At 37.1% G+C, this 144,179-nt stretch overlaps 1 protein-coding gene across 1 annotated transcript; it reads left to right on the forward strand.

Annotated features, from left to right (window-relative positions):
- Positions 1-116,940: 116,940 nt before the first annotated feature.
- On the forward strand, positions 116,941-118,583 carry LOC114195310 (transcription factor JUNGBRUNNEN 1-like). The gene is made up of 3 exons (XM_028085732.1): positions 116,941-117,274; positions 117,472-117,791; positions 118,008-118,583. Exons 1-3 carry the CDS (start codon positions 117,070-117,072, stop codon positions 118,407-118,409), a joined length of 927 nt encoding a protein of 308 aa, XP_027941533.1. The 5' UTR covers positions 116,941-117,069; the 3' UTR covers positions 118,410-118,583.
- Positions 118,584-144,179: the final 25,596 nt, after the last annotated feature.

Consider the following 144,179-nt stretch of genomic DNA (forward strand, 5'->3'; position numbering starts at 1 on the left):
CTTGGAAGCCTTCAAGAAGAATTTCCTTTTTGAATACTTCCCTGATAGCGTGAGATACGCTAAAGAGGTGGTGTTCCTTGATCTGACCCAAGGAACCAGGTCTATGGATGAGTATGTAGAGAGATTTAAGCACTTAGGATATTTCTACACCATGCCATTAGATGAAGAATGGTGTTGTAGAAAGTTTAAGAATGGTCTCCGGGGAGACATCAGACCACTCTCCATCAAGGACTTTGCAACTTTGGTGGAGAGAGCTCGAGTTATGGAGAGGATGAAAGCTAAGTGGAGGCTCAATAGAGTCAACATTAGCAAAAGGTTGGTGGATCATTTGGGTCCAAACCTAAAGTAGAGGAGAGGAAGAAACCTTATGCTAGGATGCAACATCAGGTGGTTAAGGGTTCTTGTAAGACACAGAAAATTAAATAAATAAATAAATATTTATTTAATAAATGTTGTAGGACCCGAGAAAATTAAATAAATAAATATTTATTTAATAAATGCGAGGGCGGGAATCCCTAAGTTAATTAATGTGGAAAGAGAAGACAAGAAATAGTACTAGCTCAAGTGGTTGAGAGTATGTCTTTATTATGAAAGGACTAGGGTTCAAATCTTGTGTATACCATTAGGGTGTTAATTTAATGGTTTTATTATTTTAATAATATGTTGGACCATAGGGCTTGATAACATAACTCTAGATGCATAAGAATTATCAAGAAACACAAATTGGCTTGTTGGTTATGCATTTGCTTGGTAATAAGGTGGATGAGAGTTCGAAACTTGGTTAAAGTAAGAATTATAATATTTTATTTTTTAGCCTTACTGCCATTTTGGGTAGGTGAAGAGTTGAAGGTAAGTTCCATGAATCTGGATGCATACAAGGGGTTTAATTGGGTTTAATTAGACATTAAGGGCGAAATTAAGTAATTAAATTTTTTTAATTTTGTTTTATTTTAATTAAATTAGTTTTCAGTTGAAAAGTTAAGTGAGGGAGTGGATTAATTAAGGAAACATAGTATTTTCGTGGGGCTGACTAAGGGAATTTTCAAAACCCTAACAACGGAACCTAAAAGAGAGTTAGAAGGCTGGAAGGAGTGCCCAAGGGTAGAGGCCAAAGGTAGGATATGTTTGGTGCAAAGAAGAATGCTAGGAGAATAATTAGAGCGGGATTTCTAGGTAAGGGGAGCTACACCTTGTGTCTATGATTGATTGTTTATGCGATTAATGTCAATGGATTAATTGGATGATGAATTGTAAAATTGGGATTAAGTTTTGGCGTAAAGGGAGCTACAACTTGTATCTATGGTTATTTGTTTATATGATGAATGTCTTGTATATGAGATAAGAAGTGTTTATCCTAGTGGTAAAAGAATGTTGGGTTTTTGATGTAAGGGATGCTAAACCATTTTCTTGATATTACATGACTGTGTGTAGAGAAATGATTGTAAATTTATTTATGGAATTAAGGAATTGTGAAATGCATATTTGAGTTATGTTTTGGTGTAAGGAGGTGTTAAGTCTTGTTTTCGTTATGTTTGTGATTATGTATGGAGAGTTGGTTGCATTAGAAAATATGGAATTATGAAGGGGTAAATTCGTTCTTATGGATGAAGATTATAACAAGTTTCTTAATGGTTGAATTGATTGTGGTATTGTTGTTTGTGATTAAGTTTATTGATAAGAAAAGATAATTTTTTGTGTCGACGATTATTGTCAAATTTTTGTGTGGTAAAAATGAGATAAGATAGATAAAAAAAAAAATTCACTTTGATGTTGAGGTTAAGATGTTTAATCTAATTACTTTAAATTTTGGTTTGGATGAATCAATGGGGGAAATTAGGGATTTTGATCTTCATCTCTTTACCATGTGAATTTATTTGAGGTTGGGACAATGGTTGTAAATAAAACCGTTTTTCCTTTGGAGTGTTAATTATGGTTGAAGTTGTAACGTCCCATTTAATTATTAAACGAAATTAAAAGAAACGTCACACAAAATAGTAATGTAGAGTAGTCCTGAGGTCCTTAACACAACCCCTACAAACTGGGCACACCATGATGCCAACGGAAACCAGATAAAAGTCTAACAAATGAGAGTAGAATAGTAAGGCATAGAGCAATACATGGGCCATAGCCCTAAAGAAAACCCATGAAGAAATGAAACATAAAGTCCAGCCCAGATGGCTAAGCAGCGGAATCGCCATTTCCTTGCTGACCGCGGGAACCTCACTCATCTGCTCCCATCAATTAAATTGATGATCATCGCAAGAAAGAAGAACCACATACAAGACAACCATACAACAAACAGGGTAAGCTAGAGCCAACAACATTTTCATCATACATTCAAATATACCATGACCATCCAATATCCATACAATAACCAAGCATGTTATGACTTTTCAATCAATACACTACGACTCGACTCGACTCATCCGGATACGTATAACCTGGTTGGGTTCAACGAATGCTTGCACTTGTGGTGGATACCTCTGCTCACCCCTGAGCTGCTCACCCCCGAGCTATATGTTACAAGTGTTACGATGGATCAATTTTCCCTCACCACAAGGTTAGCCCTTAATAAATTTCAAGCCTCCTGCTACTCTCACCACAGGAGTCAGTCCGCTCTAGGTGAGACTAACTGACTCCTCAGAGTGTCAGGATGCAACCTTACCTTGAATCCTTACCTAGTTATACAGATGGGGCACCACCATGGACACCCACTAACAGGGGCCATGGAATTACGTCCCGACCACTGAAGCGCGACCCTGAAAGTCTCACCTAGAGACCCCAAGGACTTATGCACTAACACAAACCAAACATGATCACACAGTCCAATAGTATTTGCCATGCAAGGATATATTCATTATGTCAACCTTAAAAGCCAATACCTTTCACGTATCCAAGTCCAACTCATTCCAACTCATCATAACCCATCCATACTCATAGGATTCAATTCATCTCGTTATCATGCCACTTTAATATTACCCATCTCATTCAGTTCATATGCCAATTTTCACACCAAACCCATCATCTACAATCCATGAATCATGCCACGCATACATAACACTCCATTATATACATGTTTCTCATCATAACATTCATATCCAACCAAATACCAATTTTCTAAGAACAAACAAACATCCAAACAGCGCACTGCCTCGCCCAGCCCCTCGCTCAGGCTGAAGGGTCTCGCTCAAGCGAGACGTGCTCGCTTAGGCGAGCCCCCTTCGCCTAGGCGGGGGCTAGAAAAAGCATCAAGAAACCAACATGGGATCTTGCTTAGGCGAGACCCCTCTCGCCTGGGCGAGATGTTCGCTCGCCCAAAAATTGAGCGGGTCGCCTGGGCGACCTTTCGCGCAATAGGGTTTGGGCAAGTCCTTGTTCGTCTCGCCTAAGCGAGACTGGCTCGCTTGGGCGAGATTATCAAGTCTCGCCACTGTTTCACTTGCAGCAGCTATATTTTTCACACCAGCCAATTATGCAAAGTATCCCACGCATCAAAACGAATGATTAATCCATATAATCAACAACAACTCAAGAACAGGCCAAAAAAACAACTTAAACTTGAAACCCTAACTTCCCGTACCTGGAAAAAGGGTTAACAGAAACCTTGATGGCACGACCTCGAGCATGGCAGCTCTAGGAACGGACTAGCGAGCTGAAAACAGAAGGTAAACGGGACAAAGGATGGAGTATTACGAAACTGTAACTGTGAACTACGAAGGAATAGCAATGGAACCCATACAATCTAGAAAGCGGAACTTACGTGGAGTAGGAGCTGGTTCCGAGCTAGTTCGAGAAGGCTTAGGGCAAAACCCTAGCAGAGCGTCTTGTGAGAGCAAGGAGGGGATGCCGGCTGGCTCTGTGGAATAATGAGAGTAAATGTGTTAGGCCAGCTTAGGGTTTGGTTTTATCACTTAGGCCAGGCCCAAATACAAGGGGCAACCCTTTTACTTTAGGGCAGAAAATAATAAAGTAGATTTTTAATGGGCCTTACAGAAGTAAGCCTGATTTTATAATGGGTTTTTAGTTGAGGCTGCAAAATTTTATGAACTGCAGGACGTTGGTGGTGAGTTGATTAGAAATTTGGTTTAAAGTATTTGATGAACTGAATTTATCATTTAGAAAAGCAGAGGTGAAATGTTGTATGGAATAAAATTGTTTTGTTGTTTTTTAGCTTATGGGAAAATCCATGGTGTAATAGCAATTGGAGATGTTTGCTTATGATGATGAAATTATGATTTGTGTTGGAGTATTATGAATTGGTTAAATTTGGGGTCTTGGATAAAGTTAGTGGAGTGAGTATGGTTCCTAAGGGTACTATTAATTTGGGTTCAGGTGTAGTAAGATTTTATGAGTTTATTAAGAATCCATCAATTGTGTCAACGCTTGGGTGAATTTTAGTTCTTGGTTTTCCTCTTTCATTTTTGAAGCCAAATCAATAGGTTGTGGTAAAATACCCTAGTCACTTGTGGAACTCACTATTTTGACTCTTGCGCATTCAAAGCCAAATCTACAGGTTGTGGGAAAATCCACTGGTCACTTGTGGAACTCGCTGTTTTGGCTCTTGTGTATTCAAAGTTAAATCCACATGTTGTGGAAGAATCCATAAGTCATTTGTGGAGATCGCTGGTTCGCACTTTTGTTTTCTAGAGCTAAATCCATAGGTTGTCGAAAACTCCACTGGTCACACGTGGAATTTACTATTTTGTTGTTGTGGTTTGTTTTAACATGATGATATTGCTAGTTTAAAAATGTGTTATTTATGTATTATTTAGTGCATAATTGTCAGGTATAACACCTTTTGTTGATGGGTTGTGTGAATACATGTGAAAGTATAGATGTATATGATTGATACATATGGCGTGTGATGGTGCATTCTGAGTCTTGCTTATTATTGGATGTTAATTATGAACGATAAATTTGATGATTAAATAGTATATGTATTGTGTAGGAATATATTGAAATTAGTTTTGCTAAATGAACCAGTAAAGGAAATTTTACTAGTGTGGCGCTTGACGGTGCATAATAGATCTGCCAGGCGGAAGCCACACAATGTGATAGTTTTGGCAAAATAGTGATGTGGCGCTTGGCGATGCAAGGAGTGGCGCCAAGCGGTATGCATGGATTCTTCCCCCGGTGGCACTTTGGTAGCGCCAGGTGGATACGGCTGCGGCTGGGAATTTTATGTTTGTGATGTTGGACTTCAAGGACTAAGTCCATAGGTGATCTAGGATGTGCTTGGGTGGACTGCATGACGAACATGAACAAATTTGAGAATGCTATGAGCGAGGGAGTTCATAATAGGAAAGGCGGGTATGCGTGTCCGGGTCTGAGCGTGGAGTTCAGATGATGGGTGAGGGAGTACGTGAAGCATGGGAAAGTCCCATGATCAAGAATACATGCATAAACTCATAATGGTTATGAGTGTGGAAAAGTGGGTGTTTTTTTTAAGATAAATAATTATGAGATTTTTGGGTAGGTTTGTTTCATATCTATTTTTATCTGTGTGCATGGCTCACCCTATCTGTTTGTGTGTGACAAAGATCGGGTAACTTGTTATCCGGGAGCAGATGATATTACAGGTGGGCCAGGAGATGCTTAGTGGCGGAGAGCAGAAGCAGATTACATGGGGATACGAGGAAGTGCCATGTTTGTGGGAAGCTAAAGCATTTCATCATGGGTTGTCCTCTCCTAGAGGGGTTATGGCGAGGCCCCCAATGCAGGTTCAATAGAGGAAGGGAAGTAGTAGGCCTCAGACTGTAGGCAAAGTTTATGCGATGATTGGAGCAGAAGTGGTGTATTCAAGTAATTTTGTTTTTTGTTGTTGTATGATTGCTGGGAAGAGTCTATGTGTGTTGTATGATTCTGGAGCGACACACTCTTTTATGTTAGAGTCTTATATGCAAGAGTTGGATTTGTTGGTGTGTGAGCTATACTTTGATCTTGTGGTATCTACTCTGACGTCGAGTTTGGTCAGGACATTGTCTGTGTGTGCAAGATGTCTTGTGGAGGTAGAGGGGCGCATGTTTAAAGTCAACCTGATATGCCTACCTCTACAAGGGATAAACGTGATCCTAGGGATGGATTGACTATCTGCCAATCGTGTTCTTATTGATGGTCGAGAGAAGAAGTTGTTGTTCTCAAGCTCGGAAGAGTTTGAGTTATTGTCCTCCCAGAGTGTTTTGAGGGAGATAAAGGAAAGTGTGTAGTGCTTCATCATCTTTACTCACCTAGAGGTTGAGAAAGATGAAAGGATAATAGTCATACTTGTTGTGCGAGAGTTTGAGGATGTTTTCCAAGAGGAAGTACTAGGGATACCTCCGAGGAGGGAAGTTGAGTTCTCTATAGATTTGGATATTTTAATGTTTGTTGACTCCATAAATTGTTTTTGGATATTTTACATTTGTTGGTGCAACTAAAGTTAAGATTAAGCTCATTTAAGGTGGAAAAATAATTTGATTGAAGTTACAAAGTACCTTTAAATAAGGTTGAAATTAACGAGTTCTAGAAAAATCACTTCTACACCCACTAAATTACATATACACTCCCATCTTTCAAGTGGACTACCTATAAACCTGTTATGCACCCCTAGTTTTTATTAAGTTGCACCCCTACTACCACTTAAATTCCATTGAACCATATAATGCCATGTGGCAATCCTCGCCTTCCAAATTTGTTTAACCACATGATGACACGTGTCATCATCCTCCACTCACTAAACTGACCAATCAGAGCTTGCCACATCATCATCTCCTTCCCATCTCCTAAAAAGAAACCCTATGTCTTTCTCCTTTTCCCCCCATCACCACGCTGGTAGCCGTCGGCCATTATGGAACCACCATCACCACCACGAGACCTCCACTTTTCTCGCACCTATAAAAAACATGCAACCACCATGCTTGACGTCGTTCTGCACCACTTTCTACAATTACCGCATTTGTTCGAACCATCAACCAAACTCTCGTCATCGACAGCCACAACACCTTCGCACACCATGGACCTCACCTGAACCATGCACCACCGCATACAACGCCACGAAGGACGCCATCTCCGATGACCACAACCACCATGAACACAAGAAAGAATCACCTGCACCATCTTCTCGTATGAAGCCGTAATGGAGAAGGGGCGCCACAAGTTCATTCAACCTTGCCAGAACAAACCTAGAACCATCGTCAATTTGCACCATCATTTCCACTACAATGCATACTTCACGCCATAAGCACCCATGACAGCCCGCAGATAGTAGATTGCAAACCATGGTGAACTCAAAATGCAACAGCGCGAGCTTCACTAGAGTAGAAAACTACGAACCTCATGTCAGTCCAGCATCACACGAACAATGCCGCATGCCGTCGATCGCCACTAGATCTGCACCTGCACCAACCAGTTTCATCCACGGAATCCAAGCCTAAAGCACATGCACCAGCAACACGTTAGGCTTCATCCACTATAGCCACTATAACCCATGCACCGTCACACTGCTAGACCACCGTGCCGCTTACCGTCGAACACCGTCGAATTTGTAACACCCAGTAATGTTGTTTCCATGGCAGTAGTGAGGAGAAGCTTTATTAACCATTGTAGTAGTCGGGAATCGTGGTGGATGTAGAAACCGTAATTTTGGAGAGAGAAAGCACACTGCCACGTGTTAGCTTATCAATGGACAATGAAATGGTCAAATCTTGTCAAACATTCAAAGGTTGGTCAAACATTGCAGATTCTGGTCAAAGTTGGTCAAACAGTCAACAAGAGGCGTAAAATTGGAAATTAGACAAAAATTAAGTTGCTAAATAATTCATCAATGATTTGTAATTAATTATCGTTGATATATCTGAAATTATCAACAAAGAAAATCATCTAAATATTTTAAAAACTAATAAAATCTGTTAATTATTTGAGAAATATTATATCAAAAGATAAAAGATTTCAGCAACAAAAAAGATAAGGTCCAAGTCCAATCAAGGCCTATATAAAGAGACCCAAGGGAGCAGAAGAAGGACACTTAATTACTCTCTAGTTTTGGCAGTTACCATCCATCCACCATATCTCTCGTTTTTCCATTCCTTTTATTTTTCTTTCATTCATCATTTATCATGTATTCCATCCAATCCATGGAGGGCTAAGCTTTTAAGGTTGATTCAAATATAATTTCTTAATTGCATTCTGAAGTTAGATGAATTAATGTATTTGTTCTTTTGATTATTGTTGTGATTTTTGTTTATCTATGTCTTTTGTTTCTTAATTGAATAGAAAATAATGATTCTAAATTTACACGCATGCTAATCATATGAGTTAAAGGGTTTTTAAATTTAATTGAGACTTTACTTTGATTTTATTTAGAAACTTTCATGTAATTAAATAAGTTTTTTGCCAATAATTGAGACTTTATTTTGATTAAAGGTAATTACTTTAACTAAAATTAGTGAAGACTTTACTTTAATTAATTAAGTTTTCTATTTGGTGAGGAAACAAAGGAATAAACATGATTAGGCATAGTAAAATTCAATTGAGACTGCACTTTGATTAAAAGTGAGAATGCCAACAAATGAATTGAGACTTTACATTGATTGATTTGTAAATAAACAACAATAATTAATTTAATAATAATCTTTAGATAACCGATGAAGAATCCTATTTTGAAAAAGTAGTAGAATTGACCTATTTACTATTACTGTGTTTACAATATTTTATTTGCGTGATTCATAGTTACTAGGTTTAATTGCATTAAGATAGATTTTTATAAGAATCAAATATTTGAAATAAATTCCGTATTCATTGAGAGACGACTCAGGGTTAGCTTAATCATATCTAGTTTGTTCATTACTAACTTGGCAATACTGAAGTTGCTATAGTTAAGTAGTGGTAATTTGATCGCTTAACGCCAACGATATCAAATTTGGTGTTGTTGCTGGGGAATACGGTCAATATTTCTTATATTTTATTTTTTTTAATTCATTCATTTTATTTTATTTTATATTTTTTTTGTGTATTTACGTTTAATAGAGTTTGTGTTTTTTGTAGTCTTTAGTTTCTTTTTATATTTCAAGCAAAGTTCTGTTTTTGTTTTGATTAAGAATTTCTTTTAAGAAATTTTTTGAGACTAGTTAGGAAAACTCTGGCTAGGAAAAACTTGGTATTTAAGTTGTCCATTGTGACGCACCTTTCTTTCCTGGGAGTATACCCAACGACATCTTAACTTATTTCTTTCTTGAAATCTTTCTGCAAAACAAGAATAAGAAGAAAAAAAATAGAGGAACACTTTCAGGTGGACTGCGTAGTGCATGACTCGGGCCAACCCTGGTCAATTCTATCAATTTGATCCAGAACTTGAAAGGAACTTGCATAAATCATGCAGGAGACTTGAATTCGGGTGTTCTACTAAAGGAGCACCGTTATCATCTAAAGGAACATCCCAACCTAAAATGGGGAAATCAGTAGTCTCCACACCAACAAGTCTATATTCCACCTCAATAGAGGCAACAACCATAACCAACTACAACCTTTGGTGACTCAAACATGGAGACAATAATGAAAATGATGATTGACTTGATGAAGGGACAATTCAATGAGTTGAAACAGACGATTGGAGTAACTGACCAAAATCTTCAGAACTAGATTGGACAAAAGGCAAATGAGTTGAATCAGATGAAGTCCCAACAAGGCTTGAGCAATCTGCCCGTACAAACTATAATCAATCCACAAAATGTAAGTGCTATTACTTTAAGATCAGGTAAGCAAATACAAGGCCTTGGGGATGCCCAAGAAGATGAAGATAAAGATAATGAAGTTGTACCTGATAATGAAAGTGAAGGATTAGACGAAGCAACACAAGCAACATCTGAAATGCCTGAACCTAGTGATGACTCCAGGTTAGTATCCCTTAATACTTCCTCTGAAAATTCTTTACCTTATTCTCCTCCTCCCTATCCAAATCGTTTGAAACCAAAAACTAGAAAAATGAAGGAGTTAGACAAAGAAATCTTGAATACTTTCAAGAAGGTGGAGATAAACATCCCTTTGTTGGATGCTGTAAGATAAATTCCTAAATACGCCAAGTTTCTTAAAGAACTATGCACACATAAAAGGCGTGTTACGGAGAAAGAGGTAATGAACATGAGAAGAAATGTGTCTAGCTTAATTAAGAAGCCTGTAGTCAAAATACAACAAAAGTGTAAGGATCCATGTATATTTTTTGTTCCGTGCATTATAGGAAGTACTAAGTTTGATAATGCTATGTTAGATTTAGGAGCTTCCATTAATGTAATGCCTTTGTGAGTTTTTACTTCACTTCATCTTGTCATTCAACTGGCCAACCCTAACATAGTTAACCTTGCAAGTGTGCTAGAAGAGGTGCTTGTCCGTGTGGACAAGTTAATTTTTCCTACAGATTTCTATATACTGGACATGAAGGATGATGAAGGAATGAGTTCAACCACAATTATCTTGGGAAGACCATTCATGATGACAACACATATCAAGATAGATGTGCATGAATGGTCATTAACTATGGAGATAAGAGATAAGAGATGAGAAGGTGCAGTTCAATGTGCTAGAAGCCATGAAACACTCTACTGAAGACCATTCTTTGTTTTGTATTGATCTACTAAGTGATGTGGTGAACAATTATGCTTTTGGTTTTTTAGACATTTTTTTCTGGTTTTTCTTCTTCTTTAGATTTTTCTTTTTCGAATATGTCGTACATGATTTTAGATGACAAAGAAAACTCTAAAACAAGTGATATTGAGGACGTAGTGTCACTAGATGATACCTCTGTGGCGTCTGAGTGTGATGTTAAGTTGGCTAAAATTACCTTAGGTAGTAAAATGTTGCTGATATCGCTGTCGTTAGGCGATCAAATTACCACTACTTTAGCAACTTCAGTATTGCCAGTTTGTAGTGAAGAAAATAGTTAGGGTTAAGATAACCCTGAGTCGTCTCACAACGAATACGGAATTGATCTCAAATATTTGATTCTCAAAAATGCAATTTAAAACTAGCAACTATAAAAATAGGGGGGGTTTTGTTATGCAAAGAAAATGACACAGAAGATTGTAAACACAGTAATAGTAAATAGGTCAATTCCACTGCTTTTTCTAAATAAGATTCTTCATTGGTTATCTAGAGATTATTGTTAAATTAATTATTGTTGTTGATTTACAAATCAATCAATGTAAAGACTCAATTCATTTGTTGGCATCCTCACTTTTAATCAAAGTACAGTCTCAATTAAAAGTGAGAATTGTTAGATTATCCATAGTAAATTCAATCAAAGTACAGTCTCAATTAATTTTACTATGCCTAATCATGTCTATTCCTTTGTTTCTTTACCAAATAGAAAACTTAATTAATCAAAGTAAAGTCTTGACTAATTTTAGTTAAAGTAATTACCTCTAATCAAATTAAAGTCTCAATTATTGGCAAAAACTTATTTAATCAAATGAAAGTTTCTAAACAAAATTAAAGTAAAGTCTCAATTTAATTTAAAAACCTTTTAACTCATATGATTAGCATGTATGTAGATTTAAAATCATTATTTTCTATTCGATTAAGAAGCAAAGGACATAGATAAACAAAAACCACAACAATAATCAAAATAACAAAACATATAAATTCATCTAACCTCAGAATCCATTTAAGAAATTACAGTGGAATCAACCCTTAAAAGCTTAGCCCTCCATGGCTTTGATGGAATACATGATGATATGAAAGAAAGAAAATAAAAGAAAGAATGAGAGATGTGGTGGAGATGGTATCTGCCAAAACCAGAGAGTTCTAAGTGTCTAAGCTGTCAGCTGTAAAATTTGTCAGTCCCTCCGCTTCTGCTCCCTTAAGTCTCTTTATATAGGCTTCCACTGGACTTTGGGCTTTATCTGTCAGTTGCTAAATTCTTTCATTTTTATTTAATTAATTAGCAACTCAATTTCTGTCCAATTTCCAATTCTGCCCCTCTTATTTAAGCATTTTTACAAAATTGACCAGAGTTTGACCAGTTTGACCAGAGTTTGACCAGAGTTTGACCAGAGTTTGACCAGTTGACCAGTTTGACTGTCCAATAGCAGCCTGACACGTGGCGCAGAGTGTCTCTCTCCAGAATTAGGGTTTCACTCTCACACTCTTCTCCCTCCCTCGTGACGGCGCGGCTGCCGGCGTGGTGCTGCTCCGGCGAGCTCTTCCGATGCGGTTCCTGTTCGAAGATGGTGGTGAAGCTGCGGTGGCCATGGTGGTGCACGAACGACGCTGTTGGATGCGAGAAGATGGAACTGTAGTGGTGTTTCGTGACGGCGGCGCGAAGGCGAGAAGATGGTGCTACGGAAACTCGCGATGGCTCGCGGTGGTGGCTGCACCGCTTCTGCTGCTGTTGCGTTCTGCTCCGATCTGGCTCAGGCATGGAGGTTCGAAGATGGAGGCGGCGCTGCTCGTGGTGGTGATGCGCGTCGCGGTGTAGCTGCTGTAATGGAGATTGCAGGTGCGTTGCGTGAACGGAGATGCGGAGAAGACGGAGGCGCGGGGTTTCTGCTTCTAGCTCGCTGTTGTGCGGAGAAGATGAAGGTGGCGCAAGGTGCAGATTCGTGGTGGTGCTGTCGCTGCTGGTGCGTCGCCGGCGAGGTGAGGAGGTGCATTGCAGGTTCGTGGCTGCTCGTGCTGATAACGCGAAGGTGGCTCACGGTGATTCTCGCAGGTGCAGTGGCGTCGCGATGATGGTGGCGCTGCGGAGAAGATGGAGGCGCAAGCTGGGACGCGGTGGTGTTGGTGGTGACGCGTCGCTGCAGAATCGTGGTGGCCGGAAACGGCGGTGGCTGCCGTGGAGGTTGATGGTGGCGGCTAGGGTTTGGGGAAAATTAGGGTTTCTGTTTTGGGAGATGAAGATGATGACGTGGCAGAATCTGATTGGTTAATTTGGTGAGGGTAGGATTATGACACGTGGCTTGTTCTGGTTGGCTAATTTTAAGAGGTGGGGATTGCCACATGGCATGATCTGGTTTAGTGGAGTTTAAGTGGTAGGAGGGGTGCAACTTAGTGAAAACTGGGGGTGCAGAACAGGTTTTTGTGGTCCACTTGAGCAAGGAGTGTGCAAATAAAAACTGGGGGTGCATTTAGCTCCTGATTTATTCTTTTTCAGAATTTCTTGATTTTGGACTTATTTTGTAACTTTGAATATTTCAAAATCACATTATTAATCGACCAAAAATAAATTCCAGCTGCATTAACAAACGTTAAAATATCCAATAATATTTTATGCAACTAAAATCAATTTTTATGCCACTTTTACCAAACTTACTCAATAAATCCAATAATCACAAATCCTAATTAAATCAATCTTTAAGCACAGAAAATTCAATTAAATCCCCAAATTTAAATATTAAATGAGGGCAAAAATTTGAACTCATCACACACCCACACTTATCCTTTTGCACTCCTGGGCAAAATTGAACAATTTCAAAACTTTTTCTGAGGTCTTTTATTCCATATTTTCAGTGGATTAAAGAATTGAATACCAATGGAAACAGATCAATCTTCTAGAAAACATGTTGTCATGCACAAACAAATGGATAAAATTATGTTTTTCACACATGAGTTAATCTTTTGAGTTTACAAGATAATCAAATATGAAAGAGAAACACTCAAGTCAAATGTATATTTTCTCACCAAGATTCGCTCAAGTGTTTTGGCTTGTGTTTTCACTCAAAATACCCATGCAAGTAAATACTCTCAATGCTTAGCAAGACTCTAATATTCACAGCTTTCAGAAAACATGCATTCAAAAATCATGAGGACTTTTAACAGGTTATAATGAGGCCAAGGCAAAGGTAGGAAAAACTTTAGGATTTGTGTGTTTTTGAAATAGTAAGGAAGAAAGAGTTATGGAGCACAGTTTCAAAAACAATCTTTACTTCTTCTTTTTTTTTTTTTTTTTTTTTTTTTAATCCTTTGTTTCTCTTTTTCAGACAGCAATCATTTTTCATTTCACACTCTGTCATCAACAATTATTTTCCTTTTTGCCATTTTTACAACTTTGTGGGGGAAATACTCACCCCCACACTTTATTCCTCAACCAATCTCAACATAATCCACTAGCTCCTTCTTTCTCCCTAAGGTAAGGAAAAAAAATGGTCTTTTTTCTTTTTAAGGTTTAACAGTATGCTCAAAACAAGAAAAAGAGGTTTAAGCTCAAGGGGCTACCAATGGATCAATGTTATGGTTAGCTTATTTGGCCAAGTAGCTAAAAACAAGAAATGCCTCAGTCATATCAAATCATGCATGTCCACCTAAGATGCAAAACAACAGAATCAAGCTAAACATTTGAGTACCAACAAGACATGAGCAAATCACACAAGAAAAATAGGAATGACACACAGTAGTTCATCCTTACAATAAAGCTCAAAACTCACAAGGTCAAAAACTCTTTCACAAAAGATTTATTCCAGAAACTCTCAAATCAACTCAATCAGTAATTCACAGAAATAATCCATTCATAGCACATGAATCTTATTTTCCCAGAATTATGATCGTTCCAATTAGTAAATCAAATCAAAAAATCCAATGTCAATATGTTTTATTGAAAGCAGAAACTTTTTTTTTTAAATAAAAACAAACAAAAAACAAAATTAGAAAAGGAAAAACAAAACAAATAGAAAACAAAAACAGAAAAGGGGGAAATCTCCCCACACCCCCACACTTTATCCATGCATTGTCCTCAATGTATTCAATATGTATAAAATGCAAAGAAAAAGTATGAAGTGTACTTACCTCCTCAAGGTGGAAGGTATGAGGGAGAAGTCAAGTTCATCCCATCCATCGTCTTATTCAGCATATCTTGATTTTCATTGAATATCCGAAGATGATGCCCATTAACTTTAAAAGTTCTTGCTGAAGATTCTTCCTTGATCTCCACTGCTCCATAAGGGAAGACTTCTGTAACAATGTATGGTCCTTCCCAAGTAGAACACAACTTACCACTCATGTGACCAAGCTTGGATTTGTATAGTAACACCTTCTGGCCTACCTTGAAATCCTTTCTAGCCACAAGCTTTTGGTCATGGAACTTCTTGCTTTTCTCTTTGTAGAACTTTGAATTTTCATAGGCTGCTAGCCTAATCTCCTCTAGTTCTTGCAACTGAAGCTTTCGCTCATTTCCTGCTTCTTCCAAATCCAAGTTGCATGCTTTCACGGCCCAATAGGCCCGATGTTCAATCTCCACAGGTAGATGACAAGCCTTTCCAAAAACCACCCTGAAAGGTGACATACCTATAGGTGTTTTGTAGGCTGTCTTGTGTGCCCAAAGTGCTTCATCCAATCTTGTGGCCCAATCCTTTCGACTAGGCTTCACTACTTTCTCTAGTATCTTTTTAATCTCTCTGTTAGAGATCTCTGCTTGTCCATTGGTTTGGGGGTGATATGATGTAGCAATGCGATGTGTCACCCCATACTTCTTCAACATGTTCTCAAGTAGCCTATTACAGAAATGAGTCCCCTGGTCACTGGTGATGGCTCGTGGTATCCCAAATCTGCAGAAAATGTTAGACCTGACAAAACTCATAACAACTCGAGAATCATTAGTCCTTGTAGCTATGGCTTCCACCCATTTGGAGACATAGTCTACAGCAAGCAAAATATAAGAAAACCCAAAAGAAGGAGGAAAAGGACCCATAAAATCAATACCCCAAATATCAAATACCTCACAATAAAGCATGGGTTGTTGAGGCATTTCATCCCTTCTTGTAATGGATCTGGCTGCCCTTTGGCACTGCTCACAATTTTCATATACCCTCTGTGCATCTTTAAAAATGGTAGGCCAATATAATCCACAATCCAACACCTTCCTACCTGTTCTTTGTGTGCCATAATGTCCACCAAAAGGAGACGAATGACAGAACTCAAGCACATGAGGTATCTCGATATCTGGAACACACCTCCTTATGACTTGGTCACTACCAATGCGCCATAAGATTGGGTCTTCCCAGATATAGTATTTTGCCTCACTTTTTAGCTTGATTCTTTCATATTTGGAGAAGGAAGGAGGAATAGCAGAAACAACCAAATAATTAACAATGTCAGCAAACCAAGGTTCAGGAAACATACCTTTCACAGCAGTCAATGCTAGGAGGACTTCATCAGGAAAGTCATCCTTAATAGGAATGTTATCTTCTCCATTTTCAATCCTGCTAAGATGGTCGGCTACCAAGTTATGTGCTCCACTTCTGTCTAGAATCTCAATGTCAAACTCTTGGAGCAGTAGCATCCATCTGATCAACCTTGGTTTCGAATCTGCTTTCTTCAGAAGGAATTTTAATGCTGCATGATCAGTATAAACAATTACCTTGGAACCAAGTATATACGGTCTGAATTTGTCCAAGGCAAATACAACAGCCAATAATTCCTTCTCAGTCGTGGTGTAGTTAGCCTGCGCTGTGTCCAACGTTCTGGAAGCATAATATATCACATGTGATAGCTTCCCATCTTTTTGTGCAAGCACCGCTCCTACTGCAAAGTTTGATGCATCACACATCAGCTCGAATGGTAATGTCCAGTCAGGTGGCTGGATGATAGGAGTGGTGGTAAGCGCCTTTTTCAATGTATCAAACGCATCTTTGCACCTCTCTCCAAAGTCAAATACTACATCCTTTTGCAACAAGTTGGAGAGAGGGTTAGCTATCTTGCTGAAGTCCTTGATAAACCTTCTGTAAAATCATGCATGTCCAAGAAAAGATCGAACCTCTTTCACAGAAGAGGGGTAAGTCAATTGTGAAATAATATCAATTTTAGCAGGATCTACAGATATACCATTCTTGGAAACAACGTGACCTAAAACTATACCTTGTTCCACCATAAAATGACATTTTTCAAAATTTAGAACAAGGTTAGTTTCTTCACATCTCTCCAAGACTCTAGCAAGATTAGACAAGCAATGATCAAAAGATGAACCATATACACTAAAATCATCCATAAAAACCTCAATACAATGCTCCAACAGATCTGTAAAAATACTCATCATACATCGCTGAAATGTTCCAGGAGCATTGCAAAGGCCAAATGGCATTTTCCTATAAGCATATGTACCGAATGGACAAGTAAAAGTAGTCTTATGTTGATCCTCTGGGGCAATACAAATCTGAAAATACCCAAAGAATCCATCAAGAAAACAGTAATGAGACTTACCTGCCAATCGATCTAACATCTGGTCCATGAATGGTAAAGGAAAGTGGTCCTTCCTGGTGGCCTGGTTTAGTCTTCTATAATCAATACAGACCCTCCAGCTATTCTGAATACGAGTAGGTATCAACTCGTTCTTCTCATTCTTGACCACGGTGATCCCAGATTTCTTGGGGACCACATGTACAGGACTCACCCAAGTGCTGTCAGAAATAGGATATATAATACCTGCTTGTAACAACTTGGTGACTTCTTTCTTCACAACCTCCATCAGCTGAGGATTCAGTCTCCTCTGAGGTTGCCTCACTGGCTTAGCATCCTCCTCCAAGAGTATTTTGTGCATGCAGAAAGAAGGACTAATACCAGGAATATCTGCCAAAGTCCAGCCTATTGCTCGCTTGTGATCTTTGATAACCTGCAATAGCTTTTGTTCCTGCTCGTTAGTAAGCAAGGCAGATATAATAACAGGGAGTTTCCCATCCCTCTCAAGATAAACATATTTCAAATGAGATGGTAAAGGTTTCAACTCCAAAGTGGGTGGCTGTTCCACAGATGGCAACATTTTACTGCCTAACGTAATTTCAGCCACCTCAGCATCACACTTGGACGCCACAGAGGTATCAAATAGTGACACCGCGTCCTCAACATCACCTGTTTTATAATTTTCTCTTTCGTCTAAAATTGAGCCCGAAATATTCGAAAGAGAAAAATCCAAAGAAGAAGAAAACCAGATAAAACGTCCAAAAGTCCAAAAGCATAATTGTTCACTACATTACTCAATAAATCAATACAAAACAAAGAATGGTCTTCAATTGGGTGATTCATGGCTTCTAGCACGTTAAACTGCACCTTCTCATTTCCTATCTCCATAGTCAAGGATCCTGCATGCACGTCTATTTTGGTACGTGCTGTCATCATGAATGGTCTTCCCAAGATAATTGTGGTTGAACTCATTCCTTCATCATCCTTCATGTCCAAGATGTAGAAATCTGCAGGAAAAATTAACTTGTCCACACGGACAAGCACATCTTCTAGCACACCTGCAGGGTTAACTGTGCTACGGTTGGCCAATTGAATGACCACACCAGTAGACTTAAGAGGTCCAAGATGAAGTGAAGTAAAAACAGATAAAGGCATTACATTAATAGAAGCTCCTAAATCTAACATAGCATTGTCAAACTTAGTACTTCCTATAATGCAGGGAACAGAAAACATACCTGGATCCTTACACTTTTGCGGCATTCTGACTGCAGGCTTCTTAATTAAGCTAGAGACATTTCTTCCCATGTTCACTACCTCTTTGTCCATAATACGCCTTTTATGTATACATAATTCTTTGAGAAACTTGGCGTATTTAGGAATTTGTCTCACAGCATCCAACAAAGGAATGTTTATCTCCACTTTCTTGAAAGTATTCAGGATTTCTTTGTCTAACTCTTCCATCTTTTTAGTTTTTGGTTTCAAACGGTTTGGATAGGGAGGAGGAGGAGAATAAGGAGAAGGATTTTCAGAGGAAGTATTAGGGGATACCAACCTGGAGTTATCACTGGGTGTAGGCATCTCAGATGTTGCTTGTGTTGCTTCATCTGATCTTCCTCTTTCATCATTAGGTACAACTTCATTGTCCTTATCTTCATCTTCTTGGGCATCCCCAAGACCTTGTATTTGCTTACCCAATCTTAAAGTAATAGCACTTACATTTCTCGGGTTGATTACAGTTTGTGCAGGCAAATTGCTCGAGCCTTGTTGAGACTTCATCTGATTTAACTCATTTGCCATTTGTCCAATTTGGTTCTGCAAATTTTGATTGGTTGCTTCCATCGTCTGTTTCAACTCATTGATTTGTCCCTTCATCATGTCAGCCATCATTTTCATCATTGCCTCCATGTTTGAATCACCAGAGGTTGCTGCTGGTTGTGGTTGTTGCCTCTGTTGAGGTGGAACATAGACTTGTTGGTGTTGAGGCTGTTGATTTCCCCATTTCTGTTTGGGATATTCCTTCCAATCTGGGTTGTACTTGTTGGAGGACAAATCATGGTTGTATTGCTGCCGAGGTGGTCTATTATTGCCATAGATGTTTGCAGCATATGCTTGAGGTTGTTCATTGTCTAACGTCCCTGTCTCTTTTAACATAGAACAAGCCTCTGTAGGATGATTAGTAGAAGCACAAATTCCACATAAAGTAGAAGGGATAGGCTTTTTCTGTAAGTCTGTTAAGGTCCTTACCATGGCTGCTAAGTCATCCAACTTCCCTTCTAATTTCTTGTGATCTGCAACATATGAAGCTTCTACTCCATGGGTTCCCTTCAATAGAGTTATAGAATTACTCCTTGTGGAAAATTGTTGATGGTTCGATGCCATAGTTTCAATCAATTGTCTTGCATTTGTTGGCGTTTTGTCCATCAATGACCCTCCACTTGCAGCATCTATCATTTGTCTATCCATGATACTCAATCCCTCATAAAAGTATTGAATGAGGAGATGCTCGTTTATTTGGTGATGAGGACATGAAGCACATAACTTTTTGAATCTTTCCCAATACTCGTGAAGACTTTCTCTTTCTTGTTGCCTTATCCCATAAATATCTTTGCGAATAGCAGCAACTCTAGATGCTGGAAAAAACTTTTCCAGAAATAATCTTTTCAGAGTCTCCCAGGTATTGATGGATCCTGGCGGAAGGCAGTATAACCAATTCTTAGCGGCATCTTGCAATGAGAATGGAAAAGCCTTAAGCTTGATATGTTCCTCTGTCACTGTTGTAGGTCTCATGGATGAACAAACAACATGAAATTCCTTCAAATGATGGTACGGGTCTTCTCCTGCTAATCCATGGAATTTGGGTAAAAGATGGATTAACCCAGACTTAAGCTCACATTCTCCATCTGGATATTGGATGCACATGTTTTGTGTAATTGCTGCATCCGGTGAAGCCAATTCTCTTATTGTTCTTTCTTCCATTCTATCTTCTTGAATTTCTGGTTCAGGTGATGGATTAGAAGATATGTTAATCACCGGTGGTGATTCTAGCGGTACACTTTCAGTGGTAGGTTCAGATGATGATGGTGCTCCTTCAGTAGAACACCTGAGTTCAAGTCTCCTACGTGATTTACGCAAGTTCCTTTCAAGTTCTGAATCAAGTTGATAAAATTGACCCGGATTGGCCCGAGTCATGCACTATGCAAGTCCACCTGAAAGTGTTTCCCTGTGTGTTTTTTTTTCTTCCTATTCTTGTTTTAGAGAAAGATTTCAAGAAAGAAATGAGTTAAGATGTCGTTGGGTCTACTCCCAGGAAAGAGAGGTGCGTCACAGTGGACAACTTAAATACCAAGTCTTTCCTAGACAGAGTTTTCCAAACTAGTCTCAAAAAATTCTTAAAAGAAATTCTTAATCAAAACAAAAATAGAACTTTGCTTGGAATATATTAACAGAAAACTAGATACTACAAAATAAGCAACTATATCAAACGTATATGCGTAAAATAAATAAAAAATAAAAAATAAAATAAAATAAAATAAATAAAAACAGAATCAAAATAAAAGAAATACTAACCGTATTCCCCGGCAACGGCGCCAAATTTGATATCGCTGTCGTTAGGCGATCAAATTACCACTACTTTAGCAACTTCAGTATTGCCAGTTTGTAGTGAAGAAAATAGTTAGGGTTAAGATAACCCTGAGTCGTCTCACAACGAATACGGAATTGATCTCAAATATTTGATTCTCAAAAATGCAATTTAAAACTAGCAACTATAAAAATAGGGGGGGTTTTGTTATGCAAAGAAAATGACACAGAAGATTGTAAACACAGTAATAGTAAATAGGTCAATTCCACTGCTTTTTCTAAATAAGATTCTTCATTGGTTATCTAGAGATTATTGTTAAATTAATTATTGTTGTTGATTTACAAATCAATCAATGTAAAGACTCAATTCATTTGTTGGCATCCTCACTTTTAATCAAAGTACAGTCTCAATTAAAAGTGAGAATTGTTAGATTATCCATAGTAAATTCAATCAAAGTACAGTCTCAATTAATTTTACTATGCCTAATCATGTCTATTCCTTTGTTTCTTTACCAAATAGAAAACTTAATTAATCAAAGTAAAGTCTTGACTAATTTTAGTTAAAGTAATTACCTCTAATCAAATTAAAGTCTCAATTATTGGCAAAAACTTATTTAATCAAATGAAAGTTTCTAAACAAAATTAAAGTAAAGTCTCAATTTAATTTAAAAACCTTTTAACTCATATGATTAGCATGTATGTAGATTTAAAATCATTATTTTCTATTCGATTAAGAAGCAAAGGACATAGATAAACAAAAACCACAACAATAATCAAAATAACAAAACATATAAATTCATCTAACCTCAGAATCCATTTAAGAAATTACAGTGGAATCAACCCTTAAAAGCTTAGCCCTCCATGGCTTTGATGGAATACATGATGATATGAAAGAAAGAAAATAAAAGAAAGAATGAGAGATGTGGTGGAGATGGTATCTGCCAAAACCAGAGAGTTCTAAGTGTCTAAGCTGTCAGCTGTAAAATTTGTCAGTCCCTCCGCTTCTGCTCCCTTAAGTCTCTTTATATAGGCTTCCACTGGACTTTGGGCTTTATCTGTCAGTTGCTAAATTCTTTCATTTTTATTTAATTAATTAGCAACTCAATTTCTGTCCAATTTCCAATTCTGCCCCTCTTATTTAAGCATTTTTACAAAATTGACCAGAGTTTGACCAGTTTGCCCAGAGTTTGACCAGTTGACCAGTTTGACTGTCCAATAGCAGCCTGACACGTGGCGCAGAGTGTCTCTCTCCAGAATTAGGGTTTCACTCTCACACTCTTCTCCCTCCCTCGTGACGGCGCGGCTGCCGGCGTGGTGCTGCTCCGGCGAGCTCTTCCGACGCGGTTCCTGTTCGAAGATGGTGGTGAAGCTGCGGTAGCCATGGTGGTGCACGAACGACGCTGTTGGATGCGAGAAGATGGAACTGTAGTGGTGTTTCGTGACAGCGGCGCGAAGGCGAGAAGATGGTGCTGCGGAAACTCGCGGTGGCTCGCGATGGTGGCTGCGCCGCTTCTGCTGCTGTTGCGTTCTGCTCTGATCTGGCTCAGGCATGGAGGTTCGAAGATGGAGGCGGCGCTGCTCGTGGTGGTGATGCGCGTCACGGTGTAGCTGCTGTAATGGAGATTGCAGGTGCGGTGCGTGAACGGAGATGCGGAGAAGACGGAGGCGCGGGGTTTCTGCTTCTAGCTCGCTGTTGCGCGGAGAAGATGAAGGTGGCGCAAGGTGCAGATTCGTGGTGGTGCTGTCGCTGCTGGTGCGTCGCCGGCGAGGTGAGGAGGTGCACTGCAGGTTCGTGGCTGCTCGTGCTGATAACGCGAAGGTGGCTCACGGTGATTCTCGCAGGTGCAGTGGCGTCGCGATGATGGTGGCGCTGCGGAGAAGATGGAGGCGCAAGCTGGGACGCGGTGGTGTTGGTGGTGACATGTCGCTGCAGAATCGTGGTGGCCGGAAACGGCGGTGGCTGCCGTGGAGGTTGATGGTGGCGGCTAGGGTTTGGGGAAAATTAGGGTTTCTGTTTTGGGAGATGAAGATGATGACGTGGCAGAATCTGATTGGTTAATTTGGTGAGGGTAGGATTATGACACGTGGCTTGTTCTGGTTGGCTAATTTTAAGAGGTGGGGATTGCCACATGGCATGATCTGGTTTAGTGGAGTTTAAGTGGTAGGAGGGGTGCAACTTAGTGAAAACTGGGGGTGCAGAACAGGTTTTTGTGGTCCACTTGAGCAAGGAGTGTGCAAATAAAAACTGGGGGTGCATTTAGCTCCTGATTTATTCTTTTTCAGAATTTCTTGATTTTGGACTTATTTTGTAACTTTGAATATTTCAAAATCACATTATTAATCGACCAAAAATAAATTCCAGCTGCATTAACAAACGTTAAAATATCCAATAATATTTTATGCAACTAAAATCAATTTTTATGCCACTTTTACCAAACTTACTCAATAAATCCAATAATCACAAATCCTAATTAAATCAATCTTTAAGCACAGAAAATTCAATTAAATCCCCAAATTTAAATATTAAATGAGGGCAAAAATTTGAACTCATCAGTTGCCATATGTGGAACAACCACCCACTTTGGAGTTGAAACCTGTACCATCTCATTTGAAATATTCTTATCTTGAGAGGGATGGGAAACTCTCTGTTATTATATCTGCTTTGCTTACTGATGAGCAGGAAAAAAAGCGATTGTAGGTTATCGAAGATCACAAAAGAGCCATAGGCTGGAGTTTTGCAAATATTCCTGATATTAGTCCTTCTTTTTTGCATGCATAGAATACTCCTAGAGGAGGATGCTAAGCTAGTAAGGGAACCTCAGAGGAGACTGCATCCTCAGCTGATAGAGGTTGTGAAGAAGGAACTCACCAAGTTGCTACTAGCAGGTATTATATATCTTATTTTTTACAGCACTTGGGTGAGTCCTACGATGTGGTCCCCAAGAAATCTGGGTTCACTGTGGTCAAGAAAGAGACGAACGAGTTAATACCTACTCACATCCAGAATAGCTGGAGGGTGTGCATTGATTACAGAAGACTAAACCAGGCCACTAGGAAGGACCACTTTCCCTTACCATTCATGGACCAGATGTTAGATCGACTAGTAGGTAAGTCTCATTACTGTTTTTCTGATGGATTCTCTAGGTATTTTCAAATTTGTATAGCCCCCGAGGATCAACCTAAGACAACTTTTACTTATCCTTTTGGTACATACGCCTATAGGAAAATGCCATTTGGTCTTTGCAATGCTTCTAGAAGATTTCAGCAATGTATGATAAGTATTTTTATAGATTTGTTAGAGCATTGTATTGAGGTTTTTAGTATTTTTCTCATTGCTTGTCTAATCTTGCTAGAGTCTTGGAGAGATGTGAAGAAACTAACCTTGTTTTAAATTTTGAAAAATGGCATTTTATGGTGGAACAAAGTATAGTTTTAGGTCACATTATTTCCAAGAATGGTTTATCTGTAGATCCTGCTAATTTTGATATTATTTCATAATTGCCTTACCCCTCTTCTATGAAAGAGGTTTGATCTTGTCTTGGACATGCAGGATTTTAAGGGAGGTTTATTCAAGATTTTAGCAAGATAGCTAATCCTCTCTCCAACTTGCTGCAAAAGGATGTACCATTTGACTTTGGAGAGAGGTGCAAAAATGCTTTTAATACTTCGAAAAAAGGCACTCACCACCACTCCTATCATCTAGCCACTTGACTGGACATTACCATTCAAGTTTATGCGTGATGCATCAAACTTTGCAGTAGGAGCGGTGCTTGCATAAAGAGATGGGAAGCTATCACATGTGATATATTATGCTTGTAGAACATTGGACACAACGCATGTTAACAACACCACAACTGAGAAGGAATTATTAGTTGTTGTGTTTTCCTTGGACAAATTCAGACCGTATATACTTTGTTCCAAGGTAATTGTTTACAGTGATCATGCAACATCAAAATTCTTTCTGAAGAAAACATATTCGAAGCCAAGGTTGATTAGATTGATGCTACTGCTCCAAGAGTTTAACATTGAGATTCGAGACAGAAGTGGTGCACATAAATTAGTAGCTGACCATCTGAGCAGGATTGAAAATGGAGAAGATAACATTCCTATTCAAGATGACTTTCCTGATGAAGTTCTCCAAGCATTGACTGTTGTGAAAAGTATGTTTCCTAAACCTTGGTTTGCTGATATTGTTAACTATTTGGTTGTTTATACTATTCCTCCTTCCTTCTCCAAGTATGAAAGAACTAAGCTAAAAAGTGAGGCAAAGTACTATATATAGGAAGACCCAATCTTATGGTTCATTAGTAGTGACCAAGTCATAAGGAGGTGTGTTCCAAATGTCGAGATACCTTATGTGCTTGAGTTTTGTCATTCATCTCCTTTTGGTGGGCATTATGGCACATAAAGAACATGTAGGAAAGCGTTGGATTGTAGATTGTATTGGCCTACTATCTTTAAAGATGCACAAATGGTGTATGAAAATTGTGAGCAGTGTCAAAGGGCAGCCATATCCATTACAAGAAGGGATGAAAGGCCTCAACAACCCATGCTATATTGTGAGGTATTTGATATTGCAGGTATTGATTTTATGGGACCTTTTCCTCCTTCTTTTGGGTTTACTTATATTTTTCTTGTTGTACACTATGTTTCAAAATGGGTGGAAGCCATAGCTACAAGGACTAATGATGCTCGAGTTGTCATGAGTTTTATCAAGTCTAACATTTTCTATAAGTTTGGGATACCATGAGCCATCATTAGTGACAAGGAGACTCATTTTTGTAGTAAGCTGCTTGAGAACATATTAAAGAAGTATGGGGTGACACATCATGTTGCTACACCATATCACCCCCAAACTAATGGGCTAGCAAAGATCTCTAATATGGAGATTAAAAAGATACTAGAGAAAGTAATGAAGGCTAGTCAAAAGGATTGGGCCATAAGATTGGATGATGCACTTTGGGCACATGGACAACTTACAAAGCACCTATAGGTATGTCACCTTTTAGGGTGATTTTCGGAAAGGCTTGTCACCTACCTGTGGAGATTGAACATCGGGCCTATTGGGTTGTGAAAGCTTGCAACTTGGATTTAGAAGGAGTGGAGAAAGAGCGGAAGCTTCAATTGCAAGAACTATAGGAGATTAGGCTTGCGACCTATGAAAGGTCAAAGTTCTACAAAGAGAAGACCAGGCAATTCCATGACCAAAAGATTGCTTCTAGGAAAGACTTTAAGGTAGGTCAGAAGCTGTTACTATACAAGTCAAAGTTGGGTCACATGAGTTGTAAGTTGCACTCCACTTGGGAAGGTTCGTCTTCAAAAGATATGCTCAGAAAGAACTTTCAAAGTTATTGGGCATCATCTTCGAATATTCAATTAAAATCAAGATATGTTGAACAAGATGATGAATGTGATGAACTTGACTCCTCACACACACCTTCCATCTTGAGAAGGTAAGTACCCTTCATACTTTTTCTTTGCATTATATATTGAATATATTGAGGACAATGCATGGACTAAGTGTGGGGGTGTGGGGAGAAAATTTATTTTGTTCCCTCTTTTCCGATTTTTTTTTCTGTTTGTTTTATTTTTCATTTCTATTTTTTTTCTATTTGTTTTGTTTTTTTTTCTTTTGAAAAAAAATTGGGATTTCTTTGTGAATTGTGAAAGTATTAACTTTTCTAGTGAAACTTTCAAACAATATGTGTCATAAGAAATCCAACTGTCAACACCCAATTTCGTCCGGGTAAGAAATAAAAAATTTCCTTTAAAATAATTAGGAGAAGGGAAAAATAGGAAAAAGTGAGCATTGATTTGTATATAGATATATTCCTACTTTTACTTTCATCCCATTTTTAATTTTTATTTAATTTTATCTTGTTTTATTTTATTTTATTTAATTTTATTTTATCCTTTTTATTTTATTTAATTTTATTTTTAAACTTTTAATTTAAATTTTAATATTTTTGTTTACTTTTCTTATTTTATTTTGTTTTATTCTTTTTGAAAAAATATAAAAAAAGGGGTGAAAATAATAAAAATGAGAAAAAGTAATATGAAAGTCAATGGTGCGCCTTCTCTGCACTTTTGAGACTTGGCACGAGAAAGGAAATGGTGGGGAGGTGTATCACTGCGTGGCAGCGCTGGTGGAATGGCAGAAGCCAACCTGCATCTCACTTTTGGCCCTTTTCTAAACTAGCACAAAATATGAGCGAAAGAGGAAACTGGCATGGTAAGAACAACGGTCAAACCATTTGAAAAAGGGGGGGACTCTGGCACAAGGGGCAGCTCACTCGTAGGGGGAGAAGATACCATTTCAAAAATACAATTCATATAGGGCGGAAAAAAGACATTTTAAAAGAGAAAAAGGGGAACCGGTTTCTGCAGAAGGAAGGGAGGGGGAAGACGAATTGGGAGAGTTTTTTTCACAAAATCACAGAGGGCAAGAGCAACAAAGCAAGAAAAATGAAAAAAAAGAGGAGAACGGAATCAACAAGCAACAAGAGAGGAACAACGAGCAATACAAACAGAAGGAGGCTGCTAGAGGTATGCATCAATATTCTTGGATGTTTGGATCAATGCAAGACTATCTGATAGTCCTTGAATGAATGTTGTCTGTGTTGTGTTTACCATGATAGTCCTTGAATGAATGCTGTGTGTGTTGTGTTTACCATGATAGTCCTTGAATGAATGCTGTCTGTGTTGTGTTTACCATGATAGTCCTTGAATGAATGCTGTCTGTGTTGTGTTTACCATATTGGTTATGCTTTGTTTGTTGCTACTGGTTCATGATTATGTTACTGCACGAGTTGTAGTGATGATGTTACTGCACGAGTTGTAGTGTGGGTTAGTGTGGGTTGAGTGATAGAAAACATATTCCACATTTACTCCGTTACTGTATGAGCACTACATTCCTGTCACCGTTCAAGCCCCAACCGAATCCCCACAGCCACGATTTCCTACACCATCATTAACACACCAAAACGCTCATTCTCCATCCAGCTGCCGCAAACCATTTTCCTCCATTACCACGCATACCCATCACCATCTTCATCTCAAATCTGCACGAACAATCCAAAATAAAAGAGCAAAGAACCAGAGAACCAGAACCCCATCCCATGACCCCCATTTCAGTGCCAAATATCCCTGTTTCATTTTCCCCAATCAGCCAAGTCCAATCATAGCCCATAGGTAAACAGAGGAGTAGAAACCCTCGCGTGCCGGCGGTTCGGAGCCATGAACGGAGAAGCGTGGTCGCGTGATGGTTGCAGACCCAATCACGGTGGCTGGCACGACGGTAATGAGCTGTGGAGTCTCCACGTACCTCTCTTCGTGCGGAAGAGGATGGGGGGCGAGGGGGCGCTGGCGTGGACGTCAGCGGCGGCTGGAACCGTTGACGGCGGTCTCCAACAGGCGGGACTTCGAGGCCGTGAAGGGGTATCAGCGCAGCCCCTGTCTCACGCGCGTCGAAGAAGAAGGAGGAGACGCAGATACAGCAGTGTTTTCGTGCGAGAAGTGGGGTGAAAGGTGATGGCGTCGCTGATGAAGCCTTCGGTGGAGGTCGCGGTGGTGGGGCATACGGTGGCGGCGCGGATAGTGTGGTGTGCGGATGGGAAGAAGAGCTGCCGTGCGTGCGTGAAGGAGAGCTTTACCCTTAATTAGGGTTTCGTTTTTTCCTTTGAGAGAATGAAAGAAAGGGCCTGCCATTTGTTTTTTTTCCATACACCCGTACTACACGTACCCCCGTTTTTACCTCATACACACCCCGTATGCTATGTTATGTTGCATCCTTTCTTTTCTTCGTGTACACCCTATTTTTAATCCCTGCACCTCCATTTTGTGTTTGCTCAGAACACCCCTCCATTACCACATGCACCCCTGTTTTTTTTATCTCATACACCTCTATGCTTCTCATCTCTTTTCTTCTCGCACCTCCAATTTCTTATAACTTTACACCCACTATGTTTACTAATCTGCACCACCATGTTTATTGATCCCACCCCCTTTGCATGTTCTATTGTATTTTTGGGCATGTTTTATATTTCACTTGTCACACCCTTTTTTTGACTGTACACACTTGATTAACTTCATGCACCTCCCATGTTATTCATGTACCACCCTTTTTAAATAATTTCATCCTTTTATTTATTTATATTCCTTTTATTTATTTATTCTTATTAAAAAAAAAACAAATATATTTGAAAATTATAAAAAATTTGCAAAAAAAATATATAAAAAATCAAAAAAAATAAAAACGTTCTCTTTCACTTCATTGTGTCTGTCCGGTCGCTCGCACTGTGTGACCTCTTTTTGTGAAAAAACACCAAAAATAGTTTTCTTTCTCTTTTAGTGTCTGTCCGACCGTTCGCGTCGCGTGACACATATTTTCAAGTAATTTAAAAATACCAAAAAAAAAATAATATAAAATTTCAAAATATAAAAACATCAACTTTTTTTTATAACAAATATCCTTTTAAGAACTACGTGATCCTTGATTCTCCACCGTGAGATACGTAGGAGCAAGGCCAGTCCTTGTCAGGTTCACCTCTAAAAAATTAAATCATTTTCTCAATTGTTTTCCAAATCGTTTCTCTTAAAGAACTACGTAACCCTGATTTCTCATTTTTGAATGAGAATACGTAGGACCAAGGTCAATCCTTGTCGGGCCGAAAAAATTAAAAAATATTTTTGTTTCTTTTTAATATTATTGTTTCATTGTTTTTGGGGAAAATTAACATTTTGAAAATCACATCCAGTTTGCATATTTAATTAAAGGTACCGCCCTCGGGTGGGCGTCGTAGGGTGCTAACACCTTCCCTACGCGTAACCGACTCTCGGATCCAAAATCTGTTTTTTTTTGCAGACTTGTCTTATTTTCATGGTTTTCCATAGTTTTCCAGAATAACTATGGTGGCGACTCCAAATCTCTTTTTAAACCCGTTTTCTTTTTTTGGTTCGTTGTCCCGTCGCGATTCCGGTTTTGACACCAACAAAAATATTTTTCTGCTTTCAATAAAAGATATTGACATTGGATTTTTGGGATTTGATTCAGTAACTAGGACGATCATAATTCTGGGAAAATAAAAGTCATGTGCTATGAGTGGATTGTTTCTATGATTTACTGATTGAGTTGATTTGAGAGTTTATGGAATAAATCTTTTATGAAAGAGTTTTGACCTTATGAGTTTTGAGCTTTATTGTAAAGGATGGACTACCACATGTCATTCCTATTTTAGTTGAGTGACTTGCTCATGTTTTGTTTATACTCAAATGTTTCGCTTGATTCTTTTGTTTTGTATCTTAGGTGAATATGCATGATTTGATATGATTGAGGCATTTATTGTTTTTTTAGCTACTTGGCAAAAAAAGCCCACCTTGATATTGATCCATTGGTAGTCCCTTTGAGCTTTAAACTGTTTTTTCTTGTTTCAAGCCTATTGCTAAACCTTAAAAAGAAGAAGATCATGTTCTTCCTTACCTTAGGAAGAAAGAAGGAGCTAGTGAATTGTGTTAAGATTGGTTGAGAAATAAAGTGTAGGGGTAAGTATCTGACCCACAAAATTATAAAAATGGTGAAAGGAAAAAAATTGTTGATGAAAGAGTGATGAAATAAATGATTGCTTCCAAAAAAAAGCAACAAAGGATAAAAAAGGGTTGTTTTTGAAACTATGCTCCATAATTCTTTCTACATTACTATTTCAAAAAGATAAAAATCCTAAAATTTTTCCTACCTTGGCCCCGTTATAACTTATGAAAAGTCCTCATGATCTTTGAAAGTATGTTTTCTAAGAGTTGTGAATATTAGAGTCTTGTTAAGTATTAGGAGTGTTTAATTGCATGGGTAAAACACAAGCCAAAACACTTGAGCGAATTTTGGTGAAAAAATATACATTTAACTTGTATGCTCTCTTTCAAATTTGATTATCTTGTGAACTGAAAATATTAACTCATGTGTGAAAAATAGAATATATCCGTTTGTATGTGCATGACAACTTGATTTCTAGAAGATTGATTTGTTTTCGGTGATGTTCATTGCTTTGATCCATTGAAGATATGGAATACCTCAGAATAAAATTTTGAAATTGTTCAATTTTTGACCAGGAGTGCAAAAGGATAAGTGTGAGGGTGTGATGAGTTCAAATTTTTGCCCTCATTTAATGTTTAAATTTGGGGGATTTAATTGAATTTTCATGCTTAAACGAGTGATTTAATTAATAGTTCTAATAATTAGGCTATTTGAGCTTAGGTCATAGAAATTTATTAAAAAGTGATTTTTAGCTGCATAAAATTATTTTTGGATATTTTAATGTTTATTGATGCAGCTGAAGTTAAGATTAAGCTCATTTAAGGTGGAAAAATAAATTGATTGAAGTTACAAACCACCTTTAAATAAGGCTGAAATTAGCAAGTTCTGGAAAAATCACTTCTGCACCCCTTAAATTACATATACACTCCTATCTTTCAAGTGGACCACCTAAAAACCTGTTCTGCACCCCTAGTTTTTACTAAGTTGCACCCTTACTTCCACTTAACCATATCATGTCATGTGGCAATCCTCACCTTCCAAATCTATCTAACTACTTGATGACACATGTCATGATCCTCCACTCACTAAATTGAGCAATCAGAGGTTGCCACGTTATCATGTCCTTCCTATCTCAAGAAGAAGGATGGTAGCTTAAGACTATGTGTGGACTACAAGCTGTTGAACAAGCTAACTATCAAGAGCAAGTACCCCTTGTCGATGATAGATGATCCGATGGATCAATTGCATAGAGCGTTGGTGTTTTCAAAGATCGATCTACGATTAGGGTACCACCAGATTTTGGTAAAGGCGGAAGATGTCCAGAAAATAGCTTTTAGATCCAGATATGGGCACTATGAGTATGTGGTTATGCCTTTTGGTGTGACCAATGCTCTAACCTTGTTCATGGACTACATGAACATGATCATTAGGTTGTTCTTAGATATGTTTGTCGTGGTTTTCATACACGACATACTCATTTATTCCATGACTCATGAGGAGCACATCGAGCATCTGAGGATAATGCTTGGTATTTTGAGGGAGAAGTAGTTGTATGCCAAGGTGTCTAAATGTGAGTTTTGGATGGAGAAAGTGCAGTTCTTGGGGCACGTGATAAAGGAATAATGGTAAATCCAACTAAGGTGGAGGTTGTGATAAAGTGGGAATGTCCTAGGTCTGTAACAAAGATCACGAGCTTTGTGGGTTTAGCTGGCTACTATAAGAGATGCATAGAGGGATTCTCCAAGATAGTGTCATTGTTGACACAACTTACTAAGAAGGACCAACCTTTTACTTGGACTAATAGGTGTAAGAAAAACTTTCGAGAGCTTAAGCGGAGGTTGACGAGTGCTCTTGTTATGGTTATCCCTGATGCTGGTAAACCCTTTGAGGTTTATTATGATGCCTATCATCAAGGACTGGGTTATGTGTTGATGCAAGATAAGAAGGTGGTGGCGTATGCTTCAAGGCAACTTAAAGTGCATAAGAATAACTACCCCACTCATGATATGGAGTTGGCAACTATGGTGTTTACCTTGAAGATTTGGAGGCACTACCTATATGGTGCATAGTTCCATGTGTTCAATGATCACAAGAGCCTCAAGTATCTGTTTGATCAGAAGGAGCTAAACATGAGGTAGAGAAGGTAGATAGAGTTCTTGAAGGATTACGACTTTGAACTTCTATATCATTCGGGGAAAGCAAACATGGTGGTCGATGCTTTGAGTAGGAAGGCAGTGCATGTGGCACACTTGGTGATTAAGGAGTTGGAGTTGATTGAGAGGTTCATATATATGAAGCTGCAAGCGGAGTTGGGGTCAGACTTTATTAGATGTAGTAATCTAACTATATCCAATGCCTTTTGAAGCGTAATCAAGAAGAGACAATCTTTGAATTGTAATCTACAAAAGGTGGTGGGGTTGCTAGGATTTGGAGCAAGTAAAGGAGTTTGTTGTGGGTGTTGATGGTGTGCTGAGGTTCAAAGGCCGAGTTTGTGTACCTAATGATGCACAGGTGAAAAGGTTGATCCTTGAGGAAGGGTATAAGAGTCATTTTAGTTTCATCCTGGCATGACTAAGATGTACCAAGATCTCAAGGAGACCTTTTGATGGTAAAGCATGAAGAAGGATGTGGCGCAATTTGTATCTGCCTGTTTGTGTAAGATCCGTGAAAATTAATTAATTAAATAATTAATTAATTAATAAGTGCAGGTAGTGGGAGCCTTTATGGCATTAAATATTGACTTGTATGACGTGGAAAAGTACTAGCTTAAATGGTTGAGAGTACTTGATTGTGTGAGAGGACTTGGGTTCATGTCCTATGTATGTCGTTTTTGTGTTATTGATTTATTATTAATTTTAATAATATGCATGATCATGTTGAGTGATAACATAATTATAGAATTATAAGAATTGTCACAAACCATGAATTGTTTTAATGATTGTGCATGTACTTGGTAATTGGTAAGGTCATGCGTACAAACCTTGGTAAGCCAAATTTAACTCTATTTTTGATAAAAATTGGTGTGGCATGAATATGAAAAGGTGGAGAAAACCCTAGCAGAAGGGGAATCCAAGAGGGGTTGACAAACAACTAATAAGGGCCTTGAATAGAAATTAAACTCACCATTAAAATTCATTTTTTTCGTTTTATGCATTAAACCACATTAAGGCCCCTTTAAAAGGCAAATTGTGAGATAGAAGAGGGGTTTTGGAGGTTGTTTTTCTGAGAGCTTTGGAAGGGGTGTGAAAATTGAGAGTGAATAGTGAGGATTGGGACATTTGAGAGCTGGTTGGGAGAGAATCAAGGAAAGGACATTGGTGTTCCAGGAAAGATGTATAATTCAAATTCTAAGCAAAGGAAATTCAAGGTTAGGGGAGCTGAACCTAAATTTTTGGTATTGTTGAATTGGTTGCATGATTTTGATGCATGTGCACTATGATTTTTGTGACTATTTTGATGTGAATTAGAATCTCTTTGGGTTAGTGTTGTTGGGCAAATTTTGTATGCGATTCTATGAATATAATGAGTGTTTGGTATTGTATTCATAAATTTTGATTCAAACTCAAAAATTGATGATCAGTTTGAGTCTAGATTATGCCTTAAATGTTGTGCATGGTTTCCAATTGCATGAAATTGATTTGGGATATGAATTGGACATGTTTGCTAGTGTGTGCGTGCGTAAACTGTGTCAAAGTCTGCAATTCTTGCTCAAGCGAACCAGGTTCCCCTAGGCGAGATTAGCAAAGAATGGAGTCTGTTTTACTTAAGCATCTCGCTCGAACGAAGAGTTTTGGTCTTGGGTGGGTATCCAGATGGTGAATCAGTGTTAATTGGGTCAGAGTTATTAAAGCAGACCACCGAGAAGGTGCATATGGTGGGAAAGGTTGAAAGCCTCGTAGAGTAGGGAGAAATCCTATGCTGATCAGAGAAAGAAACCTTTGGAGTTTACATCTGGGGAGCATGTGTTCTTGAGGGTGATCCAAACCACTAGTGTGGGAAGGGCTATCCTCTTAAGGAAGATTTCTCCTTAGTTCCTTGGTGCATATCAGATCTTGAGGAGGATTGGTCCCGTGGCTTATGAGATTGCCTCAACTCCTTAGTTGGCTAATCTCCATCTAGTTTTCCATGTCTCCTAGTTGACAAAGTATGTACTTGACCCGTCAAATGTGCTAAAGGTTGAAGATGTGCATGTTAGAGAGGATCTCTCAGTGGAAGTGCAACCATTTGGTATAGAGGACCGCCAAACCAAACAACTCTCAGGAAAATTCATCAGTCTAGTCAAGATCATCTGGGATAGAAGGACAAGTGACTCTATGTGAGAGCTAGAAGAGGAGATGAGGAAGTCATATCTATACTTGCTTTCTGGTAAGTCTCAATTTTCCATGTCAAAAATTTTTGTTGTTGGGGAGAATGTAAAGCCCACTTCTTTGTTTTAAATCTTTTTGGGCCTGGTTTAATTAGAGGGCCAAAGGTCATCCCATTTGTCTTCCCATAACCCCTCCAGCCTACTCACTTACTTCCATTCTGCCTCCTTTTTCCTAAACAATTCATTTTCTTTCTTCCCTTTCTGAAGTAGAAGCTGAGCTAGGGCAGTTGCGAAACCCTCCTCTGAGCTAGCAGAACGTTCCTTCCTCCACATAAGCTAATCCCCAACCTCTGTTCCATTTTCGTTTTTCTGTTCTAGATCTATAGTTCCACTTTGATTCTATGGAGATTCACTTTCCCTTCTTGTGCCATGTGTTTTTCATCTTTATAGTTATTTTTGGAGTTGTAGTACCTTTCCATTAGGTCTGGTTTTCTTTTTTGCTAAGTTAATGATAACCTCCTTCTCAAGCTAGGTTGAGCCATAGCTTGAAATGGTGACTGTGTGGATGTGGATTCGCGGAAGCTTGGTGTTGAAAGAAAATGGCTCTGGCTTTTGTTGATTTAATGGTGGGATGTAGGTTGTTTGTGGAGCTCTAAGAGAGGTTAGGTCAGCTTTAGAGAAAGGGGTACTAGAGGGACCTCTTGGGATGCTCTAGCAAGTGACTAAGAGAAGAAGTATGGCTCAAAAATAATTTTGGCATCGTAACATTATCATTCTTAAAGTGATAAATACATGGGGGAGACACCTCTATTTATAAAGTAAGGTGTCTCATAAATGGTCTAAAATCCTAGAATGCTAACATGCACAAAAACCCTAAAAAGGCTATCTTGGTTAAGGAGAGTTTGACATGTGGCAATCCTCACTCTCACAAAATAAATCACTCATGTGTTGTCATGTGGAAAGCTACTTTTTGAAAAGCCTTTTTAATAGAACAATTCTAAGACCCGATGAATTTAAATAATTAAATAAATAATTATTTAATAAATGTGGGTAGTGGGAGCCTTTATGACATTTAATGCTGAGTTTTATGATGTGGAATAGTACTAGCTCAAATGGTTGAGAGTACTTGGTTATGTTGAAAGGACTTGGGTTTGAGTCCTATGTATCCAAATTGTTTGTTATTTTAATTGTGTATTATTTTGATAATATGATTGATCATGATGAGTAATAATATAATCCTAGATTTATAGAAATTATCACAAAACATGAATTGGTTATGCACTTGCTTTGGAATTGGATGGTTGTATGTTCAAACCTTGTTAAACACGAATTAAGCTTTCTTTTTGCCAAAATTCTTTTTGGCATGAATGTTGTTCCTGCGGAGAACAAATAAGATATGTCAGACACAAGCGTTACCTTACCTCAATCCGCAATCTCCTCAGTAGGCTTCCTCTCGAGAGGGGTTACCAACGGAAGAGAATCCAACGCTTAAGTCAGCAAAGAGCTTTCAGAAAGTCAAATCTTGTAATTAAGGGAGTAATTAACGCATACCTTTAATTGTTGGGGTCCATACATATTTATAGATCATTAATTATTATTTAGCCACGTCATGGGCTAGGCCCCTGTTTAGACCGTAGGTGGGCCTTAGTCTTAGGCCAGGCCCCATTAGTTCGATTATCGTGGGCTCTTAGGGGCCTTGTTGGTAGTGCTCTGAATTTGTCAAGTTCTTGCTTAATTATCCTAAGTTAGCGGCTTAGGCCGGTTATCCTTTAACGGCTTAGGCCGGATACTGTTACTCATTCATACATGGTGATTATTTACGTCTTTGGGGGCTATAATCAGGCTAAGTCGACTAGGTGTGGTACACCAGTCCCCCAGTCTTTGCCGGTATAGCTATAGCGGCAAAGGATGAGAAGTGTGTTTGGCTAGGCCGGCTAGGTGTGGTACAAATGCAAAGGGCCAAACAAACCCTAGCCATCAGAGGGCAGCTAAGAAGGTTGGAAAATTGTCCCCAAAACAACCATTAAATGATCATTGTCAATTCTCGTTTTATAGCCCTTAACCCTAATTAAGACATGATTAAGAGACCAACTAAGGGTGAGAGAGGGGGGTTTTTGGAGTCTATCATTGGTGTGCATTGTGAGGAGAGAAAATTCAGAGTAGCAACTGAGTATTGTGAGTGAGAAGAAGAGTGAAATTGTGGAAAAGCAAAGGAGGCTAGTGTTGATCAAGGGGGAACTCAAGGATTTATCAAGTTGAGCAAGGCATCAAGGTTAGGGGAGTTGGACGCTATGTTTATAGTTTCATGTTGCTCTTTTGTATGATTGGATGTATTTTTGGAATGCTTAAACTATGCCTAGTATGTATAATTTCTTGTTTTTGGAAATTTTCCAGAAATCACCTGGCGAGCCTTCAAAGCCGCTAGGCGACTTATCTAATTATACTGAATTGATGGGTTTTTCCTAAAAACCGCCTGGTAGTCTTCCTTCACCCAATTTCTGGGTTTTTGTTTGATCTGCCTGGCGGTGATGAACACCCGCCAGGTGATGCGAGCTAAACTAATTGGATTTTTATGTTTTGGTAGGTTCTGGGTTACTTTGATCGTGGGGAATGCATTCTTATCTAATAAGAGCAAGTGGGATACTAAGGAGTGTAATAATCTAATGCGAATCAAGGTACTTTAATGAATTTGGCATGGATGTGTAGTAAGGTTTGGTGAATTGGAGAAAATTATGAGTTTAGGAATATTTGATGTGTAAATTACGTGATAGATGGTATGATCATTTAAATTGATATTTAGTACCTTGGGAAGTATAGTTGCATGACTGATTACGAGATTAGACAAAGGGATGCGTACTGGGTTTTGTGAAACTTTAGCAGGTGCAACAGAACCTGGGATTTTTCCCAGAACTGATGCACCACTTGGTGGGATATAATGTGCCGCTAGGCGATAACACGATCTCTAAAGGGAATTCTTGAATTATAGGTGTGATGGGGTCGGGTTGGATTCTGTGGTAACTTTTGGGATAAAATAGTTATGAAAATTTAGTGAAAAGACAGATCATGAATTATCTTGGGTGTTAGAGAGAAAGCATAATTAATGAAATGGGATGTGAATTGAAGAATGGAATGGAAATTGGTGTTGTAACTGGTCTTGTGGCTTATATTATAAAATGATGTAGTGGCTGGTATAAGTTAATTATAGGCAGAGTGCTTTTGTTTTTAGTTTTTACTTATAAGTAATTTGATCATAATTGTGAATAAATGAACATGTGGCATATTAAAGGATAGGGCAATGTGATATGATAGATGTTGTGAAATGGATGTACTATTTAGGACCATGACAAAAAATAGGTACTATTGGGGGACTGTAGTATGAGTTTATGAGGTGGTAGTACTTAATTGAATCTAGGCTTAGACTAGTTTAGATGAGTGAATGATTGGGGTTGTGAATCTATGTAAAGTATATGTGAGATGAACTGCAACCTGTAAAAGATGCTTAGTGATTCACGACGAAATGAGAAGTATGTTGTGTTGTTTGGATGAATTAGAAAATGGCACTAAGGTGGAAAATAACCAATAACCTCACTGTACTGGTGTAGCGCTTGGCGATGAGGTCTAAACCGCCAAGCGAAAGCTACAAATAGGGGGTTCCTACAACGTGTGGCTCCTGGCGGTGAGGTTCGTCCCGCTAGGCGATACTTGCCTGGCAGTGATACTTGGCGCCTGACGGTAGATGTGCTCCGGCAGGCGGTTTGTAACTGGTTTCCCCCTGGCGGCGCTCAGGCTGCACCAAGCGGTGACGCAGGGGCAATGTTTTGGTTCTTGTGGTTGTGCGTGGTCTACAGAGCTTTGGGTGAACCCTTAAAGATGGACTTGTTGTGGCATTCCTTGAGTTATGGCTCGAAATGGTATCCTTTGAGTTGTGGCTCAGGATAAAGGGGAAACAGTGGCATTCCTTGAGTTGTGGCTTAGAATGACATCTCTTGAGTTGTAGATCGGGATGGCAGATGAACACGAGCATTCCTTGAGTTGTGGCTCAGATTGGCAAGTGTGTTAGAAGTGGGCTTTAAGCCTAACTCAACCCCACAAAACTGGCTTCTAAGGTAAGATTTGCATCTCACTTATATATTATGAATTGACCTTATCTCTAGTCGATGTAGGACTTCTAACACACCCCCTCACGCCAAGTTATATTCATCTCGTGCGTGGGACAAGAAATTAGTGGGTGGTCGATTAGTGGCCCAATATTGGGTGGAACAAAATGTCCAAGAAAGTTCACCTGGATAGGCTCTAACTTGGCTTTGATACCATGTTAGAAGTAGGCTTTATGCCTAACTCAAACCTACAAAACTAGCTTGTAAGGTAAGATTTACACCTCACTTATATATTATAAATTGGCCTTATCTCTAGTCAATGTGGGACTTCCAACATGAGTGTGTGAGTTGTAGCTTGTACGGATGGTCTCCATTTGATTGAGCAATCACAGGTTGTGGCTAGTGATGTGCTAATCTTGTGTCGAGAGTACGAACTATGGTTCGTATTGGGAACTCTACCTAGCGTTATGAAGTGTGATCCGTAGCATGTTTCTCGCACATGTTCTACAAGTTTTGGCTTGTAGGTGGAGGCAACAAAGGGTATCTTGAGGTTATCATCGAAATATGTAGAATGTGGTTAACTTGGTGGTGGCCATGTGGTATGGAATTAGAGGATGTAGTTTCTTTGATTAGTGTGTGCAGATATATCTGAATTGTGTCTATATATTTGTATTGTTAGCTCACCCTATTTGCTTGTGTTTGGCAATGATGGTGTAATTCGTTACATGAGAGTAGATGATGTTGTAAGTGATGTTGGTGAGGCAAAGAGCCGGAGCGGGATGCTTAGGGATTTGATTTTATTATTGCTTACTTTGATTACTTTGAACTCAAATTTAGATTTCCCAATTTTGGAAATATAAATACTTGAAGTTTAATTTGTATTTATTATGAATGACGATTAATGAGGATTTTAATTTTCCCGTGTTTTTTGGAAAGACATTATAATAAATAAGGTTTATTTATTAATATTGTTTTTCTTTTTATTTAAATTAGTAATATTCGACTGACATGTTACAACAATGACACATTGTCACTACCTTTGTAACAGAACTCTCCATTAAGGGGTGAAAAAGAGCTTGACATGTGGCAATCCTCACTCTCACAAAATGAATCACTCATGTGCTGCCATATGGAAAGCTACTATATGAAAAGTCTCCTATAAGACAATGACACATGGCCATTACCTTTGTAAGAGAACAATCCATTAAGGGTCTGCCATGTGGCATGTGTGGGACGCCCTTCCTAAGCTAGCTAAATTAACATAATTAAACATCAAAGAATTGTTTAAGCTAGGCACATATGATGGCCCTTGCTTAAGCAAGATTGTTTTTAAAACCCTACACTTCATGACCCATAATACAAGGCCTTCAAAGGAAAACCTACACTACATGACCCTTAATATAAGGTATAAAAGTGCTCCATGATGGCCCAAGTGAAAAGCAGTTTAGCTTCACCTTGACTAGATGTTGTTAACTCTTCTTGAATTTGCTTGGCCAATGATGTAGGATTATCTTGTTCCTTTTAGAAGATTAATGAATATGGTGATGATTGATTAAGAAAACCAAGGAAATCCCCACTGGACATTAAGATAACAAGCTATCTAGATGTGAAGGTTCTAGAGAGGAGGAGGATGGATTGATAGAGAGTAAGAAACCAAAAGGTAAAACATATAATAGAAACAATATAAACCAAGAAGAGTAAATAAACATAAAATGAAAAGCAAGCGAAAGGGGAGGAATGGAGGTTTCACGCCACTACAAGGCTAGGCTAGAAGAAGCCATGGCAACCTTGAAGATGAGTGGTGTATGCCGCCACTTGCCAAGGCAAGATAAGGCTTGAAAGAACTCCACTCCCTAAGGAGGAATACTCTCACAAAAGGTTGAAACACAAAGTGTATAAATTCTCCAAAATGTTCAACCCTTGTACAAGTGTTGGAGGTCCCCTTAAATAGACAAGTTTATTCTCACTTTTAATTGAGACTGTACTTTGGTTAAAAGTGAGAACGCCAACAAATTAATTGAGATTGTACATTGATTAATTTGCAAATCTACAACAATAATTAATTGAGCAATAATCTTTGGGTAACCAATGATGGATCTATTTTGAAAAAGTAGTGGAATCAATCTATTTTCTTTACTATTGTTTTTTATTTTTTTTATCCTTTCAATTCTACTTCTTTCTTTATTTATATTAATCCTTTCATATTTATATTATTTTATTTGACTAACTCTTTTGTATAGTTTTATAAGAACTAATTTGTTAAAAACCAATTCCGTGTTCATTGTGTGACTAATTTGTAACATTACTAAAGTTGTTATAGATAAGTAGTATTAATTTGATCGCATCAACGACAACGTTATGTGATTGGGTCATGGATTCATAAAATATTCACTAAGACAATGTTCTTTACGCAATTCAATTCAACACCTTTGTATTCCTAACAGTAGATTGATGAGTTTTGAACATGATATGGTGTAAATGACACGTTGTTTTGGATTTTTTAACATCATGAATTAAAGGATAGACCATGTAATTGAATTTTATTGGAGATAGTTGTTATATAATTCATTCATTACTGTTTTGCCAACTTTGACACTACAAATTAAATATTAACAGGTTTTGATGGTTGATTTACTGTTTCCAATATATGTTCAAACCTACAAGCGAATAAGTGCTAAACTATGCTTTAGGTTTTGTAAAGTTGTTACAGTGAAAAGGTTGATTATTGTGTTTGTTAGTGGAACGGTAGACAAGATAATGAGTCCCAATCTTTTAAAAAATGTCAAACTCAATAACTGGAGACCAAGGTGTTATGGGTTTCACTTTAATAAATAATTATAAACACTAACATATTTGATTCAGTGATAGAATTACTTTCTTCATTTAATCTCATACGTAATTACAAAGCAATGAATTAAGTACTGCTAACCCAAGTCAGATGTCTTCATCCGATGTTTAAGTGCAAAGCAATGACTTGCGTTCTACTAAGCCAAGTGAATTAATTTGAACAAAACCTTTCCCTTGCTTCAGTTTCTTCATAAGTACCAATGTGAAGACTCTGCTTGGTGCCATGAATAATTGATGAGGCCGATGGCGCCGTTAATCAGTGGAAATTGGCTCCAATCGAGGGTGAACGTCCGGAACGACCTCTAAAGGTTGATTCGTTTGGTGGAATCAACTGAAAACACAGCGGGAGACTCGATTTTGTTCGAATCTTTCTTGTTCCAGTGCTTTGGAAACCCTAGGAGGAGAAATCCTCTACTAGGAAGTTGAGTTGACAAATAAAGGGATTAAACCTCAATTTTATTCATCTAAGCTACTATTACAAAGCATTTGGTTTGCCTTTTATAGATGAAGTCAACCGAAAAGAAAACGGAACAGAAGAAATGAAAACACCGTTTAATAGGATCCTAACGGCGATATGATCTCTAGAGGCTAGGGTTTGAAATCTTAACATAAGCTTTAACATAGATAAACCCTAACTCTAAGGTGTGAAATGCGTGCAGATGCGGATTGGCTGGTGTGAAAGTGCGAAGCATGAGAAGAACCCTAGCAGCTAAGAGTTTGAGGCAGAAATGAGTGTTGTACGTGGTTCGTTGCCTCGTAAGTGTAAGAGAGTGTGAAAGTTGTTGCAGATTGGCTTACGCCCAATGACACTGAATCATGAGGCTTAATCACCTTGCAGACGCATGGAGGTGTGCGTGATAGAGGTCATACCCCACCAAATTAAAACAGATTAAATGCAGTATCCGAAAGTTGAACCAAGTCGTCTCCCAACATCCAATATTTTCATTAAAGCTTCAATTCCTAAATTCAAACACAACACCAAAAATGGAGGTTTGGCAGATTAAGATTGTAGAATTATGAAAATATATTTCAACAGTTTTCCAAATGTTAATAAAACAAATTAAAAATAGTATTGACTCCTTGAATTTGAATGCAATTTTACTCATCACAGGTCACGTAATTAGGGTTTTTTGTCTCACCCAATCCACTCGTTCATACCCACTAAGTGAGGGTTAAAAACGTGTTTCAATATGCAATTAAGCAATGCATACATCCATTTATCTGTGACAATCAACCCAAATCATTAAGCATGAACGAAATCAACATGAACAACCAACCCAATATGTAATTAAACATTAACAGAATAAAAGTAACCATTCCCCACAAAATCATCAAATGTAACCTTGCATGAAATAACAATTGTGGCAGAGTAAAAACAAACAAAGAAAGACTGGTGATGCACCTAAATTCCTTTTGTTTTCATCGTGATTGCAACAAGGCAAGCATAGCTGCACCATCTATGATTACTACCCCAAAATACCATGTACGCAAACTTCAAGAATTCCAAAACTTACGTTCAACATCACCCTTACAGCCACACATGCACAACAAGAAAAAAACGAGAAACATGGCATACACACAACAAGCTAGGTTCATAAATGATACAATCAAAACAAGTGTAAAAAGAGAAAAAGACAAGGTCAAGCTTCATTCATCAAGCATCAAGAAAACAAGAGAAGAAAACAAGGTTGGCTTCCCCTACCTGGTTCTGCAACGCTCCATAAACATTTTCCTCCCAGTTTCCACCTTCACTCTTCACGGCTCCTCTTCCATTCCCTCCCGTTTTCTCTTTTTCTCCCCCTTAAAACCTAAAACTAGGGGTTTTTATCATCTACCCAAACCTAACCCTAGGTTATCTACTAAAGAAAGAATATGGGAAGGAAAAGATAAACAAAATTTTACCGTTTTTATTCACTTTAAAATATATGGCAGTAACGTTAACAAAATATAGCAACAAAAAAAAATAGAAACTGCATGCCGCATAAAATAGGCTGTAGTAGTTTTGAACACAAACACTCTCGCACTAGCACACACAATAACCACCACACTACGAGCTTTCTCAATATATATTGTGCACGAATAAAATATAAACTTATCGTGTCCATCCACCATAATTAATTAGTTAAATAAAATAAGAGAACGTAAACCCATTTTTTAGCTAACAAAGATTGAACTCTTGTACTTGCACACACACACAACCTCATACATTAGCCACTGACTACAAGAATTCTCATGACATAAAGCGCACCAAATGTTTATACACTTATTCGCAACATTATATATGATATTAAAATTTAACATAAATAAAACAATAATTTACATCACTTAAATAATTATTATAAATATAGCAACAACTTAAATCACTCAAAAAATAATTATTTCATATTTCATAATTTAATAACCTAATTAAATTAAATAAATCAAAAATATTAATTAAGCCATTAAGTTTTTTCATGTGTTTCCCTTTAGTCTAATTTTTCTCGGGTCTTACATTATGCGCAAGGGGAAGGAAATAAAAACGTGTATTGTGTTGCTGTAACTTAAACCCTTAAACCCTTATGTACATGCTATTACTCTCAAAAACACATCTAAAGAAAACTGCCACAATCCATACAAAGGTCACATCATCACTACAAGCTAAAGAAAGGAATAATTTGGTCAATGGAAACGAAAAGAAAACGTGAAACACCAACGTAACCCATATCACTCATGCATACTACCCCAATTCATCAAAGTACCAAACCATAAAGTTGTACCGAATGCATGGCTGTCAAACCAGCCACTACAAAACTAGAAGAGAATAAAAGAAAGATGAAGAAAATAGGAACTGCACCTAGAAAGCTAAAAGCAAGAAAACATAATTTTATGTGGTTGCCTAGAGAGTATTGGAACATTACACTACACCCATGTACTTATACTAACCAAAAACCATAGGGATGTACCCAAAAGCATCACATTAAAACACCACCGCACTTAAATGAATACATGCAACCCTTTGAATATCCTAACTAAAGTTTGGATAACACACCATGCTAAAGGAAACATATGTTTTCATGTATATCATAGTATACTATTAAAGCAAGGACTACAACCCTTTAGAGTTTAAAGAAAGAGAACTTAAATGTATATGTGGGCCTTAGATTCTATTCCATGCACAAGTGATAAGAGAGAAATAAGCATGTGGTATGAAGTGTTAATGAAACCTAAAAGATTCACCCATCTAAAGTAGACCATGCATCATGCCAAATAACAATCCCGCAACAATGGAACCACAAACTGTGCATGCAACGTAACCAATAGACAAAGAAACCATGGCAATCGTAAAAGAAAAACAAAAACACTTAAACATCCACTACAAGAAAATTGGTTATTATCTAGGAAAAATTATCTACGAAATATTTTTCGTAGATAATTTTATTTTATCTACGAAAAGTAGTTGTAGGTAAAATGAAAGTTCGTAGGTAAAATAAAAGTAATTTACATACGAAAGTTTCGTACACAAAAACAAATTACTTTGGCGAAATTTTTTTTGCGAAGCGTTACCTATGAAATTAAATGCAGATAACAAATATTATAAAAATATATATATAAATTATTTAAAAAAATTTACCTACGAAAATATTTTCGTATGTAAAAATTATATTATTTTCTATTAAAAATATAATAATTTTAAGTTACAGACACAACATTATTATTTAATATTTTACTGGTTTTGTTTAAGTTAGTAAGTTTAAAAAAATTGGCAGACTCCACTCAATCGAAACCTCTATACTAATTCGAAAACTCCATCATCGACATCACTCAAAACCTCACCTTCACTCGAAACCTCCATCACTCCGTCTGATGAGTGTTTTTTGTGCCCTCATTCAATGTTTAATTATGGTTATTTAATTAAATTTGTGTGCTTAAAGAGTGATTTAATTGATAGTTCTTTTAATTAGGATGTTTGAGCTTGTGTGATAAAAATGTGTTAAAAAGTTATTTTTAGCTGTATAAATTATTTTTGGATATTTTGACGTTTGTTGATGCAGTTGAAGTTAAGACTAAGCTCATTCAAGGTGGGAAAATAAATTGATTGAAGTTACAAACCACCTTTAAATAAGGATGAAATTAACAAGTTTTGGAAAAATCACTTATGCACCCCTAATTTTTATTTTACACACTCCTTCTGCAAGTGGACCATTTAAAAAGCCTATTATGCACCCCTAGTTTTTACTAAGTTGCACCCTTTTACCACATAAACTAGATGCACTCAGATGCTTCCATATGCCAATCCTCCACTAATTGAGTTGACCAACTAGAAGAGGCCACGTGGGCATTATCTCAACTAAAGAATTTGTCCAATGAAGTAGTGCCACATCATCATCCTCTTCTTCCCTCAAAACCTAAGCACCTTTATCCAACAGCAGCCCACCACCGTCAGCCATCGATCTCGCCGGCAGCTGCCATGCTCGACGTCGTTCTCTAGCACTTTCTTCAAACTGTAGCACCTGCAGACCTTGCAGCTGCTACCACTGTCAGATCACGCTGCACCACTCACACCATGCTTGATGAGCCACCACTGCAGCACTGTTGGCCACCATGAACGAACCTATACAGATCTGCATCGCGCACCAGCATCTTCATTACACTCGTGCAGGAAGGGGCTTTGGCAGCGGTTGTTTTTAATATTCTGCACTAGTTCCCTGACCGAAGCATATTGGGACGAGGCCAAAAGGGGAATGCTTTTGGCCTCAGTTTTGAACCAAAGACATAGAGCACCCTTCTACCTCAGTTCGAAAGCACATGAAGCCATATAGCTCCACCTTTTTGCTTCGGTTCGAGCCTACCCGAAGCCATATGTGCCATTAATTCTTAATTTGTAAAAAATTCGACCATCTTTTGGCCTCAGTTTTGGTTTGACCCGAGGCCATATATAACCTTTTTGCCTCGGTTCTAGTATGAACCGAGGCCTAATATATGGTATTTTTTACATACAGTTTTTGTTTTGGTGTTATTCCCACATTTAAACCTGCAAATTTTGTTCAGCACCCAACACAAACCATAACAGAATATTTTATAACACATCCACAATTTAAATTCATTTAAAAGATAATTCCAAATCATTTACAATCCAGATACATGTCCTAATCAATACTATTGTACATTTCAATTATATATTTGGCACATGATATCCTACCAAACTTTATGGACTTTGCGGGAATTGCGACAGAACTCTTGAATGTCTACAAAATAATAGATTAAGTTAAGTTAGTATATAAAAAGGCAATATTGCAAAGTATTCGTTTTAATTCAAATATATATTACCGTTTCCCAATTTGTTGTAATACGAGCACGCACAACGGTTGTCTTCCATTGCATTATATAGTAACTCCACTCACATGAGCCGGTTTCTATTACACTACATTATATCAACAACGTTACAATTAATTAAGGAAGAAAATCAAGCAAACAATTATAAAGATATGGATAGAAATATCAAACTTGGAGGGAACACCATACAAGACATTTTGCCTTAATCGTTGATCTCCCTAATAACATGTTATGTGCAGCAATTGAACTATGATATAGGGAATAAGTTAGGATATTTTTATATAACATGTCATATTCATAAGATTGATATTGAGGTTCTTACCAATCTATCACTTGTCTAAGATGGATTGGGAGAGGGCGATGCAAAGAGCAAAACCACACAGCAAGGTTCTCCCTTAGGGAAACCACAAGTAATTGCCAATGCCGCCTGATAAGAAAATAAATTCATTGTTATGCATTAAAATGACTGATTATATTCATAAGTTAACAAAAATGACTTACCCAGCAACATAAGGGACAAAATAAATTTCTTTTCCGAGTTGAAAGCATTTGGTCACATATGCTTGGATGTCATCAAACTTGTTGCCTTCATGAGTGAGTTAGGGGTCTATAAACCCATATAGATCATTCAGCCCCATAGTCTCAATGACACCAGGCAGATACCTAAACATAAAATTGATTTGATATAAGTTAATAGATAAATATATCAAATAACTATATATAATGACTAAAAGACTTACATCATCCATAACTAATTAATGGTAATATTGAGTTCCTCTTGTCCCCGTGCAAGCTCCAATTACTTTACTAAATATTATATATTCAATTCATAACTTATAGAAAACAAATTTACCCGTGGGAGGCACAAATGGGTCTAGTTCTGGCAGAGGATCCATTAGCAAACGAATGCCATAATGCTCAAATGGGCACATAAGTTCTTGTCTCACTTGCGTAGTGATCATTTCCTTCATTCTTTTTTCATAATCAGCACCATGACTACATAAAGACTGACGAGAGGAGGAACCAAAAAATTGGTGTATGCCAACTCCTGATCCAGCACCACACACACGTCCAGGGTGATCAGGCCGTCCAAATTCAGCAGCAAGTATGTCATGACGACCTTCTGGAATGAATCCTCCTTGGGAGCTCTGCTCAACCAAAGAATCCTGTAATGTAGTGTAATAGCTGCTAAGGAACAACATTGATCAAGCAAACCAAATCAACAATAGCGGCCTAGGCTGCTAAGGAGTAACCGGCCTCGGTCGTTAACTCCAGAAAACTAACCAAGAACTTGACAAAACCATAACATTTCTATGAGATTCATCAAGCCCACAATAATCGAACTAAGGGCCTAAACTAGGGCCCAAGCCCACCTACAACCCAAACAAGGGCCTAACCCATGACGTGGCGAGACATAATTAATAATCTATAAATATGCATGGACCCCACGAACTAAAGGTACGCATTCATTACTTCTCTAATCACCAGATTTGATTTTCTGAGAGATTTTGTTGACTTGAGCTTCGGAGTCCCTTCTGCAAGTAACCCCTCCCGGGTCTAAGTAGATATAAGCTACATATGCAAACCAAGAAGATGCCTATTGAGGAGATGGCAGACTATTGATAAGGTAATACTTGTGCCTAACTCATCTTATCTATTCTCTGCAGGAACACTTAGTATCTTCACCTTCAGAAGGTGGAAGACCTAGATTTTTTCTTTTCTGACATTATCTTCTCTTCAAGTTTTCTATACCCACCACGAGATAATATGTGCCGGTTTTTATGTTGAGCACTTATGCTTTGGGCCTTTTTTCTCTTTTCTTATAACATATAAAACCCACTTTATGAATTAGTTAAAATTTTGCATAATTATCAATTGTGTTATTGATGATTTCTAATAAACATACCTGCCATCCCTCAGATGTCCGAAGCTTAAGAAACTAATGCCATGTATCTTCATCAATCGAAGTGTATTTCAACAATGGATTTTCATCCTTTTTATATCCAAAGACATACCTAGACGTCAACTTGGTCTTAAAACCACGAAATTTCTCAGCCATGGATGACAAACATTTTTATTTAAGCGTCGCCACATTTGGAATATCAAATGTTAGCTACAATATATAAAATGTCATCAATAATATTTAACATATTATCAACAAAATCAAAGTATAATGTTAATAACATTAATATTACTTACCAATAAATCCTGCCATATCATTTCCCGATCAACTTCAGTGACATGATCAAAATATGGAGTAAGGATTGATATTCTCTCTCGTGCCAACATTCCTAAATAGCTTTTGAAGACGTTCGTATAACGACCACTAGGCATTCCAGTGTCGACGTTGATATCAACATGTGTTTTCTCACCTCTAGCTCTTCTAATTAAGAGTTGTCTCAACCTAGTGGCTCCTCTGGTGGGTCTCTTAGTAGGTGCTTCATCCTCTAATGAAGTATGATGTTCAGCCATGTATCTGTGAAATGAAAACATAAAAAAAACATTAATAAGAAACATATAAAATAACATATAAAACATTATTTAACAAAACACCTAAATTTTAACAAGAACATGAAATTCATACATAAAGTTATTGATTGGTTATATGTATATTCCTTCATCGTGATCTTCTCGAATTGCATGTACATCATCAACTAGATGGATTTCATCAACATTTATCGTTCTTCTAAATGGGTGGGTGACAACAATATTAAGATCACTCATATTCTCTTCATTAGGTTCAATCTGTTTTTTTTTCATGAAGAGCGACAAACCAAAGTTCAAATGCAAGATCTTTAACATAGAAAACCTCAGATGCTTGTTTTGCCATGATAAATGGCTCGTCTCGATAACCCACCTTTCAAAAATCAACTAGAGTCATTCTTGATTCATCTATTTTGACACCACTCGTATTGTCAATCCACTTACATTTGAACAGTGGAATAGTAAACATGGTATAATTAACCTCCCATATCTCTTGTATTACACCATAGTATGTCATTGATCCTACTACGGGATTTTCATCTTTAAATGTAGAAAATTGTTGCAACTCAACTTCAAGACTGACTCCATTATTTTGTACTGTACTTTTATCATTCAGAGACTTCGTATAGAATGTACAATTATTGATTTCATACCCTGTACAACAGATGACATCAAATTTCAACCCATTCGCTAACCACATCAAAGTCTCAGAACATTGCAAATCTTTCAAAACCTCAGATTTAAACCAAGGCATGAATGTTCTATTATGCTCCCTCAAATGTCATTTCTCTTATTGTCTTGGATTGTTCTCTTTCACAATGACTTTGTGTGCAAATATGTAAGGCGTTACCTCATCTGTGTTGTTCAATACGTATAGGTGTGCTTGCATCAACTCTTCACGATCTTTGGTAACCACACTCACACCTCGGATGTTGTTACTTATAGAACACCTGTTCAACCATGAGCTCTGAGGAACTCCTATCGGTTTTGCTTTTTCCATGTAACCTAAACAAAATTCGACACTTTCTTCAGCAATATACCTTTCGATCATTGAAGCTTCTGGACAATATTGATTTTTCACATACCCTTTAAAAATCTTCATGTAACGTTGAATGAGATACATCCATCTTAAGTATACTTGTCCACAAAACTTTATTTCTCTCACCAGATGAACAAGTAAATGTACCATGATGTCAAAAAATGATGGAGGGATGATGAGTCCATCTTCAAGAGTAAGGAAGCCAAGGAGAAGCCATGCAGAATTGATGAAGCTTCCATGGAGAAGGATGAAGGTGCGGAAGTTAGAAGATGAGAGGGGAAGTGGTGCGACAATGGTGTTTGGAGAAGCTCTCAAGTAAGGTTGGGCCAACACTCAAGGAAGGGGCTAAAGGAAACAAAGAAGGAGAACTCTAGCCTAAGTTGATTCACAAAAAGAGAGGAGTCTGGAGTCATCTCAACAAAGTTTCTCTACTATATTCATGAATGAAAATACAAGGGTCCTAAGCTCTCTATTTATAGTAGAAAAGGAGAACTAAGTGGTCTAGAAAAATGGAGGGAAAAAGGATCTAGAATGTGGTATTTGGAGCCAAAAAGAGAGCATGAGGCAAGAGTGACTTGCCACCTAAAAGTCACATAGGACTTGCTTCTAGGCGCATAAGAGAAGCTTGGTGACCAAGCTTGGAGCAAGAAGCATCTAGATCCTCTCACAAATGCGCTCTCCCTCTTGTTGGGCCAATTTCAAGCCCAACTCTTCCTTGGTCCAATTCTCTTCAAAGCCCAAAACCCCTCCAAGGCCCAATACATGGCCCAAACAAAAACCTTATTCTACAAAGCCCAAAATACAAGGCCCAAAAATAAACCCTATTCTAATATTTACAAACAAAGAGTCTTAGGCTAGGTCTTCACAACTTCCTTGGCCCATGTAAAGTTCATCTTTGGCCTTGTATGCGCATTGGAGGCCCATTCCTCTTGTATCCTCCTAGCCATTGCTCTTGTTGTGGGTCCCTTGGTTAGAGGCATCTCATCATCCCCTCCCTCTTGGGAAGGATTTGCTCTCAAATCTGAAACTTCTGCCTCATCATCTGTACCACATGCAAAAGGTATTAAGTCAACAACATTAAAGGTGGCATGTACATCATATTCCTCAGGCAACTCTAGCCTATATGCATTATCATTGACTCTTTTCAGCACTTTAAAGGGACCATCACCTCGAGGGCTAAGTTTAGACTTCCTTTTCATTGGAAATCTATCTTTTCTAAGGTGTAGCCACACCCAATCCCCTTCTTCAAAAATCATTTTCCTTTTTCCCTTATTGTTGTACTTAGCATACCTCTTAGTTTGTTGTTGGATTTGTCTTTTAATCCTCTTATGCATTTTCTTAACAAAATCAGATTTTGCCACCCCTTCTTTATGAATTAAATCAAAAGATGTAGGAAGTGGTAACAAATCCATAGGAATGAGTGGATTAAAGCCATATGGGGAAGATCTTAGTAGTCCTATGAACTACTCTATTGTAGGAAAACTCAATATGGGGAAGGTATTCATCCCAAGATTTTTGGTTTCCTTTCAAAATTGCCCTTAGCATAGTAGACAGAGATCTATTAACAACTTCAGTTTGCCCATCAGTTTGTGGGTGACATGAAGTATAGAAATTAACTTTAGTTCCTAGCCTTGACCAAAGAGTTTTCCAAAAATGGCTAAGGAACTTAGTATCTCTATCAGAAACTATGGTGCGGGGTATACCATGAAGCTTGACCACATCTCTAAAGAAAAACCGAGCAATGTTGCTAGCATCATCCACTTTGTGGCAGGGTATAAAGTGTGTCATTTTTCTAAAACGATCTACCACCACAAAAATGGAATCGAAACCCCTTTGTGTTCTTGGGAGTCCTGAGACAAAATCCATACTTATATCTTCCCAAGGGGCTGAAGCAATAGGCAAGGGGGTGTATAATCCATGAGGCATTATTTTAGACTTAGATTGTAAGTATGAGATACATCTATTACAATGCCTTTGGACATCCTTCCTCATATGGGGCCAAAAGAATTTCTCTTTTAAAAGACCTAGGGTTTTTTCTACCCTAAAATGACCCATTAATCCTCCTTCATGTGTTTCTTGAATAAGGAGTTTTCTTTGTGAACCTTCAGGAATACAAATTTTTCCTTCTTTAAACAAATACCCATCATTCACATAGAAACCTCCTTGAGGTCTTTCCATACATTCAGCATAAGTAGAGGAAAACTCGGAATCTTGGTTATACATTTCTAGAATGTGATCAAATCCAAGAATTTGGGCTCCCAATTTTGACAAGGCATCGGCCACCATATTACTTTTGCCCTTCTTGTACTTTATCACATAAGGAAATTGTTCCAAGAATTCCATGCACTTAGCATGTCTTTTATTTAGCTTGTGTTAGCCCTTCAAATATTTTAGCGACTCATGGTCACTATGAATGACAAACTCTTTGGGTGCCCTCCTTGCAACAACACAACACCTATTCCTACACCGGATGCATCACACTCTAGCTCAAAGATTTTTGAAAAGTTTGGTAAAGCTAGAATGAGTGCATTGGTGAGCTTTTCCTTGAGTTGCTGAAAGCAGACTCTTGTTTTTCACCCCAATTAAAAGATACATCTTTCTTGACAAGTTCATTGAGGGGTGAAGCCAAAGTAGAAAACTTAGGAACAAACCTCCTATAAAAGCTTGCCAAACCATGGAAGCTCCTAACCTCTCCAACATTTTTAGGAGTAGGCCATTCTTGGATGGCCTTTATTTTTGTAGGGTCAACATGGACCCCATTTTTATTTACTACAAAACCTAAGAAAATAACACTATCTACACAAAAGGTACATTTCTCTTTATTTGCAAACAAACTATTTACCCTAAGGATGGTAAGGATAGACCTCAGATGGTCTATGTGCTCATGTAAGCTTTTGCTATAGATCAAAATGTCATCAAAGTAGACAACCAGAAACTTTCCAATGCACTCTCTTAGAACGTGATTCATTAGCCTCATGAATGTGCTAGGTGCATTAGTAAGCCCAAAGGGCATCACCAACCACTCATATAATCCAAATTTGGTCTTAAAAGCGGTTTTCCACTCATCACCTTCTTTGATTCTTATTTGGTGATAACCACTCTTTAGATCAATTTTAGAAAACATGAGGGACCCATGCAATTCATCAAGCATGTCATCAAGCCTAGGAATGGGATGCTTATATTTAATGGTGATGTTATTTATGGCTCTATAATCACGGCACATTTTCCATTTCCTATCCTTTTTAGGTACTAACAAAACAGGCACAACACAAGGGCTAAGGCTCTTTTGAACCCAACCCTTCTCTAATAACTCTTGGACTTGAGACTCTATCTCCTTTGTTTCTTGAGGATTTGTCCTATAGGCTGGTCTATTTGGTAGACTAGCCCAGGCACTAAATCTATTTGATGTTCAATTCCTCTAAAGGGAGGAAGCCCAATAGGCCCTTCCTTAGGGAATATATCCTCAAATTCTTTCAAAAGATTTTCAATTTTAGGAGGTAGATTCTTAAGCTGAAGAGTTGTGGCAGTACATGTGAGTGTTCCTTTACACAGTAGGAGGCATGAATGTTGGACAACATTGAGAACTTGATTTAAAGATTTCATGGTTAAAATGTTCTCATTTTGAATGACCTTGGGAGAAGGAACACTAATCTCTCCCTCCTCAGATTCATCTTTATTTAGCTTTTGGACTTTTTGAGGACTTTTTTTTTGTCCTCATATTTCTCTTTTGTTCTTCATTTGAAGTTGATCCTCAGCCACTTGTGATGGCAAAAGAGGATGAAGAACAAACTTTTTAGCCTTGTGAGTAAAGGTAATCTCGTTGGTGAGACCATTGTGCATGGTTTTCTTATCAAATTGCCAAGGTCTCCCCAATAAGATATGACAAGCTTCCATAGGTACTACATCACATAGCACACTATCTTCATATTTCCCTATGGAAAACTTGACCTTTACTTTATGATTGATTGCCAAATCCCCATCTTCATTAAGCTAATGAAGTTTGTAAGGTTTTGGATGAGATAAGACAGTCAAAGACAACTTGTCAACCAACCTAGCACTGCAGCAGTTACAACACGAGCCACTATCCACAATTAGAGAACAAGTGTTTTCCAAAATTTTACACCTTATGTGAAATATGTTCTCTCTTTGTGTTAGTGCTTGTGGACTAGGTTGATTGTTGAGGATCCTTCTAACCATTAAAAGGTCCTCATCACAAGGGTGAGCATCTTCTATATTAGACTCGTTGGATTCCTCACTTCCACTCTCACTTTCATTTTCATCCTGGCTGCTATATCTATCAACACCCCTAAGAATCATGGTCTTTTTGGTGGGGCATTGAGATGCTATGTGACCTCTACCAAGACATTTGAAACATTTGATTTCACTTGTGCGAGTGTGTGATGATGCACTTCCCTCTTTACCTTTTCCTAGATTCCTAGGTGGCTCCTCCTTTTTCTCTTCTTTCTTAAAATCTTTCTTAACATAAGAGTTAGTTTGAGCTTGATTTCTTTTTGAAAAAGATTTTCTCAAATTTTGTTGTTCTACCTTAATGCATATTTGCACCAAATCATTCAAATCTTGGTAAGGTAAAAGCTCAACTCTATCTCTTATATTAAGGTTTAAGCCACTTAAGAATCTAGAAATGGTAATGGACTCTTCCTCAATTATTCCCGCCCTCATCATAAGTAACTCTATTTTCTGTCTATATTCTTCCACAAACATATTTCTTTGTTGGAGTCTTTGGAGCTTGTTCATGAGCTCCCTATTGTAGTAGAAGGTAATGTGTCTCCTCCTAAGGGCTGACTTAAGATCATTCCAATATTCAATTGAAGGTCCATTACTTCTTAGCCTCTCTTGGACTATAGAAGTTCACCAATACATAGCATACCCTTGAAAGCTTAGGGTAGCAAGAGTCACTTTCCTTTCTTCACTAACTTGATGGCAAGCAAAGAGTTGCTCGACCTTTATATCCCAATTCAAATAAGCTTCAACATCATCCTTGCCTTGAAAGTGAGGAAAGTCTACTTTAACTTCTCTAGGAGTAGGGTATTTTCTTTGTCTCCTAATGTGGGAAGGTTGTTGACAATATTCTCCTAATCTTAATCCTTCCTCTTCCCCATATATTGAAGCTCCACTTCTAGACCCTTTGCTAGAATTACTCCTACTTTTTAGCTTATTTTGCATTTTCTCATCTCTTTTCTTTAAAGCTTTGATTTGTTCCTCCAAGAGAGCAATTTGTCCATCTCTTTCCAATTGATCTTTCACCTTGTAAATTGCCTCTTGTTATCTCCATAGTTCAAGTGATTTGAGTTGTTGAGAAACATGTTTTAAACTATGAATTGAATCCTCATAATCACTTGCACTATGTAGGGAGGGTTGACTAGCCATGATTACTAAAAGCTAACTAAGAAATTCTAAAGAAGAAGTAAATAGCAAACTTCTTGAATTATCTTCCAGGAAAGAGAGGTGAATCACTTGGATTGCTTATTTACCAAGTCTTTCCTTGCCAAAGTAATTCAAAGAATATTGCCCAAAACTTCTAAAATAGAATTAGACACACACTAACAATTAAGCAACAAAAAACAAAAAGATTTGGACTCTAACTATGCGGCCTACTTTGGTGAGGCTTGATGTTGCAAGACACACTCACCATCTACAAGCGCTTTTACTATTTAAGAAGGTTCTAATTAAGAGATGAGAGAACACCTAAGGCTCCCCCAAGACACTTAATTAGTCCAAAGAGATACAAGAAAGAAAACTTGAACAAATACAACTCAAATGAATACATTCACAAATTTGCGCCAACTTTAAAAGTCTTCAAGTGTTTCACTCCACTCTTTTCTTTCTTTTTTTGTCTCACTCAAGTGTTTGCTTTGAATTTTCTCCTTTGTGAACTTCACTTGTAGCTTGAAGTTCCACTTTGGTTTCCACGTCCTAGGATGCTACCTTGAGTATTTGGTTACCTCCAAAGAAATCTTCCACCAAGAATGTAACACCAAACCAAAGAAGCCAATAAGGAAAAACAAGAAAAGCTTAAATGAAAGAAGAGCTAAACTCAAGTGGAATATAGTTGAAACATACTCAAAGATTTAACAAAGAAAGACAAACTAGATATAAGGCAAAGAAACAAGTTAAGCACCCAAATGAATTACCTAAAGAATGACACTTGAATGGATTAAAAACAACCAAAAACAAGCTAGAAATCTGCACAGAATTTGAATTTTCAGCCACTGCCAGTCCAAAAACCGTGAAATTCAGCCTCTACTTCAGCGATTTATCATTTTTTCATTTCTCAACATTTTTCAATGATTTTTGTTTTCTTTTTTTCGTCTATGTTTTAGCTACAAGATGCAAAAATCAGATCCGGATTTGCAATAGCCAATATTTTGTGATAAAACAAATACAGAAAGTGTGCAGACAGACAGAACTGGAATAGAAAAATGCTCTCAAACTCAAGTGATGGTTGTGATTCTAGTGTACTTCTTTTGCCACTTTCTTTTGATCTTTTCTTTCGATTATTTTTGGCACTTGCTTGTACTCTTTTTGTGCTCTTTTTCTTTCTTTTTTTATAGCTCTTACAGCAGCTAGTTTCCACCACAAATTAGAATCACCACCACACTATGCTTGATCATTTGCATTTTAATAGAAACAAAAGAGAAGGAAACTTAAAGGAATCAAAAGAAGATTATGAAACTCAAGGAAACACAATGGAAATTAACTCTAAAGAACTTGCCAAGAACTAATTAACAAGTATGAACTCAAATGCGAAAATTAAAAGCACATAAAGCATACTAGAAACGAAAATGAAACTTAGGTGATTAAGCAAGCACAAGGAAAATTCCCACTGGACATTAAGATAACAAAGGTTATCTAGATGTGAAGGTTCATTTCTAAGGCTCCAAGGGAGAAGAGAAGGTGTATTTATGAACCAAAAACAGCAGGAAAAGAGTAGCAATACAGCAGCAAAACAACAGTAAAAATGGAAAGCTAAACAAAAGAATTTAAGACATAATTGAACTACACATTACTCTAGACAAAACATATGGATGAGAAAATTAAAATGACTCAAATAGATGAAATAGAAAATGAACAAGACTCAAACGAAAATGTAAAAGGCACACAAATTCACCATGGTTGAGTTCTTAGGCACAATGGCCGAATGGTTCCAAAGGAACAATGATAAGAACCATATAACCAATGAGGTGAAAAGAAGAAAAACAACAAGACAATCAAAGGAAGTAATGAACAACACGGAAATTGAAAGAAAAACCACAAGGAAGACGAATTTATCTCTTGACGTCAAGCTTGATCAACCAAGGCTCTAGATACCACATGATGAGTCCATCTTCAAGAGTAAGGAAGCCAAGGAGAAGCCATGCGGAATTGATGAAGCTTCCATGGAGAATGATGAAGGTGCGGAAGTTAGAAGATGAGAGGAGAAGTGGTGTGACAATGGTGTTTGGAGAAACTTTCAAGTGAGGTTGGGCCAACACTCAAGGAAGGGGGCTAGAGGAAACCAAGAAGGAGAACTCTAGCCTAAGTTAATTCACAAAAAGAGAGGAGTCTGGAGTCATCTCAACAGAGTTTCTTTACTATATTCATGAATGAAAATACAAGGGTCCTAAGCTCTCTATTTATAGTAGAAAAGGAGAGCCAAGTGGTCTAGAAAAATGGAAAGAAAAAGGATCTAGAATGTGGTATTTGGAGCCAAAAAGAGAGCATGAGGCAAGTGTGACTTGCTACCTAAGCAAGTCACATGGGACTTGCTTCTAGGCGCATAAGAGAAGCTTGGTGATCAAGCTTGGAGCAAGAAGGATCTAGATCCTCTCACAAATGCGCTCTCCCTCTTGTTGGGCCAATTTCAAGCCCAACTCTTCTTTGGTCCAATTCTCTTCAAAGCCCAAAAACCCTCCAAGGCCCAATACATGGCCTAAACAAAAACCTTATTCTACAAAGCCCAAAATACAAGGCCCAAAAATAAACCCTATTCTAATATTTACACACAAAGAGTCTTAGGCTAGTGATGAGTGGTATTTTTGCCCTCATTCAGTGTTTAATTCTGGGTATTTAATTGAATTGGTGTGCTTAAAGAGTGATTTAATTGACAATTCTGATAATTAGGCTATTTGAATTTGTGTGATAAAAATGTCTTAAAAAGTGATTTTTAGCTGCATAAATTATTTTTGGATATTTTAACGTTTATTGATCGAGCTGAAGTTAAGATTAAGCTTATTTAAAGGTGGGAAAATAAATTGATTGAAATTACAAACACCTTTTAAATAAGGGTAAAATCAACAAGTTCTGGAAAAATCACTTCTACACCCCAGTTTTTACTTATACACACCATTCTTTCCACTTAAACTCCACTCAACCAGCACATGCCACGTGGGCTTAATCTCCACTAAAGAATTTGAGCCAATAACATGTTGCCACGTCATCATCTTCATCTCCACACAACCAAAAACCCTAGCCACCATGTCCACCCTCCACGGCAACCGCCGCCGATCACCATTCGCGAGCACACTAGATCGGAGCAGCAGCCACGTCGTCGGAGAAGAAGGCATCACCATTTCTCTCCATCGTTCGTGCACCTGCAACAACCGTGACAGCGAGCCTCCCTGCACTCTCATTCCTCACCCTATCACTGGACCACCATTGCGCGAGAAAACACGAGGCAACCACTGCGACAATCACCTGCATCCACACGCAACTGTAGCACCGGCCACCATTAACACCTCGCGCCACCGTGAGCCGCCATCGTCATTGTCTAGACTCGCGACGCACCAACAAGAACATAACCATCTTCGCGCAGCAGCACTGCACCATTCACGTTCCTGCACTAGCCACCGCGTCGTCCACCATTGACGAACACAACAGCAGCACCATGGCAGTTCTGCAATAACAGCAGCGAAAGTGCAACACCACAACGCAGCAGCGAGAACGAACTTGCGCAACCCCCATCCATGGCAGTGCCACTGCACCTCCACCTTGACCGTAGTAGTGACGCACACCGTTCGTTGTCCACACCACGTAGCAGCAACCACAGCGCGCCTCTGGCCACCACAGTTCCGTCAGCACCCCTCGCTGGAAGCAACCGTGCGACGACAGCCGCCATTGCAGCAGTTCAAGCTTCCATTGCATCTACAGAAACCCTAGTTTGGAGAGAGAACACTCTGCCACGTATCAGCCTCTAATAGGGCAGTCAACTGGTCAAGCTGGTCAAAGCTGGTAAAATATTCAAATCTGGCCAAAAAGTAAAAGACTGGTCAAAAGAGAAGGGTTTAACTGCAAATATTGATATTTTTGGATGTCTTTGCAAATTTGGACTACATGATTAAAAATGGCTTATTGAGAAAATTAATGCAAATATTATTTGTTAATAATTTATTAGATATCTTTAAATAATTAATTTATTTAATTATATCATAAATTATTAACCAAACTATATTTGTCAATTAGTCTATATCTCTCCAAATATCTTTGAATATTTATCTTTATCTTTATTTTAAAAAGATATTTGATAGATTTTAGCAACAGAAAAGCCCAGTCCAAGTCCTATCTAAAGAGACCAAGGGAGAAGCAGAAAACAAGCTCGGGACTTCGGAGTTTTGGAACCCTTAGGGGTGCCTAATTTCGTTTCTTTTCTCTCTCTTTTCTTCTCTCTATTCTTCCTTCTATTTTGTATTCCATGGATTGCTAAACTTCTGGGGTTGATTCCATTGTTATTTTGATTATTGTTGTGGTTTTTGTTTATCTATGTCCTTTGTTTCTTAATCGAATAGAAAATAATGATTTTAAATCTACATGCATGCTAATCATATGAGTTAAAAGGTTTTTAAATTGAATTGAGACTTTACTTTGATTTTATTTAGAAACTTTCATGTGATTAAATGAGTTTTTACCAATAATTGAGACTTTACTTTGGTTAAAGGTATTTACTCTAACTACAATTAATTGAGACTTTACTTTGATTAATTAAGCTTTTTATTTGGTGAGGAGATAAAAGAATAGACATGATTAGGCATAGTAAATTTGATTGAGACTGTACTTTGGTTGAATTTACTGTGGATAATCTAAAAGTTCTCACTTTTAATTGAGACTGTACTTTGGTTAAAAGTGAGAACGCCAACAAATTAATTGAGACTTTACATTGATTAATTTGTAAATCTACAACGATAATTAATTGAGCAATAATCTTTAGATAACCGATGATGAATCTATTTTGAAAAAAGCATTGGAATCAATCTGTTTTCTTTACTATTGTTTCTATCTTATTTTATCTTTTTATCCTAATCCTTCCGTATTTTTATTATTTTATTTGACTAACCGTTTTGTATAGATTTTATAAGAACTAACTTGTTAAAAATCAATTCCGTGTTCGTTGGGAGACGACTTAGGGTTACTTTACCCTTTCTATTTTCTTGACTACTATTTTAGTAATATTGAAGTTGCTACAGTTTAGTAGTATTAATTTGATCGCGTCAACGACAGCGTTATCAGCTAGGTCTTCACATCTTCCTTGGCCCATGTAAAGTTCACCTTGGGCCTTACATGTGCGTTGGAGGCCCATTCCTCTTGTATCCTCCTAGCCATTGCTCTTGTTGTGGGTCCCTTGGTTAGAGGCATCTCATCAAGGGAAAAACATCTCTAGCTGACACAAGACGATAACAATCTCGGCTTGAAGTTCATCTAACTTTAAAGGATCAATGACTTTGTTACAAATTGAAGAGAAGAATGCACACAAACACATTATAGTTTGTCTAACATTTTTGGGTAAAATTCCACGAATAGCTATAGGTAACAATTGTTGCATTAAGATGTGGCAATCGTGAGACTTTAGGCCAATAGGCCAACAAGCCTCAAGTCTTGCATGGACACTAAAATATGAATATTTGAAGAGTATCCTTGAGGTACCTTGACACTCTTTAAACATAAGCAAAAACTTATCTTCTCTTGTCTGAACATAGTGTAACATGCCGGGGGCAAATAAGTATGCCTACCAACCTCCCTTGGTGCCAAGTCTTCTTGAATCTTCATTTTAACCAAATCCAAACGAGCATTTACTCCATCTTTTGTCTTTCCCTGAATGTTAAGTAGTGTACCAATCAAGCTATCACACACATTCTTCTCTACATGCATGACATATATGCAAAATAACATTGCATGCATCATGAAAGTTTCAAAAGGAACAACATCAAATACTTCAACTAGAGGATTAAGATATACACCTATGTCATTTCCAGGCTGCTTTGGACCAGATATCATCATAGACAACATCATATATTTTCTCTTCATGCAGAGTCTAGGAGATAAGTTGTAAATGAATAATATAACAGGCCAACAACTGTGGTTTGTACTTAAATTACCAAATGGATTCATTCCATCGGTAGCTAAGCCAAAACGAATATTTCTACATTATTCACCGAACTTGGGAAACTTCTAATCATTATTTTTCCATTGAATTGAATTAGTTGGATGACGAAGGAGTCTGTCACATCTTCTCTTAGTTGCATGCCATCTAGGTTTTTAGCGTCTTTAGGATTTGCAAACAAACGCTTAAGTCTGGGCACAATTGGAAGGTACCAGACTACTTTCAAAGTAGATCCTTCCTTGTCTCTTTGACCACTATCTTCACTATTTTTTTTCTACTTGTACCGTGATGACCCACAATTTGGACATTTTTTCAAATCTTCAAATTCTTTTCTGTATAATATGCAAGCATTAGGACATGCGTGTATCCTTTTATACTCCATACCCATCGGACAAAAAATTTTCTTGGCATCATAGTTTCAAGTGGGTAGAGTATTTCCCTCGGGAAGCATTTCATTCAAGAGCACGAGCAATTCTGTGAAGCTTTTATCTGTCTAACCATTGGTCACTTTGAAATTCATAAGTCTTAAAACCGCTGATAATCGCATGAACTTAGTTGAACCGACATATGACAGAGTTTCTGCATCAACAGACATTGTCTCATACACATGCGCTTGTGCAAAAGCTTCTACGCCAACATCCTGTATCACGTCCTCCATATTGTCTTCTTATACTCGCTCTTCACATCGCTCTTGCCATCGCTCTTTCATGGTGGAATGGACAACATGTTCAGTTCGAGAAACAATTGGAATGTCTATTAATTCGCCGTGCCATGTCCATATTGTATAACTTCTAAGGAAACCATCACAAATAAGATGTTCCCTAACTTGAGTTGCATTCAATTTTCTCCCATTCAAACAGTTGACACAAGGACATCTGAACTTCACCTCATCATCACTTCTCCCTTCATAACGTTGCGCAAATTTTATTAATTCTTCTACTACATTCTCACACTCAGCACTGATACGTGGTAAATTAATCCAATCTTGATTCATACTGAAATTGCGTGAACAATTTCAGTAATCTTTGAATCAATGTTCACGTCATAATCAAGGTGTGATCCTTTCCCATTTAAGAAGATTCACTTTCTTTATTTTATTGGTACATATTACTTTTAAAATACATTTCTTAAATTTCACGAAATTTTGCTACCATTTGGCATTGGCCTTCAAGATACACGAAATGAAAGTGATTATAAATCACAATCAAATATGCACCCGAAGATCAATACAAAACACAATTGACAAATATTCATGAATTTTAAGATATGTATTTTAAAACATATATGCACTAATAAACTATTAGAAAGTGATTAGTCTTCTTAAACTGTCCAATCGGACAATTCAAGATTCAATACATTTAAATTATTAGTATTGTATCCCCTTATATTAATTTTTAAAAAAATATATAACTTCTTCAAAATGAAAACTTGGGGAAAATACATAATTTTCGTATTGAATCTCAAACAGGAAACTAAGGTTAACTCACATATAAGAAAAGCAAACAACATATTTTAACAAATAATTAATCACATATATAAAGCAAACAACATATTGGCATCATAGGAAAATAATAGAATTAGGAACTTGGAAGCGTAAAAAGCAGATGACAATGGAAGATGATGCAATTCAACGCGTTCGAGAGCTACAAGAGATAACCAAAAACACAAGAAAAAGTCATAAGTAACAAATAAAAGCAAAAACAACAATTTTCTTAACATCATATATTACCTTTTTAATTATAGTGTTCTTACAATTCTCTTAAATTCAGACTTAATGCTCTACATTTCAAGACACAATGCTCTTAAGTTGAGGCTCAATTCTCTCACAAAATAACTAATCTCAATGCAAATTCACACTCAATAACTAAAATTGAAAATTAACATATACAAAATGGAAAACCAAACAACAATGCGTTGGAAATTTACCTTGGAGGAACCGTTGTGCGACAATTACGGGAAAATGGGGAAATGGTTGTGCACGAAATGGAGGTGTAGGAAAAAGAGGTGCAACGACGATGGCCGGAGCAGTGTGGCCGAAGGCAAGACGTGACGGTGGCAGCACAATGTTGGTGGAAGAAGAAGAGGGGCTCGCGTGGTGGTGGAGGGTCGCTAGAACAGTTGCAGAGAGAGACACTGTCCAATCGGAGCAACGACTAGCCATAGTAGCATGGCCGGAGGCGAGACGCGACGGTGGCAGCACAATGTTGGTGGAAAAAGAATGGGGGCTCGAGTGGTGGTGTCGCCAGAACAGTTGTAGGGAGAGAGATGGAGAAGATGCAGTGCGCGCGAGGAAGAAGAAGAGGGGTTCGTTGTTTTGTGCCCTAATTAAACTATATGGCCTCGGTTCAATTAATAACCAAGGCATATAGCCCTATTTGTCCCTAGTTCATTCCCACCTGAGGCCAAAGATGTAACGGCTAGTGGCATTTTTGAAATTTCTAGCCACGTTTTTTTCTTCGGGTCTGTTCAACTGAAGCATATAAGCTTCCTTTGGCACCAATTTTATATGAATCGAAGCCTATAACACTTTTTGGCTTCGGTTTGGCTTGAACCGAGGCATAAAAGTTGCCTGGAATTGCAAAAATGCCACCACGCCATTATATGCTTCGGTTCCTTGCCAACCGAGGCATATAAGGTGAGGTAAAAATGCGATTCTACACTAGTGTTACTGCAATGCCAGATCACGGAAGAGCAGAACCTACATCTGCACCATGCGAGAACGACCAGATTGAACCTGCAAGAGAGTCTGCACCGCATTACCTGCATCAATTCAGGAAGCCATGGCAACACCACACCCTCACAAGCACACAACGAGCAACACCGTAGATCTATAATTGCACCACTGTGAATGCCATCCCTACACTGGAAACGAAACAAAGACGCGAGTTTAGTCACCATTGTAGCAACAAATTTCGCCGCAAACCTACAAAACATGGTGGAGGAGTGGAGGACGAAACCCTAATGGAGGTGGAGGCTGGAGAAGAAACCCTATTCTGGAGAGAGAAGATATGCCACGTGTCATCTTGTCAATGGATAGTCAAATAGTCAACTAGTCAAATTCTTGTCAAAGACTGGTCAAACGAGAAGGATTTAACTACAAATATTGTGCAAATATTGATATTTTTTTATGTCTTTAAATTTGCACTACAGGATTAAAAATGGCTTATTGAGAAAATTGATGCAAATATTATTTGGTGATAATTTATCAAATATCTTTCAATAATTAATTTATTTAATTATATCATAAATTATTAGCCAACTATATTTGTCAAATAGTCTATATCTCTCCAAATATCTTTGAATATTTATCTTTATCTTTATTTTAAAAGATATTTTGAGAGATTTTAGCAACCGAAAAGCGTAGTCCAAGTCCTATATAAAGAGACCAAGGGAGAAGTAAAAAAACAAAGCTCACGACTTTGGAGTTTTGGAACCCTTAGGGGGGCCTAATTTCGTTTCCTTTTCTCTCTCTCTCTCTCTTCTTCTATTTTTTATTTTATTTTGCATTCCATGGAAGACTAAACTACATGGGTTAATTCCATTGTAATTTCTTAATTGGATTATGAGGTTAGATCAATTAATCTGTTTATTCTTTTGATTCTTGCTGAGATTTATTTTCATCTATGTCTTTTTCTTCTTAATTTAGTAAAAGTAATGATTTTTACATTGTAGCAAGTTAGCACAGTGTTAAATCTACATAACATAACAATCATATAAGTCCAAGGGTTTTTTAAATTTTAATTGAGAAGTTACTTTGATTAATTTTAGAAACTTTCATATGATTGAATAAGTTTTTGCTAATTATTAAGAAGTTACTTTGATTAAAGGTGAAAACTTAGATTAGAATTAATCAAGAATTTACTTTGGTTAATTAGCTTTTTACTAAGATTAGTAATATTTAATTGAGAAGTTACTTTGGTTAAATTTACTAAGACTAATCTACAAAGTTCTTGTTTTTTATTAAGAAGTTACTTTGGTTAAAAGTAAGAACACCAACAAATTAATTGAGAAGTTACATTGATTAATTTGAAGTCTTAAACAAGAAATCAATAACAATAATCTTTAGGAAACCAATAATGAATCCTATTTTGAATTAGTAGTGGAATCGACCTATTTTTCTTTACTATTGTTTCTATCTTATTTTATCTTTTTATCTATATCAAACCCTATGGTATGCTTGTTGTCAAATGATGGAATCAAAATAAGAACACTTGGCACATGGCAATAGAGGTTTATTATTTGTTTTTTTTTTGTTTTTTTTTCATGAATCAATAGGAGAAAGTGGACTTGTTGATCAAAACACTAATTAAAGAATTTTCGTTATGTTAAATGTCATTTTATATTTATTTTTATAATTATTTGGACTGATATAAACTTGAGTTTATTTGAACTTTATTTAAAATTTATGACAATGATGTATTTTATTTTATTTTATTTTATTTTATTTTATTTGAATTTATGATTAAATATTTTTTTAAAGTAATTTTATAAATATCTTCGGGTACCCGTAGATATCCGTGGATATGAAAAAAATAGGCGAGTGCCCACATAACAGATATCCGCCGGATATGGGTACAGATACGGGAAGAATATTTATCTAGTGGCATACCTTACCCGTCTCATTGACATCCTACCGATATCCTTCCCTTGGTCTTTGTTTCCATTTGGCAAAATACTTTGACAAAGTTTTGGGTTTTTAACACTGAAATCTCGATTATAGCAATGAAATCTCGATTATGTCACTAAAATCTCGATTCCGGCCATAAAAGTCCAAACAAAATGGTCTTTTCTTTTTTCACCATAGAAAAGGGTTCTTTTGTTGTGTAGGCGTATAGTATTGCCACACTCATACACAGGACATTCTAAGTCCAACTCTTTGCAACCACAATTTCTAGAACTCTCAAATATTTGACCAACTTAAAATCCTTCATATATTATTATACATGTGTGTGTCCAAAATTCTTTGAATTCAAAGCTAGAACAATGCGCAAATTCACTAACATTTGAATAATTTAACTCCGTTTATTTTTATTTCACAACAAAAGTTCCACGTGTTTAAGATCACGTTTTCATAAATACATGCTCCTTTAACTTATTACTGATATAATATTTTTCGAGATAAATCATAACAGTAACAAAATAAATAAGATTTTAAATACCGAGTCATAATAATATGAGCAAACTTCAAATCGAAACAATATGTTTATAGAAACTTTAACTAATATCATAAAATAATTATCCTAAAAGTTTATATTAGGAAGTACGCAAAGAATCTCACTAACTCCTCATCCACACAATATTATTTTCTTAAATGAAAAAATTATCGAACAAGAATAGTCCACTATTGAGAAGCAGAAGGTTCTTCCGAGACCTATTGCTTTAGTCTTGTTCTTTGACCAGGAACCGTAGACATTTTCACCTTCGTCACCTACTATAACCTTTTTTGGCACATTCTCAATCAAGTCGCTCTCACATATATCTTTGACTTTATCTTTTGGACTAGAATTTTCAAAGTTGCTAACTCTTGAACACAATCTGGCTGTGTATTTCTTGAGTTGTCATAATTTTAGTAATATATTTTTAGAATCAGGATACGTGATTGAGAACTTTGATTGATTCCTACAGCACGGTGTATTGCATGGGATCAATAGATTCAATCGGTACCATCGGTTATATATCAAGTTGCTAAATGATATTCCAAAATGTTCCAAAATAAAATCATGTTAGCCATCATTACTAACTTAGATATTTCTATTATATTAACATTTTAACGTCCATTAATCATTTCTCATTACATGAAAATTTATTAAGAAAATAAAATAAAATAAAAGAATACAAAACATAAGAACTAACACCAAATTCATAATAAAAATTACAATATAACATTGATAAACTATACTTATTATAAAAAAATTCAAATAACTATATGGAAGTAAAACATTAAACCACTTATATTGTTATCTATAAATCAAAGTTAAATTAACTCACTTATTGACACTTATATTGTAACGACCCATTTAATGGATAATCCAATTAAAATAAAACATTGCATTGTTTATAATATCCAAAGGGGCACGAGACTTAAAGTGTAAAAATCTTTTATAGTCATCCAAGTATACCCAAAAAGAAAACTATGGCACACCATGATGCCATTAACAAAACAAAAAGTGAAAGTTTGACAGTTGACCAAATACATAGGCAAGAGTGCCCACAAAGAGTACTTGAAGGAATGGGATCCGACCATAGCATGGTTACACAGTAGAGTTTCCATCACCCTGGTGACCACTAGGAATTTCTACATCTGCTCACATCAATTTAATTGATGATCATTGCAAAAAGGAAAACCACACCCAAAAACACAAGCAAACAGAAAGAGTGTGCTAGAGTATAAATCATTTTAACATGTTATAGCACACAGATACTTAAAAACATATCATAAACATGCAACAAGATAGGCAAACCATCATGTGATAACAAACAAACAGGACTCTAAGACTCAATTATTCAGATACATATAATTAGTTGGATTCATTGGATGCTTGCACTTGTGGTGGCCTCTATTGCTCTATAGAGCCATTGCCAATGGGTTTCACCTTGCCACGTACAAGGTTAGCCTTCAAACATCTACGGACATTATCCTGCTAAAGACTAGGGCCTCCTACTACTCTCACTACTTGAGTCAGTCCGCTCTACGTGAGACTATAAACAAGGCATCATAAATTCCATGCATTTACTCATACCAAGCTTATAAATTCCAGTCCCATTGTGTCATATAGAATACATACAAGGCATCATACATAACTTTTTAAAGTAACAAACTAACCAATCATTAGAAACATGCACTTATCCAATCAACATTGTCAATCTCGCTCAGGCGAGAGGGACCCCTCGCTCAAGCTACCAACTCTCGCCTGGGCGAGACAGCAAACAGAGGACACATCGAGGTCTCGCTCAAGCTAGCCCATTTCGTTCAGGCGAAAGGCCTTCGCTTAGGTGCATCCTCAAAATAGAGAGAGGGGTGAGTTGCTGCTGTTATCGCTCAGACGAAAGTTCCTCGCTTAAGCGAGAGCTTTTCATTTTGGGCAAGCACCTAGCTCGCCTGGGCAAGTTCAGTAGAACCCACCTGCTCTCATGCGTGCCAAACCAGATTCCAACCACAACATGAGCATAAACAATATATTATCACAAATTCAACAGTACATATCAAACACCCATAACATAAACAGATCTAATAAGGCAAAATATCGTAAAAATAATGGAACCCTAGCTTCCCTTACCTGGACAAATGGTAGCGGAAGAAATAGGCACTCAATAGAGGAGTACTACAGCTCTAGGAACAGATTTGTGAGCTAGAAATACTAACACCAGAACCAAAAACGAGGTTACTAAGAGAACCCTAGTTGGAACCACGAAGAACAAGCTAAAGAATAGAAAGTATGAGTCGAGGACCAACTTACGTGGAATAGAAATGGAGTTGAGCTAGCTTGACAAAGAACGAGGTCAAACCCTAGCAAACCTCTGTTGAAGGAGAAAAGAGAGAGAGAGAGAGAGAGAGAGAGAGAGAGGAAGTGAGCTGTTTTACAAAGTGATTGCAGAATGGAAACCAAGAGGCTGGAAAAAGGGGTCTTGGGGCACCTATGGGCCAGCCTTAGGCCTAACAGAATAGGGTAGGCCCTTAAACATTAGGGTCAGAAATAAAGTGGGCCTTACATATATCCCCAAGTGTTCATAAATATTTGTTTTGTTTAAAATTCTCATGATTTACAAAAGCAACTAAATAGGTAAGATTTTAGGTTGCATGCCGGTATACGCGAGCGACTTCTTAATTTGATGGAATAATAAGTAAATAAACCAATAATAGAAAAGTAATTAAACTAATGAGAAACAATTTTTTGTTTGTGACTATTTAATGGGTTTAACAAAATTATAGAATTTCTATTTGTATAAACTAGAAAAACAAAGTCTCATCTTTATCAAGTATTCATAAATACAAAGATAGTAAAATAAAAGGTCAAAAGGAGAAAAAAAAAGTAGATGATGATTCATCTAATTAATTTTTTTCGGATAAAAAAGATCTAATTTAATTTCTAAAGCCATCGAATGCCATATTTCATTGAGAAAGATACACATACTTTTTCTTTAATGATATGTGAGAATCGAACAATTTTAAAATTTTATTTTAGATTTTTATATTGTGTATTTAGTAAAAAAATATTAAATTTTTACGTTATGTTGACATGTGATATCAGAGCACTAGTTTCTAAATTATGTGATTCTCCCCTATGTTTTCTTCTAATGTTATAAACTGTAAAAATCAAATTTAACAATTTTTTAATTTGAGGATTATTTCATGTATGGTGAGTATTGCACTAGTACAAAAATTATGTTCTACATCGGTTTTTTATGGCCTATTACATCGGTTTTAGATTCGATGTAGTAATTAGCGATGTAATAAATTTGGCACCCTTTACATCAGTTATGGAACAACTGATGTAACACACGGTATTAGAAAGAAAAAAAATACAAATATTCTAGTGCTCGAGTTGGCAATCTTTACTGGAAACAAATAAAAACTTATGCAATATCCATTTCTAACAAAAGGATTACACAAAATAGAAATCTAGCAAGCCTTGAGCCAAGATCCATCCAAATATTCACAACATGAATTCATATGGAAGCATTTATAGAGGGTCGTCTTTAGCAGAAGATTACCAAATCAAATTTTTAAATTTTCTCTAATGTTTTGACAAATAGTTATGATGAATAGAGCAACAATAACTTTCACTCGAAGTATTTTAACATGAACAACAATCCTTATGGCAAACTAACACTTATAAAGAGTAACAACGACGTCCAATGGAACAACAACGGCATCGAACAAAGCAGCGATGACAGGCGGAGCAGGGATGACGACTGGAGCAGATCCAGAGTTGGTGATGATGAACGAGTAGATCGAGTAACGACGAACGAGCAAATTTGGTGACGACAATGACGAGAGGAGCAGTTCTACCAGCGACGACGATGAGTATAACAGATCCAATAACACGACGGTGATGACGAACATAGCATATCTAGCAACAAAGCAATGAGAAGAACATATCTAGCATAAGTGGGGTCGAGCAAAGCAAATCCAGCAACTCCAATGACGAGCGGAGTAGAGCGGAGCACCACTGCCACGTGGTTGTGCGGTGGAAGTAGAGTTCCAAACCAGCAATTATGTTTGCGCGAACAGAGAGCGGGTTGCTCGAACGGAGAGCGAGTTGCTCGAACGGAGAGCGGGTTGCTCGAACGGAAAGCGGGCTGCGTGAATAGTGGCTTTAAGCGAGTGGGTTGCACGAACGAAGGTTTGCACCAGTGGTTGCTTGGACGATGTCAGAATAACCTCAATGCGGAGGATTCAGTGTTCGACAGTGGAGTAGAGCGGAGAAAGAAGAAGCGTAATAGTGGAGCACGAAGAAGAAGATGAGAAATGAGGGAGAAACCAGCTGGCTGGAATAAAATGAGGTACTACATCGGTTCCATCATTTAATCGATGCAGTATGATTTAAATTTCTTTTCTTTTCTTTAAAAGTAGATTATTCAATTTTTTTCTTTAAAAAATAGATGTTACATCGGTTATTAGAGTAACCGATATAATAAAGTTCTCAGTATTTTAAAAAATGCCACCGCGCACTAAGTTACATCTATTTTCGTGTAGTTGCTGTAAACAGAGGCGGAACTATATGGTGACAAGGGGGAGCCATAGCTCCCCCAAATTTTTTTTTTGAATTTTTTTATATATATTTATATATGTTTTAAAATTATATTTATATATTATTTATAATAAGTTTATGTAATGAAAAATAATAATAAAAGATAAAATAAAAAAATTAATGGAGACATTGATTTATAAAAGAGATTAGGATTTTTTTTCTGGCTATAAGATCTTTGTACCATGTAAATTATTATGAAAGTGTGTGAAGAGAAATAAATATAAAGAGATAGATTGGGAAATAGAGGTTGGGAAACACATTGATTGAGATTGAAGTATATTTTCTTGCACGATCTCTCACATATCAAAGTTAGTATCTTATTATGATTTATGTATGTTAAATTTATGATTTTTTAGGATGTTTATCCCAAATTAATATAAACCCTAATTATGATTTTAGGGATTTTTTTATGAAATTGGTATGAACCCTAATTATAATTTTTTCCAAATTATTATAATCTTTAATTATGAAATTTAGGGATTTTGTGTTTTTCGCTGCCTATGATAATTTTTTTTTTAAATTTTTGAATTTATACAATGTTGCTTATTTAATTAAAGTGGTATGAGTTTTGTTATGTTTTGCATTGTGATAATTGTGATTTGTGAATATAAATTTTATTTTTTCTAAATAGGCGAGATGTGGTAAATTTATATTAAAAAGATTATGATAAAAAGTAAAAAAAAAATTGATTCATTTTTTAAAGAAGGTTTGTGATAAAGATGAAAAAAAAAATGGATTTACGTTAACTAAACTTGAGAAATTTCATGAGAACCAGGAATTCAAGACAATCAAAAATAAATCTTTAAATTCTTAGAGTTATACACAATGAATTTAAAAATTCATTAGAATGCGATTCGGGAAAAATGGCCTCAAATGTGACAATACCACCAAATCAAATTGATGAGGTTATTTAAAATGGTATTCATGGTTTGGTATCATGATATAATAGCGAATGATAATAATATTTTTTTGAATTCTACTATTATGTGAAGAAAAAGATGAAGAACTTTTTTTCTAATTAAAAAAAATTATATATAACAAAACTAATTTAGCACCCCTACATTTTTTTGTTCAAGTTCCGCCACGGGCTGTAATATCTTGTGTAGTATGCCATTTATGCAATATTGTGAAAAAAAAGTTGTTAGTTACGAGATTGTATGAATGTTGTTATTAGCTTTATGAAATGTGTAAGGTCGGAGAAAAGTAAAACAAACATATTCATTTATTCTAAATAGTCACGAGGGATGAAGGCTACCTATATCATTCTAAGTGAAAAGTGTCTCACCAATATTTTGTAAATTGGTCAAATTTAAGTTTTTCTATTCTAATACTATCTAATTTAGTTGCTAGTTAATATTATCTAAGTTTAGTTTGATTTCATGTTTAATATTTTTCATGGTTAAATATGTTACTAGTTCTTAAATTTGGATGTAAAATTGAAATTTATCTATATTTTAAATTTTGATATATTTTGATTTTCAGACTTTAAAAATGAATTAATATAGTCATTTTATCATAATGACGATAATTTTTTCCGACTAACATTGAAGCGGGACCTTGCTAAACGGTGTAAATAACTCAACTGTCAGCTTTAAATGTGTTTAGCAGATAAAAAAAATTAACATAGTTGAGTTATAAGGATTATATACATTTATTTTGAAAGTTTGTGACAAAAAATATCAAAGTTTTGGACATAGACGAATTTCAATTTCATATCAAAATTCAAAGACTAAAAACATATTTAACCTTGTTTTTTTAATATAATATTGGTTTAATTACCATCCGATTAATTAAACCTATAATATTTTATCAGGTGCATGTAGTTGAATTTGAACTCGTGTATTACCAACTTGCAAAAGTTTATCTTGAAATTTATTTCTTATTTGACTTATGGGTTTCCTTTAACCTAATTTGCTTAATTCGGTGGCTAAACGAGTTTTAGTTGTGGTCGTCAGCCTTTCTTACGAGCCTCTTTAAGATTTTATATTAACATTGTACTAGTTTATATTCGACTTTGGACAATGGTTATAAACGATTTTTTAGAAGTGTTGATGTTTGAGTAATTATGTGTTTGAACAATAGAAATTGTCGTCAATTATTTTACAACAATTATAAGCAACACTATTATCGTAACTTCAAAATATAATAGCAGATTATGTAAAAATTGTCATTATAATAAAAACAAATTTCAATTCAGAAAACTAAATTGTTCACAAAGTTGATAATAATTGTGATCCCAAACTGTCGATAAAAAAGATTAAGGGACAATTGTAATCTAGAATCGTCGTCGTGTCTTTATACTTTCTTGTTTACTTTTTTTACTGTAACTTAAACATGCAATAATTGAATATTTACCAAACGGATTGATAACCAAAACTATTTACAGATTTTGACATTAAAACATAGATAAACCAAAGGTCCAACACAAGTATAAATTTGTATTTAAAAGTTATGCGCAAACAATTAATTAAACGCTAAAGAAATGGTCATTACACTTTGTAAATTAATAATGAGGTTAAATTAATTTGTATGCCAATAACATCCCATTTAATTAATAAGGCTAATTAAAGGAGATGTCACGCAAAATAGTATTAGAACAACGATCTGGAGTATAGACACTACTCCTTACAATTATCCAAAAACTCGAAAAGAGAATTGGGCATACCATAATGCCATTAATGAAGTACAATAATAGATCAATAGTATTTAGAAATAAAGCCCAATAACAAGAAAATACATGGACCATAGTCCTAAAGAAAAGCCCAATTAACATAATCCAGTCCAAGCAGACTATGTAGCGAAACCTCCATCACCCTGATGACCACGGGGAGTTCTCACATATGTTCACATCAATAAATTCATGATCATCGCAAGAGGAGAAAACCACACACAGGAACACAAACAAACAAAAGGGTAAGCTAGAGCAGAAAACAGTTTATCATACAGTTGCATACTATTTCGCAGTCCAAGAAGTATATGTAACATCCCGTCAGGATATTACAGATTTTAATAAAATTAAACGAATATAAAATTTTAAATATATCGCATTTATGAATAAATCCTCATTTCCCAAAACACGGGAAATTTAAAACTTTATTATTGTACTAAAGCATCCATAATCCATAATTACAAAACTGAAAGTCTAGTCAAAATAGGCCATGAGCCTTTACAACTTATTTCAAATCAGAGATAGAAAACATAAACATAAAAATCTTAGGATATCCCCGCTCCGCGGCTAAGCCTCACCAGCACCACCTGCATCAACGACATCTGCTCACGTGTACCGCGTACACGATCATCGCCAAACACAAGCAGATAGGGTGAGCTTAACAATTAAAACATATAAAATTTGTATACACGTATATAGCAGATATATATATAAACAACACAATCATCCCAGGGAGTTTCCCTTCTTTTAATTCTCATCACTTGGCCCCAACCAGATCATTCGTGTTCAACCTCTTTTAGTGATTACCCCAAGGTAATTTGCTGCCAACCCTATTGGCCATAACCGACAAAGCACGTGCGGAAAACCATTGCTACGGATCGTACACCGTAACGCCAGGTGGAGTTCCCAAATACAAACATAGTTCACATCGTCCCAAGACTACCAAACTCGTTAGCTATCTGTGAGGAGGGCAATCCATCTGGACCCATCCGTACTGGCCACAACCAGCACACTTACACCGGCAACACTCGCCAACCCGAGCTCAACTCAAGGGTTCCTCGTGTTCATCCGCCATCCCGAGCTCAACTCGAGGGATGCCATTCCGAGCTCAACTCGAGGAATGCTACGTGCTTAACCCCTATCCCGAGCTCAACTCAAGGGATACGTTCCGAGCTCAACTCAAAGAACCCAACAATCTTACCTTTGAAGCATCACCAAAAGCCTTGTAGATCACGCCTAAAAAGTTCAACAACTATGACTTACAATAGCCAAATCGCCTAGCGGGGGACACGTACCGCTAGGCGCTATCAGCTCCTAGGCCGCTTGGCGGGGGACACGTACCGCCAGGCGCCAAGCGCCTCAAAAACCACAAAGTCTGCAACCACCGCCCGGCGGGACAGTCCACACCGCTAGGCGGACGTGCCCTAGAGGGCTACTGCTTCTGCCGCTGTCGCCTAGCGGGACCTTTCCCTTCGCCAGGCGCCACTAAGTCCAGATGATCACGTTGTCGTTGACGCATTCAAATTAATATTACTTATCTATAACAACTTCATTATTGTTAAGAAAGTAGTCAACAAAATAGAAAGGGTAAAGTAACCCAAAGTCGTCTCCCAACAAACACGGAATTGATTTTTAACAAGTTAGTTCTTATAAAATCTATATAAAACGGTTAGTCAAATAAAATAATAAAATATGAGGGATAAAGATAAAAAAATAAAATAAGATATAAACAATAGTAAAGAAAATAGATTGATTCCATTGCTTTTTCAAAATAGATTCCTCATCGGTTATCTAAAGATTATTGCTCAATTAACTATTGTTATAGATTTACAAATTAATCAATGTAAAGTCTCAATTAATTTGTTGGCGTTCTCACTTTTAACCAAAGTACAGTCTCAATTAAAAGTGAGAACTTTTAGATTATCCAGAGTAAATTCAACCAAAGTACAGTCTCAATCAAATTTACTATGCCTAATCATGTCTATTCTTTTATCTCCTTACCAAATAAAAAGCTTAATTAATCAAAGTAAAGTCTCAATTAATTGTAGTTAGAGTAAATACCTTTAACCAAAGTAAAGTCTCAATTATTGGTAAAAACTCATTTAATCATATGAAAGTTTCTAAATAAAATAAATGTAAAGTCTCAATTCAATTTAAAAACCCTTGAACTCATATGATCAACATGCATATAGATTTTAAATCATTACTTTTTACGTGATTCAAAGATAAAAGACATAGATGAATTAAAACCTCAACAATAATAAAAAGAACAAAGAAATTAATTCATTCTAACCTCAAAATCCATAATGAAATTACAATGGAATCAACCCAAGAAGTTTAGAACTTCATGAATGCAAAATAAAGAGAGAAGAATAGAGAGAAAGAAATTAGGTCCCCCTAAGGGTTCCTAAATTCCGAAGTGCCCTTCTAGGGTTCTTTCAACTCTTCACATTCACACCAAAATTCAAAATGGCAAAAATAAAGTTTAATTTAGGTTTTCTAAGACATGAACCCATAACCATGCAATGCCAAACCAATGCCAAACCATCATACCAAATTCCTATTTCATGCTAAGTAATATAATTCAAATATCATATTATTCCACAACATGACTAACATATATTTAAAAAAATAACAAATAATAACACAAAATTGGCACACATAGGACTCGAACCCAAGTCTTTTCACACAATCAAGTACTCTCAACCATTTGAGCTAGTACTTTTCCACGTCATACCAATCAAAATTTAATGCCCTAAAGGCTTCTACTACCTGCATTTATTAATTAATTATTTATTTAATTAATTAAATTTTTGTGGGTCTTACAATATATGTCTACCAAACATGTTATGAATTTTCAGACAATACACTAAGACTCAGACACGACTCATCTGGATACATATAATTAGTCGGATTCAACGGATGCTTGCACTTGTGGTGGACTTCCCTACTCTACCGAGCTAAATTGTTACAATGTCTCATCCCCACACACAAGGTTAGCCCTTAATGGGTTTCAGGCCTCCTACTACTCTCACCACTAGAGTCAGTACGCTCTATGTGAGACTAACTGATTCTTTAGAGTGTCAGGATGCAAATTTACCTTGAATCCTTACTAAGTTATATAGATGGGGAACCACCATGACTCCCACTAATAGAGGTCATGGAATTATGTCCCGACCAATTGAGGCACCACCATGAGGTCTCACCTGGAGGCTCATGGAATTACGCCCTAACCAATGAGGCACCACCACGAAACTATCGTGGAATTACTTCCTAACTGTATACAAATCATGCTTCACCAACCAAATAGGTACTTATCATGCATACCAATCTCATGCCAAACTTTATAACCAACCTTCATTCATATTCCATATCAAAACCATACCAAACTCATCATATTCGATCCATGAACCAATTCCATACATGCACATCATTCATCCCCTGCTTTTAACATATTAATTCACCCAAACATGTGGCAAACATACTATAATAGAGAAGAAAACAGAACCTGATGCATTCTCGCCCAGCTTCTCGCTCAGGCAGAAGAGTCTCACTCAGGCGAAAGTGTTATCTCACTCAGGCGAGCTCCCTTCGCCTAAGCGAGAGCTTGAAGGGGGAACAATGGTGCTATCACGTTCTCTCGCTTAGGCGAGACCTCCTCGCCTGAGCGAGATGGCCTCTCACTCAGGACTAGAGCTCGTCGCCTGAGCGATAGCTCGCGCAACACCTGGGACGGTTTTCTGATACTCTCGCTTAGGCGAGCTCTACTCGCTTGGGCGAGATTATCAGATCTCCGGGCCAGTACATAGATTTACCCAGAACAACATGAAATATACTATCATATCATATTAAGCAACATACACACACCATACACACAAAACAGAACTGAAGAGTAAGCAAAAACACATCCAATCTCCTAGCTTCCCTTACCTGAAAAGTGCTAACAGAGGGGTTCCTGGGTACGAAAAGAGGAGTACCGCAGCTCCTAGGACAGTTTAGTGAGCTAGAGAAATAAGGAACAAAAGGGAAACGAAGTTACTAAGAGTAACCTTAGTTGGAACCAAAACAACGGTGCTATAAAAAGAACGTATTGGATGGGAGACAATTTACGTGGAAAGGAATGAGTTTAAACAAGCTTGACGAAGGCCAAAGATCAAACCCTAGTAGAGGTTTGTTGTAACTCTAAGAGAGGAAGAGAGGCTGATTCTGAAAAGTGAAGTTAAATGAAAGGGGTTAGGGCAGTTTAGGGTTCTTGGCTTCCAATGGGCCAACCCTAGGCCCAACTGACTGGGCACAACTCCTATAAAATAAGGGCAGAAAATATTGGAGCTTACAGAACCTCATCTTATTTAAAAATAAAGTTTATAAAAATTTCAATCAGAACTAAGAGTTCTATAAAAATGTAATATTATAAAAAAATTTATTACTCTTTTATTTATTCTAAGGTGTTATAAATATTGACAAAAAAACTTTTATATAATTTAGATTTGGAAAAAAATATGCTACTAATTAGGATGTAATTAAGCTTAACAATCACCACTATTTGAATTTGAATGTGACTTTCTTCGTCAAATATCACTCAATATACTTTACAACAATATCGGTTCTCAGATTAGAAAATATGTCTGATAGGGAAAAGGATAACTAGGGCAAGAAAAGTTAAAGTTAAGTGCATATTTTATTAAAAATTTAAAAATTATTATTTAATTCTCACTTGTTATACCACATTTTATCTACGACTTGACCATTAGTTTATCAGAGTCGTTATCTGCCGTCAAATTTTCGTTCGTGTTCTCAAAATACTATTTTTAAGTTGCACCATTACTTCTCTAGCACTTTTATGTTCCCAAGTGTTAGTATTTTTTTTTCCCTCAAGATGAACAGGATTCTATATAAAAGTCTCTAATATGACAACGAAAATGACAAAACCAAGCATACCGCCTAACAATCGTGACGTTTTCACACTGTATAACTACAATATTAGGGATACACTTACTTGTAATTTCAACCAATCAAACGATGTATTTGTTAATATTAATAAAATTATGAGAACGACAACAACAACAAATTTAATAATAATAATAATAATAATAATAAATATAATCATTGAAGTTAGAAAAAAATATTCCACAAACTAGATGGAAAGTCACTCTACAAACAAAATAAATAGAAAATATTAATATATTCTACTTCAATAAATCAATTAAAACATTAGAATAATAAAAATTAAATTTTATGAAGATTTATTATGACTGTTATAATTCATTTTTCATATGTCACACTAATATCATCATATTAAGTGGGAACGGTAGCATAATAAAATATTGTTTACTATTGTTTTTATTTCCTTTTATCTTTTCTATTTCTTTCTTGTTTATCTTAATCCTCCTATATTTTTATTATTTTATTTAACTAACCGTTTTGTATAGATTTTGTAATAACTAACTTGTTAAAAATCAATTTCGTGTTCGTTGGGAGACAACTTAGGGTTGACTTTACTTTTTCTATTTCCTTAACTACTATCTTAGCAATACTGAAGTTGCTATAGTTTAATAGTATTAATTTGATCGCGTCAACGACAACGTTATCACATTTCTAGGGTGGTAATAAGTCCCTTATCTCTAGAGTTTTTCGTAGCTAATTGCATTGTTTTAAGTAGGTTAAGGTGTTAATTAGGGGTTTTCAATCTAGAATTAGTTTAGTTAGGTTTCTAGTCTAGTTTTGGAAAAGTAGTTTAATTAGGTGTTTTTAATGCATTTTTTGTATAGTCCTTAGGAGTACCAATAGTTAAACTTAGTTTAATATGAAAAATAGGTTCATAATAGGTAATCACATATTAGTTTAGTCTTAGTTTAGACATAAAGGCTTAGAAGTAGAGTTGGTATAGTGTAGTCTAGTTATAGGAGCTTTTAAGTAGAGTTAGAGTTCTTAACATTCACATTTGAGGTTATTGAGTTTAATACAGAAATAAAGATCAAGGAAGGCTGCAATGATCTGGGGGAAGCCATGTGAGAAATCTGATCCATCCAATTTTCTCATAAATGGTAGAGTTGACTTTTTGGTATGATGAAGGATCGTCTTGGATTTGGGGGTGGATTTCACCTTGAATTAAAATGGGTATGAACCCTAGAACGAAAGTGGAAAAATGGAGGACATCAATTTGGGGGTTTTCGAAATAGGTGGAAATCACACCACTTGGAGGAGGTTTGTAACGTCCTAGCCGGAAATTACTTATTTAAAATAAATAAGAAATAAACTTAAATAAAACCATGTCATTATTTCTCAACAATGTCCCAAAATACAGAAAATATTTAAAACTTTTATTAATGTGCAATAAAAGCAATAATTCATAGTTTATAAAACGGAAATGATATTAAAAGGACTCATGAGAGTTTACAAATTTATTTCCTAAACGTAATAACTAAAAGACTCCTATGCTATCCTCGCTCCGTGTCTATGCACCAGCCTGCTCACCTGCATCAACATTCGCTCCCATGTAACAAGTTACATGATCATCGCCACACACACATAGATAGAGTGAGCTCGTGTAAATAAAAGCAAACAAAAATCATAAATAAATACATCAACTCAAAGTTAACCCCGGGTTAGTATTCTTCTCCCTTTTTCCTTTCTTCTCCACTTCCATCACTTGCATTAGACGTTTATCATTTCTATACCCTTTAAGTGAGATCAATGATCGATCTTCATTGCACGAGTGTCTACTCGCCCCTTCGACTACAGGCCACCACCTGATAGTCCACACGTTTGAATAACCTAGCCACAACGTCCCACCGTGACACCAAGTGGAGTTCCCCGAAACAATTATAAAGTTTGTAGTTGTTCCAAACTACCAGAACTCTATCAGAATGCTGTGAAAAGGGCAATCACCCGAATCTCGCCGTACGAGCCACCACTCGCACACTCCACTAGACTTCCTAAAGGGCACACTCCACGTGACAACATAGAGTGGTCACGTGTTACTCCAATACGGGTTACACTCGTAACTGTACCCCTAGCCAAAGCCTCGCATCATGAACATCACCTAAAGTTGTGTAGAAACCTTTCCTCACCCACCATCACTGAACCAAAACCGCCTAGTGTGCATCCCACGTCGCTAGGCGGACACTGGGTCCAAACCGCTTGGCGGGCATCACACACCGCCAAGCGCCACCTACCTGTAGCATCATCACTGCACCGTCACCATCGGGCGGACTTCACCATGCCGCCAGGCGCCACTCTTCGCCACCGCCCGGCGCACCCTTCCCGCGCCGCCAAGCACCACCGCATCGTCAGGGTCTCTGCTGCACCATTCCGCTTGGCGGAACCCTTCTTACCGCTAGGCGCCCTACTCGCGTTGTGACCACTATCACTGATTTGCGTTCTGTCTGCCTGGCAGATCGCTCGCTCCGCCACGCACCTTACCAGTAGTGCAATGCTTATGGTTTCTTGGCACTTAAACAAATCCCCAAAGGATCCCAATCACACCACACACAAACTTGAAACACAATTATTGCACTCCAGTCACAATTCCATATTAAATTACAAGACACCCAACCCATCATATTATAGCACACTTAGGGCACTCCAGATATAATTCTATAACTAGATTACCAATTCCACAAAAAGTCAAGCAAACAATAATTTTCAATGTATCTCATACACCTTAGATAACTCAACAATGAAGAATGCAATATAGCCCATCTCCCAGTATCAATCTTACACCTCCAAACATATTTACCACACCCAATTTGCACATTCAACTTCCTACCCCTCATGTTAATAATTTAACTAGCACAAGATCAATTAATTGGTAACACGTAATATTCTCATTCCTGTTTACAAATATATATACGGTCTCTATCATGTTCAACATATACCTTTATTTAGTTTAATGCCTATACCTCATTCTCACCTCCCTGTGCACAACTCACTCCCTAACTTCTAGCACCCAAAGTTCATCATCTCACGTGTAAGATTTTATTCTCACACTTTCGGGTGTTTTACATAATTTTTACATACCAAAGTTCACTTAATTCCACTCCAGAAACCATCAAGAGACAAATCAATGTCTCTTCCTGCGCCTGCTTTGTCGCTTGGTGGAAATCCTAGTGCTGTCAGGCAATATACAACAATTCTGGGTTTTTCCCCAGTTTGCCCTCGCACCAGCCATGACTCAACCATATCACTTACAGCGTACCATCATATTAACATAAAATTCTAGTGCACACATAATACAAAATCAAACATCATTCGTATTACCCTCAAACCTGTAAATATCAGTGTACTAATCATTGGAAATAGACTTTGATTATTATCCCAAATCCCCACATAAACCTTATCCCCTCAATCCCATTCGCGAGTACTTGCAATTTCCATCAATTTAGGAACTGTAAACCATAATTCATCATACGAAACATATATGTGCAATAAGAATACAACCCAATACCACAACATCATTGACAACTCATCGAAACGAGAGAAAAAAATGGAAACAACAATACAGCGCCTGACGGGTCACTCCCGACCGCCAGGCGGATCATCCGCAAACCCAGCAAACTAGCGCAACCACATGTGCCGCCTGGTGGCAGTTCATGCGCCGCTAGGCGGTTTCTGGAAAAATCCAGAAATGCGAACAAAAATCGATATTTACAGAGATACAGGCTTTACTAATTTCATACATTACATGTTTACACAAGATCATAATTTAACAACGAAGGAACTCCCCTAACCTGGTTTTTCCTTCGCTTAAAGCTTTGCCAATTTAGAAGTTCTCCCTACACCAAGTGCCTCCTTAGCCTCTTCTCAATTTAGCCCCCAAAACTCACTCAAGCCTCACCACACTCAGAATTCGTGCTTGGTTTCTGAGTATAATTTCAGCCTTGGCAAAACCTTTCCTAATACTCTCATTTTACCTTTTAAATTGTGCTTTAAAATTAGGTCAATAATGCAAAACGAAAATGCAACTTAGTTGGTGGTTAATTGCCCTTCATTGTTCCATTATGGCTGTTTTACAGCCACCCTTGGATGCTAGTTCAGTTAGGGTTTTCCTTTAACCCTTCCCATTCCATCCAAATCTAACATTAGCAAAAATGAAGTTTAATTCAGGTTCCCCAAGGCTTGAACCCACAACCATGCAATTACTAAGTCAATACCAAACCATCATGCCAATTCATATTTCATGCCAACTAATATAATTCAAATATTATATTCTTGATTAACACGCACAATCATGTTATTAAAACAATAATAATGAAATAACACATAATTGGCATACATAGGACTCAAACCCAAGTCCTCTCACAGATTTGAGTACTCTCAACCATTTGAGCTAGTACTTCTCCACGTCACATCAACCACTATTAAATGCCATAAAGGCTTCCACGACCCGCATTTATTAATTAATTAATTATTTAATTAATTAAATTTCACGGGTCTTACAAGGTTCCAAGATAAGTGAGGAAGATCCGCCACTTTGAATCGGAGATTCAAAGATAAGGATTGGTGGTTTTAAGGAGAACCTCAAGACTTGAGAAAAAACTCAAATTTTCATATAACTCAAATATAAATACAAATGTGTCTCACAAGGGCTTATATACTATGGTCCAAAACACCAAAAAGCCCAGCACAACTAAAGGTCCCATAAAGCCCAAAAAAAAACATTACAAAAATTACAAAAAAAGTTCTTATTCCACTATCTCTAATTTGAGATCTCTTTGAAGATCTTGTGCATGATTCCATCATCTGTTTTCTAATCACTTGACGGTCTCGAACCACACCTTTTCGGGTTGGAGAAAATTTGACCTCGAATTTTAGCGCTTCATTTCCTACAAACAAACACACAAAAATAAGTGCTAAAAGCATGCAAACACCTAACAGTCTGAAAAGAAACAAAACAAAAACAATGATATCTAAATTGAGATTGGGATTTTGGGGGAGGCCAATCTCTTATTATCAAGGTGCTTAAAGAGTGTCCTCTAGGTCAAAGACCAACCTACAGAACACATCAATTAGTTTCAACATGTTTGGCCTATGAATAATGAAACAACAAAGAAGAACACTCATATAAACCACAAAAGAAAAAGAGGTTCTCTGAAAAGGTTCACTACATGACAAATAACCAAGACTAGTATCAGAAATATGTTCATGTGGTTTTAGTCTTGTTTCCTCTTTTTCTATCCTCTTTTCTTCACCCCATCGCTTATGCCATTGCTCCTAATGTATAAGTGATGTGATCCCAATAAGGCTTATAGCATTGGGCCAACACCTAAGCCCTTTCTTTTAATTTCTTTATTTTTAATTAAATAAATTTGTTCTAATTGTTTTTTTTGTTTAATGCAGCCAATTATTGAAATATTTGGCATTGGGCCTGCGACCCAATTCGTTTCCATGCCTCCACACTACTCATAGATGTTGATATTCTGCCTTCATGTATTGGGCTTCCAGCCCAATTCCTTCAGCGTCTTCGAGCCCATTTCTCTCTAAGTCTTGCTTTTTGCACACCACGTGGTCATCCATCTGTTGCCAACATTAAAGTGAATCCCATGAATACATCCTTCTTCACGCGTACACTTAGGCCTGCTTTAATTGGAAGTGACATCAGGGCTTCTCCTATATTCTAGTTGCGCGTGCGAGAAGCATCATTAAGTGTTATGTTATCTCTATTAGGCCAATCCATGCGTGCAACCCATTCCAGCACACCAATCAAACTACAGCAACCTACAAACAACTGCAATGTAAAATGTTAGTGACTTCTTTTGCCGTGTGAAGTAGCCCATGTTGCTTGTGCGGCCCACTCTATTACGCGTTCAACTAGGAATGTTTCCTTTTCATTCACAAAGTCAGCCCAACACTTTAAACACGTTGCTAGGGTTCTTTCACTACCGCTAGGAGCTCTTTCACGCATTGCGTTATCTGGTCACGCAAACCTTCCCTAGCTGTTAGGGTTCATCACGTGTTGTTTCAACCACTCAAACATAGTTCACCCTTAGTGTGTAGGGTTCATAGTAGTTGACACACAACCAACTTTCTTCTCTCTCGCCGTTAGGAACTTGTTAGACGATGTTCCTCTCTTCCTTTTGTTTTTCGGTTGCCTCTCTTCTATAAAGGGCAAGCCATTTCGTTGTAAAGTTCAGCTTTCATAAATGTTAGTTCAGTTGAGATCACTCCTACCGTTCGTCTTAGCTCCCCTTTCCTTTTAGATGAGGGTTTCTCCTCCTAGGGTTACCAAACTAGTGAGATATAAGAGCAATCCGAGTGTTAAACACCATTCTCAAGTCTTCCGCTATGTCTTCCCTCGCCTTTCGTGAGATCCAATCGGTGGAACGCTGATTGGAGAGCTTTTCCGGCGAGTACCGCGACGAGGATCCACATCAAATAAGTCTTTTCTAGGCATTAAGACAAAAAGAGATGGGTTAGTAGGTGTCCCCAATGAAAATGCAAAATCATGAGGTGAATGGGAATGATGGAGGTCGTACCCCACCAAATTAAATCAGATAAAATGCAGTATGCGAAAGTTGAACCAGGTCGTCTCCCAATGACCAATGTTCTTGTTCAAAGCTTCAATTTCCAGATTCAACCACAGGGGGGGTTTGGCAGATTCAGTTTCAACACAAAATTTAGTTCACAAAACAGAGTAATCTAACAGTTGTATAAAAACGCAATGATTCCTTGATTCAATCGAAAGTCCACCAATCACAGATTACCAAATTAATTGTTTTATTCGTATTTGCTCTTATGAACCCTAAGCAATCAACTAAGTGAAAATTACCATGGATTCAATATCTCATTGAGCACAACAGATTTGAGGCAATTAACACCCACATTTTAAAACAAGTTGTAACAAAACCCATAAACATTAAGCATGAATACGAGCCATTAATGTGCACACATGAATTTGAGATTATGCATGCATCAAAAACATATTTATCATTAAAACGCAACCTGAAACAAAGGCAATTCCGAATACAACCCAAAAACAACCAACAATCTCATGGTTTCATTTCAATTTTGTGAAGAAATCAATGCAAAAAGCTTAGCTAGACATGGGAAATGGAGCACACAAGCTCTTCAAAACTGGAATCACGAAAACAAAATCAAAAACCCTAACTTCAAACTCTCCAAACGTGATTTCAACATCAAAAGACAAATTTAAGAGCTTCAATTGAATGAAAAACGCTGCAATGGCATAAAAACAGAAAACCCCATCAATGGGTGTTATTCCATGTCAATAAAATCCACAAAATGAGATGCCCAATCTACCAAAAGCATTCAAAACATAAATCCCACATTGGGTGCTGTCAAATGTGCATAGAAATGGCAAAAACGTAAAACCCTTGTCTAAAGTGATCTCCAAGTTGGTCTCTTTTTGTGAGACACATGCTCTTGCCACATGTCATGCTTGTAATGGAGAGGATTTCTCCTCAGTGGTATCCACGTGTCATAATCCTAATGTAAAGGATTTCTCCTTATTAATGGCCACATGTCATCCTCGTAATGGAGAGGATTTTGCCTTGTTCTCTAAGGAATAGAATTAGAGTTTTCTTCTACAATTTGGAGACATTTTTAGGGTTATCTATGCTTATAAATGTAAGTGTCTCCCTCCATGTAAATCACCTTTGAATTTGAGTATTGTTATGCTGCCATTTTTGTGCCATACTACTAAACTTATATCACCAAGGCTAAAACACCTTTCTAGGTTTCTTCTAGCCACCTTTCCTTAAGAGTTGATCTAGTTTCTCTTGTGATCACACAAACACCACCATAGCCTCTCCCCATTCCTCGAGTCATACAGCTTGTTAGAGGAGCCATCATCTCATCACATCACAACCACTTTATGTTCACCATATTTCCACCACCATCAAGTAGGGATGGCAATGGGGCGCGAAGGGAACGGGTTTCGGTATCTCATACCCATCCCCATCGAAAAAATTCATCCCATGCCCATACCCAAACACAACAGGTATCAAACTTTTGCCTCATCCCCATCCTCATCGAATAATGGATATATACTCGTACCCATGCCCATACCTGCTTTCATACTATTTCAATATTAATTAATTAACTTTTATGAAATAATAAAATATTATGTTAAAGAAAACATAATATTATCAAATATTCAATATTAAGAAGAAGTTTGTTTCTTCGATATCAAATATTTATAAAGAAATTATATTATAATTGTATACATTTCAAACTAGAATACCAAATAAAACTTCATGAGAACCATAACATCTATAAATATTTGAAAACATTAATGAATTGTAGTTGATAAAATTTAATTTTAAAAAAAAAATATAAAAGGAAAACAAATATTCAAATTAAAATATATGTAAAATGTATGTTTACTTTATATCTTAAAATGCTAATAAATCTCTTTTTTATATACTAATAAAAGTTATAATACATCACTTGATCCAAATAACGCAAAGAACAAATATTAAACCAATAATAATAAAATTTTAACATAAATATTGTATCTTTTGAACTTCAATATATGTTGGATGGTGATAAAAAGAAATTTATGGCAATTAAAAAATTTATATTATAGTAAATAAAATTTATTTATACAATTATATTGACAAAATCACAATATGATAATGATTTAAAAAATAAAAATTAATTATATACAATATATGAAAATAGTATTTTACATTATAAAAATAAAAACAAATAAAAATATTAAAAATTATCAAATGTCTTAGAAATAATTTGAGAGACCATTGAATGAAGTTGCACAAAGGAAACAAATATATAATTAAGAATATGATAAAGTGAAAAATACTTTAAAGATCTAAGTAAACTTTTCAAATATCAACATAGTTAATGGTTGAAAAATAACGAAAATTATTTTAGTGAAACAAAATAGTTCTACAAATGGTTGGAAGACTTAAATTAGGAGTGTTAAACGTTCTCCTATGAAAAGAAAATGTACAATAAATAAAAATATTAAAATAAATAGAAATATTCAAATGTGAGACATAAAAAATATTTAATTGACATAAATCATTTAAATATAATTATATAAAGGTTATGACAAAATTTAAAATATATTGTAGATGCAAATGAACTTTATGGAAAACCAAAGAATTAAAAGAAATAAAAAGTAGAAATATATATATATATATATATATATATATATATATATATATATATAAGTTTACTTAATTGACTATGAATATTTTAATAATTTAAACGGGGAAAAGGATATGGCAGGGATGGGTATTTGGGCGGGTATGGGGACGGGGACGGGGTGAATATGTACATCCCCATACCCATCCTCAATCCCTTTGAGAAGTTTAGTGTAAGAGGGCTTAAGGTAAACTTTAGTTAGAAAAGACTTGGTTATTAAGTAATCCTTTGTAACTCACCTATGTTTTCTGGAAGTGAACTTGATCTCCTTTCACCTCCTTAAGTCTCTTAATCTACAATCCAAACAATAGGATGCATAAACATGTCTAGGGATCCTTTATACCAAAGTTTAATAAAGCAAGAGGCTATACAAAAAGAAAACGAGAAAATTAAAAGAGAGACCCAACTTGTCATTCTAGAGGAGGAACTTAGAATTTTAAAACAAAAAGATGGGGGATACAAGAGAAGATTAAGAGAAGAAGAGAAGAAAACAAGAGAAGAAAGGTAAAACAAATAGGGAAAGATGACCATGAAAGAAAAGTGAAAAAGGAGGAGGAAAAAAGAGATCATGAAGAGAAAAGGAAAATAGAAAGGGATGAGAAAGCAATGAGAGAAAAAGAAGAGATTGAGAAAAGAGAAAAAGAGAAAGTGCTATTAAAGGTGCATACCACTACCTCTATAATAGTTAAAAACAAAGATGATAAAGTGAGTTTTCCAATCTTTGAACTTTTCTCAATTTATCATTAAATCATCTTTCATAATTCCAACCTATACTCTTGAAATTTTTTCAACTTCATTTTCAGTTCCCATTATTTTAAACTCTTTTAAGTTTTCAAAATCATACTTTAAGTTAATGTTGCCTCCTAGGTTATAATTAACTCAATCTAGACAAAAACACATTGGGAAGTAGGCCTTGAAAACTCTCAAGTAAAGTCCTTCAAAATTAACATAAGGCCTTCTTCTAGTCTTTCATTAAGATATATTTTGCATGTGAAACAAAAATTGAAAGAAATTTTGTTTGGTGATTACAGATGATCTTTGATCCTAGAGGAATGATATACAAGTTGACAAATACTAAGAAAAGGGTCTTGTCATGAAGAAACCTAAAGATTTGAGGACAAATCCTTTTCAAGAGGAAGGGGATGATGACATACCCCTTAGCCCTGGCCAAGAAATTTCAATATAAGTTGGATCATTTATGGAAGGTGTGTCGAAGATCTTACTATCATTGGCCATTAGTGAGTTCTTAGAACATTAGGTTTATTTTGGGCCTTATACAATGGGCCAAGTAGTCTAGGGTTTCTTTGGTGCTTTGGGTTGCAGTGTAGAGTTTTAAGCATATGAGATGGGCCCTAAGGAGACACATGGATTTAGGGTAAAAGCCTAGCTTGGAGAGAAAACCATCTAGAAGTTTGTTGGCCTTTGTCTAGAGTGGTCTCCCAGTTTCCTTCTTTTGTGAGACACATGCTCTTACTATGTGCCATGCTTTTAGTGGAGAGGATTTTCTGATGTGATCCCAATAAGGCTTATAGCATTAGGCCAATGCCTAGGCCTATTCATTTTAATTTCTTTAATTTCTTTTATTTTTAAAACTTGTTTTAATTCAATATTTTTGTTAAATGCAGCCCATTTTCAAAGTTGTCAATCGATATTGGGCCTGCAGCCCAATTATCACCATACAACATCCGTGAATGGTGGGCTGAATCCGTGAATGGTGGGCTGAATCCTTGCTCCAGCGGCCCAAAGATGGCATCACACAATCACGCTTGTTCAAATTGTTTCATCCGCACACCAACATTGATCTCGAGCAACCAATTCTCATGCTCAGCGTCATTGGGCCTAAGCCCAATTTGCACCATCTCAATTCCTTCAAGCGTCTAGCAGATCACGTCACTTTTGCACCACCTGATTCAGCGTGTATAATGAAATTGGGCCAACAAATTATCTAGTTGCAGCCCAAGTCATTCTTTCCACCAACACGACGATGCGCGGACCAACCCTTCTGCAATCCTACTAGGGTTCTAGATTTCCGTATCTTCCATTTCTGCGTCACGCGTCTGAAACACTCAACCGCTAGAGTAGTTCCTTCAACCATCACGCATACATCCGTTTCTGTCTTCTTCTTTGGGAGCGCTACTGGGTTCATTTCACCCTACCTACCCAAGCCTTTTTCACGCGAGTCCAAATCCTTCCAACCAGCCTTTTTTCACGAGAGAAGGGCGTGCTGCTCGGGTTCACGAGAGTCTTCCCCACAAACTGAGAAGTGCGTCCTCTGTTAGGGTTAGGGGAAACTGTTAGAGTTTGTTTAGGGTTTGCTTTTTCTCCCACACGCGTTCCTCCCGTTTCATTTAACGACCTGTTGTTAGTCGTTTCTGTTTGTTACTTTCTTTTCTGGTTGCCTTCATCTATAAAAGGTAAGCCATCCATTTGTACCAAACAGCTTTGATGAATGAGAATATTCGGTAGAGATCACTCACGCCGTTCATTAGCTCATATAAACCCTAGGTTAGGTCGTTATCTACTCGGGTTGCCCCAAACCAGTGAGAAACCGGATCTAACCGAGCATAATCTTCATTATGCTGCGTTTCCCTCGCTCTCTACGAGATTCAATCGGTAGAACACCGATTGGGAGAGGTTTTCCGGCGACTACCGCGACGGAGGAGCCTCATCAAGTGGTATTCAAAGCCACTCCTGCTGGACCGCGAGGAGATAAGCTTCTTCTTTATCACTGGATTTTTTTTCTTATCTGTTTGATTCCGTATTGTTCCTGTTCTGTTGTGTCTTTTCTGATTTTCGAAGTTTTCCTTGCTTCTCTGTTTGAATCAGTGTTACTGATGTGTTTACTGTTGAAATTGATTCACAATGCTTGTTCTCATTTTTCTAAATCAATACCATGATGATTTCATGTTTAGCTCTCTGAATCTGCCGCTTAATGCATGTCTTTTAGGTTTTAATTTCAGTTTTGATTACCTAGCTTTAAATTTTATAATCTCGTGTTTTTGCCTTAGGTTTTGTTAGTTCATTTTCTATGTCAATGATTCCATAGATGTGTGCCTAATTTTTGTTGTGTTCAGTGTTGCTTCTCTGTCAGTCATTGTTTCATTCGTGTAAGTAGATTCATGTCGTATGTTTTATTCTGAATTTGCTATTAGATCATTAGCCAATTGCTTGCAGTACCAATTGATACTATTCTTGTTCACTTCTGCGTAAACTGCTTTTGGTTTTCTTGTTCTGTTTGAATCTGTTAATGTTTCTGTGATTAAAATTTGCTCGCCAATGATTGTGTTGACCACACTATAATGTTTCCACTACTTTGCTGATACATCTGACTCTGTTCAGATTGTTTAAGTGGAAGTCTAATTGGTTTTGGTCTATCCATAGGCTGAATCTTTGTTGTTTCATTGGCATCAATCCAATGCTTCTTCTTTCCACTGTTGTTTTGTGCTTCAGCTGTGTAATGCCTTGAATTTTACATCTACTTTTCATTTTTAATTGACATCCTGCAATTTGGATATGCTTTGACCGTGTCTTTTGTTTGCTATATCACACTTTTGTTGCTTTGTGATTAGCCTAGATATCTTTGCCTAAAGTTTCATTCACGGTCTTTGTTGTAGTGGCTGCTAGTTCAGATTTTTTTTCCAACATGTTGTGCAACTTTGAATATTGCATAGTCTGTTTTTTGCTGCATCTTTTCTGGCCTTCAGTATTGAGTGCAGTTGTTTGGCCAAATCTGTTTCCTTAATCCACCTCAGGTTGTATCTGTAATGCAACACTATTATGTTATTCATGTGCATCTATGTTTGCTGAAAGCACTTTATTCCTGCTGATTTCAGAATCATATATGTGTTGCTTTGACTCCTTGATTCCAATGCACTTTCTGTTATGCTTTATTTGTGTACACATTTTTGCTATGCATTTTTCACTCCTTGTGATAATGTCCGAGTTGACAATGAATTTCCTACTGTTCTGTTGGCAAATTGTCTGAGTGAAAGCTGTTGCATGAATCTGCCATTTCTTTGCACTGCCCAACTATTTTTTTGTCTTGTCTCTGTTTTCACATTGTTTTTGAGTTGAATCATTTAATGTCATATGCGTTTGCTTACTTTTATGGAAGTAGCACATTGATACTATTGTGAGCTGTTGTTAATATCTTTGAGAGTTAAAAGGAAGAAAGAAGTCCAATGAAAATGAAATATGATAAAAAAAAGTACATATAAAGCAATTCTGATCTGCAATGTGCAATTTTGATCCACTGATTTAAGTAAACAGTGTACAATTCCATCACCTATTTGCTACTTTCCTCTTCAATTTCAGTTGCATATGCTCTTGATTCAACTTAATTTGAGTCTTTGTTTGAGTTTGGTTTTATTCATCTTATTCTAGACACATTCCTTAGGATCCTTTTGTGTGCCTCCTTTCTTTAATAACTTGTTTATTGCTTGTCTTTATTGGATATGCTTGAGTTTGTCTATTAAATCTTTCAATTGATGTTGTCCCATTCTTTCTTTTGAGCTTTTATTGTTTTTCTGAAGTTTTTTCCTCTCACGCAGCTCGATTTGCTCTTGATTCTGTGTTGGATCATGCATACTCACTATTTTGGAAATCCTTGTAGGTAAAACCTCCTCTTGAAGGTGGAGTGGTGAGTGACTCAACTGTCAGAGTACACTACCAAGAGACTTGAGGAGTGAGTTGGGACTTCAAAGGAGTGCACCACGAGAGAGTCATAGGTGTGAGCTGGGACAAAGTCCAACATTGGCCGAGAGTTTGAGAGCAAATTGCATCATCCTTTTCTTTTGTGATTTCTGTTTTGGATGTCACGGTGTTTGAGTTGTTATTTTTTTTTCAGTTTTTCCTTTTATTTGGCTTAGGTGGGAAAATGCTTTAGAGCAATCCCATCCTTAGCAAGTTTGTAATAGTTTTTAAGCGTGTAGTGTGATGTTCAAGGGGTTCCAAAGGTCACTTGTATTTTCACTTAGGATTTTCGTCTAGTTTATGTTTTTCGCCTTTATGTTTTCTGTTTTATGCTTTAGTTGTCCAGGTTTTGTGTGCTTTGTATGCTTGTATTTCTGTTTTAGGTCCCGTGATATCTAGGTGCCATCTGTTTAACACCTAGTTGACCTACTTTTGATCTTTAAGTTTTCACTCTTTTCACACACTTTGTCAATTTGTTTTTGACACAATCTCTTTCATTTGTATTTTTATTGAGAAATTTTGTGAAAGCATTTTAGAGTTCTCTGGCTAGGAAAGGCTTGGTTCCTAAGCTTGTCCATGTGACTCACCTCCCTTTCCTGGGAGTAGCTCTAGAACTCTTTTTCACTACTTTCTCTTTAGAAATTCATCAACTTTGTAAACAATTGTTTTGTCAAAAGTGTTTCAAAATGAGTTTTTCTTCTTCTAGCTGTATGCATGTAGATAGGTATAATAATGTGCATTTAGGTAGGCATAACGGTAGTCATGAGTTGCATCATACCATACATAGTGACATTCCATTCTTTGGGGAAGATATAGGATCAATATCATTTAAAGATTGGATGTGGGATACTGAGAAGTTGGTGCAACCAATGTTTAGTAAATATAGTCATATAGACATTCTTAGGCATGTTACATCTAGGTTTGTAGGACGTGCATTTGATTGGTGGCAAGAGAGGCAATATAATGTGAAAAAGGGGAGAACATCATGCATCAATACATTTTATGAATTAAAAACATGCATGTGGAAACATTTCATTCTGTACCGTACCTTGCCAAATTCAACCAAGTAAACAGTGTGCATATCGAAACCGCCTAGTACCCGGACATCACCAACGTTAGCCATATAGGCAAGTAGCCGGTCGAGACCGACTACTCGAATGAACTTAAGCTATCATCGATGCCCCCGCATTCAATAGGTCTCAAGGGCCTGGTTTGGGGCCCAGGCCCATTCATGGCCCAAGTTACAGCCCATGTCAAAACCCAGCCCATGAAATGGTCAAACGTCATTAATGCCCTATAAATACACGTGGACCCCATCATTTAAAGAGACGCATTCATTAATCACTGATTTGACTCTCTGAGAGCTTTGACTTACTTGAGCTTCGGAGATTCTTCTGCAGGTAACCCCTCCTGGGTTCAAGTTGACATGTATCAACCGGGAAGAGGCCAACTGAAGAGATAGCGGACTACACGGTAAGGTGACGCTTGTGTCTAATCTCTTATTTGTTCTCTGCCGGAACAATTGGTGCCCACCGTGGGGCACGAGACGAGCACCTTCAGTACCCGTTTTTCTTCGAAGATGGTTTCTACCCGCAACAAAGCTGAAGCTAACAAGCAAGCGGACGCTGGTCCCTCTGGACCTCCCGGCATCGCCCCTGACTTGGCCGCCATCCTAGACGGCCAGGTAAAGATGCAACAAGAACTCGCAGACCTGAAGAAGCGCAGCGCTAAGGAAATGGAAGCGCTAAAACAAGAAAACTCTCGCCTCAGGAGAAGGATCGAGGCAGACGCCACCCTGAAGGGAAAAGCCAAAGAAACCTCTGAAGCTGTGAAGTCTCCGGCCTTCCAACCTACAGAGGAAGAAAGCGAATACAATCCCACCCCCCACACCTTCACCACCACCCAACAGACACCCCTTACCTCCACCCATCCCCATCACTTTCCACCCGGTCAACCAGGGCTCACAGCACCCTCAACCACCCACGCACCCCACAACATACCCCCCACTCTCCACACCACATATATTCCACCCTACAACCCACAGTATCTTCCCACAACCCACATCCCTCCTTATAACATCACCTCCACCTTTCCTGCTATGATCAACCTTCCACCCCCACCCCACATTCCCCCCCTCACCAGCCCAGACGCCGCCACCCATTCACAGATTTTATCGCTAACACCCCTCTCCCGGCCCAGTGGGAACCCTTCAACCTGGATCGCTACACCGGCGAAACCGACCCCGACGAACACCTAAAAGTCTACATTACCCACGTCGCCCTATGCACATACCAAGACGCAGTCTTTTGCAAAGCTTTCCCCACTACCCTCAAAGGCCCTGCCCTATAATGGTTCACCACCCTCCCACCTTACTCAATTGATAGCTTCGACACCCTTTCACACATGTTTTCCACACATTTCGCTGGAAGCCGCCCACATCAAACCCCCACCATATCCCTACTGGGTATCAGACAGGAACCCAATGAACCACTCAGAACATTCATCGACCGCTTCAATAAAGCCGCACTTCGTACACCACACCTCAACCAGGAAATGATACTTCAATGTATGCCCCTCACCCTACAACCCGGCCCCTTCGCCAACAACGTCTACCTCCATCCACCCACCTCCATGCACGAACTCAAGCTGCGCGCAGCTGACTACGTTCGCATGGAGGAAATGCAAACTCTTCACACCAAATTCTGTAACGACTACGCAGCCAACACGTCCAACCCTACCTCCAATCCCACCCCACAGCCTCACCCGCGCCCTGACACCCGCCCACGCGAACCCCGCCAACCTCGCTTCACCAGATATGCCCCACTCACGGTAGCCCGCTCCCGCATCCTAGACGAGGCCCTCCAAGCTGACCTCCTCCCCCCACCACGAAAGACAACCACACCTCCTAACGCCAACATGACCAAGTATTGTCGGTACCATCGCAACCACGGTCATACTACGGAAGAATGCAAAGCGCTCCAGGATAAAATCGAAGAACTAGTACGGGCCGGCCACTTTCGCCGCTTCATCCGTAGGGATGACCACTCCTCCTCCTCCCGATCCCGCCACCCTCCACGGCATGACCACAGACGACAACCAAGCAACACCCACCAAAATAGCCACCCCACCCAACCCAACAACCAACAACCAGAGCCTGCCCACACCAACATTACCCCTGCCAACCCCCCCTTACGAGGCACCATTAACACCATCTCTGGTGGTTTCGCAAGTGGAGGCTCCACCTCGTCCGCCAGAAAGAAACACCTCCGCCATATACAATCCATCAACCATATCACTCAATCCCATCACAGACGACGTATGCCCCCCATCGTATTCACAGACGACGACTTCCACGGCCTCGACCACCAGCAGGACAACCCCATGGTCATCACCATCGAAATCGAAAACTATGTTGTTAAGAAAGTACTTGTGGATCAAGGCAGCTCAGTTGACATCCTCTACTGGGCCACCTACCAAAAGTTACAACTTCCTGACACCGCCATGATACCATATGATGAGCCCATATACGGCTTTTCCGGTGAACAGGTATCCACCCGAGGCTACATAGACCTCTATACCGTCTTTCGGGAAGGAACCCAAACCAAAACCATCCCAATCCGCTTCCTTATAGTCGACGCGCCAACATCCTACAACATACTCCTGGGCCGTCCTTCCCTCAATACGCTTGGTGCAGTCGTCTCTACCCCTCACTTGGCTATGAAGTTTCCAGCCCCATCTGGCGATATCCTGACCATCCACTATGACCAGCGCCTGGCACGCGAGTGCTACATGGCAAGCTTAAGACCGCAACTCCCAATCCAACAAACAAACCACATCGAACGACCACCTAATTCCCGCATAGCCCTATCCGGCGAGGACCTTGACCCCAAAATAGGCCGGGATGCCCGCCTCGAGCCTGTCGAGGACACTACTCCCCTGGAACTCCCCAACGGCCATTCCATCAACTTGGGCACTAGTTTGAACTCTCATGAGCGTGCCACAATCACACCCATCCTCACCAATAACACGGATCTTTTTGCCTGGTCAGTCGCCGACCTCCCTGGAGTAGACCCCAAGGTGGCATCCCACAAGCTCTCGATATATAAAGAAGCCCACTAAGTATCCCAGAAAAAGCGCAAACTTGGGGAAGAACGCAGACAAGCAGCCAAAGTAGAGGCCGACAAGTTACTGAACGCAGGGTTTATAGAAGAAGCACAATACACCACTTGGCTTTCTAACGTTGTCTTGGTAAAGAAAGCCAATGGCAAATGGCAGATGTGCGTGGACTACACAGACCTGAATAAGGCATGCCCTCGCGATGCCTACCCCTTACCCAACATCGATCGACTCGTAGACGGCGCGGCAGGAAACAAGGTGCTTAGCTTTTTAGATGCATATTCAGGTTATAACCAAATACCCATGGCCACAGCAGATATGCACAAGACCGCCTTCATCACAGACGACGCCAACTACTTCTATAGGGTTATGCCCTTTGGCCTCAAAAACGCTGGGGCAACTTACCAGCGACTAATGGACAAAGTCTTCAGCCATCTGACAGGACACTGTGTCGAAGTCTACGTCGATGACATGGTCGTCAAGTCCCCGAGCCATTGTCAACACGCTAAAGATTTAGAGGTAGTATTCTCCGCCCTGCGCCAGTACAATCTCTGCCTAAATCCCGATAAATGTGTATTCGGCGTCGACCGGGGTAAATTCCTTGGTTTCATGTTAACCCAACGCGGCATAAAGGTTAACCCCGAAAAATGCAGGGCCATCATCGAAATGCGCAGCCCCACTACTGTCAAAGAAGTCCAATGGCTAATCGGCCGCCTCACGGCCATCTCTCGCTTCCTACCAAAACTAGCGGAACAAACTCAACCCATAATCCAGCTCCTGAAGAAATCCGCCCGGTTCACGTGGACTGATGATTGTGAACAGATCTTCCTAAAACTCAAAACATCCCTAACCTCACCCCCCATCCTCCACAAACCAGACATCAGCCAACCCCTGCTAGTATACATCACGGCCACCGATCACACCATCAGCGCTGCCCTTGTCCAAGAAGCAGAAGGCACGCAACATCCTGTGTATTTCGTGAGCAGAACACTACAAGACCCTGAAACCAGATACCAAATGGTGGAAAAACTAGCCCTATCCTTGGTCCATGCCGCACGCCGCTTGCGCCCGTATTTTCAAAACCACATCATAACCGTCAAAACCGATTACCCAATCCAAAAAATACTATAAAAGCCGGATCTGGCTGGACGCATGTCATCATGGGCCATGGAGCTGTCCGAATTCAACATTCGCTATGAACCCCACGACCCCATCAAAGCCCAATGTCTCTTAGACTTCGTCAATGACCTACAACAAACACTTGTTGAGGACCAATGGACGCTTCATGTAGATGGCTCCTCGAACCCAAGGGGTGCCGGCGCCGGCATCGTGTAAGAAGGCCCCAACGACATCCTCATTAAGAAGTCTCTTCATTTTGCTTTCAAAACGTCGAATAACCAAGCCGAATACGAAGTTATCCTCGCCAGCCTCTCCCTAGCCCGAGAAGTCAGCGTCAAAAAGTTAACATGCAAGACCGACTCCAAACTTACCGTAGGCCATCTGAACGACGAATTCCAAATCAAAGACCCCATCCTTCAACAATACTACCATCTGGTCCGCGCAATTATTCAATCCGCCTTTGAACAGGTCTGCGTCGAACATATCCCCAGAACCGACAACGTCAGAGCCGACATCCTTTCCAAATTAGCCAGTACCAAACTCAAAAACCATAATCGATCCCTACTACAGCAAACACTATCCACACCTTCTGTCACACACACTTGCCAAACGTTAACCCACACCCCATCAAACAGCATCACCCCCACTCAAAACCCAAACTGGACCACCCCTTACATTCAGTACCTCAAAACTGGCAACCCCCCCCCCCCCGACGCGGACAAAACTTGGCTGGCCAAGGCCGCCAGGTACACTATGATAGGCGAGGACCTCTACAAACGCGGATATGGCCAACCCTTACTTAAGTGTGTCACGCCAGAACAAGCCCAGTATATCATTAAGGAACTACACGAAGGAATCTGTGGTTATCATTCAGGCGCACGCACCATGGCCACAAGAGTTCTCAGAGCCGGATACTTCTGGCCCACGATAGAGGCGGACTGCCAGGATCACGTCAGGAAATGCAAACCATGCCAGAAGCACGGCAACCTTATACATCAGAAACAAGAACAACTACACCACATACTATCCCCCTAGCCATTCGCTAAGTGGGGAATGGACATCCTAGGACCCTTCACACCCGACAAGGGGCAAGTCAAGTTCCTAATCGTAGCCGTTGACTACTTTACCAAATGGATCGAAGCCAAGCCATTGACCACCATCACGGCCCAACAAGTCCAGCAGTTTGTGTGGAAGGACGTTATATGTAGATATGGTGTACCACATACCATCATAACAGACAATGGCCGACAATTTATCGACAAGGAGTTAGCCAAATTCTACATTGGCTTAGGCATCAAACACATCACAAGTTCTGTAGAACATCCACAGACCAATGGGCAAGCGGAAGCGGCAAACAAAGTTATTCTCGTAGAACTACGTAAAAGGTTGGATACCGCCAGAGGCCGATGGCCTAAAGAGTTAATCGAAGTACTATGGGCCTACAGATGCACCCCTCAATCATCAACAAACGAATCCCCATTCAGCCTAGTCTACGGCGCAGATGCCATGATACCAGTAGAAATTGGCGAACCATCCCTGCGCCGAGAACTATACGACCCAACTCATAACCACCAAAACATGGCCTTACATCTCGACCTCCTTCCCGAACTCAGAGAAAAAGCCCAAATACGCAATCTAGCCGCCAAACAACGAGCTGCCAGGAAATATAACGCAAACCTACACCCAATATCGTTTGTCGTCGGAGACCTAGTATGGAGAATGACCAGCAGTGCTAGAAAGAAGGATGGCAAGTTCTCCGCCAATTGGGACGTGCCATACCGCATACGAGAAGACACAGGAGGAGGGGCTTATCGCCTAGAACAATTATCTGGGGAAGAGATTCCCAACACATGGAATGTATCCCACCTCAAGTTCTACTTCAGCTGAACATGTATCATAGTCGAATCAATACTTGTAACCATGGGTGTACTCTTTTTCCTCACTTGGTCTTTTTTCCCTAAGGAGGGTTTTGGCCAAGGAGGTTTTAACGAGGCACCCTTATTTGAATAAATAAAAAGAATGGTTCCCTACTTTATGACTCTATCCCTTTAACTTTGATTCATTCGTTTAAGTTCCCCACCCTTACCCCAAGTAAGCGGCCTGGGTCGAACACCCTCTATCTTTGTTCATTCGTTTAAGTTCCCCACCCTTACCCCAAGTAAGCGGCCTGGGTCGAACAACCTCTATCTTTGTTCATTCGTTTAAGTTCCCCACCCTTACCCCAAGTAAGCGACCTGGGTCGAACACCCTCTAACTTTGTTCATTCGTTTAAGTTCCCCAGCCTTACCCCAAGTAAGCGGCCTAGGTCGAACAACCTCTATCTTGATTCATTCGTTTAAGTTCCCTACCCTTACCCCAAGTAAACGGCCTGGGTCGAACAACCTCTAATCTTGATTCATTCGTTTAAGTTCCCCACCCTTACCCCAAGTAAGCGGCCTGGGTCGAACACCCTCTATCTTGATTCATTCGTTTAAGTTCCCCACCCTTACCCCAAGTAAGCGGCCTGGGTCGAACACCCTCTATCTTTGTTCATTCGTTTAAGTTCCCCACCCTTACCCCAAGTAAGCGGCCTGGGTCGAGCAACCTCTATCTTTGTTCATTCGTTTAAGTTCCCCACCCTTACCCCAAGTTAGCGGCCTAGGTCGAACACCCTCTATCTTTGTTCATTCGTTTAAGTTCCCCACCCTTACCCCAAGTAAGCGGCCTGGGTCGAACAACCTCTATCTTTGTTCATTTGTTTAAGTTCCCCACCCTTACCCCAAGTAAGCGCCTTGGGTCGAACACCCTCTAATCTTGATTCATTCGCTTAAGTTCCCCACCCTTACCCCAAGTAAGCGGCCTGGGTCGAACACCCTTTAACTTTGTTCATTCGTTTAAAGTTCAAATAAAACGGTCAAAATCCAACACCCCTTCACACTTATCCATACCGCTAACGCAACACAATCATACATAGTAACAACATCTAACATAGCATACACAAGGCATTCATCATATTAAAGGCAAAGTAAAATAATGTACGGATTATTACAAACAAAGTTCAAGTTTCAAGAAAAAATGAATTAACTACACCCCCTCGTTCTCCTCACCCACCACAACAGCTCCCGAATCCTTCTCCTCCTCTGTCGTCTTCTCCTCCACCTCCTCCGCAACCCCCTCATCCTCCCTCACCAACTTCCCACCAACTACATCCTTGTCTACGTCAAATCTCGAATCCAAGGCATCCACAACCTGATAGAAGAAGGTCGCCTGCCGCAACCCCTTCTCGAAACCATTTATATGCTCTTGGATAACGTTGTTCTTCAAATCATCCAACTCCCCAACAGCCCTGTCGTACTTATCCTTCAAATCCTCGTAGTCTTCTTCCAACTCCCCTATACGCTTGTTTAGTTTCTCCTCAGAGTCCAAACAACGCACTCTCCATGATGCCAGCCTCTTCCTCTCCACTTCCCAGCCTTCTTTCTCCTTTTCTAGAGTCGCTTTCTCCTCCTCAAGCTTGTCCACTTTACCCTGCAACTCCCCCACCTCCTTTACTTCCCTTCTATAAAGAGACCCTACACGCCGACCCAAGACTAAGGACTTGCTTCCAAACTCTACCATTGTTCTCACGATATCATCAACCTCCATGTTATCAATAAAGTTAACAACAGTGTCTGGAAGGTTGATCGAGATATCCTTCCTCACGGATATTTCCAGCAACTCGATCAACCCGGCCTCAGGCAACTTCTCTCCACTAGCCGATCCCGCCCCGCTAGCCGACCCAAGAATAGCCGCCCTTATTTTCTTCACGTCTTTGCCCTTCCCAAGTCGAGGCGGAAGCTCAGCTTTCCTTTTCGTCCCGCCGTGTACATGCACCTCCACAACCGATTCCTGCAAGTTGGGAACATCAGCTTTCCCAGCCGCCTTGGCCTTAGCGGCCATCTCCTTCCTCAGCGATTGAAAGAGCGCCAAATTCTTCTTACCAGACTGCGCCATATGCCCTACAATAACATATTACGACTCGGATCAAAACAACTTAGCATCATTAACACAGCTTAAGTAATAAACATATACCTTCAATATCTATTATCGGATGCACTGAATTATAAACCCTAACTAGGCCCTTAGTGGGCAACTTATCCACAAATCTCAACAACATCCCCACCACCTCCTTGTCACCAGCCGACAACTCCTCCACTCCCATGTCTTTATAATGAGAAGGATTATTGGTCCAGTTGAAGGGAAACTTGGTACTCCCATCCGCATTCAAAAAATGCGATTTACCCCCTTCCTTCACAACCACCTTGAAGTACCCGTCTTTGAAGTGTTTGAAAGACTGGGAGAAAGCATCCAACCTGCTGATGCTGGGACGACTGATTAAAGAAAGCCAAGTAGCCGACCTTCGGGGTCTGGTGTCATAAAAATACAAGAAGGCATAGGGAGTAGGCTCCAAGTACAACGACTCGCACAGAATGCGGAAGGCCTGCAAGTAGGCCCAGCTATTAGGATGTAGCTGGGTAGGTGCCACATTCAACGCCCGCAGCACACCCATAGTGAAGTCGTCAAAGGGTAGTCGCACATGAAGCTGAGAAAAGTGGCACATATACATGTAAAAGAATTTCTCGGTAGCCCCCTCCTGCCCGTGGCATACCCGGTCGACGGCACTCACCCTCTCCAGCGAAACAATGTCTCCGCTGACACCCCTAGACATAACGGGTGTACAGTTTAGCCAAGAGTTTAACAGACGAGACCACCTAAATAAAGATGATTGGTCACGAACATCAGCAGCGACCCATCCATAGCCGCCTTTGGCCGGCCAGTTACTCTCCTTCAACTCTTCAGGAGGATCCTCTCGAACTTCCCTCACCACCTCCATCGGTATTCCGCTTGTAACAACTCCAGAACTTGTACCCTCTCCGCTAAGTCGTCTATCCTTACTCCTATCTGACTCAGTACTTTCACTACTACTAGACGTAGACACACTACTACTACTGGACATACCTGATTTCGTTTTTTACGAAGATGTCGGTCGAAATAGAGGACTAGTCGGACACTTTTACGCGCACAAGGTCTTTAAATTCAGAAATCATGAATGAAACAAGTAACCTCTTATCTGTTTGCAAACACACATTTATAGCCTGCGATCCCAAACGACGAACCTCTTCCCACCAAAACCATATCACAGACCAATCAACACCATCATTGCGAAAAATCCCACTCCAAAATGGCGGCGCCAAAACTTTTGCGATGTGACCAACTGACACCCTTTCACCTACCTTCTGACAGTTACAAATCCTAAGCCTTAACACTGTTCACCACACTTAAAGGCTGGGGGACTGGTGTATCACACCTAGCCGGTTCTGCTAGCTTACCAACACATATCATCCTTGACCGACAACCCATATCGGACAAGGCTGGGGGACTGGTGTATCACACCTAGCCGGTTCTGCTAGCTTACCAACACATATCATCCTTGACCGACAACCCATATCGGACAAGGCTGGGGATTGGTGTACCGTACCTAGCCAAATTCAACCAAGTAAACAGTGTGCATATCGAAACCGCCTAGTACCCGAACATCACCAACGTTAGCCATATAGGCAAGTAGCCGGTCGAGACCGACTACTCGAATGAACTTAAGCTATCATCGATGCCCCCGCATTCAATAGGTCTCAAGGGCCTGGTTTGGGGCCCAGGCCCATTCATGGCCCAAGTTACAGCCCATGTCAAAACCCAGCCCATGAAATGGTCAAACGTCATTAATGCCCTATAAATACACGTGGACCCCATCATCTAAAGAGACACATTCATTAATCACTGATTTGACTCTCTGAGAGCTTTGACTTACTTGAGCTTCGGAGATTCTTCTGCAGGTAACCCCTCCTGGGTTCAAGTTGACATGTATCAACCGGGAAGAGGCCAACTGAAGAGATAGCAGACTACACGGTAAGGTGACGCTTGTGTCTAATCTCTTATTTGTTCTCTGCAGGAACACATTCCCCCTTCATTTAGGATCACTAAAGCACAACAAGCTAGGATAGAAGACTTCATTGACATTGGGGATGCATTCATCCAAAACATTGCTAAGTTTTCTAGACTTGAAAAAGATTTTAAGCACAATTTAGACTTGCTCTTGAGTGAACAAAGAAAGAGAGAAAAATACAAGAGAGAGCAAGCTAAATATCAAAACCTTCGAGAGTTTCAAAAGAAGCGAGAAAAGGAAGCGTTTGAGAAGCTTTGTGCTTAAAGAGAACAAGAGGAAAAAAGCTAAAAGAGAAGAAAAAAAGAGAGGAAGAAGAAAAGGCTAAAGAGGAGAGTCTAAGAAAAACAACAGAAGAGAATGAGAGAAAAGAATTACAGGAAAGAGAGAAAATAAAACAAGAGAGTAATCTTGAAATACAATCACCAGTGGTAGAGTTAAAGATCATTTCAAATGCAAAAAGGGAACTAATTGTTAAGGATTTGGTGTTAAATTTTTCAATAATTCCTTCCATTCAGTTCCAATTGTCAAAGGAAGTTCTTACATCTTTAACTTCTATTCACTTTGTCCGTAAATCTTTTGCTTTGTTTTCCACTCAAACATTTTGTTCTCAATTTCATTCCCTTATTTCACCCTCCTCAACATCTTGTGTAAAAACACACTTTGGATCTAAAATTCTTTTCAAAAATTATCTTAGTCAAAGTGTAAAACATTCTTTTTGTGAAGTGGGTCCAATACCAACTTTTTCAAAATTTATAAGCCCATTTTCACATAGTCCCCATTCAATTTTACTGTATGGTCACTATGATTTTAATTCACTTTTATTTGATGACTATTGCAAATTTGTTTTTGATCCTGGTGGTACTATTATTTTGGTTGTTGTGAGCCTTTAATAACCCTCTAGATCTGAGGACAGATCCTCTTTAAGGGGGAGGGGATGATGTGATCCCAATAAGGCTTATAGCATTGGGCCAATGCCTAGGCCTATTCATTTTAATTTCTTTTATTTCTTTTATTTTTAAAACTTGTTTTAATTCAATATTTTTGTTAAATGCAGCTCATTTTCAAAGTTGTCAATCGATATTGGGCCTGCAACCCAATTCTCACCATACAACATCCGTGAATGGTGGGCTGAATCCGTGAATGGTAGGTTGAATCCTTGCTCCAGCGGCCCAAAGATGGCATCACACAATCACGCTTGTTCAAATTGTTTCATCCGCACACCAACATTGATTTGGAGCAACCAATTCTCATGCTCAGCGTCATTGGGCCTAAGCCCAATCTGCACCATCTCAATTCCTTCAAGCGTCTAGCAGATCACGTCACTTTTGCACCACCTGATTCAGCGTGTATAATGAAATTGGGCCAACAAATTATCTAGCTGCAGCCCAAGTCATCCTTTCCACCAACATGACAACGTGCGGACCAACCCTTCAGCAATACTACTAGGGTTCACGAGAGTCTTTCCCACAAACTGAGAAGTGCGTCCTCTATTACGGTTAGGGGAAACTGTTAGTGTTTGTTTAGGGTTTGCTTCTTCTCCCACACGCGTTCCTCCCGTTTCATTTAACGACATGTTGTTAGTCGTTTCCGTTTGTTGCTTTCTTTTCTGAATGCCTTCATCTATAAAAGGCAAGCCAACCATTTGTACCAAACAGCTTTGATGAATGAGAATATTTGGTAGAGATCACTCCCGCCATTCATCAGCTCACCATAAACCCTAGGTTAGGTCGTTATCTACTCGGATTGCCCCAAACCAGTGAGAAACCGGATCTAACCGAGCATAATCTTCGTTCCGCTGCGTTTCCCTCGCTCTTTGCGAGATTCAATCGGTAGATCACCGATTGGGAGAGGTTTTCCGGCGACTACCGCGACGGAGGAGCCTCATCATTTTCCTTTTGGCCATGTCTCATGCTTCTAATGGAGAGAGTTTCTTCTTAGTAGTCTCCATGTGTCATCCTCCTAATGGAGGGGATTTTTCGTTGTCCTCCAAGGAGTAGAATTCATGTTTTGTTTCTATAATTTTGAGACAACTTCAGGGTTACCTAAGCTTATAGAGGTGTCTTCCCCCATGTAAATCACCTTTGAATTCGAGTATTGTTATGCTGCCAATTTTCTGCCATACTACTCAACTTAGGTCACCAAGACTAGAGCACTCTAGGTTTCCTTTAGTCACCCTTCCTTAAGAATTGGCCCAACCTCTCTTTGGAGCACTAAAATACGACCATAACCTCTCCCCATTTCTTAAGTCATATAGCTTGAAGAAGGAGACATCATCTCATCACATCAAAACTGCCATATGCGCAACCTATTTCTACCACCACCAAGCTTCCAGAAACCACCACCCATTTGTGAGTCTTCCCTTGGCTTGAATGATATAGCTGGAAGAAGCATATCCCATCACATATAGATCCAAAATCTCTTTTACTGACTTGAGGGTCAAAGAGTCTTTTACAAGTATATCTTCCCTCTTCAAACAATGAGGGATTTCATTTGAACCAAAAGGAGCATTCAAGCCACAATTAGGATCTTGCGACTTGTACAAAGGTCCACACACCAGATCCTAGAAAGAACAGAACCAAATGAACCCATACCTCAATTCATGATGAAAATAGAGTTTTTGAAACTTTAAGTAATAACTAAAAAGTATGGTCAAAAGTTACAAAAGTGTGGCCAAACATTTGGGCAACAGTTTTGTAGGCATGGAAGATATGGTTGTGGGCTTAGGTTATAAGTAACATTTTCTTTTACTAAGGTAACACAATTTACAAAACTACTGTCTTATAGTGTTAGAATGAGTCACCTATTTTAAATGATTCTTATTGTGTATAGACAACATATTTTAAATGTTGTTTGTTGTTTATAGGAAACACATTTTAAATGTTGCTTATTATTTAGACAACATGTTTCGAAATGTAGTTATATGTAAAGGCCATACCTCTAATATGCTAAAAAATAAATATTATACATAACACTTTTGACAACATTGTTAAATTGATTTAGAAGACAAATGTACATTCAGATCGATAGTTTTAAAATTATAATTATTCATTTAACCAATTCTTATATTATTTATGTTAGTGATTTACGTAACATATTGATTATAACTTTAAAATGTGACTAAATCTTATTATATTAAAAACATAATTACTACAAAGCATGTAATATACATAATAATTGAATAAAACTGATAAGGGTTTGATGAAGGCTTGACCACACAAGATGCAATGGAAGCTCTTCTAAGAAGGATCACAAGCAGCATGACTAAAGGGGAGACTTTTATTTCTTCTTCCTTGACTCTATTTAGTATTTATTTATGTTAAATTCCCTAAAGTTGGCTTGTTAGATAAACCTTAGTTGACTTATTGACCTTGACTAGGTTTGACGAGTTGACTAGAGTTGACTTGGCTCAAGTCAACATGTTCACTTGTTTGTCTTGTTTTCTTTGTAGGTTAACCATGATTACGATAAGATGATCACTAATGGAGATGGATTAAAGCACTCTCACATGGTAAAGCATTACTGGACCACATGTAAAGGTGATGAGAGAGAAAAGGCAAAAGCATAAAGTAACTTCTACCTTAGTGGTACAAGTGGTCCATGGAGCTGCCTTCCTTTCTCTAGGTCGAGAATCCACATTGAAGTGCACATTCCATTCCATTTGTTGGTTCATTTTAACCTACCTTCTACAATGTGTTTTTGTAATTGCAAAGACACCATTTTGTACTTATTATTATTTCTTAGAGACCCCTAAAACTCTATATTTAAGGGGTGCTCCTAGACATGTGCAAGGGTTTATCAATTTGAGTAAAATACTATCATATTTTTGTGACTTTCTCCTCTAAGGAGTGGAGACTCTCCTTTGGCCTTTGATGAGTTCATATTTATGCCCTCATTTAATGTTTAATTCTGGTTTTTTATTGAATTTTGTTCTTAAAAGATTGATTTAATTAGGATTTCTTATAATTGGGTTTATTGAGCATGAGATACAAAAACATGATAAACATAACTTTTTAGTTGCATAAATATTTTTTTTGGATATTTTGAGGTGTATTAGTGTAGTTGCAACTAAGTTGAGCTCATGGTATGGAAATAAATTGATTAAAGCTTCATGACACCTAAAAGATAAATCCAAGAATAAAAATTATCAAAATAAAAAAAAAATCCAAGCCAAGCAATGCATGAAGAAGGCAAGAAAAGCTTTAAAAAGTGAAGAAGTTTGGCTAAGCCAAGAAGAGGGAACAGACAACAAAAATTGGACCTTGCGATTTTCTCTATCTTTTACCAAAAAAAAAGGGTTTGATGATCCATAAATATTTATGATAAAAGATAATTTGGCAAAATATATCTTATTAAATATATCATAAATATCAAAAGATAATAATTACCAAATCTTTTTGAATATTGCAAGATCTTCTTAAATCTCTTTAGATATCCATAACAAAGAGGTATATCTTGAAGCTATTGGATTATTTAAAACATAATTGGAGGAGATTGCAAATTGTTGATTTTGAAAATTAATTGAAATATTAGTTGGTGATAATTTATCATATATCTTTAAGTAATTAATTTATTTAATTTTATCATATATTGATATATATTATCAATCAACTATATGTGTCAAATAGTTTATATCTCTCTAAATATTTTGAAATATTCATAATCTCTATAACGATAAACAATATTTATCTTTTTCTTTATTTTAAAAGATATTTGAGAGATTTTAGCAACAGAAAAACCCAATCTAATTCTTGTATATAAAGAGACAAAGGGGAATTAGAAAAATGAAGCTCGAAACTTTGGAGTTTAGGAACCCTTAGGGGGGCTTAATTTTGTTCTATCTCCACCTTCTCTTCTTTTATTTTATTTTGATTTCATGAAGTTCTACACTTCTTGAGTTGCTTCCATTGTAATTTCATTATGGATTATGAGGTTCAAATGACATAATTTCTTTGTTCTTTTTATTATTGTTGTGGTTTTCATTCATCCATGTCTTTTGTCTTTGAATCACGTAAAAAGTAATGATTTTTACATTATAGCAAGTTAGCAGGTGTTAAATCTATATGCATGCTAATCACATGAGTTGAAGAGTTTTAAAATCTAATTGAGACTTTACTTTGATTTTATTTAGAAGCTTTCATTTGATTAAATGAGTTTTTACCAATAATTGAAACTTTACTTTGGTTAAAGGTATTTACTCTAACTAAAATTAATCGAGACTTTACTTTGATTAATTAAGCTTTTTATCTGGTGAGGAGACAAAACAATGTACATGATTAGGCATAGTAAAATTTGATTCAGAATGTACTTTGGTTCAATTTACTATGGATAATCTAAAAGTTCTCACTTTTAATTAAGAGTGTACTTTGGTTAAAAGTGAGAACGTCAACAAATTAATTGAAGCTTTACATGGATTAATTTGCAAATCTACAACAATAAAAATGTCATAATTAAAAAAATTGGAAAAGTTGACTTGTAGTTAAAACAATTAAAGAAAATAAATTTTGACATATGGCTAGATTGATCCAACAATCACAAAATTTTTCGTCTCCTCCCCAAAATAGGTTCATCAAGGCCAAATAATCCCACCTTGATATTAGTTCATTGGTAGCCCTTTGAGCTTTAAACCTTTTTTTTTCTTGTTTTAAGCCCATTGTAATTCCTTATAATGAAAAGACCATGTTTTTCTTACCTAGGAAGAAAGAAGGAGCTGGAGGATTATGTTAGGATTGGGTGAGGAATAAAGCGTGAGGGTGAGCTCACCCACAAATTAATAAAAATGGTAAAAAGGTAGAAATTAAAATGTAGAAAAATGAAAAATTATCTCCTTTCTTAAAAAGACCAAGAAACGAAAAAAATAGTTTTTTTGAAATATAACAATATACAATTTTCAAATAAAAGAATTTTATTGACGTACTTTATCCAATAATATTATCCAAAAAAGACTTACTCTATCAAATTATATATACATAAAGAATGCTACTTTATAATTTATTCATACATTCTAAAAAAGACTAAACATTGTACATAATCTCACTATGAACCAACTATCTAGTGGGACTCCAAGATCTCCCCCTATGCCCATGGGAACAAGAAAATCACAACAACCAAAAAATTAATGGCTTCTTTTTCAAGTTCTTCCCGGTGTCTAAAGTCCATTGCCGTAATAGTCTGCAAAGCAATGAAAAAAAGTCCAATGGGAAATTTCATTAGTCTATCAAAGGATCCTTCCAAACACTAATCAATTCCAAATTTATTTCATTTTGAAAACCTATATTTCCAAAATCCTACTGCATCCAAAATCTCTTTATACGTTAATTTTCTGCACCAATTAAAATGCAGGGCCAAAGCTATATAAAGGAACCATTTTACTAAAGATTATAGATTATGTATTACACATGATCAAACTCTTAATTACATGATTAAAATATCCACCTAAACCTTCTTTCTAGAATTTTGTTGGTCCTTCTCAATGCTTGGTATATAACATGCTAAACAATAAATACATTAAGGTGCATGTTGAATGGTTCAGGGAGCCGTAATTGAAATTCATAATCCATAAGTGGCTACTTTTATGTTGTTCTTTCAAGATTTTATGACAAACATACCACTAGCCAATAAAGAATTTTAATTTAATTGAAAACTCTATAAGATGTAAGGGACATACCTTCTTTATATACATGAGAATCTAAGGACTTGAAGTAACTAAAATACATCCCCGGTTTGTGTGAGACCCACTAAATTTAAATAATTAAATAAATGATTATTTAATAAATGCAGGTAAGAGAAGCCTTTATGGCATTAAATGCTAACCTTAATGATGTGGAAAAGTACTAGCTCATATGGTTGAGAGTACTTTATTTGTGTGAGAGTACTTGGGTTCGAGTCCTATGTATTCCATTTGTGTAGGATTTAATTTTTTTTATTTTTTACTAATATGTATGTGCGTGTAAGTAAGAAGATAGCAATTGGGTTATACTAGTTGGAATGAAATGGGGATTGGCATGATGGTTTGGTATTGACTTGGCAATTGCATGGTGGTGAGTTCAAACCTTGGGGAAAACCTAAATTAAACTTTATATTTTTTTGCTAATGCTAGATTTGGGTGGAATGGGAAGGGTTAAAGGAAACCCTAACTGATCTAGCAGCCAAGGGAGGCTGAAAAACAGCCATAAAGGGACCATGAATGGCCATTAACCATTAATTAAGTGGGAATCCCGTTTTTGCATTATTGACCTAAATTTAAGCACTGTTTAAAAGGTAAAAGTTGAGTATTACGAAAGGTTTTGGCAAGGCTGAGACTATACCAGAAATAGAGCACAAAAGGAGAGTATTTGTGAGTGTTGGGTGAGGTTCTGGGTTTGAATTGGTAGAAGAGCAAGAAGGAGATTGACAAATAAGAAGGAAGTAGCACATTTAGCAAATTGAGCAAGGAAATCCAGGTTAGGGGAGTTCCTCTTGATTGCTTTAGTTTTTAATGAATGAATTGTGGTATGTGAGAGATTGGAATTGTATTTTATGTGTATGTCAAAGCTGGAATCGGGTTTCTGGAATTTTTCCAAAAACCATCTGGCGGTCACGCGTGACCCGCCAGGTGACACAAGCGTCAGAACCATTTTCTGGGTTTCTTCCTTGAATCGCCTGGCGGCAGAGGATGAACCGCTAGGCGGCACGAACACAATTACAATGTTTTTGGCCATTTTTGGTATTTTTGGGGCACCTGTGATGTGGTCGTGATGTTTGTATGCTCGAATGTGAATTTTGATGTTTTCATAGACTATGCATATGCTGATTATGTTGGAAGGCATGACTTTTGATCTGAAATTGGGGGTTAGGGTTTATGATGGAATCAGTGATAAATAACATAAATTATGTCAATGATTGGTGGGTTGGTTTTGCAGAAATGAGATTCATATGTATGATGTATGAATTCTGGATGATGCTTTGATATAAAATTATGTCAGTATGAAGGGGGGAAACTGGGATAGGAAGGTTTGGGTGTGTTTCGGTGCAGGAAAAATCTGGAGATTTCTAGATATGTATGCACCGCCTAGCGGTGCATGAATTGTCGCTAGGCGGTCTGACAATGCAGTGGGTGTTGTGCAGTTCTGTTTGGGCTTCATGTCATTGGGTGTTTAATAGGCAAGCTATACGTGTATGATTCAAAGAAAATGTAATAGATAAGGAGAATTTGAATTAAATGAGACTAAGGGAGATTGAAATAAACGAAAGTGTGAGGTATGATATAGATAATATTTATTTTTGAACGTTTGGGTGTATGTGGTAAGTCAGATTCAGGAAGTATGTTAATTCGATAGTAAGAGTGAGATGGATGTATATGGAATGGCATGGTTGGTGTAATCTTTCCTTAGACATATTTTGTGGTTGTGAATTGTTGTTATGGTACTGATGAAGGATTATCTTGTTTCTTTTTAAGATTATTGAATATGGTGTGAGTTGATTAAGAAAGCTAAGTGAAATCCCCACTGGACATTAAGATAGCAAGCTATCTAGATGTGAAGGTTCCTTTCACAAAGCTCAAGAGAAGAAGATGATGGATTGATTCAAAACAAAAAGGAAATGGAAAGCACATAAACCATAGAAAACCAAGAACAATTAAAGGAAGAAGAAAACATAAAATGGAAAGGAAAGAAATGGTAAAAATGTGAGAAGCAAGCCACTACAAGGCTAGGCTAGAAGCCATGAAAACCTTGAAGATGAGTGAATGTGTGCCGCCACTTGCTATGCAAGATAAGGCTTAAAAGTATTCACTCCCAAGGGAGGAAACTCTCACAAATGGTTGAGACACAAGAGTGTTTTTACTTCAAAATGTTCAACCCTTTTACATGTCTAGGAGCACCCCTTATATAGAAGAGTTTAGGGGCCTCTAAGCAAATAAAAGATACCTAAGGATGTCTCTACAAAAACCTAATCCAAGCTTCTAGAAACTAGGTCAAATAAGGTTACAAAAATGAGAGACAAAAGAGCCAACTATTGTGTGTGCAAGGCTAATTTCGTTCTAGCACAAAAGGAGACAAAGAATGTGTCTCATATGTCTCCAAAAAGTGGCCAAAGTGTGCCAAAAACAAAGGAGACCAAAGGTACATAGGTACACTTGTTTTATGGCTTTTACTTTATGCTTTATGCCTTTGCTTTACTCTCTCCTCCACATCATTTATGCTCCCCAATCATCATGCGCCACCTAGCATTGCTTTCTTACTCCTAATTAACCTACAAAGAAAATAAACATAGATTAGCATATTGGCTTAAGTCAAGTCAACTATAGTCAACAAGTCAAACCTAGTCAAAGGTCAACAAGTCAACTAAAGTTGATTCAACTAAGTCAACTTAGGGAATCAAAAATAACAAACACAAATGAAAGGGATGAAGGATTAGTGAACTTCCTTTCTAAACATGCTTAGTCTTCTTAAGCATGTGCCTCCATCCTTGGTTGGGGTCAATCCTTCATCAGGTACATATGCAATATTGATCAAAGTGTGGTGTCATGATTTATATAAATATCAGAATGTATGATGATAAGACTGGGGGTATGTGGAATGTATGAGGCATATTTAAAAGGGGTAAACGAAGGTGAGCATGGATGCATGACAATACTTGATTTGTTGGCATGTCTAAATGAGTGTGATGTAATTTTGTTATAGATGTATGACTGGAATCTCATATTTGCGCTATAATTGGGTGAGTGGTATGTTTTGGAGATCCTTTGGGATCTGTTTAAGTGCCCAAAAACCAGTAGCATTGTGCTACTAGTATAGCGCCTGGCGGCGTGAGCGAGCCGTCAGGCGGATTGGAAATAAATCAGTGATAGTGGTCACAGTGCGAGCAGGGCGCCTGGCGGCGTGTGATGGCTGCGCCAGGCGGTGACGACGAAGCAGGGCGCCTAGCGGCGAGGTGGTGTCTGCCAGGCGGTGGTGGTGTAGTGAGGATATTGTAGGCGCGTGGCGCCTAGCGGCGTGTGCCGCCCGCCAGGCGGTCTGGAGCGAATTCCGCCTAGAGGCATGAGATGCGCGCCAGGCGGTTTTGGTCCAATGATAGTGCACGAGGAAAGTTTTCTACATCGCTTTAGGGGATGTTCATGATGTGATGCTTTGGCTGGGGGCCCAGTTACGAGTGAATCTTATATTGGGGTAACACGTTACCACTCTAAGTTGTAGCTTGGTGGTTTAGGAAGTCTAGTGGAGTGTACGGGTTATGGCTCATACGGTGAGGTTTCGGATGATTGCCCTCTTCAGTGGATTCTGATAGAGATTTGGTAGTCTGAAAACAACTACAAACTTAGGTTTGTTTTGGGGAACTCCACTTGGTGTCACAGTGAGATGTTGTGGCAAGGTTATTCCCACGTGTGGACTATCAGGTGGTGGCCTGTAGTTGGAGGGGCGAGTAGACACTCGTGCAGCGAGGATCGATCATTGTTCTTACCTAAAGGGTATAAAGATAATAAACGTCTAAAGGCAAGTGTTGAAAATGAAGGAGTAAAAGAAAAGGGGAAAATGTACTAACCCGGGTTTAAATTTGTTGATGTAGTCTTTAATATTATATTGTTGGTTTTATTTAAATGAGCTCACCCTATCTATGTGTGTGGTGATGATCATGTAACTTGTTACATGGCAGCAGATGTTGATGCAGGTGAGTAGACAGATACATAGAGACGAAGTGGGGACCTCTCAGGGATTTTATCATTAGTTATTATGTCGAACTATGGTTTTATTGTAATAATTTTATGGACAGTTTTATTTGTAATACGTATTGATACGACTTATTTTATTTGTGTTGGCGCGTTGGATGTTCAGTTTTAAATTTTCCCGCGATTTTTGGGAAATTGATGATTAATAAATGAGGTTGTTATTTTATTTATTTTCTTATTTATTTTAATAAGTAATTTTCGACAAGGACGTTACAATTTGTTTCAATGGTTGCAAGGAATGAGTGTGGAACAATAATAACTATCAATTTAAATTCAAAATATTTCTAAGATTTCTCATAGAAATCAAAATTCAGTGATTCTTGAATAATTCAATGACAAATTAATGAAATTAGAAATTACAATCCATAACAATAAATGGAAAATAATTCAGTTGATTAGAAAACTACTTTAGTTTTAGGAAGAAAGCAAATAAGATTCTCTTCACATTGGTTCAGGAAGACAAAGACATCTCAAAGCAATTTACACACTCTCTCCACCTTTTGAAGAAAATCTCAGCGAATACATAATGGTTTCCACAAATCTGAGCCAATTGCACATGCTCGAAGATGAAAAAACAAAAGGTGGTATATAGTTAGAAATAAAATGCAAATCCCTCCAATTTGAATGCAAAGAGGGTCAAGTATTCAAAGAGTGAATTTAAACTAAAGAAGATGAAGGCGAAGAGGGTCACGACACCACAACGTCAGAGTCATGTTGCAAACAACAACGTGTGTGGATCTCTAATGCCAGCGCTCCACTGAGAAATTTGATTGCACCCATTAGTGTTCTTCTAGGGTTTTTGATGAACCCAGGCCAAATAGTTTCTTCTAAGATAAGATTCAAATTACAAGCTTGCCCTTCTCGCCTTTATGATGGAAGAAATGCTGAGCTTAAGTGAACATAGCACTACAAAAAAAAATTGAAATTATCGATAGATATATTTTTGTCAGTAAATTCGAATTACCGACAAATATATTTTTGTCGGTAAATTTGAATTACCGACGAATTCTCACATTTTAATTATCGTTAGAAAAATCCGTCGGTAACAGATTTTATTTATTGACAGAAAAATTCGTCGGTAAAATCTGTCGGTAATTCAAATTTTTTTATCCATAGATTTTTTGGTCGATAATTACCAACAAATTTTTCTATCAGTAATTACTGACATATTTACCGATGGATTTTTCTGTCGATAATTACTGACAGAACATGATTTCAGTCGGTAAAATTTTATCGACAAACATTTTGCTGACAAATTTTTGACTGTCGATAGTCTGTCAGTAATGTTGATTAAGCGATGTATTTGACCATTACCGACGGATTTTGACCGTTGATAATATTAATTTTTCTTGTAGTATCTTGTAATTATTACATATTATGAGAATTATGCATATATTTGAGAATTTTTATTTAACTCCACCGTATACAAAAATTATTTTATAACGCAAATAAAATTTGTAAAAAAGTACCCGGTAAAACTAAATGACACAAAAAAAAAGTTAAATATATTATTTCTCTAAAAGCTTATGTTTCTTCTTTAAACTAAATTATGTTTCTTTTTCAATAAACAGTAAATTGTATGGAGTTATTTTTCTTGTGATAAAACAATTCTATAGTAAGTTTATTTGTTGGAAAAAATGTTATATATGACTTTAATGAAATATTACTACAAAATATTTTATAATTTAAGAAAATAATTTTTTTTATAATAATATTAAAAAGATATTTAAGAAAGAGAAAATTATTAAAGTAATATAATGATAATAATGATGGTTTTGTTCAGCGTGGAATGGTCACCATACATGGCAAATGACTCATAATACAGGTCTGTGTCATTTATGATTCAACCCACGAAATAGGAGCAATTATTGGCAGCTTCTATGACAAACAGAAGAAAAGTATTTGAAGGGAAGAGATCCATTCTATGCATTAAATAATTTTTCAATTATTTAAGAATATTTATAAGTCTTAAATGGTGACTTTAAATTAAACAATAGAACGAGTCTCCACCAAAACATCATGAGGGCACAAGTCAGAGCTCATGACTTGACCTGCATGAAAAACCTCTTCATTTATCCTTAGACTCTCTTCACACTATAATAATGGAAAGAAGGTTCTCCACTTCATTGAAATTGTTTCACCATTTCTTTCTCTCTCTCTCTCCCCCTTTTATTCAGCCAAAAGCAAGACAAACTCACACACACGGAAATATATATTTATACACAGAGAGAGAGATAAGATGGGTGTGAGCGAAAGTTTCAACAAGGATAATCATCATGAGTGTGTGGATGACGATGAAATTCCACTTCCTGGATTTCGATTCCACCCCACAGATGAAGAGCTTGTTAGTTTCTATCTACGAAGGAAGCTTGATAAGAAACCCATCAGCATCGAGCTCATCAAACAGATTGACATTTACAAATACGATCCTTGGGATCTTCCAAGTATGTTTTCTGCTCTATCTTCTTCTGTTTCTAGATCTTCTTCTGTTTATCTTAAACTTCAAAGTTCTAGAAAGTTTTTTTGCAAAATGAAATCAATATCATGGAATCAAGAATAGGGCTTTCATCTAAAACACACCCCAACAAGAAATAATGATTATTCTTTTTCATTATTGTTAATTTTAATTGTCTGTAATCAGAAAGCAGTGGCAGTGGAGGAGAGAAGGAGGGTTACTTCTTCTGCAGAAGAGGGAGGAAGTATAGGAATAGCATAAGGCCTAATAGAGTGACTGGGTCTGGGTTTTGGAAAGCAACCGGCATAGACAAACCAGTGTACTCACAAGGTGGAGAAGGCAATGACTGCATTGGACTAAAAAAAACACTAGTCTATTACCGTGGCAGTGCAGGCAAAGGCACCAAAACCGATTGGATGATGCATGAGTTTCGTCTTCCTTCTAACACAGACACCAACACAAGCTTTCCGAACTCCAGGAATTATGTAGATGTTCCCCAAGAAGCTGTAAGAAATTATATATATTATAAACAAGACTAAACCCTTGTTTTCAATACATTATTTCTCACCTCACCATAAATAAACATATAGTATGGGAATTAACATAAGGGTGACTTTTTCACTACATTATTTATTGGTCACTTAACCTTAGTTTTTCACAACTTACTAATTTTTCACTTAGCATTAGGAGAAATTCCTCAAATGTTTTCATACAATTTGCAGGAAATTTGGACGTTGTGTAGAATTTTCAAGAGAAACGTGTCACAGAGGAAGCACGTGCCGGACTTGAAACAAGTATCTGCTAAGCGCCATGCATTTTATGACAAGAGCTCAAGAGAGAGCAATATGGAGTTTGACGGTGGTAACAAAGAATCGTATATAAATTTTGGTGGCCACTATCACAACGAGCAGAAGCCCGCCATCAACTATACAAACAGTGATAAAAGGAATCAGTTTAATGTGGTTAGTCAGTTGTGCTCTACAGTGGCACAGCAGCAACCTCAACTTACTGCACCAGCTCCTAACCTTTGGACCAACCTACCTGGGAACGATTTTTTCACATTCGATAACTGGGATGAACTTGGATCGGTAGTGAAGTTTGCTGTTGATTCGCCTAGCTTGTAGATCAAGATGTGGAATTCATGTTGAGTTGATCGTAGTTAGTTAGATGTTAGAATGAAATCTATATCATAAGAGTGCGTTTGCTTGTATTAGAGATTATTCATTCTGTTGATCATGATGACTTGTAGTGACAGACTTGTTGACATATGATATGAATATGTTGCTTCTTATAATCCATCTATTTCTGGTTTCGTGTATAAATATTAATTTTACATAACTTAATTTGATTCATAGAGTTAATCGTTGGTGATGTAGTTATAGAAAGAGGATGAGTAGAATTTGTAAGCAAATTTAAACAACGGAGACAAATAATTAAAGTCAAAAAGTAGGAAGAGAAATACAACTAATAAATTATTTTTTCACCTCGCGGTCTTCGCCAAGTATTTGTCATAAGTTACTTTGTGCAAGTCATGAAACTAGGGGTTCTTGCATAAATGGGCTTCCACGATAAGTTGACAAAAATTCTCAAAGTCAAATATTATATTAGGACGCTAATGAATTGTATATCTCTAATTACCTGAGTTCATCTATATATATAGAGATTTAATTGTTCTTATGTTTCTTTAATCGTTTCCTTGTGAGTCCAAACTTTGGGTTTTGATTACATTTAATTGGGTTTGACCAAGTTTAATTGGCCTTTTCCGAGTTTGATTGGGTTTAACAAGGCTTAATTGGGACTACGTTATAGGCCCAATTCCCTTTGGACATATGCGCTTTGGTTTTTCTTTTTGTCTAAGTTAGTAGGGGTTGGTGAATATACCAACATACTATTTTTCCTTTCATTATGCACTTAATTGTCCTCCACTGGTGTATTCAACTGGACATCCGTATTTCCTTCCTGTTGGCTGACCAGATTCTTCATGACGTAGGCGACCTTTAATGACGTATATGGAATATTCAATTAGTGTTCTTCCATTTTAACAATCTGGGAAGTATCCGACCTTCCTAATGTCCTGTTATTACACCACTATGTATTCAGTCGTATTATTTTGGTGAGTCTTTGGTTGGAAGTATCCGACCTTCCTAATGTCATGTTATTACACCAGTATGTATTCGGTCGTATTATTTTGGTGAGTCTTTGGTTGGCAGCTTGTCCGACTCCAATAGTAAACCAACCCCCAAATCTTTTGCGTGTACTTTATGGTAAAGGTTGTCTAAATGCATGTCCAGTATTATAGTACATTAACTACCATTTTTAATAAATATGAATTTTTAATTTTTCTTAATTCCCACTTATTTTTTAATAAATCATTATGATGGCATATCATGTACCAATAATGATCAAGCACACTTAAGAAAAGTTGGAGTCATCTATGAAAAGTGGACCCAAGCTCTTACCATCATGGGCCATCAATGACTTATCTGTGGAAGGTGGACTCAAGAAGGTGGAAAATATTGCTCATTCTTAGAGTGTCATCTAGCCACGAAGAGAACACTCTACAATGAGAGCATGAAACATGGCCACTCTCTCCTATAGGTGATAAATCTCTTCCCTCGTCTAAAACTCTACACTATATGGCCTAAGATACAAGGCCCAAAGGTCTACTATGTTAACACAAATAGCCTTGATGATTTGGTGCTTGAAGATTTGATGAAATACATGAAGCCATTGTCTTGGAACATGTTTGAACCATGCTTAAATTGATGAAGATGTGAAAATTTGATGTTTCATGTGTTGATTAAGCCTTGTGTGTGTGCTCTATATCTGGTTTACTCGTGAAGAAAACAAGCTTGAAGATTGGAGTTCATATTGTAGACCATTTAGCATTCTATAGATGTATAAGATCTTATTTGTGTCTTTTAATCCGTTGAATTGTTTTCCAACATATTAAATGGTGTATTTTAATTTGTTGAATGGCTTTTAAATAGATTAATTGTAATACTTTTAATTGTTACATATTCAATCAGCTGATTTATTTTGGAATCGACTGATTTCACTTAAGTTAAGTGAAATCAACAAATTGATTTGAAAATTAACCTGTTTAATTTTGTAACAGTTTGATTATAAAGTTTGTTTTTTCTCGAAAGAGAGGGAAGAACTACCATTTTGAGCATGAAAACTTTCTAGAATCAGTGGAATACTCTCTCTTTTTTATCATACAGATGTGCAGTTGTTGAAGATTGATCTTAAATCATTCTTGGAGCTTTTTGATTGTTTTTAAAGGTTAGAGGAAAAGGTTTGGTAGGCTAGGTTGTACCACCACTCAGGTTTGGTCTTTCTTAAGCTTGTAGGTTGTGCCTGGTGGTTTTCCAAGTCTGCTAGGGAAGTCTTGTTGTGCTTGTGTTGATTCTTTTGTGACTCAAGAGTCCTTGGTTATAGTTTTTGCATATTTGAAAGTGTAATTTTGTAAACATTGTAAATCTTTTGAAATTGTGCAAAGTCAGGCTTGAGTTACCTTGACTAACTAGATATAGCTTAGATTTGAGTGAACTAGTATAAAAATCTTATGCATTGTAACCACACACTTATCCTTTTGCACTCCTGGGCAAAATTGAGCAATTTCAAAACTTGTTCTGAGGTATTTTATTTCACATCAACAATGGATCAAAGGAATGAACCTTACTTGAGACAAATCAATATTCTAGAAATCAAGTTACCATGCATAAACAAACAAAAAGATTCTATTTTTCACACATGAGTTAATCTTTTGAATTCACAAGACAATCAATTATGAAAGAAAGCACTGAAGTTAAATGTGTATTTTCTCACCAAAATTCTCTCAACTGTTTTGGCTTGTGTTTTCACTCAAAATACTCATGCAAGTAAACACTCATAATACTTAACAAGACTTTGATATTCACAAACTTTCAGAAAACTTTCCTTTCGCCATTTTTATTAATTTGTGGGTGAGGTACTCACCCACACACTTTATTCCTCAACCAATCCTAACATAATCCTACCAATGGATTAATATCAAGGTGGGCTTATTTGGCTAAGTAGCTAAAAACAAGAAATGCCTCAGTCATATCAAATCATGCATATTCACCTAAGATGCAAAACAAAAGAACCAAGCTAAATATTTGAGTATAAACAAACATGAGCAAGTCACTCAAGAAAAAATAGGAATGACACATGGCGGTCCATCCTTTGCATTAAGGCTCAAGACTCACAAGGTCAAAACTCTTTCACAAAAGATTTATTCAAGAAATTCTCAAATCAACTCAATTAGCAAATCATAGAAACAATCCACTCATATCAACATGACTTTTATTTTTCCAGAATTATGATCATCCCAATTACTGAATCAAATCTCAAAATCCAATGTCAATATGTTTAATTAAAAGCAGGGAAATATTTTTTTTTGTGGATTTCTTATGAGACATATTGTTTAAAAGTTTCACTTAGTAAAAGGTTAATACTTTCACAATTTTCTCAAAAAGAAATCACAATTTTTTTTTCTTTTTAAATGAAAAAAAAAACTAAAAATTGAAAAAAAAGAAGAAAAATCCTACCTACAATTTGTCTCGCCCAATCTGGCCATATGTCAATTTCTTTTTTAATTTTAAAAAGTACAAGTCAGCTTGTACGATTTTATTATAGAAAACAAAAACACATTTTTGAAATTTTTTTAAAATTTTTAAAATTAAAAACAGAAATAAAAAACAAACATGCATGCAAATTAACTTTTTTATCAACAATGTTTTCAAAAGAATATGAGTCTAACCTCTTTTCCTTTTGCAACAACCTTTCTTCTTTCTCTGCAACCAAGTCAACAAAAATCACCACTGAAAACTTATTTGCATCATTCACATCAACAAACTTGATGTGTGGAGTGTATGGCTTCAACTGAATTTGAGCATCATCAAATGCATTCGAATGGTTAACAAGATCATCAGTAATCCTCATAATCTCACCTTGTGAGCTAAAATCTGCACTTGAAGTAGTTGAATATGCTGCTTCATCATTAACCAAGTCAGTTGCAATAGTTGATGCTTCAACTAAATCTTCGAATATCGTTGGCTCTTCAACTGCACTTGGTTCCTCCATTGTATTGTTCTCACAACTTTTCTCCTTAAAAAGATCATCTATACTCATATCATCATCAATAGATAAAACTTTATATTTACATTGAGCATCATCAACATATCCATCAGTAGATATGTATGTGTGAGAATCTTCAATTTCTTCATCAGCAACATCTTTAGCAAAATTGATATGTCCATCAGTAGACATATTACTATGAGCATCATTATATCTATAATAGATATACTAGTGTGATGTGATTCTGGTATTGGTTGATCTGACAATTGAATCGTGTACTTATTCACATCAGTGCTCAATTGTTCCATCCTTTGACTCATGCTCCTTAACATTATCATTTCATCCATTTGCTCAACTATCGTCTTCATAAGTTTTTCTAAGGTGGCCTCCATAGCTTTGTCTTTCATTAGCTGACTTAAATCTTCTGACATTTGTTCAGCTCTAATAGCCAACTTTAGAAGCATATCTTCTATTTCTTGACGAAGTGCTCTAAATTCTGGGATTTCAGCAAATCTCGGATGACATTGGAGGGTTGTATTAACAATATAAAGTAATTCTACAAAGTTGTTGATACTTGCATCCTCCATCATGTCATACAGTACTTTATCATTTTCATACCATTTTTGCTCAATATCTTTGCATTGTTAATTAACTAGCAACCTTTCATCTATGGTGTCTAATTTCTCTCTCAGTCCATCCATTGATAACACAACTTCCTTATAGGATGGTCCATTGATTGCTGCAACTTGTTGTGATGGTGCATGTTGTTGTTGTTGAGAACCAAATTGAACATATGATGGTTGAGGTGGACACTCAGAATATGGTTGTTGCTCATGGTATATGGTTGCTCATATTCCACAAAACATGATCTAGAATATAGATCATTAAATTGTCGTAAAGTTAACCTACTTATATCAGGTGCAGAAGTAGATGTAACAATTTGCTTTTGATAATCGTATGGATAATGTGGTTGTTGTGGATTATAATTCACTTGAAAATCACACTATTGATTATTTTCATATGAAAAATGATTTTGCATTTTTGAAAGAGGTTTTCTGAAAAGAAATAAGTTGAAAGCTTGTTGAGTAGACTTCCAGAAAAGACAGGTGCGTCTCAATGGACAACTTAAGTACCTTGTCTTTTCTTAGCCAAAGTGTTCCCCAACTAGTTTCACAAATTTCCCAACAAAATTCCTCAAACAAAAATTATGCTTAAAAAAGAATAAAGAAACTACAAAAAATAAAATAACTAAAGAAAATAAAATAAATGTTAGAAAAAAAATTGAGATAAAAACATGTTAGTGATAAACAAAAAATAAAATAAAAAGAATAAAAAAAATAATAAAAAAAGAACTAAAATGATAAAAATTCTAACCGTGTTCTCCCACAACGGCGTTAAATTTGATAACGTTGTCGTTAAGCGATCAAATTAATACTACTTATCTATAACAACTTTAGTATTGTTAAGAAAGTAGCCAAAAAATTAGCATAGGTTAAGTTAACCCTAAGTCGTCTCCCACCAAACACGGAATTGATTTTTAACAAGTTAGTTCTTATAAAATCTTGTTGGCAAAAGCAATACAAGTCTAAATGCTGAAGCAAGATTTTGAGATGATAAAAGAAGCCTGAAAGCCATGTGGAAGTCAATATGAAGAACATGTGTTGTCGTGTTTAAAGCTATCTTGTAAAATGTAATTAGAATAGTTAGAATCAATATTGTACAAGAAAATTCTGGTATTTCTCGAAAAATCAAAGTGATAATCGATTATCACCTCTGATAATCGATTATCTGGTCAAAAATTTGTTTTTCATAAACCACACTGGAATAATCAATTATCACTAAGGATAATTGATTATCCTGGTCAGTTGGGCGCGATTGTTCAGCTTTTTAACCTAATTTCTGGAACCCCTATTTAAGGAACATCAGAGTTACTTCTCACTTACCTTTTTGAGAAGCTAGAGTGCTAGTGTTGTGACTGCAAGAGAGTTCTCTGAGTGTTCTCAATATAAGCTTTGAAAAACCTAGTGTGGGTAGAGCGATAACTTTTCCTGAGAGGTGTTATAGGAGATTGAGTGCTGCTGTTGTTGCTAGAAAAGCTAAGGTCAAAGTTCTCTGTGTGATTCAGAGAAAGGTGTTCATCTCTTGTGTGTTCAAGAGAGGTGTTTTCTTTCCTTACTCTTTTACTATCTGATTGTAAATCTGTTATTTGTTAGTGATTTAGTTAATCTCGTTTTTGAGAGATTAACAACTAGACGTAGGGTCTTTTGATCCGAACCAGTATAAATACTTGTGTTCAATCATCTTCTCTATCTCTTTATTTCATCTATTATTGTGTTTAAAGGAATTAATATTTGATTTAATTGATAAATTTTGGAAAATTTTTAAAGTATTAATTTTATTACTTAAAACCAATTCAGCCCCCTCTTGGCTTTTGTCCAAACGCACAAACATTCCGCTGTGCGATACCAACACTATACAAAAGAGTTAATCAAATGAAACAAGGAATAAAGAAATACAATTTGAAAAAGATAAAAAAAACAATGATAAAGAAAAATAGATTGATTCTACTGCTTTTTCAAAATAGATCCATCTTCGGTTATCTAAAGATTATTGCTCAATTAATTATTGTTGTAGATTTACAAATTAATCAATGTAAATGCTCAATTAATTTGTTGGCGTTCTCACTTTTAACCAAAGTAAGTCTCAATTAATTTTAGTTAGAGTAAATATCTTTAATCAAAGTAAAGTCTCAATTATTGGTAAAAACTCATTCAATCACATGAAAGTTTCTAAATAAAATCAAAGTAAAGTCTCAATTAAATTTAAAAACCCTTTACTCATATGATAAACATGCATATAGATTTAAAATCATTACTTTTTATGTGATTCAAAGATAAAAGACATAGATGAAGAAAAACCTCAACAATAATAAAAAGAACAAAGAAATTATTTCATTCTAACCTCAGAATCCATAATGAAATTACAATGGAATCAATCCAAGAAGTTTAGCAATCCATAGAATCCAAAACTCCTAAGTCCCGAGCTTGCTTTCTCATTCTCCCTTGGTCTCTTTATATAGGACTTGGACTGTGCTTCTCTGTTGCTAAAATCTCTCAAATATCTTTTAAAATAAAGATAAAGATAAATATTAAAAAATATTTGGAGAGATATAGACTATTTGACAAATATAGTTGGTTGATAATATCAATATATAATATAATTAAATTAATTAATTAAAGATATATGATAAATTATCACCGATTAATATTTGTATTAATTTTCCAAATCAACCCTTTGCAATCTCCTTAAATTATCTTCTAAATAATCCAATATCTTCAAGATATATTTGTTTGTTGTGGAACTAAAAAGATTCAAAAAGATCTTGTCATATTTTAAAATATTTGGTAGTTATTATCTTTTAATATTTTGTGATATAATTAAATAAGATAATTATTTAAAAATATCAAATAAAATATCTAAGATATATTTTTCCCAAATTATCTTCTATCATAAAGATAAAGAAAACCGTAAGGTCCAATTTTTTGTTGCTCTCTTCTTGCCTTAACCAAACTTCTTCACTTTTTCAAGCTTTTCTTGTTGTCTTCATGGAATGCTTGGCTTTCATTTTTGTGATTTTGATAATTTCTTATTCTTGGATTTATCTTTAAGGTGTCATGAAGCTTTAAGAAATTTATTTCCACACCTCCATGAGTTCAACATAGCTGCAACTGCACTAACACACCTCAAAATATCCAAAGAACATTTATGCAACTAAAAAGCTATTTTTAACATGTTTTTGTATCTCATGCTTAATAAACCCAATTATAGGAAATCCCAATTAAATCAATCTTTAAGCACAAAAATTCAATTACATACCCATAATTAAACATTAAATGAGGACAAAAATACTCACTCATCAATTGTGCTTGTCTCTAACTCTTCTCACTTGTTTAACACTTTAAAGTTTAAAGAAATTTGATGTGTTCTAGAATCTAAAGCTTTGTTTATGTTCGTATTACTCATTTGAATCAATCTTGTTTGATCTTTCATGTTGTTTCTGGTTTAAATCACAAATTCTTATTTCTGCAGTTTTCTTAGTTTTCAGTCGACTATTTTTTTGATTTAATCTATTGATTAACACAGTATTGCATCTATTTAATGAAATAAATCTGTTGTCTCTTATTTTGATCAATTGAAAGTGTGCAATTCAACAAATTTTGCATCATCATTTCGTGATTGATTTGATTCAAGTTAAAATTGTTTTAGCTTTTAAAAGTCACCTTATTTTTTAATTAGCCATTTCAACCCCCCGTCTCTTGGCATTGCAACCATTTCAATACTTACATACTATTTTCAAAAATAAACAACACCTAACTCAGAGGTCTAAATATTACGTGTGTAATCAAATGAAAACCCTTTGAGTCTTGTTTCCAATGCAAAAAGGAATCATTGCAATTGGAGGTATGGGGAAAAAGGGTTAATGTTGCCGATTTTTGCTGCATTCACTAGGGACGAGTTGTGTCGTTGGGCGCCAATTTCCTCGGCACGTGTGCCATTGGACACTATATTTTAGCTTTGGGCAGTGCATGTTGACAGCCTTTTATGCTTGTTGCATTAATTTCCACTCTTGTTCATGTATCTGTATCCATGATGAAACATATTCTAATGTATGCACTTGGTCGAGGCTAAGGGGTTTCCATCATGATCTTAAGTCAACATGAGAAACCTTGTCTTCTAATGTAAAGGGTGTGAAAGTCATCTTCTTTTTGGGAGAGTAATAGCCACATGCCATGCTCCTAATGGAGATGACTTCCCCTTAGTAGTAGCCACATGGCATGCTCTTAATCTAAAGGATTTCTCCTTAGTAGTGGCCATGTGTCATCCTCATAGTGGAGAGGATTTTTACTTGTTCTCCAAGGAGACACCTCTAAGGTTATTGAATTATAAATTGGGGTGTCTCCCCCATGTAAATCATCTTTGAATTTGAGTATTGTATGCTGCAAATTTTGTGCCATACTACTCATCTTAGGTCACCAAAGGCTAGAACACCCCTTCTAAGTTTCCTTTAGCCATGCTTCCTTAAGAGTTAGCCCAACCTATTTTAGAGCCCCCAAACACCACCATAGCCTCTCCTATTTGCTTTAGTCATATAGCTTCTTGTGCTAATTTGATTCTTGTGTGATTCAAGACTCTTTTGTGTGTGTTTTTGCATATTTTGAAAGTGTAAGGGTGTAAACTTTGTAAATCTTTTGAAATAGTGCAAAGTCAGACTCAGGTTGCCTTAACAAACTAGATGTAGTTTAGGTTTGAGTGAACTAGTATAAAAATCTTGTGCTTTGTGCTTTTTTCTAACCCTTCTCTCTTGCATTACAATTTAAAGTTTAAAGCATTATGATCTAAACCATCTTTTTGACATTCTTTAGTGATTTGGTGCTATTTGCATCATTGAGCATGTTTGTATAACTCATTGGAACCTGTCTTGACTGATCTTTTACACTGATCTTGCTTTAAATCATGAATATGCATTTATGCATTTTTCCTAGTATTTTAGTCGACTATTTTTGTGATACAATCGATTGATTATATAAATACTGCATTTGTTTAATAAAATCAATCAACTGACTCTGTTTTTGATCGGTTAAAAGTGTTTAATCCAGAAGTTTTTGCATCCTTACTTGTTGGTTGGGTTGATTCAATTAAAGAAAATTTTAAGCCTTGAAAAGTTACCTAAATTTTTAACTAGCCAATTCAACCCCACCCCCTTCTTGGCATTTCAATCATTTCAAAACTTACAAAAACCACTTCTAGACTCATCGCATGCCACTGCACCTGTTCTTGACCATGTGCCACCACCTGTAACACCCCAAATTTAGGATGTCATGAGAAGCTATCATTGCTTTTTTAATTTAAAAGTAAAACGATTATATCACAAAAAGGCACTTAAAACACCTTATAATTTAAATGTAAATAGGAAGCCCAAAACTTCCATTGATAATAGTAATATTAAAGAAAAAACAAAGTTCCAATTAAATACTAGAAAACAAAAGAAATTTTCATAGTTTTCACTGTTTGATTGAAATCAACTAAAGAAATAATAAACCCTAGAGTCCATTCCATTCTCTCCACAATCTACTTCGTGTTATAAACATCTGCATTACCATCTGCTCCCGTATAACACACATGTTATACGATCATCACACATACAACAAACACACAAACAAACAAATAGGGGTAAACTAATCATAAACAATGATAATTATAAAAGAAATTTGTAAATCATGGTTAAAATCTACACTACAACCACACCTATGTGAACGAGAAAAGTCATGTGGTAAGAAACGAATATATAATAATGAAAGACCAAGGGCAAAAATCCCATCAAACTAAAATTGGTTCTGCACACCCAAAACTTTACGTGTTGCACCTTCATATATCATAATGCAACTTAATAACTTAAAGAGGAAGTAAACATGTGAACCCCATGGCCAAGAAAAAAATCAAAGAAACTTTGCACTTAATGAGGGTCTGCACCAAAAATATAAGGCAAGGGAACCAACTATTGAAAATTGATACCCCATCCCCCTTACACGTTAGCACACTAAAACCCCATGTCTGAAAAAGTGGTCCAACGAATCATGCAGCAACAAAACAGATCCATGCATAAAGCCAAAAGAAAGAATGGAAACACCATGCATGTGATAAAAAAAAGAAACCCAAGTTGCCCATGTATTCTAAATAATTCAAAGCCCTTACGTTCACGTGATTAAGGGAAAAGAAGCAAAAGATGGGAGATGGAAATAAGAGAAAGAAACAAAACTATTGAGGCTCTCGGAAGAACTCATGCAACCTCATGCATGATATTAGAAACAATATTTAAATAAGTATATGTGCATCTCAGCCCTTAGCCGCTAGCCTACGAAAATGACCCTTCCCCTACATCATCATACATGTACCGAACATCCACAAAATTTCATACTGAATGCAGACTTTGCACTCCTAACTACCATCAACACATGCCAGTCAAATATCAAAGATAGATGCAGAAAACAAACCAGTTTCCTCTACACTACACATGCATGTTTTTCAAATTTCTCTACTTTTGTTTCTCTCCCTCTCCTCTTTCCAAAACCCTAACTTTTAACTTATATAAGCCTCTCACTCCAAATCTTTTTTGTTAATATCCTTTGCTTTAAAATTTAATTTTTCTTGGCTATTATAATATTTTAAATCCCAATTCAAAAGATAGAGGAAAAAAAAAAGATAACACCATTTGGGTGCAGCGTGAATCACATATCTATATACTAAGCTGATGCAACACCCCAATAACTATTTATGGATATAGATATACACCAAGCACACTACATTCCCGTGATTGAAGGAAGAGAAAATAATTTCATATTTCGTGGGCCGCATTCATTAAAGGAGAAAAATGAATTTAAAAACAACATACAAAGCTGTTATGAATTAATCATTGTCCATTGATTTAATACATTTACTCATATGATTGATACTCATATGCTTCATTACTCTTTATGTAAATATTTGTATTAATTAAATTGATTTGTTTCCTTTATTGATTACATGTTGTATCTATAAATAGGACTCTTCCTATCAATAATAATACACATATGAGTTGCTCCCTATTCTCTATTCTCTATTGTTTCTTCTCTATTATCTATTATTCTATCTGTTTCTCGCTTTATTTTATAACACGTTATCAGCACAATGTTCTGCGTGTCTCAATCCAGGCTCTTTCTAATCCTTTCTTTATTTACCATTTTATCATATATTCTTATTCTTGGGAGAAAAATTGTTTCACTTTATCAATTTTCTTCTCTGTCTTATTATTATTATTATTATTATTATTATTATGTGCTAGTTCTAAACACGCGAAACAATGCAAAATTTGGATTTGTGCCCTCTGATATTACAAGGAAGAATTACTTATATTGGATATTAAAGCATTTGAGCAACTAATTTGTTCCTACGAGAACAATCTTGTGAATAGAGATTTCACAAATATTATGAATTTATTTCGTACTTTTGTATGGCTGGACAAAGTAATAAAGTTTTTGATGAAAAGTCATGAGATTCGCCTAATCTGCTCCATTCCCAGAAGTGAATGCAGCAATAAATATTATAAATAGGCCTTTGTATGGTTGAACAAAGCAATGAGCTTTTGATAGAAAATCATGAAGCATGTCCAATTGGTTCTGCTCCATTCCTAGAAGTGAATGCAACAACATTTGATTTATATTTTCATGATCATGATTGTGATATTGATTATGGAATGGTTATAAAAAAAATTTCAAAGACACATTTTGTCACAAGAAGTGGCATAATAATGTGAAAAAAAGAAAAAAAAGTGAAAATATTGACAAATAAGATGAAAGTTTATATTATCATTACGATAGTAAAGGCCATTTGAGTTGTACTTGTCATACACCAAAGCATCTTACAATATGGATGCTACCCATCTTGATATTTGTTATTTTCTTTGCTAAACCAAATGGATGCATTGATCACCTCATTAGTTGTGAGAGTATTAGTCAATTTATATTGATATTTACATTTATATGAAGAACGAATGTTGACATTAGTACCAATGATGAGGATAAGTGTCTTATTGATAATGCAACAACTTATACAATTCTCAAGAGTAATAAATTTTTCTCTTGTTTGGTAATGCGAGATATCAATGTTAGTATTATTTATAGTACAACAAATATATTTGAAGGCTCTAGAAGAGCTATTATACTTCTACCAAGAAGTTGAATAGAAACTTATTAAGTTTCAAGGATATTTGTCTAAATGGAAATCATATTGAGACAAACAATGAAAAAGATATTACATATCTTTATATCTCTACGATTGAGTTGAAAAAAAAGGTGTATTGGAGAAATTATCAACATTCTCTTATGATTTGTAATATATATATATATATATATATATATATATATATATATATATATATATATTAGTAAAATTTAAATGCAAGTCATGGTAAACCAGAAGTTTATGAATCAAAATGAATGCTTTAATTAGCATGATCAGTTGGATGATTTGTGCTACACATATATTAGTACAATTAAAATGCATGTCATGGTAAACTAGAAGTTTACGAATCAAAATGAACTCCTTGTTTGGTATGATCAATTGGGTCATCCTAGATCTTTTATGATGCGAAAAAAAGGGTTGAAAAACTCGTGTGGACACCCACTTAAGAGTCAAGAAACTTCTTTAGATCAATGACTTCTCATAAAAGTTGATAACAAGACCATCACCAGAAAAATTATAAATGAGTCAATTTCATTTTCAGAACGAATACATGGTGATATTTGTGGTCCAATACACCTACCATGTGGATCATTTATATATTTCATGGTTTTAATTGATGCATCTATTAGATGGTCACATGTTTGTTTATTATCAACTTACAGTCAAGGATTTGTAAAATTATTAGTACAGTTAAGAGTTCACCTCCTAGACTATCCAATTAAGAAAATCTGTTTTGATAATACTGGTGAATTTACATCTCATGCTTTTCATGAGTATTGTATATCAATTGGAATTGAAGTTGAGCATCTAGTAACACATGTTCATACTCAAAATAGACTTGGGGAATTGATGAGTCACTATTTTCCTTCATTCCACTAGCCCTTGTGTACCCATTAGACAGTTGATTAGTGCTTAATTGTTCATGTTTAGAGTGTTTTTCATCTGTTGGGCTTTATTGGGCCACTGTTCCGAATTTGGAGTAATTTGACATTATTTGGACTAATTTTTGTTTTTAATTATTTTTAGGTATTTGGGTGAAGCAATTTTGGAGCTTGGACATCAATATTCAGTTGAAGAGAGTCGCCACATCATTTCCACATCATTTCCATGTCATTTCCACGTCAACAGAGTGAATGGACCAACATTTGAGGCCTAGAGTGGCATTTTTGTAATTCTGTAGCTCATAATGGCAGTTTTGTAAATAATAGGTGGCAAAGTGATTGGACCACGAGTTTTTAGGTTTCTTTTCCCCGCACCAGCCGCTTCTTCCCTTCTCCACTCTCTCAAACCTCCATTTTTGATGTTTTAAGATTTGGAAGGTGCCCCATGGAGGCACAAGCTAATTTTTGGCATTTTCCATTCGTTTTTCACATTTTATGAGTCTTGGACAGCACATTGAACTTGTATTCATGTTTTCTACACCTTGGGTAACATTTATATTGAAGCATTTTTGTTTTTGGTTGCTGTTTTCGTTGTTGCACATTTTCTTTCCTTGCACATTTTTGCTTAATTTGCAGAGTGGAATCATTGTGTGTTCATGCTTAGTGAACTGTAGCAGATTCATGGATGTGTGCTTTGCTTAATTGCACTTGAGTTCGAGTTAATTTGCACTTAGTAGTTGATTCGGGTTCCATCAGAGTTAATATAACCATTTTGAGTTGTAATCCATGATTGGTGGATGTTCATTTGAAGCAAGGAATCAACGTTGCTTTTACATTAATTTTACACGTCTGCATTTAAGTTTTCAACTGTGTGTTGCATCCGCAAATCTGTCTGCCAAACCCCCTCCTGTGTTATTGTGTTGTATTGGTGAGGTATGTTGATCTGGAAATTGAAGCTTTAAACAAGAACATTGGTTGTTGGGAGACGACTTGGTTCACTTTCATATACTACATTTTATCTGTTTTAATTTGGTGGGGTACGACCTCTATTAGGAATCATTACTAAAACGTCTAATGTAAGACCCGAGAAAATTAAATAGTTAATTAAATAATTATTTAATAAATGCGGGTAATAGAAGCCTTTAAGGTATTTAATGCGGAGTGCTATAATGTGGAAAAGTACTAGCTCAAATGGTTGAGAGTACTTTATGATGTTGAGAGGACTTGGGTTCGAGTCCTATGTATGCCAATTGTGTGTTATTTTAATCTTTGCATTATTTGGTGGAAATATTTGGAATGCTAGACGTGATAGTATAATCCTAAAATTATAGGAATTATCACAAATATGAATTGGTTGAATTGGTTGTGCACTTGCTTTGTGGTTAAAGGGTTGTGGGTTCAAACCTTGCTAGGAACAAAATTGCTCCCATTTTGCCAAATTTTCGTAAGATTGGGAGGAGAGATTAGGCAGAGAAAAGGTCTGGAACCGCGTGTGAACCCTTGGGCAGAAGAATTGCAGTGAATTCACACTGACTGTAGAGAAGAATTGGAGTGGGAACCAGTTTTAGGGGTGCAAGCAAAGAACAAGAGTGTTTTTGGGGTTAAAGACACATCAGATTCGTGTTTTAGCAAGGAATACAGGTAAAAGGAGTTGTCTTTAATTGTTTTGACTCATGCTTACTATACTGTGATTGTATGAAACAAATTGCATGAACCTCCTGGTTGAATTATGTTGTTTTCATAAAATTCTAGGTTTCCGCCCAAAAACTGCTTGGCGAGCATGAAGGTGCTGCCAGGCGGCACATCAGATTTTTACCCAAATTATGGGTTCTGTCACGAGTTGCCTGGCAATGGGTTGAAATCCACTAGGCAAAGCATGAGTCTGACGCTGTTTTTATTTTTTTTTTGTGAATTTATTGATATATTGATATCCCAGTTTGTCTTTATTCCAATTGTTTGATTGATTATGCTATGATATTGTTAGTATGGTGTGACTGTGATTGACAATGGGGAGAGAAACATGAAGGGTTCATGTTAAAGAAATTACAATCCCTTTAACAAGTTAATGAACCTTCAAGTTGTGATTGGAAAAGCTTGACTGTAGAATTATTGCATTGAGCAATCTGGGTTGTAGTGCTCGAGACAATAGAACCATGGGAACGGGAAGGGGTTACGCGGGTGAAGAAAATTTGGGTCTTTACCCATAATCTGGTATGCCGCCTGGCGACATCTCATGGCCGCTAGGCGATAGCGGTGTAATAGTGTTGTTTGGAAAATTGGTTAATCAGTCTTGGGGAGAAATTATATGTGAATGAGTTATGAATGAATTGGACATGAAAGTACGATTAAAATAAGAATTTTTGAATGATGATTAATAATAATTGGCTGAGGTAAGAATACATTGATTGGTTAATTATAAGAGTTAGAAATGATTATGACTTAGTGATAATAGATGTAAGAGAGGCTTTGAGGTGAGTCTGAAGTAGTCTAAGCGAGGACTGAATTCTTTTTTTTAGCTAGAGTAAGTTCACTTGAAAGGATGGATTGGGGTTTGAGAGGTATCAATAGATGGGTATACTGAAATACTAGGATTGAATTAAGTGTATATTGTGATAAAGTGATGATAACAATGTTGTATTAGGGGATCTTAGAATGTAGGTGATGAATTGGGTGATAAGGGTTTTGAGTTAAAACAAATACTTCGAGAATGTGATATTATGTTTGCTAAATGCCAAGTCATGACTAGGGTGAATTAGGAAGTGGATCATAGGTAATGGACCATGTATGATGTGACAATATTTCACCAATTCGAGGTTGAAGAATAAGAGAACATGATTATCTTGGTCTATTTTGGTGGTATAAGTCCATATGCTCCAACATGTGTAAGAAAATCAAACAGTGAGTATGCTATTGGTGTAGCACCTAGTAGTATGGCTGTGTGTGCCAGGCTATAGGATCAGTGTCAGAGGTCCCTGCACCGCGTCGCACCTGGCAGCAGGGTACAGCCCGCCAGGCGATAGACCCTATAACAGTGGGTCTGGAAATGATTGGCGCCTGGCGGCAAGGAGTAAACCGCCAGGAGGTCTAGGCTGGTTTCGCCTGGCAGCGCTTGGGGCTGCGCCAGGCGATAAATTCTGCAGTCTATGTGTTTTGTGTGTGTTGCGTTTGAGCAATGATGTTATACTTTGATCGGGAAATGTTGTGCCATGAACGGGTAGGTTTATGGATGGTGGTGAACATGTGATTATATGAGCGGGGAGGTTCATATCCAGTTATTCTAGTGGAGGGATACGAGCGAGGTAGGTTCATATATTCCGTGCTCACAATTGAGAAATATTGCGTGCGGGGAGGTACATAGTTGGAGGATCACATGTGTTGGACTACGGCAGGGCAGGTCCGTAACGCAGGACTACGAGCGGGGAGGTTCGTAGAGTAGGACTACGAGTGGTGAGGTTCGTAGAGGTAGGACCACGAGCGGGCAAGTTCGTGTCAGCATCATATTCCTGAGTCCAAGGCTAACCATTTATGTGATTTGAAGGCTGAAAAGTCTTGGGGCTAATGTCTTGGCCAAGAACTAAGTAGAGTGAATAAGATGGGTGTATTACTTATCTTGTTTTATGATATATGTTATTTTTATTTTATCAGCTCACCCTTTCTGTTTGTGTTTAGCGATGATCGTGTGATTCGTTACACGGGAGCAGATGATGATACAGGTGATGCTAAGGATGCTCAGGCGACGGAGTGAGGGATGGCTGGGAATAGAGCTAGCAATTTTTACTATGTTTTCTTGTTTTATTTGGAACATTGGAACTTGTAATAACTTTGGGTTTAATTTCATTTGAATTTTGTTGTATTGGATATTAAATTTTTAATTTTTCCCGCGTTTGGGAGTAATCAAATTACGACGTTTTAATTTCTTTTTCTTATTTAATTATTTTATTAGGTAATATTCCTTAGGGATGTTACATCTATAATTGGTTGCAAGACCATTACTTATGAGAGCTAATATTCCAATGGCTACTTGGGGATATGCAATTTTGCATGTTGCATTATTGATTCGCATCAAACCAACAAGTTATCACAAATACTCTATTATGCAGTTGGTTTTTGGTCAATGACCTAAAATTCTCATGTAAGAATTTTTTTGGTGCGATGTATATGTTTTCCCCACCAAAAGGGACTATGATAGGTCCTCAAAGACAATTGGGAATATATGTTGGATATGATTCTCCCTCAATAATGAAATATCTTCAAGTACCAACAAGAAACTTATTTACAGTTCGAATTTTCGACTGTCACTTTGATGAATAATTTTTTCCAACATTAGGGGGAGAAAGAAAACAATGGGAAAAAGGTATTGGTTGGAATGAATTATCATTATCTCATCTTAATCCTCGTACAAAAGAATGTGAACTTGTGAACTAAAAGTTCAAAGGATAGTTCACTTTCAAAACCAGTCAATTAATTACCTTATGTTTTACTAACAGAAAAAGGGTAACTAATACCAGCTGCTAATACTCTAAAGATAATTGATTTTGATTCATAACACGCCTGAAGCGTGGTAGACCTGTTAGTTCCAAAGACACGCTTGAAGCATGGTAGGCCTATGGGTTCCAATGATAAAATCTCTAGAATGAGAAAGGGAGCTAAAATGCAAGATGACCTAAACAAAAAGGTGGAAATCCCAAAAGAAACATTGGACGTGATTAATGATTCGGTTCCAGAAGAACCTCAGGTACCTAAAATTGTTCAAAATGATGAGATCTCACTAAATTATGTCATGAATCATATAATATGGAACCAAAACGAAGTCAACATTGACGAAACTTTTACATATAATATAGCGATGAATGCTATGAATGACAATGAGAATCAATAACCAAGGATCAATGAAGATTGTCGACAAAGAAATGATTGGCCAAAATAAAAATATGCAAAGAAGCATAATTAGATTTGCTTGCTAAACGAAAGGTTTTTAGACCTATAGTTCGCACACCTGAAGGTGCGAAACCCATTGGGTACATATGGATTTTTGTGCAAAAATCAAATTAAGAATGATGAAATTTTTAGATACAAAGCAGATTTGGTTGCTCCAAGTTGTTCACAAAACCTTGTATTGATTTGTGAAAAAAACATATTCACTAGTATTCGATGCAGCAACATTACAATATTCAATTATCCTAGTGACACAACAAGGTTTGCATTTACATCTAAATGGATTATGTTACAACCTATTTGTATGGTTCTTTTGAGAATCATAATTATATGAAAATCCCTTAAGGATTTTATTTGCCCAACAAGACAAATTCTAATGTGGTTTATTCAATAAAATTGAACATGCTCTTTTATTGATTAAAGCAATTAAGACGTGTGTGGCTAACCGTCTTATTGAGTACTTATTAAAATAAGGATATAAAAATGATCCTATTTGTTCTTGTATTTATATGAAAAGATCCAAAAATGAATTTGCCATAATTATTGTTTATGTAGATGACATAAACATTGTTGGAACTCCTAATGAGCTCACAAAGGCAATTGATTACTCAAAAAAATAATTTGAGATGAATGATCTTTGAAGGGTAAAGTCTTATTTGAAATTAGAAATTGAGTATTTAAATAAAGGTGTTTTTATACGTGAAGAGGCTTATATAATTAAGGTGCTTAAAATGTTCTAAATGGACAAGTCATGTCCATTATGCACTCCAATAGTTGTGAGGTCGTTAGATGTTGATAAAGACTCTTCTTAGACCTCAAGAAAATGATGAAGAACTTCTTGGTCCAGAAGCACCATATCTTAGTGTCATAGAAACACTAATGTATCTTGCTAATTATATTCGATCTAATATTGCATTTGCTGTAAATTTGTTAAGCAAGATATAGTTCGTCAACTACAAGAATAAAATGGTTTGGAGTAAAACATATACTACGAATGTGAGCTTATTCCATCCAAATGATTCAGATTCATACCAATGGGTTATGTATATGCATGTTATTTTACATATTCTCACAATGTCACAATGGTTGATCACAAACAAGATGTTTGTTCACATGTTGTAGCACAATGGTTTCATGAAGGTATATGAAACAAACCATAGTAGCAACATCGTCTAATCATACAGAATTATGAAGAAAGTTGTGAATGTGTTTGGTTAAGGTCTATAATTCATCATGTGCAAGAAACTTGTGACTATCCCCGACAAAGATGGAATCAACAACTATATATGAAGACAATAATGTATTGTTCAATTGAAAGGATGATATAGATATCCAAAAATTCATTTATGTATGAAGTTTTTGCCAAGAAAAACTTTTGAGCAAATGATTCACAAGTTCAGACTCTGTCACCTTAATGATGTAAGTTTACATGAGAGGGATAAATAGAATATGTGATGGACAATATTGTATTAAAGAATACAGAACATTGTACTGTATTCTCTATTGTTTCTTCTCTATTATTCTATCTGTTTCTCGCTTTATTTTATAACAAAAGCAAAATTTAATCTACCAGGTTCAAACCCGGCACCTGCACACTACTACACACAACTTTCACCACTAGGCTACTTTCACCCCAATAACTATTTATGCATATAGATATGCACCAAGGTTCAAACCCGACACCTGCACACTATTACACACAACTTTCACCACTAGGTTAATTTCACCCCAATAACTATTTATGCATATAGATATGCACCAAGCACACGGCATTCCTGTGATTGAAGGAAGAGAAAATAATTTCATATTTCGTAGGCCCCACTCCTTAAAGGAGAAAAACGAATTTAAAAACAACACATAAAGCAAAATTCAATCTACCAAGTTCGAATACCATACCTACACACTATTGCACACAACTTTAACCACTAGGCTACATGCCATGACATGATTTAACATGCATTATAAGTATTAAAACAATTATACTTCATAAACCATAATTCCTTACATCACTTAAATAATTCTTATAAATACTACAATAACTTAAATCACTCAAATAATAATTATTTCATATTTCATAATTTAATAAACTAATTAAATTAAATAAATCAACAATATTAATCAAGCCATTAATTTTTCCCATGTGTTTTCCTTTATTCTAATTTTTCCCGGGTCTTACACCAATTGTGGGAAAGGTATTATGCCAAGAAACTCACATCTTCAAGTCCAGATTTTTCCAGAGAAAATCAAGAGTATCAAAAATATTTTTTCGATTTCCTTGCTTTGATTAAAGAGGTTAGCTTTCTCCATCTCCATTTTATTTCTTTTATCAATTCCATTTTTCTTCTTTGTTCAAGGATTAAATTTTCTTCACAAAGTTTTTCCATTTCTTCTAATATGATATGTATTTAGGTATTGTATCGTTCCAATTACAACATGAGCATATCTCTTCTCTGCCTATGTTTGTCGTTTCCTGTGAGTTTGATTTCTTGTTGTTTTAGTTGTTGTTTCCTATTGTGCATCAAATATATTTGTTCATGTTTGCATGAGCCACTGCTGTCGACTAGAGACTATTGGGATAACCTTTTCCCCTGTCCTAATAAAATATTTTAGGTTGTTTGTTAAGCAAGCACTAAAAACACATTTGTAATGAATTGAACAAAGTAGTTATGCATTGGTTGTTATAGATGATTGGGTACTTACTTATGCACCAACAAGAAATAGGGCTTTCGGGCAACCTCTATCTTCACACAATAACTTAGGTTTTCTCTAAACAAAGCTTTCACGCAGTGCTAACAAGTTCAACTCAATTGTTCAAGTAATTACTCACTTTTTGGTTCTAATCTATTTTTGTTGTCATAATTGTAATGTCTTTTTACAAGATTTCATCATTGCTTCTATTTAGATTTTTTTTCCCTCTAAAAACCATTGCTCAATATCTTATTTTGAAAGTATCAATATACTAGGACATTAACTCAGAGAGTATAATATTATCATGAAGATTCTTTGTTTCACTCCTTCCAGATGTAACATCTTAGCCAGATATTACTTATTTAAGTAAAATCTAAACTATAATAAGTATAAATTGACAATTTATGAATAAACTTCTTTCCCAAACTGTGGTGATGAGTTCAAATTTATGCCCTCATTTAATGTTTAAATTTGGAGATTTAATGATGAAGGATTATCTTGTTTCCTTTTAGAGTTATGAATATGGTGAAGTGGTTTAAGAAAGCTTTTTGAAAATTCGCACTGGACATTAAGATAGCATGTTATCTAGATGTGAAGGTTCATTTCTCAAGCTCATGAAAGGAAGAGGAGAGTTGGATTCAAGCTTAAACACACACGGCAATAACAACACTTAAAGAGCAAAATGAAAGAAGAAATAATAAAAATGGAAAGAATAGAAGATGAAGAATGGAAGAAGCACGCCACTCATAGGGGGGATCTAGGCCAACTAAACCCTAGAGACGAGTGATGGTGTCGCCACTTGCAAGCAAGATAAAGCAAAGGTGAGTTCACTTCTAGGAAGGAGAGCTCACGAAAATTGGTGGTTGAATGCACAAAGTTTATAACAAAATGATCAACCCTTTTACAAGACAAGGAGCACCCTTTAAATAGGAGTTCATAGGGGTCCTTTAGCAAATACAAAAACATGAAAAAGGATTAACTAGCAAACCCTGAACCTAATGTGAGAGTGAGTCTTGGCCAAGTGAAGGGAAATGATTGGTGGAGGCATTCCCATGAGGATTCTAGGCCAAGAAAGGAAGGAGACCAAGTGAACTTCTAAGGAATAAACCGCAAAGGCAAAAGGAGACAAGGTACATGTCTACTTTTGCTTTTGCTTTATGCTTTTGGCTTTCCTCTCTCTTCCACTTCATCCAAGTGCTCAAATCACCAAGTGCCACCTAGCCATGCTCTACTTTCTCTTAATTACCTACAAAACAAGACAAACAAGAATTAACATGTTGGTTTAAGTTAATCTAATCTTGATCAAAGGTCAACTTTGGATCAAAGTCATAAAGTCAACCAAAATAAGTCAACTAAAAACCAACATAGGGAATTCAAACTAAAGTAATGCAAAACAAAGATAAAGGTGATGGAATAAAAGACTCCCCTCTAGACATGCTTCTAATGATTCTTCTTGAGGGAGCTTCTAAGGAGGTGGTCATGCCTTCATCATCCTCCCCTTCTTGGAGAGAATTCGACCACGAATTCTTAATCCCTACATCAAAAGGAGAAAGGTCACAAACATTGAATGAATTACTTATGTTGTAGCTTGGGGGTAAGTCTAACTCATAAGCATTGTTGTTAATTCTCCTAATGACTTGAAAGGGGCCATCCCCTCTAGGGAGGAGCTTAGACTTTCTTTGAGTAGGGAATCTCTCCTTTCTCAAGTGAAGCCAAACCCAATCTCCCTCTTGGAAGATGACTTCCTTTCTTCCCTTATTACCATCCTCTTGTTGTTTCTTAACTCTCCTCTCGATGGTTTCCTTGACTTGTGAATGCAAGTCTTGGATGTACTTGGCTTTGACCTCACCATCTTAGCAAGTCCATGCCTCATGAGTGGGAAGGGGAAGGAGGTCTAAGGGAGTTAGGGGATTGAACCCATACACAACCTCAAAAGGGAATGAGAAGTAGTGGAATCCACAACCCTATTGTAGGCAAACTCTATGTGGGGAAGAAGTTCCTCCCACTCTCTAATGTTTTGCATTATCATACATCTTAGCATTTGCCCTAGGGTTCTATTAACCACCTCGGTTTGGCCATCACTTTGGGGATGGCAAGTGGTGGAGAAAAGAAGCTTGGTGCCAAGTTTACCCCACACGGTTCTCCAAAAATAGCTTAGGAACTTGGAGTCCCTATCACTTACAGTGGACCTAGGTAGGCCATGTAATCTTACCACTTCCTTGAAAAAAATATTTGCAATATAAGTTGCATCATCAATCTTATGGCAAGGAATGAAATGGGCCATCTTAGAGAACCTATCCACCACTACAAAAATGGAATCCCTACCTAAGACAAAATCCATAGATATGTCAACCTAAGGCTTGGAAGGGATAGACAAGGGAGTGTAAAGACTATGGGGTTGGACTCTAGACTTGGCTTTCATGCATGCTATGCAACTTTTGCAATGCCTATCTACATGCTTCCTCATGTGAGGCTAATAGAAATGTTCATTCAAGACTTCCAAAGTCTTGTTTGGTCCAAAATGCCCCATTAATCCTCCCTCACGTGCCTCTCTAATGAGTGAGGCTCTTAAGGAACCTTGGGGAATGCAAAGTCTCTTACCTTTGAAAAGATATTGATTGAGAAGGTAAAAGTCTTTGAAGCCCCTTGGTGGCTCTCACTAAGAATGGAGGAGAAATCAACATCCCTGGGATACAATTCCTTAATATGATCAAAACTAAGAAATTTAGTTTCAAGAATTGAAGGAAAGGGAATGCCTTCTTGAAAGTGCATCCGCCACAATGTTAGCCTTTCCTTGCTTATGTTTGATCACATATGGGAATTGCTCTAAGAACTCTACCGACCTAGCATGTCTCTTGTTTAACTTGCCTTGGATTTTCAAAAAGTTGAGTGACTCATGGTCACTATGTATCACAAACTCCTTTGAAAGAAGATAGTGTTGCCAAGTTTGCAAAGTTCTCACGAGAGCATAAAGCTCTTTGTCATAGGTGGAGTAGTTGATGTGACTCCCCTTGAGTTTCTCACTAAAATAGGCTATGGGGTGCCCTTCTTGGACAAGCACGACCTCAATGCCTACATTGGATGCATCACACTCAATTTCAAAAGTTTTAGAGAAGTTAGGGAGGGCTAAAAGTGGTGCATTGATCAATTTTTGTTTTAAAGTTTCAAAAGCCTTTTTTTGATCTTTGCCCATTTATAGACCACACATTTCTTGAACAATTCATTGAAAGGGGTGGCTATGGTGCTAAAGTTTGGCACAAACCTCCTATAAAAACTAGCCAAGCCATGGAAAGACCTAAGCTCACTTACATTCTTTGGGGGAGGCCAATCCTTGATGGCCATCACTTTTTCTTGGTCCACATGGACCCCATGTTGATTTATTTTGAAACCTAGGAAGATCACATGATCCATCCCAAACACACATTTCTCCATGTTAGCATACAAGGATGCCTTCCTTAAGGTCTCTAACACACTCCTTAAATGATGCAATGGTCTCTTGAGACATACTATAAATGAGAATATCATCAAAGTACACCACAACAAACTTCCCTAAGAACTCTCTAAGAACATGGTGCATGAGTCTCATGAATGTACTAGGTGCATTAGTCAAGCCAAAAGGCATGACTAACCACTCATATAATCCAAACTTAGTCTTGAAAGAGTTTTTCCATTCATCACCTTCTTTGATTCTAATTTGATTGTACCCACTCTTCAAGTTTATTTTGGAAAATATGGTTGCACCATGTAACTCATCAATCAAATCATCTAATCTAGGAATAGGATGCCTATACTTGATGATTATGTTATTGATAGCCCAACAATATATGCACATTCTCCATGTTCCATCCTTTTTGGGGACAAGAATCACGGGCATTGCACAAGGACTCATGCTATGTTGCACCTACCCCTTTTCTAACAACTCATTCACTTGTTTTTGAATTTCCTTAGCCTCCTCGAGACTAGTCCTATAGGCTGGCGTATTAGGCAAAGATGAGACTTGTATGAAATCAATTTGGTGTTCTATACCTCTTAGGGGTGGAAGACCCTTTGGAGGTTCATGAAAAACATCTTTGAACTCATCTAAGACTAATGACAAGTCTAAGGGACATCTAGAGTGAGGGTTTTGGAAGGAGGGGGAAGATTCACTAGGATAAGCAAGGAAGATGGGTTTTTGGGCAAGCATAACCTTCTTCACCCCTTTGAGGGTGATCATGCTCTTCTTGGACTGATTGCCATGCCCTTGCGCCTTCTTTTGCGCCTTCTCTTCTTTTCTTTTCTTTAGCATTTGCAATTGGTCCTCATTGACTTCTCTTGGTGAAAGAGGTAGTAATATGATCTTTTTGCCTTGGAAGCTAAAGGTAAATTTGTTGGCATGGCCATCATGAAAAGCTTTCCTATCAAATTTCCATGGCCTTCCTAATAAAATGTGCGTTGCTTCCATGGGCACTAAGTCACATAATACCTCATCTTTGTAGTTTCCAATGGAGAAGTTAATAAGGACTTGTTTGT

This window comes from Vigna unguiculata, chromosome 1 (genome assembly GCF_004118075.2).
Source record: "Vigna unguiculata cultivar IT97K-499-35 chromosome 1, ASM411807v1, whole genome shotgun sequence".
NCBI lineage: Eukaryota > Viridiplantae > Streptophyta > Magnoliopsida > Fabales > Fabaceae > Vigna > Vigna unguiculata.

Coding starts and splice junctions, on each gene's coding strand:
- LOC114195310 (XM_028085732.1), top strand. CDS start 117,070: ATGGGTGTGAGCGAAAGTTTCAACAAGGATAATCATCATGAGTGTGTG. Junction 117,275..117,471: donor CGATCCTTGGGATCTTCCAA/GTATGTTTTCTG, acceptor GTCTGTAATCAG/AAAGCAGTGGCAGTGGAGGA. Junction 117,792..118,007: donor TAGATGTTCCCCAAGAAGCT/GTAAGAAATTAT, acceptor TACAATTTGCAG/GAAATTTGGACGTTGTGTAG.